General features: G+C 43.1%; 1 protein-coding gene and 1 pseudogene across 2 annotated transcripts in view; both read left to right on the forward strand.

Annotated features, from left to right (window-relative positions):
* The window catches only part of LOC306792309 (thrombospondin-4-B-like), a gene marked incomplete at its 5' end in the record, with an annotated part of 54,842 nt that extends 26,951 nt beyond the window's left edge, over window positions 1–27,891 (forward strand). The window contains 11 exons of the mRNA XM_079289382.1: window positions 18,275–18,284; window positions 21,904–22,063; window positions 23,317–23,435; window positions 23,569–23,621; window positions 23,743–23,936; window positions 25,023–25,201; window positions 25,871–25,919; window positions 26,006–26,202; window positions 26,345–26,517; window positions 26,681–26,820; window positions 27,094–27,891. Coding sequence (XP_079145508.1) covers window positions 18,275–18,284; window positions 21,904–22,063; window positions 23,317–23,435; window positions 23,569–23,621; window positions 23,743–23,936; window positions 25,023–25,201; window positions 25,871–25,919; window positions 26,006–26,202; window positions 26,345–26,517; window positions 26,681–26,820; window positions 27,094–27,152 — 1,333 coding nt within the window. The 3' untranslated portion in view covers window positions 27,153–27,891. The remainder of the gene's footprint in view (window positions 1–18,274; window positions 18,285–21,903; window positions 22,064–23,316; window positions 23,436–23,568; window positions 23,622–23,742; window positions 23,937–25,022; window positions 25,202–25,870; window positions 25,920–26,005; window positions 26,203–26,344; window positions 26,518–26,680; window positions 26,821–27,093) is intronic.
* Window positions 27,892–50,832: 22,941 nt separating this feature from the next.
* On the forward strand, window positions 50,833–92,737 carry LOC306792310 (thrombospondin-4-B-like; annotated as a pseudogene). Its single transcript has 11 exons — window positions 50,833–50,844; window positions 86,759–86,916; window positions 88,179–88,297; window positions 88,431–88,483; window positions 88,597–88,790; window positions 89,877–90,055; window positions 90,717–90,765; window positions 90,852–91,048; window positions 91,191–91,363; window positions 91,527–91,666; window positions 91,940–92,737. The product of its transcript is annotated as a thrombospondin-4-B-like (transcript).
* The last annotated feature ends 51,442 nt before the right edge of the window (window positions 92,738–144,179 follow it).

Consider the following 144,179-nt stretch of genomic DNA (forward strand, 5'->3'; position numbering starts at 1 on the left):
TTAAAGTTAAATGCATCAGTCTGGTGCACTCTGAGACCAACATCAACAACATGAACATAATTCATGCTGAAAGTAACGCAGTTTAAACTGACAAATGCAGGAAGGACAGCTGGCAAGAAATCACTAACTGTCATTCTGTAAATTAACCGATTTATAATATCACTGCTTCATCTATAACGCGATAGATCTGACTATAATAACACGTGTATTCACGTTCATGTTTTACTTTGATGTATTCTTATTCTTTCAGCTGAGACCCCAGCGATGTGAAACGGACTTTTGGGCAAATAAATAAAAAAATATATAAATATAATTCTAAGCAGTACGGAAGTTTCCTTCCATAACTTAAAATCACCCACACCAAACATTAAAGTAGCCGGAGACTGTGAGACACGACTCAAGAAGCCGACACGTGTCAGTGAATGTGTGATGAGAGAATATTTACACATTTCTTTTCTATTTACTCCCAAGTCTGTTTCGCACCACTAAGGCTACAGCTGAAAGAACAAGGCTAAAATATCGTCATACACGCCATGAAAACACATCTGCAACACATTAATTTACCATAATACACACATGTACTTATAGTCAGATCTATCGTGCTCTAAATGAAGCAGTGATGTCATAAATCTGTTAATTTACTAATTCACACAGTCTGAGATTTATTGCCAGCCGTCTTTTTTTGCATTTGTCAGTTTAAACTGTGATTATGTAATATTCATTAACGGTCCACGTACCGAGCTCTGATTGGTCAGTGTGTATTTGAAGAAAATGAATTAAATCACAAGTTGCTGAGGGAGCAGAGGGGCAGAAAACGGTCTGAAGGCAATTCATTGGTGATATTTTGTCTTCAATAAATAAATGTTGGAAAACAATCACTTGAGTCGTCTCGTTCCACGACCCACAACTGTTACATATGTACAGATGGAAGGTAACTGAAGATAGGAGTAATGATATACTTTTTTATTAGTTTAAGGGGCTTTTGTTACCCACCAAGTTGCAGCGGAACCGGATGTTCCTCGTAGAACCTGTCTGAATGGACTTTTATCTGTTCACCTTTTCTTCTGGATGGTTCTCCTCTGACTCATCTCCCGAGTCAAAACCACACCCATAATGCATTGCTGGTGAAATCCAGGGAACTGCCATTACATGTGAGGAGAACTGAGTTTGCACTATCACACTGGATTAGAATTCAGGGTGGATTTAACGGAAACATAGCATCGACTGTCCTGTACAATGGTTGGGAGTACTCGACATTCTCTGGTAAAAGTTTTGGATGGGACATCTTGGCAGGAAATTTGGAATTATGACAATAAGGGTAGAAATTACAACACAATTCAGACATCAGTCAGAGTGAGAAGTGATGGAAGTAAAAGTAGAAAAGAAGATGTTACTTTCAGATTAAGGTTCGGACATACAGGACTCAATGACACGTTATACACATCATGAAAAAGACAGAGTGGGATAAATGTGAGATATGCAACTGTAAAGAAACTGTAGAACATGTGCTGATAGAGTGGAGGAAGTTCAGAGTGGAAAGAGAGACTGAAGAACAGAGTGGTAGATACAGGAAGGGAGTGAAGCATGAAAGGACTGTTAGAGACAGGGGACAAACAAGTTCAGTTTAAAAGGGCTTTATTTAATATTTTGAATGGAACGGGTTAAAAAGCCAGAATATGACTGCAATATGAAGTTTATTTATAATTGTTTCATTATATTTATAAATAACATTATTATTGTGTTTAAATGATAACTGTCATAAAGTCATGATGTTACACACTCCGGTCCAGTAGGTGGCGCCTTACACATTGGTTTGTAGTCCGCCATTAAAGTGAAAGAAGAAGAAGGAGGAGAGGAAGAAGAAGAGTACTAATCTCCTGGTAGCCTATAAAGCTATTGAGGTTAGCTTAGCATGCTACCTGGAAACAGACGGACGGGGACGGAAGTGACCAACACAACGCTAGTCAGAGTTTAATGAGAGTAAACGGTGTTTTTAACGGAGTTCGTCTGGAGGAAAACGGTTGAGCATATTCCTTATATGAGTAGCAAAGCCATGTTGAGTGGCCTGTGCAGTGATGTGCCTGTGTGCTGTTGTGCGCATGCGCAAAATAAACGGTCAGTGAGTTCCCAGACCAAAGAGACAATGGCGGCTTGCTCTTTTTCTCCCGTGAATGCTAGCTACTAGGAGCTACTAGCTAACCACTTTGGTGACTGGAATAACGGGGATAGCTGCAGGAATGTCTAACGCCACAAAAACTTCCTGTGGTTTAGTGAAAATGTCTAAAGTAGAAATGTTGAGATCTTTAGTCAGCCAGCGACTAACTGCGGCTGAAGAAGATATATTAGGTATGTTTGAAAGAACGATAGCAGAGTACAAGGAGGAAATCTCTCGTTCAAAAGAGGCGAATAAGCTACAACGGGAACTTCTGGACGCCGTTCACAACCCGGAAGTCCGGATACAAAGAGCACGTGGGTTCACTTTATTTCTTCTCTCAAACACTGTTCATGCTCCGGCTGATAACTTTTAATGTAGTTTGGAGTGAGACTCTGTTGCAATTCGTCGTTTTCTTCTTCTCCTGATTTAATACCTGCAAACGTGTCGCTTTTCGGTGAAATAAGCCGTTTTGAATCAAAATATATCATCCACGTGAGTGTAGATCCGTAGAGTTTTCAATTTTTTGGGGGGGGGGGTCAACTGGCCAGCCAGCGTTTCTCAGATTGGAGTGAGACAAGGAGAAAATGTGATGTCATGATCTTCTCAATAAAACATATTTGATGCGACGTGTCGAGTCTTGGCCAATCAGCGTTAAGATGTCTACACTGTCTTCATTTCGATGGTTCTCGCTACTGTATAAATATGCTTGCGGTATTTACAGGCATTAAAGGTATAAGTATTGTGAGGAATTTAAGTTTTAAAGCGCTCCTAGCGATGGATATGATGTTACAATCTGTTTACTTGTAGAAGGTTTAAACTAAAGGGAGAGTCACTCAATTTGTTGTGCACTGTGAGAGAAACCAGAGAATTTATGACACCGCCATTAAGTCAGAGAGGGGGGGGGGGGGGGGGGGGATGTTGCTGAAGAGTTTCTGAGCACAGCCTTAAAGAAGGGGGGTGAATTGGTCAAGGAAGTGGCCGAATGAAGTCCGAAGGGTTCAGCCAATCACTGAGCTGATCGATGGGCTAAGGAATGTGTAATATGAGACATTTCAGAGACTTTGGAGGGACAACGAAACTGAATCCCCGGAGATAATCAGACCTCATCTGGACCATGAGGCGGACACACCAGTCTGTCGTGTGGTGCGGATGGGGCCTCTATTTCATGAAGTATTACTACTGATAATGTAATTCAGTTTGTAACTGCATTTTCTTTTGTTAGTATATTAAATTCCTTTTGATTTAAACTTCAACCAGCTGATTCGGCCCTGCTTAATGATGGAAGAAAGGGGGGGGGCTGCCTCTTCTCCTCTGCATGCTTCTTCATCTCTGGAACAAGGAGGGGGGCTTTTTCCTTTACCTTTTGTTTGAGAAATTTTGAACATAACGTGTGTGTGCGCTGATTTGCAATAGTGTTGCGTGTGTCATAGAGCAAAGGTTTGAATCTCCGGGTGAGGCGCTCCCCGTACAAAGAGGGAGCTCTGACACGCAGGTGGTTCAGCTTAAAACTTGTAACTAGTTGTGTTGTGAATCGGGTTAGTCGGTGGGATATTGTGTAGCAACCTGCAGGAACAGCACCTTCCCCATCCCTGAGACTGCAGGACTCCCACACACAATGTGGCCCAACCCTGGCTTGTGTGTGGGTGAAGATAATGCGTCCCTGTGCTGGACAAGTTCAAATAAAGTATAAAGATACAGGGCTCACAAAACACTGAGAGGGGAGATGCGTATGCGGAGCCCTGACTTTGTTTGTTGCTAGGGCTACTTAATCAATTATTGTGTTTTGTGAAACCATAGATCTATGTTTTTGATGCTTGACTTAATAAATTGTTAATACTTGTAGATCGTCTACCGCCCCCCCCCCGGTCCCCGTCCCCCTTCGGGTGCTTGGCACCTCTTTCACCTCTTATGAGTTTGCAGGTATGCTGATTTCTTCTCTCAGCTTCTAGATGACAGGAAATATTTCAACTTAAAGTATAAGTTTGTTCTCTTTGATAACACCACATGGATTTGGCAGCTTAAAATGGTTCATATGTTCATGTCACATAAGTTGATTACATTATTGTATTATCTGGTTCTAGTGATACTCTGGAAGTGTATGTCCAGGAGACTATTTGCTCAATTCTAAAATGTCTTTGTAACCCCTCTGTGTGTGTTTACTGTTTTCCTGCAGACGTCCAGCAGCTGTTGTTGGTTAAAGAAGAGGTTCCCTCTGAGCAGCAGGAGTGGAACTCCAGTCTGGACCAGGAGGACCCAGAGCCCCCACACATGAAAGAAGAACAGGAGGAACTCTGCACCAGTCAGGAAGGAGAGCAGCTTCAAGGTCTGGAGGAGGCCGATGTCAAGTTCTCATTCACTCCTGTGAAGAGTGAAGATGAAGAAGAGGAAGCTCAGTCCTCACAGCTTCATCAAAGACAAACTAAACAGATGGGAACAGAAGCTGATGGAGAGGACTGTGGAGGACCAGAACCAGACAGGAACTTGGATCCAGATAGACATCCAGAACCAGATACTGATGAGAAGACTGGAGACTCTTCTGACACTGATGAGGGTGCTGATGGGAAGAAGACCAGAGAACCTCAGTCAGGTTTAAACTATGTGAAACCTGATGAAGTCCGTGTCACTGATTCAAGATGTAGCGCTGGTGAAAAACATTTCAGATGCTCTGAGTGTGAGAAAACATTTGGCAAGAGTCAAAATCTGAAGAGACACATGAGAACTCACACAGGAGAAAAACCTTTCAGCTGCTCAGTCTGTAAGAAATCTTTTAACAGGCGTTCGCATTTACAGATACACATGAGAACCCACACAGGAGAAAAGCCTTTCAGCTGCTCAGTCTGTAAGAAATCTTTTAACCAGCGTTCAACTTTACAGACACACATGAGAACCCACACAGGAGAAAAGCCTTTCAGCTGCTCAGTCTGTAAGAAATCTTTTAACCAGCGTTCAACTTTACAGAAACACATGAGAGCCCACACAGGAGAAAAACATTTCTGCTGCTCAGTCTGTAAGAAATCTTTTAACGTGCGTTCAACTTTACAGAGCCACATGAGAACCCACACAGGAGAAAAACCTTTCAGCTGCTCAGTCTGTAAGAAATCTTTTAACGAGCGTTCAACTTTACAGAGCCACATGAGAACCCACACAGGAGAAAAACCTTTCAGCTGCTCAGTCTGTAAGAAATCTTTTACCGTGCGTTCAACTTTACAGAGCCACATGAGAACCCACACAGGAGAAAAGCCTTTCAGCTGCTCAGTCTGTAAGAAATCTTTTAACGAGCGTTCAACTTTACAGAAACACATGAGAACCCACACAGGAGAAAAGCCTTTCAGCTGCTCAGTCTGTAAGAAATCTTTTAACCATCGTTCAACTTTACAGAGCCACATGAGAACCCACACAGGAAACAATCCCCTTTAGCTGTTGTGGTTGCAGTAAAGTTTCCGTTTGTGATAAAAGCTTTCAGCACGAGTCACCTCTGAAGTGACACATGATTAACCGCCGTTCAACTCCACTGATTTCAATACAAAAAGTTATTCACTGAATGAGCGCCAACTGTACAGTTTGAAATAGTTTTGATGATTATATTGATGATTGATTTGATGGTAATGTAAGTTTAAGACGATGGTTTTACCTGCATCTGTGCACAGTATATTGTATTCAAATGATTTCATCAATAAAAAGTAAAAGGTTTGTGTATTTCACTGGTTCATACAGTTGTACATAGCACACTTTGTTCATCAGGATTAAATCCATCAGTGACTGGAGTGTGACTCAATAGTTCTTTGTCTTGTTTGCTCTCTTTGCTGCCATTACTGGAATAAAATTGTCATCTTGTCTGACACAAACTTGTAAAAAGGATAAAAAAGGTCCTGAGATAAAGCAATCTACACATTCCTTGGAGTCACAAACCAACAACATCCTTATCTCGATCTATCGTTCCTTCCAGTTGATCAACAGGCCGACACATTCCTGAATGTGTTCACCACTTGTCGATACTTTTTTAGATTGCCGGTGGCTTTTCTTGATCGTACCATCATCTTATCCTAATCGTGCTCCCCGGCCTCTTGTCCTCCCTCCCCTCGTTACAGGAAACATACACCACCCGCCTCACCCGGAAAGCCACTCAAATCGCAAGCGACACCAGTCACCCTGCACATAGTCTGTTCAGCCTCCTACCCTCTGGAAGAAGGTACAGGAGCCTCCGCTGCCACACCACCAGACTAAAGAACAGCTTCACTCACCAAGCTGTCAGGACACTGAACTCTCTCCCCTCACTCCCCCCACACCCAGGAATACTCTCAGGACTACCCCCCCCCCCCCCCCCCCCACTTAAAAAAAAACCTCTCAGGACTTTGAATTGAATGAACTGTCTTATCACCAGCTCACTTTATTGTCTTATATTAATTGCCCCTACAATATTAATTTTTATATTAATTACCCACTTTTCACACACACACACACACATTATTATATTAATTGCCCATTTTTCCCATTATTATATTAATTGCCCATTTGCCCCTACAATATTAATTATTATATTAATTGCCCACTTTCCCGTTTTTATGTGTATTGAACGTTCTTATGTGTATTGAATGTTTAATCATAGTACAGTATATGTTTTAACTAGGATATCTGTCTTTACCTAGCCTAGGAAGTGTTTTATGTGTTGTGCTTGCACTTTTATGTTCCACCGTGGGAGAGTGGGAAACGTAATTTCGATTCCTTATATGTCCTGACATGCAAGAAATTGACAATAAAAGCTACTTTGACTTTGACTTTGTTCATGTGTATGAGCACTTTTACCAGCTCAACTTTAGGTAACCATGAAACAGGCCCCACCTTTGACTTTATCACACAGCTCCAACACAATATATCAGGATTGGTGCGGCAGCAAAGGGGTTGGACCTGATCACACCCGGCCCTCATACATTGTGTTACATAATGCTGTTTGGAAAATACAAAATGCTAAAAATAGTGCGGAGTGAAAGAAATCTATAGAGATTAAAACAATAAATAAAATGTCAGTGAATCAAAAGACATCAAGCTAAGTGATGCAGATCAATCAAAGAACAACAACTCTTTTGTACGAGGGAAAAGACAATAGCTCAATCATAGAGTTGGACATATGTCTTTAATGGTAAATACACACGTTTTATGTCGCTCTCACACGGAGCCATCTAAGAAATACATATTACAGGGAGGAACTGAGACAGAGCTCCAGTATTTATCCCACTATGACTACGTCCTCCTCAGTGAACTCATAGAAGGGAACCTCCAGCTTTAGAGGAGCAGGTCCCTTTCTTATCCTTCCTGAAGCATCGTAGTGGGAGCCATGGCACGGACAGTAGTAGCCTCCGAAGTCTCCGGCGTTGGCGATGGGCACACAACCCAGATGGGTGCACACACCGAGGACGATGATCCAGCGGGGGTTAATCACTCTATCCTTGTCATGCTGTGTGTGTTTGTGTGTGCAATCATAATTCCACATGTTTGAAACCCTTTTCCCCTGTAGGCGGTGCTGTCGGAGGCCTTCTGGGCTGCTGGCTGACCAGTGGACAGTTCAAACCGCTGCCTCAGGTCATAATGGAGCTCAGTCCTCAGCAGCAGCAGAAGCTTGATGGTAGTCTTCTGGCCGTGCTGGGAGACATTCAGTGGACAGATTTGGCTCAGCTAACTGCTCTAGTGATGGGCAACGCCACCCTGAAGCAGCAGCTGACGGCGACCCTTCTCGGGTACATCTCCAAGGAGCTCCAGGCGCAGGTGCACTACGTGGATTAGTGTCTGTGGAAGAACTGGGATACTCTCACTCAGGGGCCCACATGCTCAGAATGTCTTTTGAAAAGAATGTGAACTGTTTGTATGACGCTGGAGAGACTCTTTATCAAATATGAAATCACATATTGTAAATTTGCACAGACGCCATCACAGTCTTGGTTACAGGTTATTGTGAAAACAGCTGTATACCTGGATTCATTTATTATTGGAAGTACACTCATCCGATGAAGGAATTATTTATTCATCAATGGCACTGTTAATCATATAAGAGACATAGTGGTTCTGTTTGTGATCACGGTTTTATACCAAATGTATGAAATACATTTGACACACCACATGAAACATCACACAGGGGAGGAACGATGGAGCTTTCATCCTATCTTTATCCAAGAGCGTGTTCTTTCAATTTGAGAGCATCGCTCATTGAGTCCACGCTCAGATTTGGTACTGTCTTTAGCTTGATCCAGTAGACTAATTGAGTTTTTATTTTCTAGTTCGTGTTGGTTTTCTAGAGGGGGCCGGGGACACGCTCACCTGGAAGAAAATGTTGTACATTTTAAAGTTAAATGCATCAGTCTGGTGCACTCTGAGACCAACATCAACAACATGAACATAATTCATGCTGAAAGTAAAGCAGTTTAAACTGACAAATGCAGGAAGGACAGCTGGCAAGAAATCACTAACTGTCATTCTGTAAATTAACCGATTTATAATATCACTGCTTCATCTATAACGTGATAGATCTGACTATAATAACACGTGTATTCACGTTCATGTTTTACTTTGATGTATTCTTATTCTTTCAGCTGAGACCCCAGCGATGTGAAACGGACTTTTGGGCAAATAAATAAAAATATATATAAATATAATTCTAAGCAGTAAGGAAGTTTCCTTCCATAACTTAAAATCACCCACACCAAACATTAAAGTAGCCGGAGACTGTGAGACACGACTCAAGAAGCCGACACACGTCAGTGAATGTGTGATGAGAGAATATTTACACATTTCTTTTCTATTTACTCCCAAGTCTGTTTCGCACCACTAAGGCTACAGCTGAAAGAACAAGGCTAAAATATCGTCATACACGCCATGAAAACACATCTGCAACACATTAATTTACCATAATACACACATGTACTTATAGTCAGATCTATCTTATACTTGGAAATGCCATTACATGTGAGGAGAACTGAGTTAGCACTATCACACTGGATTAGAATTCAGGGTGGACTTAACGGAAATATAGCATCGACTGTCCTGTACAATGGTTGGGAGTACTCGACATTCTCTGGTAAAAGCTTTGGATGGGACATCTTGGCAGGACATTTGGAATTATGACAATAAGGGTAGAAATTACAACACAATTCAGACATCAGTCAGAGTGAGAAGTGATGGAAGTAAAAGTAGAAAAGAAGATGTTACTTTCAGATTAAGGTTCGGACATACAGGACTCAATGACACATTATACACATCATGAAAAAGACAGAGTGGGATAAATGTGAGATATGCAACTGTAAAGAAACTGTAGAACATGTGCTGATAGAGTGGAGGAAGTTCAGAGTGGAAAGAGAGACTGAAGAACAGAGTGGTAGATACAGGAAGGGAGTGAAGCATGAAAGGACTGTTAGAGACAGGGGACAAACAAGTTCAGTTTAAAAGGGCTTTATTTAATATTTTGAATGGAACGGGTTAAAAAGCCAGAATATGACTGCAATATGAAGTGTATTTATAATTGTTTCATTATATTTATAAATAACATTATTATTGTGTTTAAATGATAACTGTCATAAAGTCATGATGTTACACACTCCGGTCCAGTAGGTGGCGCCTTACACATTGGTTTGTAGTCCGCCATTAAAGTGAAAGAAGAAGAAGGAGGAGAGGAAGAAGAAGAGTACTAATCTCCTGGTAGCCTATAAAGCTATTGAGGTTAGCTTAGCATGCTACCTGGAAACAGACGGACGAGGACGGAAGTGACCAACACAACGCTAGTCAGAGTTTAATGAGAGTAAACGGTGTTTTTAACGGAGTTCGTCTGGAGGAAAACGGTTGAGCATATTCCTTATATGAGTAGCAAAGCCATGTTGAGTGGCCTGTGCGCTGTTGTGCGCATGCGCAAAATAAACGGTCAGTGAGTTCCCAGACCAAAGAGACAATGGCGGCTTGCTCTTTTTCTCCCGTGAATGCTAGCTACTAGGAGCTACTAGCTAACCACTTTGGTGACTGGAATAACGGGGATAGCTGCAGGAATGTCTAACGCCACAAAAACTTCCTGTGGTTTAGTGAAAATGTCTAAAGTAGAAATGTTGAGATCTTTAGTCAGCCAGCGACTAACTGCGGCTGAAGAAGATATATTAGGTATGTTTGAAAGAACGATAGCAGAATACGAGGAGGAAATCTCTCGTTCAAAAGAGGCGAATAAGCGACAACGGGAACTTCTGGACGCCGTTCACAACCCGGAAGTCCGGATACAAAGAGCACGTGGGTTCACTTTATTTCTTCTTTCAAACACTGTTCATGCTCCGGCTGATAACTTTTAATGTAGTTTGGAGTGAGACTCTGTTGCAATTCGTAGTTTTCTTCTTGTCCTGATTTAATACCTGCAAACGTGTCGCTTTTCGGTGAAATAAGCCGTTTTGAATCAAAATATATCATCCACGTGAGTGTAGATCCGTAGAGTTTTCAATTTTGGGGGGGGGGGGGTCAACTGGCCAGCCAGCATTTCTCAGATTGGAGTGAGACAAGGAGAAAATGTGATGTCGTGATCTTCTCAATAAAACATATTTGATGCCACGTGTCGAGTCTTGGCCAATCAGCGTTAAGATGTCTACACTGTCTTAATTTCGATGGTTCTCGCTACTGTAGAAATATGCTTGCGGTATTTACAGGCATTAAACTTATAAGTATTGTGAGGAATTTAAGTGTTAAAGCGCACCTAGCGATGGATATGATGTTACAATCTGTTTACTTGTAGAAGGTTTAAACTAAAGGGAGAGTCACTGAATTTGTTGTGCACTGTGAGAGAAACCAGAGAATTTATGACACCGCCATTAAGTCAGAGAGGGGGGGGGATGTTGCTGAAGAGTTTCTGAGTACAGCCTTAAAGAAGGGGGGTGAATTGGTCAAGGAAGTGGCCGAATGAAGTCCGAAGGGTTCAACCAATCACTGAGCTGATCGATGGGCTAAGGAATGTGTAATATGAGACATTTCAGAGACTTTGGAGGGACAAAGAAACTGAATCCCCGGAGATAATCAGACCTCATCTGGACCATGAGGCGGACACACCAGTCTGTCGTGTGGTGCGGATGGGGCCTCTATTTCATGAAGTATTACTACTGATAATGTAATTCAGTTTGTAACTGCATTTTCTTTTGTTAGTATATTAAATTCCTTTTGATTTGAACTTCACCCAGCTGATTCTGCCCTGCTTAATGATGGAAGAAAGGGGGGGGGCTGCCTCTTCTCCTCTGCATGCTTCTTCATCTCTGGAGCAAGGAGGGGGGCTTTTACCTTTTGTTTGAGAAATTTTGAACATAACGTGTCTGTGCGCTCATTTGCAATAGTGTTGCGTGTGTCGTAGAGCAAAGGTTTGAATCTCCAGGTGAGGCGCTCACGCGCTCCCTGTACAAAGAGGGAGCTCTGACACGCAGGTGGTTCAGCTTAAAACTTGTAACTAGTTGTGTTGTGAATCGGGTTAGTCGGTGGGATATTGTGTAGCAACCTGCAGGAACAGCACCTTCCCCATCCCTGAGACTCCAGGACTCCCACACACAATGTGGCCCAACCCTGGCTTGTGTGTGGGTGAAGATAATGCGTCCCTGTGCTGGACAAGTTCAAATAAAGTATAAAGATACAGGGCTCACAAAACACTGAGAGGAGAGATGCGTATGCGGAGCCCTGACTTTGTTTGTTGCTAGGGCTACTTAATCAATTATTGTGTTTTGTGAAACCATAGATCTATGTTTTTGATGCTTGACTTAATAAATTGTTAATACTTGTAGATCGTCTACCGCCCCCCCCCCCCCCCCCCCCCCCCTGTCCCCCTTCGGGTGCTTGGCACCTCTTTCACCTCTTATGAGTTTGCAGGTATGCTGATTTCTTCTCTCAGCTTCTAGATGACAGGAAATATTTCAACTTAAAGTACAAGTTTGTTCTCTTTGATAACGCCACATGGATTTGGCAGCTTAAAATGGTTCATATGTTCATGTCACATAAGTTGATTACATTATTGTATTATCTGGTTCTAGTGATACTCTGGAAGTGTATGTCCAGGAGACTATTTGCTCAATTCTAAAATGTCTTTGTAACCCCTCTGTGTGTGTTTACTGTTTTCCTGCAGACGTCCAGCAGCTGTTGTTGGTTAAAGAAGAGGTTCCCTCTCAGCAGCGGGAGTCAAGCTCCAGTCTGGACCAGGAGGACCCAGAGCCCCCACACATGAAAGAAGAACAGGAGGAACTCTGCACCAGTCAGGAAGGAGAGCAGCTTCAAGGTCTGGAGGAGGCTGATGTCAAGTTCTCATTCACTCCTGTGAAGAGTGAAGATGAAGAAGAGGAAGCTCAGTCCTCACAGCTTCATCAAAGACAAACTAAACAGATGGGAACAGAAGCTGATGGAGAGGACTGTGGAGGACCAGAACCAGACAGGAACTTGGATCCAGATAGACATCCAGAACCAGATACTGATGAGAAGACTGGAGACTCTTCTGACACTGATGAGGGTGCTGATGGGAAGAAGACCAGAGAACCTCAGTCAGGTTTAAACTATGTGAAACCTGATGACGTCCGTGTCACTGATTCACATTGTAGCGCTGGTGAAAAACATTTTAGATGCTCTGAGTGTGAGAAAACATTTGGCAATAGTCAAAATCTGAAGAGACACATGAGAACCCACACAGGAGAAAAGCCTTTCAGCTGCTCAGTCTGTAAGAAATCTTTTAACGAGCGTTCAACTTTACAGAAACACATGAGAACCCACACAGGAGAAAAACCTTTCAGCTGCTCAGTCTGTAAGAAATCTTTTAACCAGAGTTCAACTTTACAGATACACATGAGAACCCACACAGGAGAAAAGCCTTTCAGCTGCTCAGTCTGTAAGAAATCTTTTCACCAGCGTTCAACTTTACAGGGACACATGAGAGCCCACACAGGAGAAAAACCTTTCAGCTGCTCAGTCTGTAAGAAATCTTTTAACGTGCGTTCAACTTTACAGATACACATGAGAACCCACACAGGAGAAAAACCTTTCAGCTGCTCAGTCTGTAAGAAATCTTTTAACGAGCGTTCAACTTTACAGAGCCACATGAGAACCCACACAGGAGAAAAACCTTTCAGCTGCTCAGTCTGTAAGAAATCTTTTAACCATCGTTCAACTTTACAGAAACACATGAGAACCCACACAGGAGAAAAACCTTTCAGCTGCTCAGTCTGTAAGAAATCTTTTAACGAGCGTTCAGCTTTACAGAGACACATGAGAACCCACACAGGAGAAAAACCTTTCAGCTGCTCAGTCTGTAAGAAATCTTTTAACGTGCGTTCAACTTTACAGACACACATGAGAACCCACACAGGAGAAAAACCTTTCAGCTGCTCAGTCTGTAAGAAATCTTTTAACCAGCGTTCAACTTTACAGACACACATGAGAACCCACACAGGAAACAATCCCCTTTAGCTGGTGTGGTTGCAGTAAAGTTTCCGTTTGTGATAAAAGCTTTCAGCACGAGTCACCTCTGAAGTGACACATGATTAACCGCGGTTCAACTACACTGATTTCAATACAAAAAGTTATTCACTGAATGAGCGCCAACTGTACAGTTTGAAATAGTTTTGATGATTATATTGATGATTGATTTGATGGTAATGTAAGTTTAAGACGATGGTTTTACCTGCATCTGTGCACAGTATATTGTATTCAAATGATTTCATCAATAAAAAGTAAAAGGTTTGTGTATTTCACTGGTTCATACAGTTGTACATAGCACACTTTGTTCGTCAGGATTAAATCCATCAGTGACTGGAGTGTGACTCAATAGTTCTTTGTCTTGTTTGCTCTCTTTGCTGCCATTACTGGAATAAAATTGTCATCTTGTCTGACACAAACTCGTAAAAAGGATAAAAAAGGTCCTGAGATGAAGCAATCTACACATTCTTTGGAGTCACAAACCAACAACATCCTTATCTCGATCTATAGTTTGTTGTGAAAAAATGTGTTGTAGCTGTTTTTCACACTTAGAGCAGGTTTAAGAATGAAACAGAAGCTCTCAGAGGCGTATAGTTATATCAAAGCAATAGATTTATTTATCAACAAAGTTATTCAGCCCAGCCATCAAACAAGCTTGGGAGCTAATGGATGAACCTCGCAGAGATTCACCATGAGACACGCTTAAACACATCAGCGTGAATCTTAATATAGGGATCCACCCCTTGATTCACATTGGCCAAAGTCAAAGATGCAAACGTAGCACGTTTATTACGTGTATTACGCTTGGTTGGAAGCCGTGAATGTCCATTCACCTTGGCCCCTCCCAATAGGCGTTGGTTTCCATCAGTGTGAGTGCGGTGATGCATGCGAGAGGTCCTAAGAAAGAGTGTGTGGAGAAGCCGGGCTCAGCTAGGGCGTTGGCCCTCGCTTGAATCTCACTGTCTTATCTATCTGAAAGATGGCTGCCTGTTCCTTGTGACGCAGTTAAATAAGTAACCTTTCACCTGCTTCTCTCAGGCCCTGTGTATGCTGTGAGCACTGTATAAGTGGTTAATAGAGCTGCATAAGATAATGGTTATTAAAACTACAAATATACTAGTGATTAATTAAACTGTATATATAAGCTAGCTGCTGATTAAGCTGTATATAAGCTAGCTGTTAATTAAACTGTATATAAGCTAGTTGCTACTTAAAGCTGCATATAAACTAATTTTATCAACAAATCCCTCTCTTGACGTCTGAAGGACGTCACTTTCTTTACTTTCCTGCCCTGTTCACACGCTGGTGTCTGCCTCTGCCTCTCCTGACCCTACCAGGCTGTTCTGCTCTTCCCCTACTGGGTAAGCTCCATAAGGAGGGGGTGGTAATGGTTCCTTGGAGAGGGCAGTGGTGATAGGACGGCCAACCAAAGAACGAATACAGGGTATTATACAACATCCACACGAGACCAATATTGCAATGAACACACCCATTGACACTGCTATTGACAAGATCAGGTGCTTCCATTTTCCAAACATGTTTTCCATCCAATCTCCAAATGGATTATTCACACCTGATGCTTCCTGCATTTCTTTTGACAGTGCCTTCAGACTATTCAGTGCTTTTGTGACTGAACCGTCCGGCGCAGTGTTGTTGGGGACGATAGTGCAACACAGGTCTCCAAACATTGAGCAAAAGCTCCAAAGCCATTTTGTTTTGCATAGAAATCAAAGAAGTAGGGGCCAGCTGCTCAGCCAGACCCTCTATTGCATTCCTAGTATGATTAGCCAAACGAAGAACATTGTAATGCACATAATTGATACGATCAACATTTTTATTCACAGTTATCCATGGAATAATACTCACAACACTCTCAAAACCTGCTGCAATTTAGTCTATCAATTTGTATTGATTAGGCACTCCTCTGGTTCACTCTGATTGTATCTATGTAGGTTGGACCTTTGTCCAGACTGAACTATCCTACTGCAGTTGCGTTATCAATTGGTGGAAATATGGATGCCAGAGTCATGCATGCGTATCCTGTTGGGTCAGATTCAGGATATAGTGGTGCTGGTTCGGTGAACCTAGCTGGTCTAGCTGCAGCACAAGCTACACAGCCACCCATTTTGTTTTTTATAGCATTATCAACAATTCAATTTAACCAAACATTGTCGTTTCCATGTCCTGTAGCTAATTGGATCACCTGTTGGTGGTTGCTGAAAAGTCAAATTACAAATTACAAAACAAATTATGCATTTTGCGTCAGATTACCTCGGACCTCTGCTAGAGGTCTGGACGGCTCAGATGCTGGGGCACAGTGTGACAGGTGGTGCCAAGGTGCTCCTGCTTTACCTATGACTTGGACCGAGTGTGAAGTAACCTCCTTCACTTCGTACGGCCCTGTCCACCTGGGGTCAGTCCACTTTTCTTATGAACTTTGACCCTGACCCAGTCACCCTCTCGGATGAGATTTTTACCTTTTCCTGGTCAGCTGCACTGGTTCGCTGGACCTGTTTGGAGAGAGCCTCCGCGAGAATGATTAATGCAGTCACATATGCCTTCATTTCAACTTGCTGCACATCTACGTATATGTACATCTATGTATCTATATACATCTATGTATATGACTACCGTCTCTTGGAGGACCAGGCATTTGCCTCCTTGTCATTAACTCATGTGGTGAAAGATGCGTCTTATTTCCTTGTGCGCTCCTCACTGCCATTAGAGCTAATGGTAAAATTTGAACCCATGTCAGCTTTGATGCTACACATGTCTTTGCTATTTTTGATTTTAGCGTCTGATTTGCCCTCTCTACCAGTCCTTGTGACTGTGGATGATACACTGATCCATAACTACTTCCTGCAAATGCTTATTACTGAAATGTGAACCATTATCGGAGTATCAGCTCTGTCTGCAGCCACTTCACTACTGTCTGTGCGTCTTCTTTTTTAGTTGGGATTGCCTCCACCCACTTTGAGAATCTGTTAACCATTACCAAGACCCATGTCAGTAAAGTCTATGCTGATGTCTTGGAAGCAGGCTGATGGTACAGGATAAGAGCCCATAGGTGTTTTGTACGGTTTCTTCACATTATGATCCCCACAGGTGGTGCATTCGTCGCAGAAGAGGGACACCATACTTTCCATGCGTGGGTGCCACCACAGTGCATCCACCCTTTGTAATGTTCCTTTCTTTCCTTCGTGCGTTGGTCCATGTGCCTCTGGTATCAGTGAGACACACAATTCTGCTGGAGCTACCACTCTGCCATCATGGGATCTCCAAAGTCCACTTTCTCCTTTTGTTGCTCCTTTCCTTTGCCATTCAGACCATTCGTATGGTCCAGCCTTTTTCTGTATCTCAATCAGTGTTTCTTCAGTGATTTCGGGTTCTTGTATGGCTATTTTCAGAATCATCTGTTTTGGTCTGTATCCTCTTCTTCTTTAGCAGCTTCATCTGCCATGTCGTTTCCCGCAGTTATTCTGGTTCTTGCTTTACCATCATGTCCTTTGCATTTCATGATTGCCACTTTTTGGTAGCTTCATAGCTTCCACCAGTGCCATGATTTCCTTCTTGTGTTTGATGGGTGCGTCCATTGATGTTGTGTATCCTCTTCTTCGCCACATGGGCCCATCAACGTGAGCTGCTCCATGTGCGTAAGCAGAATCTGTGAAGATGTTTACTGATTTTCCTTCTGCTATTGTCAAGGCTTGTATGAGCGCTTCGACTTCTGCCAGTTGCGCTGATGCTGGTTGAGGTAGGATACCTGATGCTACTATTGAGTGTTCCATGTCTTCGAATTGTCTCACCACAGCATAGGATGCTGTGTTTCCTTCATCTCCTTTGTAGCAACATTCTTCCTGTTTCATAGACAATATGTGCTCTTGGGCATTCTTTTTGAATTTTCGATTTTCTTGCAGTTCCGAATGTGAATTTCTTTGCTTAGGAGGATTCTTTGATGCAGCTCCTTCTCTTTTCGATGTTCTTGCAGCTCCAAACGTGAATTTCTTAGGAGGATTCTTTGATTTGTCTCTTTCTCCCCCTTTTTTCTGATACAAAACAGCATTAACATCCCTCTTTTTTGTTCAGAAACATCTAGTTGGAAAGGGAGTTAATAGTCAATTCTTGAAGTGCCAATGCACGTGACAGAGCCTGCGTGAGAATGGTGAACACATCTTCTGTTTCTTGTGTTCAAACTAAAGGGGCTGCAGTGTTTCATGATGGAGGATGCTTTGTCTGTGGGCTGTGGGCTGTGGGTTGTTAAGGGAATATGTGGGTCTGGAACTGGATATGACGTAGATATTGTGGCTAATAGTTGCAGCAGTGTCTCTGTTGTTGCCAGGTATGTGAAAGATATTGCTGTTCAGCTTGATTCTGGCTTCTTGGATGCTGATTGCCTGTCTCTCTCTGATAATTTCCTCTTCTTCCACGTGGTGAGCCTTGTTGTTGCTGACCACGCGTGCGGCAGTCACGTGAATAGTGACCAGGTTTTCCACAGTTGTAGCAGTAGAAAGTTCGTCCGTGCTGTTTCTTTTTGTCTTTAGCAGGCTTTGGAGCCACGTCAAGCTTTGCCAGCTGTATTGACACTTTTAGTGCTTCGAGCTCCATATCTGTTCTTTCCACAGCAGCTCTGTATTCATCATAAGTGTGTTCTTCGCTCATTTGTTGCAGCTCCTTTTCAGTGAGAGGACAGTTCAGCAGTTCTCCATCCCAAGTATCTTTAGCCTTCCATGTCTTTATCATTCTTTTGTACGCTTGTTGTTCCACCGGCCAATGTTTGATTCTTCCATTCATCCTGCTCTGATCCTGGACATCATTCTCCAAGTTGCACAGATAAGAGGAGTATTTCTCAGCCATGACGTGTCTCTCTGCAAATATGCAATAAAAGTCTGAAATCAGTATTCCCAAATGTCCACACGATGGAGCCAAAGCTCCTGTCCACTGTTCCAGTTGCAGTTCTTGAAGAGGCCACAGAAAAGCCAACATGCATGACAAATGTTTTTTTTTATTTTTTTTTTATCATGAAGCACCAGCAGAGGGAGCCAACGCTTCTCCCAAGTTTTCTGGTGTCTGGTTGAACTCAGATCAATGTCATTTACACTGGCGCATATCTTAAAACCTGCTTTTCTCTGTAATATGTGTGTGTGTGAAATGATGATCTATTTTATTATTAACACTTATGGTGAAGATGACGAAAACAGTATAGACATAAGTTATTTCGAAGTGTCTGTGTGAATAGACAAAAGCTCGTCCATTATACTAATTTGGCAATTTTCAGCCCTAATCTGATGGTTTTAGCAAGCATTACTGTTCAGGGGTCACTGATATTTATTCTGTTGTACGAAAGAATGACGGAGTGCTTCTTTCGGCGTTTTAAACCTTCATACAGTGACCTCACAACTCCGCAATATAAGCTTTACAAGTATAACGCATATTATTTAACAATGTATGAATATATATTATTTACAAATCTCCCTATATACCCCTGCTAGGTGTGAAATGCTATGTTTTAATTACTCAGCAATGGCTTGTAACTAAATATTTTATAAGGCAGAGAGAGTCAACCTAGCCCCCACCTTTTTAAATATCTGCCGCTAACTGTCCTTGTAAGTAGACACAAAGCAAGGCCGCATCTGTGTTTTTATCAGGAGTAGTCAAACCCTCCCTAATATTCCCAGCGCCTGTCTTGACTGAATGAATAGAAGCTTTGTAGCAGCTTTAAACCTTGTACATTCCTAATTTTTAGCGTCTGTCTGGCAGAATATAGTGGCTGCTGTGTTTCCGCATTAGACTTTGCTAACAGTCCCTGGGGAACCCAATTTTCCAATAAATTTAACTACGCCAGTAAAACTGACACTTATATTAACCCTCAGCTGTCTCTCAGCATATTCTAGTGATTTATGTGTGTGTGTGAATGCAACACTTGTGTATAATGCGTGTTTTTTCCTGCTCAACTGACCATCAACTTTGAAACAACGCACGAACATTCCAACCACAAATCAAGATCTCAACTGCCTGTCCCTCACAGGAACGCACAAACTTTTTACAGCTTTCAGCAGTCCTTCTCTCATATACACGCTTCAGACATTCACTTTCATTCAAACAAAATTGCAACACACTGCCATTTTAAATGCGCACAGATCACAAATACGGTAAAGGAATATCTTTAGAAATACAGTCAAACAAATAAACAAAAGTTAAAACGTACAGCTCAGCAAATAGTCACCCGTATTCATACTAAATAATCAAAACATACGCTTCCGTCTCTTTAAATATAAATCAGTCACAAGCGCAGCCCTCGGATGAGCTGAACAGCTCTTTTTTCTCAAACTAAGCAAACTGACTGTGTACCGCTGACCTCTCGACCACGATACAAATGAAAAACAAATGCTTTTTCAGCAAACAAACAGTCAAATTATAATCAATTCTGTCCCTATCCTACACACAAATCAAAGATTTTAACCACTACTCCATCAGGGTAGCACGTCAACAACACAATTTAACTGCTTTTTTTTTCTTAGGTCATCTCTGGACCTGTACACCAACACAATTTAACTGCTTTTTTTTTTTCTTAGGTCATCTCTGGACCTGTACACCAACACAATTTAACTGCTTTTTTTTCTTAGGTCATCTCTGGACCTGTACACGTTCTGGCCATTTTCATTAATCTCGTCCGTCATTAACAACACACCGATATAATCAACTTCTGTGCTCTCGTCCAGAAACTTCGTCAAGGAAACTCTAAGCAGAGTAACATAATTTTCCACTGGACGCCACTCACGGGTTAATGTCCGAAGACTCGATGCTCTTAATACGGGAATTCCGCAGTCAGTTTTCTCAATACAGTTTATCAATGACATCAATGACATATACATATATCCCCGTCATGTTATGCAATTTCTTCGTAGCCCAAAACATCCCATAAGTACGTTAGAAATTACGCCTTTTGTAACATGAATTTGAGTGTTCAGCGTGAAGCGCGTGTCTGCGAGCAGATGCGTTACACGGCTCACAACACCTCACATCTACGCTATCACAAATGCGCAATTTCTCGCCTTTATTTGACGTTTTCTGATGGGCTCATTCATACATATACACAGACCCCCCAAATGGCTGTATAACAACTCTGTTGCTGTGTGTTTAATCTTTACAATTACTCTATACTAAGCAAATACTTACAGTTCGGACAGTCTGAGCAAAATTTGGAATATGTCTATGAATACAATGTTGCAGAATTCAGTTAAATAGGCTTCTGCTCACCTGTGAGAAGCGCACCGGTACGTCTCAGACTCCCCGAAGCTGCAAGTTCGCTCCGATGGCAATTATCGGGTTCCCAGCCTCAAAGGGAGATGTGCCGTTATCTGGAATCAAAAGGAGAGGCCTGTTAACATTCCAACCTGAAGCTCTGTATCGTATCAGATCACGTCGGGATCACCAAATTGTTGTGAAAAAATGTGTTGTAGCTGTTTTTCACACTTAGAGCAGGTTTAAGAATGAAACAGAAGCTCTCAGAGGCGTATAGTTATATCAAAGCAATAGATTTATTTATCAACAAAGTTATTCAGCCCAGCCATCAAACAAGCTTGGGAGCTAATGGATGAACCTCGCAGAGATTCACCATGAGACACGCTTAAACACATCAGCGTGAATCTTAATATAGGGATCCACCCCTTGATTCACATTGGCCAAAGTCAAAGATGCAAACGTAGCACGTTTATTACGTGTATTACGCTTGGTTGGAAGCCGTGAATGTCCATTCACCTTGGCCCCTCCCAATAGGCGTTGGTTTCCATCAGTGTGAGTGCGGTGATGCATGCGAGAGGTCCTAAGAAAGAGTGTGTGGAGAAGCCGGGCTCAGCTAGGGCGTTGGCCCTCGCTTGAATCTCACTGTCTTATCTATCTGAAAGATGGCTGCCTGTTCCTTGTGACGCAGTTAAATAAGTAACCTTTCACCTGCTTCTCTCTGGCCCTGTGTATGCTGTGAGCACTGTATAAGTGGTTAATAGAGCTGCATAAGATAATGGTTATTAAAACTACAAATATACTAGTGATTAATTAAACTGTATATATAAGCTAGCTGCTGATTAAGCTGTATATAAGCTAGCTGTTAATTAAACTGTATATAAGCTAGTTGCTACTTAAAGCTGCATATAAACTAATTTTATCAACAAGTTCCTTCCAGTTGATATATATATAGTTGTATTAATCCGTACGAAAACATGCATGCACATGCAAGCTTGTCCACTGAAAACAAATACACGTGATGTGAACGGGGCCTTTGTGTTCTCCGTCTGTCTCAGGACAACTGCAGGTTGAAGGCCAACGTGGACCAGAGGAACAGCGATAAGGACAGCCACGGCGACGCCTGTGATAACTGTCGCACGGTGGAGAACCCGGACCAGAAGGACACCGACAGCGACGGCAAAGGGGACGCCTGCGATGATGATATGGATGGAGACGGTATGGAGATAAATAAAATAGCACCGATGCTCGTGCTTATATAACCAGCACTGAAGGCACTCTCCGTTTAATTAAACGTATTATTCTGTTCCTTCCTTCACATTTACACCCTGCTCTTACATTAAATAATGCAGATTTTACAGTACAAATCTCTCTTAATCATGTTGTAAAAAAAATGCAGTTGTATGGATGTTTTCATAAGCCAGCACTGCAAAAAAAAAGAAAAGTTAAGGCCAAAAGCAGTCTGACCCCTGAGCGAACACAAGCTTTGATCATTCACCAGCATGATTACACCTCAGAAAACCCCATGGCAGAGAGGATGGTTTCTCCTCTATTGCTGCTGCTTGACCTTTATGCATTCGTGGGGCTGCTGCTGCCTCCCTGCGATGAATAAGAAATAGCATCTGAACACAAACTGCCGTTCACCTTCATAGCAAATACAACAGTGCAACCTAGTGGTGGAATTACAAGTACCACGCCATATAATTATTCAGTCGATATAGTTCAAACAGTAGTATGGATGTAATGTCTACATTTTTCATATGCATTCAAAAATCTAATATAAATTCACTGATTGACTTCACTAAGTGTGAGAGAGTTACTTTAATGCATTACTTTGATTTTAGAGATCAAACCTCAATTCAAACAGATGAAGATAATATCTCATTATGTATCCATGTAATCATTCTTCCATATTGGCAACATCCATATCTGTTAATATTTCCACTGGGCAGTAGCTTGGTTTCTTTTATGATAGGGCTGCAGCCAACGATTCCAATCTGCCGATAATTCTCTCTATAAAACGAGGGGTTTGTAAAATGACAAAAAATAGTGGAAAATGTCTTAAAGCCCAAGTTGAAATCTTCAAAAAGCTTGTTTTGTCTGACCAATGGTCCAAAAGCTGGAGTAAAATCAATTTACTGACACATATGATTCCCCAATTCCTAAAATGAGTAAACTGGAACTAAATATTTTTGGGCATTTTTGGATTTATTATCAGAATTGTTGCAGGTAAATATTCTGTCAATCGACTTATTGTCACAGAATCATAGAAATTCACTGATATCTTTTGTGAGAGTTCAGAAAAAGGGACAATGAGAAGAGTATTTATTCTACTACAGTACAATATTATCTGTACTTGCCACCTCCGAATATGTCATCCATGACAATACTATATATTTCCCTGCTGAGACGGAGTCAGACTGACTGCTAAATAACACGAACCATCTCCTCCTGTTGACTGGCGAGCATAGGCCTGAAGAACTTTCTGGACAATTGCCAGCTTGTCCAAAACAGAGACCAGCTGGACCGGGACGGAGACGGAGTGGGAGACGCCTGCGACAGCTGCCCCGACATCCCCAACCCAAACCAGGTCAGTCAGAACCAGATGGAGGGATGGAGGGACGGATAGCTGTGGTGGAAAGTAACTGAGTACACTTTGTTACTAGAGTCCCTCAAGTGTAAAAGAAATGGTGTTTTTCGTGAACTCTCTGCTCTTGTTTCAGTCTGATATTGACCACGACCTGGTTGGAGACTCCTGTGACACAAACCAAGACAGGTAACGATATTCTCCCAGTCTTCATGTTGTGTTCTTGCAGATATCTGAACTGCTGTTTCATACTACTGCTAGTACTACAGCCTTTTTTCACATCATGCGATCGTGTCACTTTCCCTTGTAGTGATGGCGACGGTCACCAGGACACCAAGGATAATTGCCCATTCGTAATAAATAGCTCCCAGCTGGACAGTGACAAAGACGGGCTGGGTGACGAGTGTGACGATGACGACGACAACGACGGGATCCCTGACACTCTGCCACCGGGACCAGACAACTGCCGGCTGGCACCAAATCCTGACCAGATCGACGACAACGGTGAGCGATGGTCTAAAAGACATTGCACCTCCTCATATACCACGCAGTCAAATCAGTTTACAGTAATAATCACATATGATTGTTGATATATTTGGCTGAAAACCAGCCTGGTGATCAGATAAATGTTCATAATTTCATCTCCACATTCTCCCCGAACTGCTCCCTGACTTTCCTTTGAAAGCAATTTTGGTCCCCAGTTGCACACCAACGCAGATCAAACAAAAGCAACTGTGAGCACATTGAGTGGCATTTTTGGTGACTCATTGGGACATTTTCTGTGTAAAACATGCCCCCTGGAGTGTCAATTCAAATCAAGTCAAGACAGCTTTTTTTGGCAGTCAGGGAGTCAAGAGATGTAAGTTGGAGCTGACAGTTGGGAAAATAACAAAACACAAAAAGTGTATTTACTGAGTCCAAATGTTTTACAAGATGCACACAAGACATTCAGGCATTTGCCCGATTGAGCATCAATTCAATCGTTGACACAGAATGAAGCTTTTATGCCAAGAACCGCCAAGTCGGACCTTCTTGACGTCGTAGCAGCTGTTGCACTTCCACAGTGATAAAAGTGCATCAACACATTTCCTTCCATTTAATAATCCATATCAGAACTGCACACTACAAGACACGAACACCACCGAGTAGACTACAGCGTGGCACTTTTTTAACCACGGCAGACACAGCAGCTCTAATGCTGAACCCACACAGCAGGGTGCAGACTAGAGAGATACAATCCATCTATATTAAACCAATGCAACATACAGCCTTGCTCTTTTGCTTGAAATGTGAATAGCCCCTTAAGAAAGGACATTTGGGGATGTTTTATATTCAGCTCTGTCGGCCTTTTTGACATTTTTGCTTAAGCCAGTCTGAAATCTCCTCATTGTGACAACGCAGGAAACACGCTGGTTTAAAAAGGATTTAAAAGGAGCTCGTTACTTTGAATAAATGACGCAACACAATCTTTGCCAGTGTGTGTAATCAAAAACTGTTAACAAGTCTCTGCACCTCTGACCTATTGGAACAATGACTCACGGTCTTTCTTACTTTAATTTAAGTCTAAGTCTCCTCTCTGTTGTCCCTCAGATGATGGAGTTGGAGACATGTGCGAGTCTGACTTTGACCAGGACAAAGTGATTGACAGGATCGACAACTGCCCTGAGAATGCTGAGGTCACCTTGACTGACTTCAGGGCCTATCAGACGGTGGTGCTGGACCCTGAGGGCGACGCCCAGATCGACCCCAACTGGGTTGTTCTGAACCAGGTGAGATTACTAAAAGCTGAAAATTCCCTCTCCATGTACAAGTTGAAGCAGCTATGGTCGATATTTTTATCTAAACAACAGAACCAATAACAATAAGAAATGTGAATCGTGATGCGTGAAATCGTACCACGACGACAAAAAATACACAAGACAATATACAACAGTGCCTCGTTTAACCGTGTTGTTGATTCTCGATTTTTTAACTGTGAGGTGCCATACCATATTTAATGATGCTTTCCAGCACAGCGTTGTCCAACGTTGACGTGATCTCAGTTCAGTCTGAGTCTGCAGAGAAAGCCTCTGAGCCAGCCTAGCACACGGATAATCAACGTGGACACTCTCAATTTAATTTATTGTCCATTTGTATTCCCGAGTACTTATAGGAGCACACCTGCTCAATTGCACTGTCACCAATGATTACAGGGCCATGAGCTGCAGCTCTCAAATATGATTTCCTCTGTCTTTTGGTATTACCGTTAAAAATGAGGTGGTGGCTGTCACACCAGTCTTTAAAAGTGGCAATCTCCAGCAGCAGACTTAATATAGCCGTATCATCTGAAAATCTGATGGAATTATTTGGCTGTCTGCTTCTGCATTAATTCGTGTACAGTGTAGCAAATGAAGGCATCAGGGTGCAAAATGTCTTATTCACAACTCTTTCTCACACAGGGAATGGAAATTATCCAGACCATGAATAGTGACCCAGGACTTGCTGTTGGTAAGAAGTATTTCCTCTGCGTTGAATATCAGTGAATAAAATGCACAATGTCTGAACATCAGTAATATACTGATTTCTGTTGCCAGGTTACACTGCTTTCAGTGGAGTGGACTTCGAAGGAACATTTCACGTAAATACAGTGACCGACGACGACTACGCCGGCTTCATCTTTGGCTACCAGGACTCGTCCTCCTTCTACGTGGTGATGTGGAAGCAGACTGAACAGACCTACTGGCAGGCAACACCCTTCAGAGCTGTGGCTGAGCCCGGCATCCAACTTAAGGTGAAAGCACAAGTCATCAACTCCCCCAGGCAGCAGATTCGTGCTCATCCTATTTTTAATCCCTCGACATATTTTCCACATTTCTTCCTCTCTCTCGCTCTCTCCCCCTTACTTCTCTCTGTTATCTGTCGCTGTTCATCAGGCTGTGAAGTCTAAATCGGGTCCCGGGGAGCACTTGAGAAACTCTCTGTGGCACACGGGAGACACCAACGACCAGGTGCGTCTGCTGTGGAAGGACCCCAGGAATGTGGGCTGGAAGGACAAGGTGTCCTACCGTTGGTACCTGCAGCATCGCCCACAGGTTGGATACATCAGGTATACGACCAACCGTGTTCCGGACAATCTTCATATTGATTACACGAAAAAACCCGTAATTGTTGCTCCATCTAACTCTCAGCAAGCAAGTGAATAAGCATATTTCCCCAAAGTGGTGAGAGTGGAACGTCGATTATTTGTTTTAATTGTGTGTTTTGTTTAGGGCGCGGTTCTATGAAGGAACTGAGCTGGTGGCCGACTCTGGCGTGACAATTGACACGACCATGAGAGGAGGACGACTCGGCGTGTTCTGTTTCTCTCAGGAAAACATCATCTGGTCCAATTTGAAATACCGCTGCAATGGTGAGGGAGGAACACTGAATCACAAATCCACATATTCTATTATTTTTATATATTTTGAATTACCCTGATTGCATGCTATGCAGCGATTGTCTTGAGGTTTGTTTCCAATACATATCTTCTTACGGTCTTTCATTGCTTGCGTCTGGAAAGTGATTTTAGATTGAGATCTGATGTTGTTGTTGCAGACTACAGCTGTGAATAGAATTGGTTTGGCCTCGTTTTGGCTTTAGAGTCTGAGCTCATCTCATGATACCCGACTTCTCTCTTCCACAGACACCATCCCAGAGGATTTCCAGGAGTTCAGCACTCAGCACGGCGCCGACTCACTCTGAAGTCGAGAGAGAAACATGACGCCAGATCTCTGAAGACTGCTTGTGTGTGAATGTGTGAATGTGTGAGTGTGTGTCTGTCCGTCTGTGTATTGACGTGTACAGTTTCAGTGCATATATGATCACAATCTCCGTACTGTATGTGCATATTATCATGTCTCTTTCTGTTACCCGAATGTGTTTTTACTGTTTGATTAACTCTTAATGAATCCAGCTGAGCTCATTATGCTGAAGGTTATAAGTTATAATGATTTTTACTGAAAATGATGCTATGTGATATGACATAAATACACCGAAAACATGTAACATCAAATTACAAAATGCAAAATATGGTCAATAATGGACAGTTTCCATATATTTTCAAAATAAAGGGAACATTATTATAATTTTTAAACGGTATTTTCCACACGAGAGATTTTAGCATATGTGTAGCATGATAAAATTGTTCAAACAACTGGAAGGAAAGTTACCGCTTCGGATCAGCCTCATACTGATGTTACATTTTGATCATAAACTGGTTTTATTTGTTTATCAGAGCGGTATTTCTACTACGTTTGTAAAGAGGACACCAAGTCTTGTATGACTCAAATGTCAGACTGTGCCTTGCCTCACTTACTGTAGAAGATTAACTTAAAGCTCAGTTTAGCCATGTTTTCTCTTTCCATCATTTGGTCCTTGACATCTTGATCATTTCATATCTATGTAGTCACAATCCTGGTCAAAGTAAAAGGGCTTTAAAGTACATCGGTGTTGAACAGGCTCATTCTTATTTTTCCTTTAAAATGTTGACATGTTTTGATGATTAGATATGTTAAAGACAACACATACTGCGCATGCATACAACAAATGAACTAATTGAATGCATGAAAATAACCTCTATACTTCCCCAGAGGATTGGCACGTTCTCGGTTGAAACTCTAGAAACAAAGGCCACGGTTTAGCTTGAGCAGGAAATACTTTCCTAATAAGAACATTCTTATCCCCGATTAGCTGCGCTGATGAATTGAGAGACTTTGGTCTTTGCTCCCGGGAGGAGGTCCTCCGGAAAAGATACAATTAACAACGCTCATTGAGTCCACGCTCAGATTTGGTACTGTCTTTAGCTTGATCCAGTAGACTAATTGAGTTTTTATTTTCTAGTTCGTGTTGGTTTTCTAGAGGGGGCCGGGGACACGCTCACCTGGAAGAAAATGTTGTACATTTTAAAGTTAAATGCATCAGTCTGGTGCACTCTGAGACCAACATCAACAACATGAACATAATTCATGCTGAAAGTAACGCAGTTTAAACTGACAAATGCAGGAAGGACAGCTGGCAAGAAATCACTAACTGTCATTCTGTAAATGAACCGATTTATAATATCACTGCTTCATCTATAACGCGATAGATCTGACTATAATAACACGTGTATTCACGTTCATGTTTTACTTTGATGTATTCTTATTCTTTCAGCTGAGACCCCAGCGATGTGAAACTGACTTTTGGGCAAATAAATAAAAATATATATAAATATAATTCTAAGCAGTAAGGAAGTTTCCTTCCATAACTTAAAATCACCCACACCAAACATTAAAGTAGCCGGAGACTGTGAGACACGACTCAAGAAGCCGACACACGTCAGTGAATGTGTGATGAGAGAATATTTACACATTTCTTTTCTATTTACTCCCAAGTCTGTTTCGCACCACTAAGGCTACAGCTGAAAGAACAAGGCTAAAATATCGTCATACACGCCATGAAAACACATCTGCAACACATTAATTTACCATAATACACACATGTACTTATAGTCAGATCTATCTTATACTTGGAAATGCCATTACATGTGAGGAGAACTGAGTTAGCACTATCACACTGGATTAGAATTCAGGGTGGACTTAACGGAAATATAGCATCGACTGTCCTGTACAATGGTTGGGAGTACTCAACATTCTCTGGTAAAAGCTTTGGATGGGACATCTTGGCAGGACATTTGGAATTATGACAATAAGGGTAGAAATTACAACAAAATTCAGACATCAGTCAGAGTGAGAAGTGATGGAAGTAAAAGTAGAAAAGAAGATGTTACTTTCAGATTAAGGTTCGGACATACAGGACTCAATGACACATTATACACATCATGAAAAAGACAGAGTGGGATAAATGTGAGATATGCAACTGTAAAGAAACTGTAGAACATGTGCTGATAGAGTGGAGGAAGAGAAAGACTGAGGAACAGAGTGGTAGATACAGGAAGGGAGTGGAGCATCAAAGGACTGTTAGAGACAGGGGACAAACAAGTTCAGCTTAAAAGGGCTTTATTTAATGTTTTGAATGGAACGGGTTAAAAAGACAGACTATGACTGCAATATGGAGTTTATTTCTAATTGTTTCATTATATTTATAAATAACATTATGATTGTGTTTAAATGATAACTGTCATAAAGTCATGATGTTACACACTCCGGTCCAGTAGGTGGCGCCTTAAACATTGGTTTGGAGTCCTCCATTAAAGTGAAAGAAGAAGAAGGAGAAGAAGAAGAAGAAGAAGAAGAAGAAGAAGACGGAGGAGAGGAAGAAGAAGAGGACTAATCTCCTGGTAGCCGATAAAGCTATTGAAGTTAGCTTAGCATGCTACCTGGAAACAGACGGACGAGGACGGAAGTGACCAACACAACGCAAGTCAGAGTAAACGGTGACAAGGAGTTGACGGAGTTCGTCTGGAGGAAACCTTTCTGTGGTTTAGTGAAAATGTCTAAAGTAGAAATGTTGAGATCTTTATTCAGCCAGCGACTAACTGCGGCTGAAGAAGATATATTAGGTATGTTTGAAAGAACGATAGCAGAGTACGAGGAGGAAATCTATCGTTCAAAAGAGGCGAATAAGCGACAACGGGAGCTTCTGGACGCCGTTCACAACCCGGAAGTCCGGATACAAAGAGCACGTGGGTTCACTTTATTTCTTCTCTCAAACACTGTTCATGCTCCGGCTGATAACTTTCAATGTAGTTTGGAGTGAGACTCTGTTGCAATTCGTCGTTTTCTTCTTGTCCTGATTTAATACCTGCAAACGTGTCGCTTTTTGGCGAAATAAGCCGTTTTGAATCAAAATATATCATCCACGTGAGTGTAGATCCGTAGAGTTTTAAAAAAAATTTTGGGGGGGGGGGTCAACTGGCCAGCCAGCGTTTCTCAGATTGGAGTGAGACAAGGAGAAAATGTGATGTCGTGATCTTCGCAATAAAACATATTTGATGCGACGTGTCGAGTCTTGGCCAATCAGCGTTAAGATGTCTACACTGGCTTCATTTCGATGGTTCTCGCTACTGTAGAAATATGCTTGCGGTATTTACAGGCATTCAACTTATAAGTATCTTATGGTTTCTCCACAAAGTGCTTGCAGCATTTCGACGGAAAAAGACACATTACAGACCCAACAACGTGCTAGCGGATGTTACCATGGAGCTAGTGCCTTCAGAAAACGCTAGTACTTATAGTACAAACTGTATCCTCCTCTTCCATAAGCCGTCAACCAACGTTTGCGTAACTGAGCTATTCTCATTCTCGTTCGTGCGCTCGGTCGCAGCCATTAAGCACAGCAAGTCCGCTACTCACACACCATGTCTTCGACCATATATACATAGTTTTTGCAATTTGCAAAGGCTAAAAATAAAAGGAAAATAATATAAAATCACAATATAAAGGGAGAACCACCTTTAGTGTGTCAGAATATCATGTGGTTACCATGTGTCCATTTGGGTCTCCAAATGTCCTTTTAGAGCTCCGCCTGGATCTCTTCATGAAGAAACACTGTAGAATGGTCATACTTTGTCCAATCTTCTTCAAATTTGAGGCAGTTGTTCACTGATAGTGTAGTTACAGCCCTACACTGTCCTTTACCTGTACAGATACAGCCACCGGCAGTTATTTATACTGAAAGATACTTTTTTATTTTATGCGGACAAAAATCTTAAATTTTTACTGACTCCAAAGGCCCACTGCTCTGTTTCTGTATGACCTACAGGTTGTCTGACACTTTTGATGCATATAGTCAGAGTGGGCCCCGGGACACTTTGTACTTGAAAAGTTGGGCCCCGAGGTCAAAAAGGTTAAGAACCCCTGTCATAGAGCAAAGGTTTGAATCTCCAGGTGAGGCGCTCACGCGCTTCCCGTACAAAGAGGGAGCTCTGACACGCAGGTGGTTTAGCTTAAAACTTGTAAATAGTTGTGTTGTGAATCGGGTTAGTCGGTGGGATATTGCTTAGCAACCTGCAGGAACAGCACCTTCCCCATCCCTGAGACTCCAGGACTCCCACACACAATGTGGCCCAACCCTGGCTTGTGTGTGGGTGAAGATAATGCGTCCCTGTGCTGGAGAAGTTCATATAAAGTATAAAGATACAGGGCTCACAAAACACTGAGAGGAGAGATGCGTATACGGAGCCCTGACTTTGTTTGTTGCTAGGGCTACTTAATCAATTCTTGTGTTTTGTGAAACCATAGATCTATGTTTTTGATGCTTGACTTAATAAATTGTTAATACTTGTAGATCGTCTACCCCCCCCCCCCTTCTTTCACCTCTTATGAGTTTGCAGGTATGCTGATTTCTTCTCTCAGCTTCTAGATGACAGGAAATATTTCAACTTAAAGTACAAGTTTGTTCTCTTTGATAACGCCACATGGATTTGGCAGCTTAAAATGGTTCATATGTTCATGTCACATAAGTTGATTACATTATTGTATTATCTGGTTCTAGTGATACTCTGGAAGTGTATGTCCAGGAGACTATTTGCTCAATTCTAAAATGTCTTTGTAACCCCTCTGTGTGTGTTTACTGTTTTCCTGCAGACGTCCAGCAGCTGTTGTTGGTTAAAGAAGAGGTTCCCTCTGAGCAGCGGGAGTGGACCTCTAGTCTGGACCAGGAGGACCCAGAGCCCCCACACATTAAAGAAGAACAGGAGGAACTCTGCACCAGTCAGGAAGGAGAGCAGCTTCAAGGTCTGGAGGAGGCTGATGTCAAGTTCTCATTCACTCCTGTGAAGAGTGAAGATGAAGAAGAGGAAGCTCAGTCCTCACAGCTTCATCAAAGACAAACTAAACAGATGGGAACAGAAGCTGATGGAGAGGACTGTGGAGGACCAGAACCAGACAGGAACTTGGATCCAGATAGACATCCAGAACCAGATACTGATGAGAAGACTGGAGACTCTTCTGACACTGATGAGGGTGGTGATGGGAAGAAGACCAGAGAACCTCAGTCAGGTTTAAACTATGTGAAACCTGATGAAGTCCGTGTCACTGATTCACGATGTAGCGCTGGTGAAAAACATTTTAGATGCTCTGAGTGTGAGAAAACATTTGGCAATAGTCAAAATCTGAAGAGACACATGAGAATCCACACAGGAGAAAAACCTTTCAGCTGCTCAGTCTGTAAGAAATCTTTTAACATGCGTTCAACTTTACAGAGCCACATGAGAACCCACACAGGAGAAAAACCTTTCAGCTGCTCAGTCTGTAAGAAATCTTTTAACGTGCGTTCAACTTTACAGACACACATGAGAACCCACACAGGAGAAAAGCCTTTCAGCTGCTCAGTCTGTAAGAAATCTTTTAACCATCGTTCAAATTTACAGAAACACATGAGAACCCACACAGGAGAAAAGCCTTTCAGCTGCTCAGTCTGTAAGAAATCTTTTAACGTGCATTCAACTTTACAGACACACATGAGAACCCACACAGGAGAAAAGCCTTTCAGCTGCTCAGTCTGTAAGAAATCTTTTAACCATCGTTCAAATTTACAGACACACATGAGAACCCACACAGGAGAAAAACCTTTCAGCTGCTCAGTCTGTAAGAAATCTTTTAACAGGCGTTCACATTTACAGAGACACATGAGAACCCACACAGGAAACAATCCCCTTTAGCTGTTGTGGTTGCAGTAAAGTTTCCGTTTGTGATAAAAGCTTTCAGCACGAGTCACCTCTGAAGTGACACATGATTAACCGCGGTTCAACTACACTGATTTCAATACAAAAAGTTATTCACTGAATGAGCGCCAACTGTACAGTTTGAAATAGTTTTGATGATTATATTGATTGATTTGATGGTAATGTAAGTTTAAGACGATGGTTTTACCTGCATCTGTGCACAGTATATTGTATTCAAATGATTTCATCAATAAAAAGAGACATAGTGGTTCTGTTTGTGATAACGGTTTTATACAAAATGTATAAAATACATTTGACACACCACATGAAACATCACACAGGGGAGGAACGATGGAGCTTTCATCCTATCTTTATCCAAGAGCGTGTTCTTTCAATTTGAGAGCATCGCTCATTGAGTCCACGCTCAGATTTGGTACTGTCTTTAGCTTGATCCAGTAGACTAATTGAGTTTTTATTTTCTAGTTTGTGTTGGTTTTCTAGAGGGGGCCGGGGACACGCTCACCTGGAAGAAAATGTTGTACATTTTAAAGTTAAATGCATCAGTCTGGTGCACTCTGAGACCAACATCAACAACATGAACATAATTCATGCTGAAAGTAATGCAGTTTAAACTGACAAATGCAGGAAGGACAGCTGGCAAGAAATCACTAACTGTCATTCTGTAAATTAACCGATTTATAATATCACTGCTTCATCTATAACGCGATAGATCTGACTATAATAACATGTGTATTCACGTTCATGTTTTACTTTGATGTATTCTTATTCTTTCAGCTGAGACCCCAGCGATGTGAAACTGACTTTTGGGCAAATAAATAAAAAAATATATAAATATAATTCTAAGCAGTACGGAAGTTTCCTTCCATAACTTAAAATCACCCACACCAAACATTAAAGTAGCCGGAGACTGTGAGACACGACTCAAGAAGCCGACACACGTCAGTGAATGTGTGATGAGAGAATATTTACACATTTCTTTTCTATTTACTCCCAAGTCTGTTTCGCACCACTAAGGCTACAGCTGAAAGAACAAGGCTAAAATATTGTCATACACGCCATGAAAACACATCTGCAACACATTAATTTACCATAATACACACATGTACTTATAGTCAGATCTATCCTGCTCTAAATGAAGCAGTGATGTCATAAATCTGTTAATTTACTAATTCACAGAGTCTGAGATTTATTGCCAGCTGTCTTTTTTTGCATTTGTCAGTTTAAACTGTGATTATGTAATATTCATTAACGGTCCACGTGCCGAGCTCTGATTGGTCAGTGTGTATTTGAAGAAAATGAATTCAATCACACGTTGCTGAGGGAGCAGAGGGGCAGAAAACGGTCTGAAGGCAATTCATTGGTGATATTTTGTCTTCAATAAATAAATGTTGGAAAACAATCACTTGAGTCGTCTCGTTCCACGACCCACAACTGTTACATATGTACAGATGGAAGGTAACTGAAGATAGGAGTAATGATATACTTTTTTATTAGTTTAAGGGGCTTTTGTTACCCACCAAGTTGCAGCGGAACCGGATGTTCCTCGTAGAACCTGTCTGAATGGACTTTTATCTGTTCACCTTTTCTTCTGGATGGTTCTCCTCTGACTCATCTCCAGAGTCGAAACCACACCCATAATGCATTGCTGGTGAAATCCAGGGAACTGCCATTACATGTGAGGAGAACTGAGTTAGCACTATCACACTGGATTAGAATTCAGGGTGGATTTAACGGAAATATAGCATCGACTGTCCTGTACAATGGTTGGGAGTACTCGACATTCTCTGGTAAAAGCTTTGGATGGGACATCTTGGCAGGACATTTGGAATTATGACAATAAGGGTAGAAATTACAACACAATTCAGACATCAGTCAGAGTGAGAAGTGATGGAAGTAAAAGTAGAAAAGAAGATGTTACTTTCAGATTAAGATTCGGACATACAGGACTCAATGACACATTATACACATCATGAAAAAGACAGAGTGGGATAAATGTGAGATATGCAACTGTAAAGAAACTGTAGAACATGTGCTGATAGAGTGGAGGAAGAGAAAGACTGAGGAACAGAGTGGTAGATACAGGAAGGGAGTGGAGCATCAAAGGACTGTTAGAGACAGGGGACAAACAAGTTCAGCTTAAAAGGGCTTTATTTAATATTTTGAATGGAACGGGTTAAAAAGACAGACTATGACTGCAATATGGAGTTTATTTCTAATTGTTTCATTATATTTATAAATAACATTATGATTGTGTTTAAATGATAACTGTCATAAAGTCATGATGTTACACACTCCGGTCCAGTAGGTGGCGCCTTAAACATTGGTTTGGAGTCCGCCATTATAGTGAAAGAAGAAGAAGAAGAAGAAGAAGAAGACGGAGGAGAGGAAGAAGAAGAGGACTAATCTCCTGGTAGCCGATAAAGCTATTGAAGTTAGCTTAGCATGCTACCTGGAAACAGACGGACGAGGACGGAAGTGACCAACACAGCGCTAGTCAGAGTAAACGGTGACAAGGAGTTGACGGAGTTCGTCTGGAGGAAATCTTTCTGTGGTTGAGTGTGTTGTGAAAATAAAGCTATCTTTCACACTTAGAGCAGGTTTAAGAATGAAACAGAAGCTCTCAGAGGCGTATAGTAATATCAATATCCAGATTTATTATATCAAAGCAATAGATTCATTATCAACAAAGTTATTCAGCCAACACAATTAAACATGCATGGGCTCTAATGATTTTCCTCGCAGAGGTCCACCATAAGACACGCTTGAACACATCAGCGTGACCCTTAATATATGGGGTCCGCCCCTTGATACACATTGGCCAAAGTCAAAGATGCAAACGTAGCACGTTTGTACGTGTATTACGCTTGGAGGCCGTGAATGTCCATTCACCTTGGCCCCTCCCAGAAGGCATCTTCTTCCGTCAGTGTGTGTGAAATGTTGTCGACTGCGGGGGGGTGACTGGTTTAATACAGCCCGAGGCTGCTGGGCCTACTCTAAGCTGCCGGCCCTGCTCTTGTGACGCAGTTAAGCCAGTGATCTGCCAGTAATCTTCCACTGCTGCTCTCTCGCCCTACTGTCTCATATGAGTACTGCCTGAGTCACTATTAAAGCTAAGACTATTTAAGCTGCTATAAGCTACTGGTTATTAGAACTGCAAATAAGCTAGTGTTTAATTAAGCTGCATATAAACTAGTTGCTAATTAAAGCTATTTTATCCCTACTAATTGCGAAGCAGTAGCAGGTGTAAACTATTACACCTTAAGAGAAATAATTTTCTCAACAAATCCCTCTCTTGACGTCTGAAGGACGTCACTTTCTTTACCTTTCTGTCCTGTTACACGCATGTGTCTGGCTCTGCCTCATCTGACCCTACCAGGCTGATCTGCTACTCCCATGCGGGGTAGGCCCTATAGGGAGGGGGTGGTGGTGGTTCCTTGGAGAGGGCAGTGGTGATGAGACGGCTAACCAAAGAACGAATACAGGGTATTATACAACATCCACATGAGACCAGTATTGCAATGAACACACCCATTGACACTGCTATTGACAAGATCAGGTGCTTCCATTTTCCAAACATGTTTTCCATCCAATCTCCAAATGGATTGTTCACACCTGATGCTTCCTGCATTTCTTTTGACAGTGCCTTCAGACTATTCAGTGCTTTTGTGACTGAACCGTCCGGCGCAGTGTTGTTGGGGATGTTAGTGCAACACAGATCTCCAACCATTGAGCAAAAGCTCCAAAGCCATTTTGTTTTGCATAGAAATCAAAGAAGTTGGGGCCAGCTGCTCAGCCAGACCCTCTATTGCATCCCTAGTATGATTAGCCAAACGAAGAACATTGTAATGCACATAATTGATACGATCAACATTTTTATTCACAGTTATCCATGGAATAATACTTGCGATACTCTCAAAACCTGCTGCAATTTGATATACCAATTTGTATTGATTAGGCACTCCTCTGGTTCACTCCGATTGTATCTATGTAGGTTGGACCTTTGTCCAGACTGAACTATCCTACTGCAGTTGCGTTATCAATTGGTGGAAATATGGATGCCAGAGTCATGCAATTTGATGGAGTAGCCATTTTAGTCATATTTGTCATGCATGCGTATCCTGTTGGGTCAGATTCAGGATATAGTGGTGCTGGTTCGGTGAACCTAGCTGGTCTAGCTGCAGCACAAGCTACACAGCCACTCATTTTGTTTTTTATAGCATTATCAACAATTCAATTTAACCAAACATTGTTGTTTCCATGTCCTGTAGCTAATTGGATCACCTGTTGGTGGTTGCTGAAAAGTCAAATTACAAATTACAAAACAAATTATGCATTTTGCGTCAGATTACCTCGGACCTCTGCTAGAGGTCTGGACGGCTCAGATGCTGGGGCACAGTGTGACAGGTGGTGCCAAGGTGCTCCTGCTTTACCTATGACTTGGACCGAGTGTGAAGTAACCTCCTTCACTTCGTACGGCCCTGTCCACCTGGGGTCAGTCCACTTTTCTTATGAACTTTGACCCTGACCCAGTCACCCTCTCGGATGAGATTTTTACCTTTTCCTGGTCAGCTGCACTGGTTCGCTGGACCTGTTTGGAGAGAGCCTCCGTGAGAATGATTAATGCAGTCATATATGCCTTCATTTCAACTTGCTGCACATCTAGGTATATGTACATCTATGTATATGACTACCGTCTCTTGGAGGACCAGGCATTTGCCTCCCTGTCATTAACTCATGTGGTGAAAGATGCGTCTTATTTCCTTGTGCGCTCCTCACTGCTAATGGTAAAATTTCAACCCATGTCAGCTTTGATGCTACACATGTCGTCGCTATTTTTGATTTTAGCGTCTGATTTGCCCTCTCTACCAGTCCTTGTGACTGTGAATGATACACTGATCCATAACTATGTCTGATTCCTAGTCTGGCTTCCACTTCCTGCAAATGCTTATTACTGAAATGTGAACCATTATCGGACCTTATGCATCTAGGAACCCCATAGCGAGGTATCAGTTCTGTTTGCAGCCACTTTATGACTGTCTGTGCGTCTTCTCTTTTAGTTGGGATTGCCTCCACCCACTTTGAGAATCTGTCCACCATTACCACGATGTACCTTTTTCCTTGTACTCTGTTTTCAGGTCCCATGTCCGTGAAGTCTATGCTGATGTCCTGGAAGCAGGCTGATGGTACAGGATAAGAGCCCATAGGTGCTTTGTAGACCTGAGGCTGGAATATGTTGCCCCTGTATCCACCAACAATGTGTGTTCCTGTCCATTTATTGTGCAAGTGAGAGTTGGCTCACTTGCTAGTCCAAATTTCATAGTGTCGGTGCCAGGTGGTTGTGGGGTGTCCTAGTAGGGGCCCTGATTGTAATACCCCCACTGTGCTTGTGGTGCTTGGTTGACATGTTCTCCAGAGCGAGGGTCAGTTGGCGCCCATAGCTCAGTGCCTCCTAGTGGTGGCTGGTATGGCTGTCCAGCTTGATCTTGATTTCTCGGATCCTGATTGCCTCTCCCTCTCTGGTAACCTCCTCTTCTTCCTCGTAGCGGGCCACGCGAGCGACAGTCACGTGAGTAGTGACCTGGCTTTCCACAGTTGTAGCAGTAGAAAGTTCCTCCTTGGCCATCCCATTGGGCGCCTCCTCTTTGTTGGTTCTGCTGCCATGGTTGTTGCATCATCATCACCGGGAGCACCTGTTCTGCTTGTGCTTCCTGCTGGGTCATCTGTTTCTTTTTATCTTTAGCAATCTTTTGAGCCCTTTCAAGCTCTGCCAGCTGTCTCTTCATTAGTGCCACTTGCAGTGATTTGAGCTCCACCTCTGATCCTTCCACCGCTGCCCTGTGTTTATCATAGTGATGCAGTACATGTTCTCTCCATGCAGGTTGAGTGAAGGAGGCAATACCCACTGTGTTTCCAATTGCGTCTCTTACTTTTTCGGGCAAGCCTTTGGTCACCATGCTCCTCCAGAGTGCTAATGATGTTGGCGATGTATCTGGGGACTCTCTGAAGATTGTTCTCCACACTTGCTCCGCACGAGCTAGAAGATCGGCAGCAGCCTCCCCAGGCTTGGCCGTGAAGGTGGACATTTGGCTGTGGTCTGTTGGAGTAGGGTACTCTCTCCTTAGGGACCGATGTAGTTCCTCCCTGATACTGCCTATTGGTGTGGAGTCTGGCAGCTGGTCCGTTCCAGCTGCAATTTCAATTTTGTCCAGCGTGTGCTGGTCAGTAGCTCGGGCTAACAGGCCTCTGTAGTCACCCAGTGCTAGGCTGTGTGTTGACGTGAATGTTCCCAACTCACTGATCCATGGCTCTGCTCCTGAAGTTAGCGACGGCAGTGCGGCCAGCAGTGTCGTCATATCCATGAAGGAGAAGGGGGTGAATGCCATTCGACGAGGCGCGTCGGCTGTTGGAGCCGGCCTGAGGGGCATCATGTGGTGACTGCCGCGGAATAGTTTCCCACTTCGTGTTTGTCCCGCCTCCTCGGCCGTGCCTGTGAAGTCTCCGTTGATTTTCAGTCTCTTTATTGTCTTCACTGGTGTCCGTAGCTGGTACGCTCCTTCCTCCTCCTCTTCTTCTCTCTTATCTCTCGCTTCATCTTCACTTGGGTCGTGAAAAACCGAGTCACCTGCAGCTGGCGGAGGCGACGTTAACAGCAGCCCTCCACCCTCCCCCTCTAGGGTGAGATCTACCAACTTTGATTGTAGATCTGGGCGCAGCGCCATTCGATCGACAAAGTCACTCAACAGACGTGACTCTCTTCTTTCTTGTATTCCCTCCATGCGCTTGAGGTCATTGACGAGGCGCTCTATATCTGCTGGTTCTGTCAATTCCTCACCAGTAGCGTCATAACATGCTCCGCTCCTTCGTCTAGGTGTGCCTGGTGTTTGAAGCTCACGGAGGCGTTCTTCCAGCACCTTCACTGTTCTTTCAACTTCCTTTGCTTTTCTTCTTCTATCCTTCTCTTGGGGGGAAGTCAGTATTTCCAGACTTCCTCCCTCCACTGTGAAGAATCCTTTCAGTTCTCCTTTTTTCACCTCCCTCTGTGGGGCCTGTATGAAGGGGTTGGAGGACACCCTCTCGGGAGGTGGAGGTGGCAGGTCAGGATACAGATTGCTTTGTTCATGCTCCTGCTTATTTTGGCTGTTAGGAGCATCGTTGTCGTGTGGGGGAGGGGCTGAGGGGTTTAAGGACGGAAATATGCCGCTGACATCTCTGGCGGCCCCTAGTGGTAAGCCTACTGCTCCAGCTGCCAGATTCATCTCGTCCTTCTGTTCTCCCATGGGCATCGGCTTCCCGTCCATCCTCTTTGTGTCATAGTTAAAGCACCTCTTGATGTAGGGCCAAACTCCTCTCTCTTCATCTACTTGAGTCGACGCCCTCCTTTTCCCCATGTTAAAACTTTTAGGATTTCTGTTCTCCCATGCCTTCTTCTTCTCTTCGTAGTGTTTCAGTACTTCTTTGTTTATCTGTTGCAGCTCTTCTCCCGTTGGGGGACTCCCACGTTCTCCATTCCAAATGTCTTTATCTTTCCATCTCTTTATCATCCTCTTAAATGCCTCTTTCTCCAATGGCCAATGCGTCTTTCTCCCATTCATTCTGCTCTGATTCTGGACCTCATTCTCCAAACTCCACAGATAATTGCTCACTTTCCCTGCCATGTCAAACTTCTCTGCACTGTTCACTGTGCACTGTGATTTGAAATATAAAATTTTGGAAGTAGTATTCTCAAATGTCCACTAGATGGAGCCAAGCCTCCTGTCAAAATGTTCCTGTTGCCCCTAGCAACTCTCTGTGTCCAGCTGGTTGCTTATCTCCAACTTTGAGCCTCTTGTGGCCTTGTTCTGTTTTCGCTCCTAACTTTGTTTAGTCTCCCAGTAAACTAAAGTATTAACCCTCAGCTGTCCCTCACACATACCAAATTAAAACTGTCGCCCCTAAAATACGCACAAATCACGTATCGATCTATTCTAATGTTTTATGTTTGTGTTTGATAGCTTTTTGTTTGGTCTCATATGTGTTCTCTGCTGCCCAACTGGCCCTCAAACTTTGAAAGTCACACACCAACAATTGCAGCAGTTGCAGCCCTCAGCTTTTTCTCTCATATGCACGCTCCAAATAATCACACTCCTTTAAACCAAAATTGAAACCAAGCACCCTGCCGTCTTTGGAATGCGCACAAATCACAAATACGGTAAAGGAATATCTTTACAAATACAGTCAAACAAATAAACAAAAGTTAAAACGCAAATAGTCACACGCATTCATACCAAATAATCAAAATCACACACTCCCGTCTCTGAACACTCGACAGTTAATCCACTTTCTCCAAACCGACTGCTGTGCTGACTGACCTCTTGGCCACCGCACAAATGACAAACTGCTTCTCAGCAAACAAACACAGTCAAATGATAAACACAAATTAAAATCATCCACTCGATCTGTTCTTTTAACCACTCAACAGTCAATCCACTTCCTCACCCTCAGCAAACAGACTGGCGCATCGATGACCTCTTGATCACGATACAAATGACAAACTGCTTTTTCAGCAAACAAATACAGTCAAATCATAAAAATTCTTTCCCTAACCAACACACAAAACAAACAACGTTACTTTAATGCATCACAGCGGCGCTGCGTATCATAAACACAAGTATAATATCTGCTTTGGCTGGGGTTCGAACACGGCCCTACCTCGTGGAAGGCCGCAATGCTAACCCCTATGCTACTGGACCTGTATATCCACAACACAATTTAGCACACTTAAATAGCGACAGCCTCTGCTCCGGCCTGTCTCCTGTCGACTTTTCTTTTACACTTCGTCCGTTATCAACAATACATCGGTTATCTTGAATTTTGTGCTCTCACCCAGAAACTCCGTCGAGGATACTCTAAGATATCATGGTTTTCCACTAAGCGCCACACACAAATTCAGTGTCCTGAGACTCGATGCCTCGATAAGGTAATTTTCTCTTCGCTCGCTATCAACGACTCATCGGTTATCTTAAAACCTGTGCTCCCGTGCAGAAACTATTTAAAGGTTACTCTACGCAGAGTTAACTTGGTTTTACACCACACGCAACACACGTCCGGAGACGGACACTAAATGTCTTGATACGGTAATACTTCACGGTCAATTCACTGTCAGCTTACAGTTTATCAATGACCTTTAACACACATATATCCCCGTCATGTTATGCCGTTTCTTCGTAGTCCAAAACGTCTTATAATTACGTTAAAGATTACGCTTTATTTGTGGCAGGAATTTGAGGTTTCATGCGAGGCTCGTGACAGCGACAGAAAAGGCGCGTGGCACGGCTCACATTACTCTACACTGTCACAAGAGCGCAATCTTTCGTCTTTTATCTAACGTCTTCTGCTGGACTCATTCATTCCTGTGCACAGACCCCCCAAATGGCTGTATAACAACTCTGTTGCTGTGTGTTTATTCTTTACAATACTTTATAACTATTCCTTACCCACAGTTCGGTCAGTCTGATATCAAATTTAGAATTAAAGCTATGAATACAATATGCAGGATTCAGTTAAATAGGGACCTGCTCACCTGTTTGTTATGCCGGCAATATCAGACCTCCCGAAACTGCTGGCACGGACCCAGTGGCAGATACTGGGGCTCCCAGCCTCGGGGAGGATTCGCCAATTATTTCTGAAATCACAGATAGAGAGGTCTGTTAACATTCCAACCCGATATGCTCTGTATCAAGTCTTGCCCACATTCTCCACCAATTTGTTGTGAAAATAAAGCTATCTTTCACACTTAGAGCAGGTTTAAGAATGAAACAGAAGCTCTCAGAGGCGTATAGTAATATCAATATCCAGATTTATTATATCAAAGCAATAGATTCATTATCAACAAAGTTATTCAGCCAACACAATTAAACATGCATGGGCTCTAATGATTTTCCTCGCAGAGGTCCACCATAAGACACGCTTGAACACATCAGCGTGACCCTTAATATATGGGGTCCGCCCCTTGATACACATTGGCCAAAGTCAAAGATGCAAACGTAGCACGTTTGTACGTGTATTACGCTTGGAGGCCGTGAATGTCCATTCACCTTGGCCCCTCCCAGAAGGCATCTTCTTCCGTCAGTGTGTGTGAAATGTTGTCGACTGCGGGGGGGTGACTGGTTTAATACAGCCCGAGGCTGCTGGGCCTACTCTAAGCTGCCGGCCCTGCTCTTGTGACGCAGTTAAGCCAGTGATCTGCCAGTAATCTTCCACTGCTGCTCTCTCGCCCTACTGTCTCATATGAGTACTGCCTGAGTCACTATTAAAGCTAAGACTATTTAAGCTGCTATAAGCTACTGGTTATTAGAACTGCAAATAAGCTAGTGTTTAATTAAGCTGCATATAAACTAGTTGCTAATTAAAGCTATTTTATCCCTACTAATTGCGAAGCAGTAGCAGGTGTAAACTATTACACCTTAAGAGAAATAATTTTCTCAACAAGTGAAAATGTCTAAAGTAGAAATGTTGAGATCTTTAGTCAGCCAGCGACTAACTGCGGCTGAAGAAGATATATTAGGTATGTTTGAAAGAACGATAGCAGAGTACGAGGAGGAAATCTCTCGTTCAAAATAGGCGAATAAGCGACAACGGGAACTTCTGGACGCCGTTCACAACCCGGAAGTCCGGATACAAAGAGCACGTGGGTTCACTTTATTTCTTCTCTCAAACACTGTTCATGCTCCGGCTGATAACTTTTAATGTAGTTTGGAGTGAGACTCTGTTGCAATTCGTCGTTTTCTTCTTCTCCTGATTTGATACCTGCAAACGTGTCGCTTTTTGGCGAAATAAGCCGTTTTGAATCAAAATAGATCATCCACGTGAGTGTAGATCCGTAGAGTTTTAAAAAGAATGTTGGGGGGGGGGGGTTCAACTGGCCAGCCAGCGTTTCTCAGATTGGAGTGAGACAAGGAGAAAATGTGATGTCGTGATCTTCGCAATAAAACATATTTGATGCGACGTGTCGAGTCTTGGCCAATCAGCGTTAAGATGTCTACACTGTCTTCATTTCGATGGTTCTCGCTACTGTAGAAATATGCTTGCGGTATTTACAGGCATTAAACTTATAAGTATTGTGAGGAATTTAAGTTTTAAAGCGCTCCTAGCAATGGATATTATGCGTTACAATATGTTTACTTGTAGAAGGTTTAAACTAAAGGGAGAGTTACTGAATTTTGTTGTGCACTGTGAGAGAAACCAGAGAATTTATGACACCGCCATTAAGTCAGAGAGGGGGGATGTTGCTGAAGAGTTTCTGAGCACAGCCTTAAAGAAGGGGGGTGAATTGGTCAAGGAAGTGGCCGAATGAAGTCCGAAGGGTTCAGCCAATCACTGAGCTGATCGATGGGCTAAGGAATGTGTAATATGAGACATTTCAGAGACTTTGGAGGGACAAAGAAACTGAATCCCCGGAGATAATCAGACCTCATCTGGACCATGAGGCGGACACACCAGTCTGTCGTGTGGTGCGGATGGGGCCTCTATTTCATGAAGTATTACTACTGATAATGTAATTCAGTTTGTAACTGCATTTTCTTTTGTTAGTATATTAAATTCCTTTTGATTTAAACTTCAACCAGCTGATTCGGCCCTGCTTAATGATGGAAGAAAGGGAGGGGGGGCTGCCTCTTCTCCTCTGCATGCTTCTTCATCTCTGGAACAAGGAGGGGGGCTTTTTCCTTTACCTTTTGTTTGAGAAATTTTGAACATAACGTGTGTGTGTGTGTGTGTGCGCTGATTTGCAATAGTGTTGCGTGTGTCATAGAGCAAAGGTTTGAATCTCCGGGTGAGGCACTCGCGCGCTCCCTGTACAAAGAGGGAGCTCTGACACGCAGGTGGTTCAGCTTAAAACTTGTAACTAGTTGTGTTGTGAATCGGGTTAGTCGGTGGGATATTGTGTATCAACCTGCAGGAACAGCACCTTCCCCATCCCTGAGACTCCAGGACTCCCACACACAATGTGGCCCAACCCTGGCTTGTGTGTGGGTGAAGATAATGCGTCCCTGTGCTGGACAAGTTCAAATAAAGTATAAAGATACAGGGCTCACAAAACACTGAGGAGAGATGCGTATACGGAGCCCTGACTTTGTCTGTTGCTAGGGCTACTTAATCAATTATTGTGTTTTGTGAAACCATAGATCTATGTTTTTGATGCTTGACTGAATAAATAATAAATTGTTAATACTTGTAGATCGTCTACGGTCCCCCCCCCCCCCCCCGTCCCCCCCCTTCGGGTGCTTGGCACCTCTTTCACCTCTTATGAGTTTGCAGGTATGCTGATTTCTTCTCTCAGCTTCTAGATGACAGGAAATATTTCAACTTAAATTACAAGTTTGTTCTTTGATAACACCACATGGATTTGGCAGCTTAAAATGGTTCATATGTTCATGTCACATAAGTTAATTACATTATTGTATTATCTGGTTCTAGTGATACTCTGGAAGTGTATGTCCAGGAGACTATTTGCTCAATTCTAAAATGTCTTTGTAACCCCTCTGTGTGTGTTTACTGTTTTCCTGCAGACGTCCAGCAGCTGTTGTTGGTTAAAGAAGAGGTTCCCTCTGAGCAGCAGGAGTGGAGCTCCAGTCTGGACCAGGAGGACCCAGAGCCCCCACACATTAAAGAAGAACAGGAGGAACTCTGCACCAGTCAGGAAGGAGAGCAGCTTCAAGGTCTGGAGGAGGCCGATGTCAAGTTCTCATTCACTCCTGTGAAGAGTGAAGATGAAGAAGAGGAAGCTCAGTCCTCACAGCTTCATCAAAGACAAACTAAACAGATGGGAACAGAAGCTGATGGAGAGGACTGTGGAGGACCAGAACCAGACAGGAACTTGGATCCAGATAGACATCCAGAACCAGATACTGATGAGAAGACTGGAGACTCTTCTGACACTGATGAGGGTGGTGATGGGAAGAAGACCAGAGAACCTCAGTCAGGTTTAAACTATGTGAAACCTGATGAAGTCCGTGTCACTGATTCACGATGTAGCGCTGGTGAAAAACATTTTAGATGCTCTGAGTGTGAGAAAACATTTGGCAAGAGTCAAAATCTGAAGAGACACATGAGAACCCACACAGGAGAAAAACCTTTCAACTGCTCAGTCTGTAAGAAATCTTTTAACCAGCATTCACATTTACAGTTACACATGACAACCCACACAGAAGAAAAACCTTTCAGCTGCTCAGTCTGTAAGAAATCTTTTAACCAGCGTTCACATTTACAGAGCCACATGAGAACCCACACAGGAGAAAAGCCTTTCAGCTGCTCAGTCTGTAAGAAATCTTTTAACCAGCGTTCACATTTACAGAGCCACATGAGAACCCACACAGGAGAAAAACCTTTCTGCTGCTCAGTCTGTAAGAAATCTTTTAACGAGCGTTCAGCTTTACAGATACACATGAGAACCCACACAGGAGAAAAACCTTTCTGCTGCTCAGTCTGTAAGAAATCTTTTAACCAGCGTTCACATTTACAGATACACATGAGAACCCACACAGGAGAAAAACCTTTCAGCTGCTCAGTCTGTAAGAAATCTTTTAACCATCGTTCAACTTTACAGCGACACATGAGAACCCACACAGGAGAAAAACCTTTCAGCTGCTCAGTCTGTAAGAAATCTTTTAACCAGAGTTCAACTTTACAGAAACACATGAGAACCCACACAGGAAACAATCCCCTTTAGCTGTTGTGGTTGCAGTAAAGTTTCCGTTTGTGATAAAAGCTTTCAGCACGAGTCACCTCTGAAGTTACACATGATTAACCGCGGTTCAACTACACTGATTTCAATACAAAAAGTTATTCACTGAATGAGTGCCAACTGTACAGTTTGAAATAGTTTTGATGATTATATTGATGATTGATTTGATGGTAATGTAAGTTTAAGACGATGGTTTTACCTGCATCTGTGCACAGTATATTGTATTCAAATGATTTCATCAATAAAAAGTAAAAGGTTTGTGTATTTCACTGGTTCATACAGTTGTACATAGCACACTTTGTTCATCAGGATTAAATCCATCAGTGACTGGAGTGTGACTCAATAGTTCTTTGTCTTGTTTGCTCTCTTTGCTGCCATTACTGGAATAAAATTGTCATCTTGTCTGACACAAACTCGTAAAAAGGATGAAAAAGGTCCTGAGATGAAGCAATCTACACATTCCTTGGAGTCACAAACCAACAACAGCCTTATCTAGATCTATAATTCCTTCCAGTTGATCAACAGGCCGACACATTCCTGAATGTGTTCACCACTTTTCGATACTTTTTTAGATTGCCGGTGGCTTTTCTTGATCGTACCATCATCTTATCCTAATCGTTGTGCTCCCCAGGCCTCTTGTTCATGTGTATGAGTACTTTTACCAGCTCAACTTTAGGTAACCATGAAACAGGCCCCACCTTTGACTTTATCACACAGCTCCAACACAATATATCAGGATTGGTGCGGCAGCAAAGGGGTTGGACCTGATCACACCCGGCCCTCATACATTGTGTTACATAATGCTGTTTGGAAAATACTAAATGCTAAAAATAGTGCGGAATGAAAGAAATCTATGGAGATTAAAACAATAAATAAAATGTCAGTGAATCAAAAGACATCAAGCTAACTGATGCAGATCAATCAAAGAAAAACAACTCGCTTTTGTACGAGGGAAAAGACAATAGCTCAATCATAGAGTTGGACATATGTCTTTAATGGTAAATACACACGTTTTATGTCGCTCTCACACGGAGCCATCTAAAAAATACATATTACAGGGAGGAACTGAGACAGAGCTCCAGTATTTATCCCACTATGACTACGTCCTCCTCAGTGAACTCATAGAAGGGAACCTCCAGCTTTAGAGGAGCAGGTCCCTTTCTTATCCTTCCTGAAGCATCGTAGTGGGAGCCATGGCACGGACAGTAGTAGCCTCCGAAGTCTCCGGCGTTGGCGATGGGCACACAACCCAGATGGGTGCACACACCGAGGACGATGATCCAGCGGGGGTTAATCACTCTATCCTTGTCATGCTGTGTGTGTTTGTGTGTGCAATCATAATTCCACATGTTTGAAACCGTTTTCCCCTATAGGCGGTGCTGTCGGAGGCCTTCTGGGCTGCTGGCTGACCAGTGGACAGTTCAAACCGCTGCCTCAGATCATAATGGAGCTCAGTCCTCAGCAGCAGCAGAAGCTTTATGGTAGTCTTCTGGCCGTGCTGGGAGACATTCAGTGGACAGATTTGGCTCAGCTAACTGCTCTAGTGATGGGCAACGCCACCCTGAAGCAGCAGCTGACGGCGACCCTTCTCGGGTACATCTCCAAGGAGCTCCAGGCGCAGGTGCACTACGTGGATTAGTGTCTGTGGAAGAACTGGGATACTCTCACTCAGGGGCCCACATGCTCAGAAGGTCTTTTGAAAAGAATGTGAACTGTTTGTATGATGCTGGAGAGACTCTTTATCAAATATGAAATCACATATTGTAAATTTGCACAGACGCCATCACAGTCTTGGTTACAGGTTACTGTGAAAACAGCTGTATACCTGGATTCATTTATTATTGGAAGTGTAAATTTAGAAATTGGCGAAAGCTTCGGTTCGCTGACCAATGACGGTCTGAAAAGACTGAATCCCGGGCCACACTGTTGATTTATGCGAAGTAGCAAGCTAAAGTTTGGATCACGTATATAGCAACTGTTGAAGTACGAAGTAACGTGAAGAAGTACAGTAAAATACTGCACAAGATATCGCCATTTCGTCCTGGGACCTGGTTCGTACAAGGCGTACACTGTAAACAATAAGATCAATAGATCTTTCCAGACGTGGTCTGTGTGCGATTATTTGTGGAATCACGGCAGTGTGTGGTCGATTGAGTGCTGGGTAATGTCTCAGGGAGACAGAGGTCCAAATTCAGAGAGTGCACAATATATCGCTATTTCCCCAAGGGACCAAGTTCGTACGAAGGCATACACTGGAAAACGCAGATCGGCAGAGATCTCATCCAGATGTGGTTTGTGTTTGAGTAATTCGTAGAACTCGGCAGTGTATGGTTGATTGCGTGCAACATAATGTCTCAGGGAGACATAGACTCAAATTGTAATTGTAAAACTGTGGCAACATAATGTCTCAGGGAGACATAGACTCAAAATTGTAATTGTAAAACTGTGGCAGTGTAGGGTTGATTGTGTGCAGTGTAATGTCTCAGAGAGACATAGATTTAGACTTAGGAAGTGTAGTTGATATTGAGAGCAAAGGACAATTGGAGTTGGATGTTTCCACCAGATTCGTGTGCTTGTCAGTTTTTGACGGTCAGTGGAGCAGCACAAGGATGAGACACAAGCTTTGCACTCACCACAGAAACACAAAACACTAGGATAGACTGAGGGAAGCTGAGGGTTAATATACGTGTCAGTTTTACTGGTAGAGTTAGAAAGATTACAGATTTATTGGGAATTGTATTGCTTAGGGACCGTAAACAATTTAGAAGCGAAAACAGAGCAGGCAGACAGTCAGGCAGAGACACTGAAAAAATGGGAGTAGAACTTAGATAAGAACCAGGTGCAGCTCTAGGGAGTGTGAAAGATTGTAGCTAGGGACAGTTCGAGTCTCGTTCAAGGTCGCAAGGCAGAAGAAAATTTGGCAGGAGCTTTGGCTCCCTCTGATGGCACTTCGGGAACTGCAGAAGAAAATTTGGGAGAAGCTTTGGCTCCCTCTGGTGGCACTTCGGGAACTGCAGAAGAAAATTTGGGAGAAGCTTTGGCTCCCTCTGGTGGTACTTCAGGAACTGCAAGAAGAACATTTGACAGAAGCTTTGGCTCCCTCTGGTGGTACTTCAGGAACTGCGGGAAGAACATTTGACAGGAGCTTTGGCTCCATCTGGTGGACATTCGGGAGTACTGCATACAAACAATTTTGAATTGAAAAAAATTGAAATTTGAAATTAGAAAAAAAAGGAATTTTGAAAAAAAAAAAAAAAGATTGGAATTGAATTAAAAACCAAAAATAAAAAAACACAAGAAGACATGGCTGGAGCTGTGGCTCCATCTGGTGGCTATTCAGGAGAACTGCGTGCAAAACTGAAAAAAGCAGTCACAGAGACTGGAGGCAAGACAGCATGGAAAAGAGACAAGATTCATTGGGATAACTGCATGAAACAATGGAAAGAGGAGGGATGGTGGAAGGCGGCCAGTCCACTACCTCCGTCGGTCAACAACCTCCTGCTCATTACCAACGATTTGACAAAACGAGTGGCTCAAGCACAGACTGCAGAGAGAAATCAAACGACAAATCAAACCAAGCGATGGGGGTTCGCTAACCCACTGAAGCAAGCCCGCAAAGACAGAGAAGAGGAACAGCGAGTGGCAATGATGGCACTAGGAACGGCCATGACGGATCGGATGCAGGTGGACATGCCGGCCGGAAAAGGAAAAACCAGGTCCCATCTGTCACTCGACATCACCCCCCTTGACATTACCCCCCTCGACATCACCCCTACCACTCAAGCCCCGGTAGGTCTGGAAAAGACTGCACAGGAACCGGGCCAGGCATCTCTGGCCTCGGCCCCTCCCCCGCCCTCAACTGGCCTGTCTCCAGCACTTCCTCCGGTTCCTCCCCCCCCCAGTATCACCTTTGGTCCCATGGCCCGCCCCCCAAAGGAGAAACAGAAGAGATTGATGCCGGTGAATATCCCCTGAGAGCAGCCCCCACTCTCGCGCACCCACTGCGTGTTCAATTTGTGCCTTTTGGGTTTGCAGACATGACCAGCATGGTACAACAGCTCCCATCCCTCCACGCGGGAGCCAATCCATGGATTGAGCTCATGGAATCTTTGACTGCTGGCCACCAGCTGGCAGTTGGCGACCTGAGAGCACTTCTCTCCCGCTGTCTGGACCCAACCCAGTGTACTGCCCTACTATACATGGCAGACGCTGGTGTGGCACCAGATGCCGACCCCTTTGATCGATATCGTACAGCGTTGTGGCAGGAGCTCAGAACTAAGTTCCCCACTCCAGTGAACCAAGGCGCAGTGGCAGCATTCATCTGGGCCCCGGCAGAGCCCCCCACACATGATGCCACATGATGCAAGCATTACCACAGTGGCACTATGGCACACAATGGTAAAACGAGGCCTCCCTGATGGACCTCGCCGGTGCATGGACGTAGTGGTTGGCCTAGAAGAAATAACACAAGACATGTGGAACGCCCAGCTCCGACATTACCTCTCTAAGCACATTCAAACTGAGGCGGGTAGCGACTCAGAAATTAAGGCCCTGCAGAAGGCCCTACTCAAGAAACAACTCAAAGAACAAGACGCGGCTGAGGCAACCATGAAATCTAAGGCTAAACAGCAACAACAGCTGGTAGTCCAACCTGCACCGACTCCACCTCCAACGGCACCTACTCCTTCCGTCCCACTGGAGGTCATGATGGCTATGATGTCAGCAGCCGGTGAACAGTCACGCCCATGGGTCCCACAGGGCCAATGGGGTGGAAGAGGAGGAGCCAGAAGAAGAGGAGCGCCTGGAGGCAGAGGAGCATCCTATTTCTGCTACAACTGTGGGAAACCGGGACACTTCGCAAGAGACTGCATGTCAGCACCGCAGCAAACACAGAGAGGAAGAGGACAATACTCCAGAGGAGGAGGCGGACGGGGCTATGAGAGACAAAGACCACAGCAAGGGGCCCATCAGGCTCCTTGGGACGAGGGACATGGTCCCCAAGGCGGGGCCCATGCCACACAGGCAAGTAGCCAACAACAATGGCCCAGAGGTTACAACAGTCCTCCCTATTGACACGCCCCTCAATCACTGGCGTCACACACTCTACATTTCGGCCTCACCAGCGAGCCCTTAATAAGGTGCTCAGTAAATGGACAGGATCACATCTTCCTCGTCGACACTGGAGCCACCTATTCGAGTGTGATGACTACGCAGCCGTTGTCGGACCGGTTTGTGTCAGTGGTGGGAGTCTCTGGCACTCCAGTTCGACAATTTTACACCACCCCTCTCCCCATCACATTTCAAGATGCAACCCTCATGCACAGCTTTCTCTCTGCTCCAAACTGCCCAGTCAACCTGCTAGGACACGATCTGATGACTCGCCTCAATCTGATCATCTGGATGAACCAAGACGGTGTCCATGTCTCGTCCAACCCACCAACTAGTACGTTGTCCATGCCAGTACGCATTCTCTCCCTTGCTCCCGTTACAGAGACGGTGTCCCCCACAGACGAAGAGGTTTTCTGGCTACGCTGTCTTCAAACTGGCCCCCAGACCCCTGCCATCCAATATTGGTTCAACATTCTCAAACCAAAAATCACTCCCACTGCACAAAGACTCTCAGCCCATCTTCGCCTTCACCTTCAATGATCAGCAGTATACCTATGCCTCCCTACCCCAGGGCTACAGGTGCGCCCCAGGCCTATTCAACCACCACTTACGCCTTCATCTTGCTGACCTCTCCCTCCCAGAAGGCGTAGTTCTGATTCAATATGTTGATGATCTGCTTCTGGCAGCAACGTCAGCAGCTCTGCCTCGATTCCTCTGTCCGACTCCTCACTCTATTGGCCGAAAAGGGCTACAAGGTCAAACGTTCAAAGGTGCAGTTCACCAGACGCCAAGTGTTGTTTTTGGGTCGCAATGTTTCATCAGACGGGCAAGGCCTGTCACACATGCACAGGGTCACCATCTTGCAACATCCCCAACCGCTCACTGTTGCCGCTCGCCTCTCATTTCTGGGCTTAACAGGCTACTCACGAGCCCATATCCCAGACTACACCAACCACACCACCATTCTCAGAGAGATGTTGAAGGAAGTGGGCACCAGAAATCTTACTGCCAACTGAGGGCACACAGCACCTTTGTGCCAGCCACAAGAAATATGACGGCTAACTTTACGGATGGACAACCACGTGTGCGAGGAAGTTGCAGTACAAGAAGAAAAATTGAGACCGGATCTCCAGAACACTCCCCACCTCACAGCTGAGGCCTGGCTGTACACAGATGGTTGCTGCTACAAAGGAGAAGAAGGGAACATTGCATCCTATGCAGTGGTGGAACAGAAGAGTGATGGCTATCACCAAACAGTGGAGTCAGGGATACTGCCACAACCCGCTTCAGCACAACTAGGGGAAGTGGAAGCACTGATTCAGGCTCTGAAGTGGAGCACGGACAAAATTGTAAATATCTTCACAGATTCGGTTTACGCCCATGGAGCGGCCCACATCGATGGCCCTGTATGGCGAAGACGCAACTTCACCACTTCAAATGACCACCCCATAAAACACGAAGCAGCTATGAGAAGGCTGGTGGAAGCAATCCAACTACCAAAGGGGGTGGCCATCATGAAATGCAAAGGACATGACACAATCAGATCACGAATCAGCGCCGGTAATGAAGCGGCAGACAGAGCAGCAAAGAAAACGGGAGGCTACACACCTCGCCAAATGGTTATGAAGCCAACATCCGGCCCACCTGAGCTCACAATCGAGCACATCAAAGATCATCAAAAGAAAGCAGGACCTTATGAATGGTCTGAATGGACACGAAAAGGAGCCTCAAAAGACAAAGAAGGTCTGTGGAGAGCCCACGACGGCAGAGTGGTTGCCTCAGCAGAACTGTGTGCAGCACTCCTACCAGGGGCCCACGGACCTACGCACGAGGGAAAGAAATGGACATTGGAAAATTTAAAACAACTATGGTGGCATCCGCATATGGAAGCGATATCTTTCCTCTTCTGCGATGAATGTCAAATTTGTGGCAATCACAACCCAAGAAAACCATTCAAGACACCGATGGGATCTTATCCCGTGCCCTCAGCCTGTTTCCAAGACATCAGCATAGATTATACAGATATGACCAGAGAACAGAGTGCAGGGAAAGAGGTACATCTTGGTAATGGTAGACAGATTTTCAAGTTGGGTGGAAGCAATTCCCACCAAGAGAGAAGACGCGCAGACAGTTGTAAAGTGGCTGCAGACAGAACTGATTCCCCGTTACGGAGTACCGAGATGCATCCGCTCCGATAACGGATCACACTTTAGCAACACCATGCTCGCACAGGTAGAGCAATTTCTGGGAATTACACACCGATTCGGGTCAGTCTATCACCCGCAATCTCAGGGCCTGGTGGAACGAGCGAATCAGACCCTTAAGGGCAAAATTGCCAAAGTTTGCGCGGGCTCCAAATGAACATGGGTTGAGGCCCTGCCCCTGGCCCTTATGGCCATGAGGTCCGGAAAAGGGGGAGAAACACATCTCTCCCCACACGAGATCATGACTGGCCGGCCGATGCCAGGTCCACCCAGAGATGGAGGTCACATGCCACCTCTGGATGTACAGCAGATTGAAATGTCTGACTATATGAGTGCCCTAACTTCTCTTGCTGAAGCTCTCTCCAAGCAGATTGAGAGGACTCGAGCAGTACCTGAAGCAGCGGCAGCTGGAAAGCAGATACAAGTAGGTGATTGGGTCAGGGTCAAGGTTCACAAGCGCAAGTGGACTGACCCCAGGTGGACTGGGCCGTACGAGGTGAAGGAGGTTACTTCACCCTCGGTCCAGGTCAAGGGCAAATCAGGCGCCCCTTGGCACCACCTGACACACTGTGTCCCAGCACCGGTACCAACCAGAACACTGGGAGAAATTCGTACTGATTTGGAAAATGCATCGGGAACTTAGACGCTGTCTAGGGGACCCTTCTGCAAACCCCGCCGACCGAGGTCGGCAGCGCTTCACCTGGAAAGGGGTGGGATGTGGGAAGAAAACTATAATGGGGGTGGGTATGGGCATACTAGTTGCCCTCCTGATCTGGGGACTAGAAACCAAGTATCAGACACACCAGCACCCATCTCATTCAACTGCCCCTCTTCCCTCTCCATCCCCGAATCAGACACACACCCGAACTAGACATAGCACCCCACCAGCTTCCGATCCAGACAATTCAGATGATAGGGACCTAAACATCGAGTTACAGCCATTGAATGAGTAGTTCCAAGTCTAATAAGTTCACACCTAGCAGGTGTGAAAAGGGGGATTTGTAAATCAAAATATATTCATTCAATGTTAAATAATATGAGCTATACTTGTAAGCTTATATTGCGGAGTTGTGAGGTCACTGTAAGTAGGTCAAAAACTCCAAGCAGTGCATTCCGTCGCCTGTTCGCACGATAGAAACAGATACAGTGGCCCTGAAAGAAACACTTGCTTAAACCACCAGATTAGGGCAGAAACTGCCATCTTAGAGTAGGAGAAGAGTTCTCTTTATCTATTCACACAGAGACTTCGAAATAGCTTAGAACTGCACCCTTTTCCGGCACCTTAAGTGTTAACAATATGCCGACACACTGACGTTCCAGAGAAGGCGGTCCCGGAACTGAGCCAGTGTGGGTGAAGTTGCACAGAGCTCCATCAGGTCATCTGAACGCTAAAAAACAGATCCACCTCCTACTTTGTATTCAACCAATAGGCTTCCATCAGAAGAACCTTTAACACACATGCGCACTCGGTCTAAGCGCCTTTTAGCTTTTCATTCGCTCCTACAGAGTGAACTTTTCTAGGTCCGTGCACGTTTAACTGCTGGACATAATACTTCTGTTACAAATAAACCTTATTGCTTGAATTGAGCTAAACGCCTCGACCTAAGTTTGTTCACCTGAGTTTTCTCCTCAACATGAGTTATATTCTTAACAGAAGTACACTCATCCGATGAAGGAATTATTTATTCATCAATGGCACTGTTAATCATATAAGAGACAAAGTGGTTCTGTTTGTGATAACGGTTTTATACAAAATGTATGAAATACATTTGACACACCACATGAAACATCACACAGGGGAGGAACGATGGAGCTTTCATCCTATCTTTATCCAAGAGCGTGTTCTTTCAATTTGAGAGCATCACTCATTAAGTCCACGCTCAGATTTGGTACTGTCTTTAGCTTGATCCAGTAGACTAATTGAGTTTTTATTTTCTAGTTAGTGTTGGTTTTCTAGAGGGGGCCGGGGACACGCTCACCTGGAAGAAAATGTTGTACATTTTAAAGTTAAATGCATCAGTCTGGTGCACTCTGAGACCAACATCAAGAACATGAACATAATTCATGCTGAAAGTAAAGCAGTTTAAACTGACAAATGCAGGAAGGACAGCTGGCAAGAAATCACTAACTGTCATTCTGTAAATTAACCGATTTATAATATCACTGCTTCATCTATAACGCGATAGATCTGACTATAATAACACGTGTATTCACGTTCATGTTTTACTTTGATGTATTCTTATTCTTTCAGCTGAGACCCCAGCGATGTGAAACGGACTTTTGGGCAAATAAATAAAAATATATATAAATATAATTCTAAGCAGTACGGAAGTTTCCTTCCATAACTTAAAATCACCCACACCAAATATTAAAGTAGCCGGAGACTGTGAGACACGACTCAAGAAGCCGACACACGTCAGTGAATGTGTGATGAGAGAATATTTACACATTTCTTTTCTATTTACTCCCAAGTCTGTTTCGCACCACTAAGGCTACAGCTGAAAGAACAAGACTAAAATATTGTCATACACGCCATGAAAACACATCTGCAACACATTAATTTACCATAATACACACATGTACTTATAGTCAGATCTATCCTGCTCTAAATGAAGCAGTGATGTCATAAATCTGTTAATTTACTAATTCACACAGTCTGAGATTTATTGCCAGCTGTCTTTTTTTGCATTTGTCAGTTTAAACTGTGATTATGTAACAATCATTAACGGTCCACGTGCCGAGCTCTGATTGGTCAGTGTGTATTTGAAGAAAATGAATTCAATCACACGTTGCTGAGGGAGCAGAGGGGCAGAAAACGGTCTGAAGGCAATTCATTGGTGATATTTTGTCTTCAATAAATAAATGTTGGAAAACAATCACTTGAGTCGTCTCCTTCCACGACCCACAACTGTTACATATGTACCAGATGGAAGGTAACTGAAGATAGGAGTAATGATATACTTTTTTATTAGTTTAAGGGGCTTTTGTTACCCACCAAGTTGCAGCGGAACCGGATGTTCCTCGTAGAACCTGTCTGAATGGACTTTTATCTGTTCACCTTTTCTTCTGGATGGTTCTCCTCTGACTCATCTCCCGAGTCAAAACCACACCCATAATGCATTGCTGGTGAAATCCAGGGAACTGCCATTACATGTGAGGAGAACTGAGTTAGCACTATCACACTGGATTAGAATTCAGGGTGGACTTAACGGAAATATAGCATCGACTGTCCTGTACAATGGTTGGGAGTACTCGACATTCTCTGGTAAAAGCTTTGGATGGGACATCTTGGCAGGACATTTGGAATTATGACAATAAGGGTAGAAATTACAACAAAATTCAGACATCAGTCAGAGTGAGAAGTGATGGAAGTAAAAGTAGATAAGAAGATGTTACTTTCAGATTAAGGTTCGGACATACAGGACTCAATGACACATTATACACATCATGAAAAAGACAGAGTGGGATAAATGTGAGATATGCAACTGTAAAGAAACTGTAGAACATGTGTTGATAGAGTGGAGGAAGAGAAAGACTGAAGAACAGAGTGGTAGATACAGGAAGGGAGTGGAGCATCAAAGGACTGTTAGACAGGGGACAAACAAGTTCAGCTTAAAAGGGCTTTATTTAATATTTTGAATGGAACGGGTTAAAAAGCCAGACTATGACTGCAATATGGAGTTTATTTCTAATTGTTTCATTATATTTATAAATAACATTATTATTGTGTTTAAATGATAACTGTCATAAAGTCATGATGTTACACACTCCGGTCCAGTAGGTGGCGCCTTAAACATTGGTTTGGAGTCCGCCATTATAGTGAAAGAAGAAGAAGGAGAAGAAGAAGAAGAAGAAGAAGAAGACGGAGGAGAGGAAGAAGAAGAGGACTAATCTCCTGGTAGCAGATAAGCTATTGAAGTTAGCTTAGCATGCTACCTGGAAACAGACGGACGAGGACGGAAGTGACCAACACAGCGCAAGTCAGAGTAAACGGTGACAAGGAGTTGACGGAGTTCGTCTGGAGGAAACCTTTCTGTGGTTGAGTGAAAATGTCTAAAGTAGAAATGTTGAGATCTTTAGTCAGCCAGCGACTAACTGCGGCTGAAGAAGATATATTAGGTATGTTTGAAAGAACGATAGCAGAGTACGAGGAGGAAATCTCTCGTTCAAAAGAGGCGAATAAGCGACAACGGGAACTTCTGGACGCCGTTCACAACCCGGAAGTCCGGATACAAAGAGCACGTGGGTTCACTTTATTTCTTCTCTCAAACACTGTTCATGCTCCGGTTGATAACTTTCAATGTAGTTTGGAGTGAGACTCTGTTGCAATTCGTCGTTTTCTTCTTGTCCTGATTTAATACCTGCAAACGTGTCGCTTTTCGGCGAAATTAGCCGTTTTGAATCAAAATATATCATCCACGTGAGTGTAGTAGATCCGTAGAGTTTTCAATTTTTTTAGTCAACTGGCCAGCCAGCGTTTCTCAGATTGGAGTGAGACAAGGAGAAAATGTGATGTCGTGATCTTCGCAATAAAACATATTTGATGCGACGTGTCGAGTCTTGGCCAATCAGCGTTAAGATGTCTACACTGTCTTCATTTCGATGGTCATTTCGATGGTTCTCGCTACTGTATAAATATGCTTGCGGTATTTACAGGCATTAAAGGTATAAGTATTGTGAGGAATTTAAGTGTTAAAGCGCACCTAGCGATGGATATGATGTGTTACAATATGTTTACTTGTAGAAGGTTTAAACTAAAGGGAGAGTTACTGAATTTGTTGTGCACTGTGAGAGAAACCAGAGAATTTATGACACCGCAATAAAGTCAGAGAGGGGGGATGTTGCTGAAGAGTTTCTGAGCACAGCCTTCAAGAAGGGGGGGTGAATTGGTCAAGGAAGTGGCCGAATGAAGTCCGAAGGGTTCAGCCAATCACTGAGCTGATCGATGGGCTAAGGAATGTGTAATATGAGACATTTCAGAGACTTTGGAGGGACAAAGAAACTGAATCCCTGGAGATAATCAGACCTCATCTGGACCATGAGGCGGACACACCAGTCTGTCGTGTGGTGCGGATGGGGCCTCTATTTCATGAAGTATTACTACTGATAATGTAATTCAGTTTGTAACTGCATTTTCTGTTGTTAGTATATTAAATTCCTTTTGATTTAAACTTCAACCAGCTGATTCTGCCCTGCTTAATGATGGAAGAAAGGGGGGGGGGCTGCCTCTTCTCCTCTGCATGCTTCTTCATCTCTGGAGCAAGGAGGGGGGCTTTTACCTTTTGTTTGAGAAATTTTGAACATAACGTGTGTGTGCGCTCATTTGCAATAGTGTTGCGTGTGTCATAGAGCAAAGGTTTGAATCGCCAGGTGAGGCGCTCCCCGTACAAAGAGGGAGCTCTGACACGCAGGTGGTTCAGCTTAAAACTTGTAACTAGTTGTGTTGTGAATCGGGTTCGTCGGTGGGATATTGTGTAGCAACCTGCAGGAACAGCACCTTCCCCATCCCTGAGACTCCAGGACTCCCACACACAATGTGGCCCAACCCTGGCTTGTGTGTGGGTGAAGATAATGCGTCCCTGTGCTGGACAAGTTCAAATAAAGTATAAAGATACAGGGCTCACAAAACACTGAGAGGAGAGATGCGTATGCGGAGCCCTGACTTTGTTTGTTGCTAGGGCTACTTAATCAATTATTGTGTTTTGTGAAACCATAGATCTATGTTTTTGATGCTTGACTTAATAAATTGTTAATACTTGTAGATCGTCTACCGCCCCCCCCCCCCCCCCCCCCCCCGTCCCCCTTCGGGTGCTTGGCACCTCTTTCACCTCTTATGAGTTTGCAGGTATGCTGATTTCTTCTCTCAGCTTCTAGATGACAGGAAATATTTCAACTTAAAGTACAAGTTTGTTCTCTTTGATAACGCCACATGGATTTGGCAGCTTAAAATGGTTCATATGTTCATGTCACATAAGTTGATTACATTATTGTATTATCTGGTTCTAGTGATACTCTGGAAGTGTATGTCCAGGAGACTATTTGCTCAATTCTAAAATGTCTTTGTAACCCCTCTGTGTGTGTTTACTGTTTTCCTGCAGACGTCCAGCAGCTGTTGTTGGTTAAAGAAGAGGTTCCCTCTCAGCAGCGGGAGTCAAGCTCCAGTCTGGACCAGGAGGACCCAGAGCCCCCACACATGAAAGAAGAACAGGAGGAATGCTGCACCAGTCAGGAAGGAGAGCAGCTTCAAGGTCTGGAGGAGGCTGATGTCAAGTTCTCATTCACTCCTGTGAAGAGTGAAGATGAAGAAGAGGAAGCTCAGTCCTCACAGCTTCATCAAAGACAAACTAAACAGATGGGAACAGAAGCTGATGGAGAGGACTGTGGAGGACCAGAACCAGACAGGAACTTGGATCCAGATAGACATCCAGAACCAGATACTGATGAGAAGACTGGAGACTCTTCTGACACTGATGAGGGTGCTGATGGGAAGAAGACCAGAGAACCTCAGTCAGGTTTAAACTATGTGAAACCTGATGACGTCCGTGTCACTGATTCACATTGTAGCGCTGGTGAAAAACATTTTAGATGCTCTGAGTGTGAGAAAACATTTGGCAATAGTCAAAATCTGAAGAGACACATGAGAACCCACACAGGAGAAAAGCCTTTCAGCTGCTCAGTCTGTAAGAAATCTTTTAACCAGCGTTCATATTTACAGATACACATGAGAACCCACACAGGAGAAAAGCCTTTCAGCTGCTCAGTCTGTAAGAAATCTTTTAACGAGCGTTCAACTTTACAGAAACACATGAGAACCCACACAGGAGAAAAGCCTTTCAGCTGCTCAGTCTGTAAGAAATCTTTTAACCAGAGTTCAACTTTACAGATACACATGAGAACCCACACAGGAGAAAAGCCTTTCAGCTGCTCAGTCTGTAAGAAATCTTTTAACCAGAGTTCAACTTTACAGATACACATGAGAACCCACACAGGAGAAAAGCCTTTCAGCTGCTCAGTCTGTAAGAAATCTTTTCACCAGCGTTCAACTTTACAGGGACACATGAGAGCCCACACAGGAGAAAAACCTTTCTGCTGCTCAGTCTGTAAGAAATCTTTTAACGTGCGTTCAACTTTACAGACACACATGAGAACCCACACAGGAGAAAAACCTTTCTGCTGCTCAGTCTGTAAGAAATCTTTTAACGTGCGTTCAACTTTACAGAGCCACATGAGAACCCACACAGGAGAAAAACCTTTCAGCTGCTCAGTCTGTAAGAAATCTTTTAACCAGAGTTCAACTTTACAGATACACATGAGAACCCACACAGGAGAAAAGCCTTTCAGCTGCTCAGTCTGTAAGAAATCTTTTCACCAGCGTTCAACTTTACAGGGACACATGAGAACCCACACAGGAGAAAAACCTTTCTGCTGCTCAGTCTGTAAGAAATCTTTTAACGTGCGTTCAACTTTACAGAGCCACATGAGAACCCACACAGGAGAAAAACCTTTCAGCTGCTCAGTCTGTAAGAAATCTTTTACCGTGCGTTCAACTTTACAAACACACATGAGAACACACACAGGAGAAAAGCCTTTCAGCTGCTCAGTCTGTAAGAAATCTTTTAACAGGCGTTCACATTTACATAGCCACATGAGAACCCACACAGGAAACAATCCCCTTTAGCTGTTGTGGTTGCAGTAAAGTTTCCGTTTGTGATAAAAGCTTTCAGCACGAGTCCCCTCTGAAGTGACACATGATTAACCGCGGTTCAACTACACTGATTTCAATACAAAAAGTTATTCACTGAATGAGTGCCAACTGTACAGTTTGAAATAGTTTTGATGATTATATTGATGATTGATTTGATGGTAATGTAAGTTTAAGACGATGGTTTTACCTGCATCTGTGCACAGTATATTGTATTCAAATGATTTCATCAATAAAAAGTAAAAGGTTTGTGTATTTCACTGGTTCATACAGTTGTACATAGCACACTTTGTTCATCAGGATTAAATCCATCAGTGACTGGAGTGTGACTCAATAGTTCTTTGTCTTGTTTGCACTCTTTGCTGCTGCCATTACTGGAATAAAATTGTCATCTTGTCTGACACAAACTCGTAAAAAGGATGAAAAAGGTCCTGAGATGAAGCAATCTACACATTCTTTGGAGTCACAAACCAACAACATCCTTATCTCGATCTATCGGTCCTTCCAGTTGATCAACAGGCCGACACATTCCTGAATGTGTTCACAACTTGTCGATACTTTTTTAGATTGCCGGTGGCTTTTCTTGATGGTACCATCATCTTATCCTAATCGTTGTGCTCCCCAGGCCTCTTGTTCATGTGTATGAGCACTTTTACCAGCTCAACTTTAGGTAACCATGAAACAGGCCCCACCTTTGACTTCATCACACAGCTCCAACACAATATATCAGGATTGGTGCGGCAGCAAAGGGGTTGGACCTGATCACACCCGGCCCTCATACATTGTGTTACATAATGCTGTTTGGAAAATACGAAATGCTAAAAATAGTGCGGAATGAAAGAAATCTATAGAGATTAAAACAATAAATAAAATGTCAGTGAATCAAAAGACATCAAGCTAACTGATGCAGATCAATCAAAGAAAAACAACTCGCTTTTGTACGAGGGAAAAGACAATAGCTCAATCATAGAGTTGGACATATGTCTTTAATGGTAAATACACACGTTTTATGTCGCTCTCACACGGAGCCATCTAAAAAATACATATTACAGGGAGGAACTGAGACAGAGCTCCAGTATTTATCCCACTATGACTACGTCCTCCTCAGTGAACTCATAGAAGGGAACCTCCAGCTTTAGAGGAGCAGGTCCCTTTCTTATCCTTCCTGAAGCATCGTAGTGGGAGCCATGGCACGGACAGTAGTAGCCTCCGAAGTCTCCGGCGTTGGCGATGGGCACACAACCCAGATGGGTGCACACACCGAGGACGATGATCCAGCGGGGGTTAATCACTCTATCCTTGTCATGCTGTGTGTGTTTGTGTGTGCAATCATAATTCCACATGTTTGAAACCCTTTTCCCCTGTAGGCGGTGCTGTCGGAGGCCTTCTGGGCTGCTGGCTGACCAGTGGACAGTTCAAACCGCTGCCTCAGGTCATAATGGAGCTCAGTCCTCAGCAGCAGCAGAAGCTTGATGGTAGTCTTCTGGCCGTGCTGGGAGACATTCAGTGGACAGATTTGGCTCAGCTAACTGCTCTAGTGATGGACAACGCCACCCTGAAGCAGCAGCTGACGGCGACCCTTCTCGGGTACATCTCCAAGGAGCTCCAGGCGCACGTGCACTACGTGGATTAGTGTCTGTGGAAGAACTGGGATACTCTCACTCAGGGGCCCACATGCTCAGAATGTCTTTTGAAAAGAATGTGAACTGTTTGTATGACGCTTTATTATTGGAAGTACACTCATCCGATGAAGGAATTATTTATTCATCAATGGCACTGTTAATCATATAAGAGACATAGTGGTTCTGTTTGTGATAACGGTTTTATACAAAATGTATGAAATACATTTGACACACCACATGAAACATCACACAGGGGAGGAACGATGGAGCTTTCATCCTATCTTTATCCAAGAGCGTGTTCTTTCAATTTGAGAGCATCGCTCATTGAGTCCACGCTCAGATTTGGTACTGTCTTTAGCTTGATCCAGTAGACTAATTGAGTTTTTATTTTCTAGTTCGTGTTGGTTTTCTAGAGGGGGCCGGGGACACGCTCACCTGGAAGAAAATGTTGTACATTTTAAAGTTAAATGCATCAGTCTGGTGCACTCTGAGACCAACATCAACAACATGAACATAATTCATGCTGAAAGTAACGCAGTTTAAACTGACAAATGCAGGAAGGACAGCTGGCAAGAAATCACTAACTGTCATTCTGTAAATGAACCGATTTATAATATCACTGCTTCATCTATAACGCGATAGATCTGACTATAATAACACGTGTATTCACGTTCATGTTTTACTTTGATGTATTCTTATTCATTCAGCTGAGACCCCAGCGATGTGAAACTGACTTTTGGGCAAATAAATAAAAATATATATAAATATAATTCTAAGCAGTAAGGAAGTTTCCTTCCATAACTTAAAATCACCCACACCAAACATTAAAGTAGCCGGAGACTGTGAGACACGACTCAAGAAGCCGACACACGTCAGTGAATGTGTGATGAGAGAATATTTACACATTTCTTTTCTATTTACTCCCAAGTCTGTTTCGCACCACTAAGGCTACAGCTGAAAGAACAAGGCTAAAATATCGTCATACACGCCATGAAAACACATCTGCAACACATTAATTTACCATAATACACACATGTACTTATAGTCAGATCTATCCTGCTCTAAATGAAGCAGTGATGTCATAAATCTGTTAATTTACTAATTCACACAGTCTGAGATTTATTGCCAGCTGTCTTTTTTTGCATTTGTCAGTTTAAACTGTGATTATGTAATATTCATTAACGGTCCACGTGCCGAGCTCTGATTGGTCAGTGTGTATTTGAAGAAAATGAATTAAATCACACGTTGCTGAGGGAGCAGAGGGGCAGAAAACGGTCTGAAGGCAATTCATTGGTGATATTTTGTCTTCAATAAATAAATGTTGGAAAACAATCACTTGAGTCGTCTCGTTCCACGACCCACAACTGTTACATATGTACAGATGGAAGGTAACTGAAGATAGGAGTAATGATATACTTTTTTATTAGTTTAAGGGGCTTTTGTTACCCACCAAGTTGCAGCGGAACCGGATGTTCCTCCTAGAACCTGTCTGAATGGACTTTTATCTGTTCACCTTTTCTTCTGGATGGTTCTCCTCTGACTCATCTCCCGAGTCAAAACCACACCCATAATGCATTGCTGGTGAAATCCAGGGAACTGCCATTACATGTGAGGAGAACTGAGTTAGCACTATCACACTGGATTAGAATTCAGGGTGGACTTAAAGGAAATATAGCATCGACTGTCCTGTACAATGGTTGGGAGTACTCGACATTCTCTGGTAAAAGCTTTGGATGGGACATCTTGGCAGGACATTTGGAATTATGACAATAAGGGTAGAAATTACAACACAATTCAGACATCAGTCAGAGTGAGAAGTGATGGAAGTAAAAGTAGAAAAGAAGATGTTACTTTCAGATTAAGATTCGGACATACAGGACTCAATGACACATTATACACATCATGAAAAAGACAGAGTGGGATAAATGTGAGATATGCAACTGTAAAGAAACTGTAGAACATGTGCTGATAGAGTGGAGGAAGTTCAGAGTGGAAAGAGAGACTGAAGAACAGAGTGGTAGATACAGGAAGGGAGTGGAGCATCAAAGGACTGTTAGAGACAGTGGACAAACAAGTTCAGCTTAAAAGGGCTTTATTTAATATTTTGAATGGAACGGGTTAAAAAGCCAGACTATGACTGCAATATGGAGTTTATTTCTAATCGTTTCATTATATTTATAAATAACATTATTATTGTGTTTAAATGATAACTGTCATAAAGTCATGATGTTACACACTCCGGTCCAGTAGGTGGCGCCTTAAACATTGGTTTGGAGTCCGCCATTAAAGTGAAAGAAGAAGAAGGAGAAGAAGAAGAAGAAGAAGACGGAGGAGAGGAAGAAGAAGAGGACTACTCTCCTGGTAGCCGATAAAGCTATTGAAGTTAGCTTAGCATGCTACCTGGAAACAGACGGACGAGGACGGAAGTGACCAACACAGCGCAAGTTAGAGTAAACGGTGACAAGGAGTTGACGGAGTTCGTCTGGCGGAAACCTTTCTGTGGTTGAGTGAAAATGTCTAAAGTAGAAATGTTGAGATCTTTAGTCAGCCAGCGACTAACTGCGGCTGAAGAAGATATATTTGGTCTGTTTGAAAGAACGATAGCAGAGTACGAGGAGGAACTCTCTCGTTCAAAAGAGGCGAATAAGCGACAACGGGAACTTCTGGACGCCGTTCACAACCCGGAAGTCCGGATACAAAGAGCACGTGGGTTCACTTTATTTCTTCTCTCAAACACTGTTCATGCTCCGGCTGATAACTTTTAATGTAGTTTTGAGTGAGACTCTGTTGCAATTCGTCGTTTTCTTCTTGTCCTGATTTAATACCTGCAAACGTGTCGCTTTTCGGCGAAATTAGCCGTTTTGAATCAAAATATATCATCCACGTGAGTGTAGTAGATCCGTAGAGTTTTCAATTTTTTTTAGTCAACCGGCCAGCCAGCGTTTCTCAGATTGGAGTGAGACAAGGAGAAAATGTGATGTCGTGATCTTCGCAATAAAACATATTTGATGCGACGTGTCGAGTCTTGGCCAATCAGCGTTAAGATGTCTACACTGTCTTAATTTCGATGGTCATTTCGATGGTTCTCGCTACTGTATAAATATGCTTCCGTATTTACAGGCATTAAACGTATAAGTATTGTGAGGAATTTAAGTGTTAAAGCGCACCTAGCGATGGATATGATGTGTTACAATATGTTTACTTGTAGAAGGTTTAAACTAAAGGGAGAGTCACTGAATTTGTTGTGCACTGTGAGGAAAACCAGAGAATTTATGACACCGCCATTAAGTCAGAGAGGGGGGGGGATGTTGCTGAAGAGTTTCTGAGCACAGCCTTCAAGAAAGGGGGTGAATTGGTCAAGGAAGTGGCCGAATGAAGTCCGAAGGGTTCAGCCAATCACTGAGCTGATCGATGGGCTAAGGAATGTGTAATATGAGACATTTCAGAGACTTTGGAGGGACAAAGAAACTGAATCCCCGGAGATCATCAGACCTCATCTGGACCATGAGGCGGACACACCAGTCTGTCGTGTGGTGCGGATGGGGCCTCTATTTCATGAAGTATCACAACTGATAATGTAATTCAGTTTGTAACTGCATTTTCTTTTGTTAGTATATTAAATTCCTTTTGATTTAAGCTTCAACCAGCTGATTCTGCCCTGCTTAATGATGGAAGAAAGGGGGGGGGGGCTGCCTCTTCTCCTCTGCATGCTTCTTCATCTCTGGAGCAAGGAGGGGGGCTTTTACCTTTTGTTTGAGAAATTTTGAACATAACGTGTGTGTGCGCTCATTTGCAATAGTGTTGCGTGTGTCATAGACCAAAGGTTTGAATCTCCAGGTGAGGCGCTCACGCGCTCGCCGTACAAAGAGGGAGCTCTGACACGCAGGTGGTTCAGCTTAAAACTTGTAACTAGTTGTGTTGTGAATCGGGTTCGTCGGTGGGATATTGTGTAGCAACCTGCAGGAACAGCACCTTCCCCATCCCTGAGACTCCAGGACTCCCACACACAATGTGGCCCAACCCTGGCTTGTGTGTGGGTGAAGATAATGCGTCCCTGTGCTGGACAAATTCAAATAAAGTATAAAGATACAGGGCTCACAAAACACTGAGGAGAGATGCGTATACAGAGCCCTGACTTTGTCTGTTGCTAGGGCTACTTAATCAATTATTGTGTTTTGTGAAACCATAGATCTATGTTTTTGATGCTTGACTGAATAAATTGTTAATACTTGTAGATCGTCTACCGCCCCCCCCCCCCCCCCCCCCCCCCTTCGGGTGCTTGGCACCTCTTTCACCTCTTATGAGTTTGCAGGTATGCTGATTTCTTCTCTCAGCTTCTAGATGACAGGAAATATTTCAACTTAAATTACAAGTTTGTTCTTTGATAACACCACATGGATTTGGCAGCTTAAAATGGTTCATATGTTCATGTCACATAAGTTAATTACATTATTGTATTATCTGGTTCTAGTGATACTCTGGAAGTGTATGTCCAGGAGACTATTTGCTCAATTCTAAAATGTCTTTGTAACCCCTCTGTGTGTGTTTACTGTTTTCCTGCAGACATCCAGCAGCTGTTGTTGGTTAAAGAAGAGGTTCCCTCTGAGCAGCAGGAGTGGAGCTCCAGTCTGGACCAGGAGGACCCAGAGCCCCCACACATGAAAGAAGAACAGGAGGAACTCTGCACCAGTCAGGAAGGAGAGCAGCTTCAAGGTCTGGAGGAGGCCGATGTCAAGTTCTCATTCACTCCTGTGAAGAGTGAAGATGAAGAAGAGGAAGCTCAGTCCTCACAGCTTCATCAAAGACAAACTAAACAGATGGGAACAGAAGCTGATGGAGAGGACTGTGGAGGACCAGAACCAGACAGGAACTTGGATCCAGATAGACATCCAGAACCAGATACTGATGAGAAGCCTGGAGACTCTTCTGACACTGATGAGGGTGCTGATGGGAAGAAGACCAGAGAACCTCAGTCAGGTTTAAACTATGTGAAACCTGATGAAGTCCGTGTCACTGATTCAAGATGTAGCGCTGGTGAAAAACATTTTAGATGCTCTGAGTGTGAGAAAACATTTGGCCAGAGTCAAAATCTGAAGACACACATGAGAACCCACACAGGAGAAAAACCTTTCAGCTGCTCAGTCTGTAAGAAATCTTTTAACCAGCGTTCAACTTTACAGACACACATGAGAACCCACACAGGAGAAAAACCTTTCTGCTGCTCAGTCTGTAAGAAATCTTTTAACCAGCGTTCAACTTTACAGACACACATGAGAACCCACACAGGAGAAAAGCCTTTCAGCTGCTCAGTCTGTAAGAAATCTTTTAACGAGCGTTCAACTTTACAGACACACATGAGAACCCACACAGGAGAAAAACCTTTCAGCTGCTCAGTCTGTAAGAAATCTTTTAACCATCGTTCACATTTACAGGGACACATGAGAACCCACACTGGAGAAAAACCTTTCAGCTGCTCAGTCTGTAAGAAATCTTTTAACAGGCGTTCAACTTTACAGACACACATGAGAACCCACACAGGAGAAAAGCCTTTCAGCTGCTCAGTCTGTAAGAAATCTTTTAACCAGAGTTCACATTTACAGAGACACATGAGAACCCACACAGGAGAAAAACCTTTCAGCTGCTCAGTCTGTAAGAGATCTTTTAACCATCGTTCAACTTTACAGAAACACATGAGAACCCACACAGGAAACAATCCCCTTTAGCTGTTGTGGTTGCAGTAAAGTTTCCGTTTGTGATAAAAGCTTTCAGCACGAGTCTCCTCTGAAGTGACACATGATTAACCGCGGTTCAACTACACTGATTTCAATACAAAAAGTTATTCACTGAATGAGTGCCAACTGTACAGTTTGAAATAGTTTTGATGATTATATTGATGATTGATTTGATGGTAATGTAAGTTTAAGACGATGGTTTTACCTGCATCTGTGCACAGTATATTGTATTCAAATGATTTCATCAATAAAAAGTAAAAGGTTTGTGTATTTCACTGGGTCATACAGTTGTACATAGCACACTTTGTTCGTCAGGATTAAATCCATCAGTGACTGGAGTGTGACTCAATAGTTCTTTGTCTTGTTTGCACTCTTTGCTGCCATTACTGGAATAAAATTGTCATCTTGTCTGACACAAACTCGTAAAAAGGATAAAAAAGGTCCTGAGATAAAGCAATCTACACATTCTTTGGAGTCACAAACCAACAACATCCTTATCTCGATCTATCGTTCCTTCCAGTTGATCAACAGGCCGACACATTCCTGAATGTGTTCACAACTTGTCGATACTTTTTTAGATTGCCGGTGGCTTTTCTTGATCGTACCATCATCTTATCCTAATCGTTGTGCTCCCCAGGCCTCTTGTTCATGTGTATGAGCACTTTTACCAGCTCAACTTTAGGTAACCATGAAACAGGCCCCACCTTTGACTTTATCACACAGCTCCAACACAATATATCAGGATTGGTGCGGCAGCAAAGGGGTTGGACCTGATCACACCCGGCCCTCATACATTGTGTTACATAATGCTGTTTGGAAAATACTAAATGCTAAAAATAGTGCGGAATGAAAGAAATCTATAGAGATTAAAACAATAAATAAAATGTCAGTGAATCAAAAGACATCAAGCTAACTGATGCAGATCAATCAAAGAAAAACAACTCACTTTTGTACGAGGGAAAAGACAATAGCTCAATCATAGAGTTGGACATATGTCTTTAATGGTAAATACACACGTTTTATGTCGCTCTCACACGGAGCCATCTAAAAAATACATATTACAGGGAGGAACTGAGACAGAGCTCCAGTATTTATCCCACTATGACTACGTCCTACTCAGTGAACTCATAGAAGGGAACCTCCAGCTTTAGAGGAGCAGGTCCCTTTCTTATCCTTCCTGAAGCATCGTAGTGGGAGCCATGGCACGGACAGTAGTAGCCTCCGAAGTCTCCGGCGTTGGCGATGGGCACACAACCCAGATGGGTGCACACACCGAGGACGATGATCCAGCGGGGGTTAATCACTCTATCCTTGTCATGCTGTGTGTGTTTGTGTGTGCAATCATAATTCCACATGTTTGAAACCCTTTTCCCCTGTAGGCGGTGCTGTCGGAGGCCTTCTGGGCTGCTGGCTGACCAGTGGACAGTTCAAACCGCTGCCTCAGGTCATAATGGAGCTCAGTCCTCAGCAGCAGCAGAAGCTTGATGGTAGTCTTCTGGCCGTGCTGGGAGACATTCAGTGCACAGATTTGGCTCAGCTAACTGCTCTAGTGATGGACAACGCCACCCTGAAGCAGCAGCTGACGGCGACCCTTCTCGGGTACATCTCCAAGGAGCTCCAGGCGCAGGTGCACTACGTGGATTAGTGTCTGTGGAAGAACTGGGATACTCTCACTCAGGGGCCCACATGCTCAGAAGGTCTTTTGAAAAGAATGTGAACTGTTTGTATGACGCTGGAGAGACTCTTTATCAAATATGAAATCACAGATTGTAAATTTGCACAGACGCCATCACAGTCTTGGTTACAGGTTGTTGTGAAAACAGCTGTATACTGTTGATAAAATTAGCTTATATTAGCTTATATACAGTTTAATTAACAGCTAGCTTATATACAGCTTTAAGTAGCAATTGACTTATATACAGTTTAATTAATCACTAGCATATTTGTAAGTTTTAATAACCATTAGCTTATGCAGCTCTATTAACCACTTATACAGTGCTCACAGCATACACTAAGGCCAGAGAGAAGCAGGTGAAAGGTTACTTATTTAACTGCGTCACAAGGAGCAGGCAGCCATCTTCAGATTGATTTTAACTGCGTCACAAGGAACAGGCAGCCATCTTTCAGATAGATAAGACAGTGAGATTCAAGCGAGGGCCAACGCCCCAGCTGAGCCCGGCTTCTTCACACACTCTTTCTTAGGACCTCTCGCTTGCATCACCTCACACACACTGATGGAAACCAACGCCTACTGGGAGGGGCCAAGGTGAATGGACATTCACGGCTTCCAACCAGGTGTCATAACGTAAAAACGTGCCACGCCTGCATCTTTGACTTTGGCCAATGTGTATCAAGGGGCGGAGCCCCTATATTAAGATTCACGCTGATGTGTTCAAGCGTGTCTCATGGTGAATCTCTGCGAAGTTCATCCATTAGCACCCAAGCTTGTTTTTTTTTTTATAGCTGGGCTGAATGACTCTGTTGATAAATAAATCTATTGCTTTGATTTAACTATACGCCTCTGAGAGCTTCTGTTTCATTCTTAAACCTGCTCTAAGTGTGAAAGACAGCTACAACATTTTTTCACAACAATTTGGTGACCCCGACGTGATAGATACGACACAGAGCAATCGGGTTGGAATGTTAACAGACCTCTCTATTTGTGATTTCAGAAAAATGCTAGTCTCCCTGGGGCTGGGAGCCCTGGTATTTGCCACCAGGTCGTGCCTGCGGTTCGGGAACAGTCTGATAGTGTCGACACAACTAAAAAGGTAAGCAGAAGCCTATTTAATTGAATTCTGCATATTGTATTATAGACATAAACTAAATTTTATCCGACTGTCCGAACTGTAAGTATGACATAGTCATTAAAAGTATTGTAAAGAATAATCAACCGAGCAGCAGGGTTGTTCAGCCCAGCATTTGGGGTTTTTTGTACATATGCGTGAATGAGTCCAGCAGAAGACGTTAGATAAAAGGCGAAAAATGATGTTTTTTGTGGCAGCGTAGAGTGAAGTAGTGTGAGACGCGGTCGCGCGCCTCTTCTGTCGCGGTCACGCGCCTCGCATGAAGCGCTCAAATTCCTGCCACAAATAAAGCGGAATCTTTAACGTAATTATAAGACGTCTTGGACTACGAAGAAATTGCATAACATGACGGGGATATATGTATATGTTATTGATGTCATTGATAAACTGTATTGAAAAAGTGACTGCGGAATTCCCGTATTAAGAGCATCGAGCCTTCGGGTATCAATTCGTGAGTGGCGTCCAGTGAAAAATTATGTTACTCTGTTTAGAGTTTCCTTGACGAAGTTTCTGGACGAGAGCACAGAAGTTGATTATATCGGTGTGTTGTTAATGACGGACGAGATTAATGAAAATGGCCAGAACGTGTACAGGTCCAGAGATGACCTAGGATAAAAAGCAGTTAAAGTGTGTTGTTGATGTACTACCCTGATGGTGTAGAGGTTAATATAAAGGTTTCCCACGCGGTAGGTCCGGGATCGGATCCCGGCTGTAACATTGTTTTTGACAATAAGCAGCGGCCGTTGTGAAGTATTGAAGACCAGAGCTCTTTGATTTGTGTGAAATTGGTTATAATCTGACTGTTTGTTTGCGGAAAAAGCAGCTGTCATTAGTATCGTGATCGAGAGATCATCGATACGTCTGTTTGCTGAGTTTCAATATAGAAATTGTTGTTGAATATACGCTGAATGTGAACGTAGTGTGTCTGGAGACTGCAAAAAACGCCATTTCCCATAAGGGACCACGAACGTGCATATTGCAGAAGTGGCTGTGTATGGGTTTGCATGCAGCATAAATGTCCTCTGTGAAGACATCGACTGAATTGTAGCACAAGATATCGCCATTTCCTTAGGGACCGTGTTTGCACAACGCATATTATATGTAGAATCACGGCTGTGTATGGTCGATTGAGTGTTTGAGTATGATATCCATTTCCTTAGAGACCGTGTTCGCACAAGGATTACTTGTGGAACCACGGCTGTGTATGGATTCAATTTTGTTTGAATGAGAGTGTATGTTTGGAGCGTACATGTAAAAAGGGAGAGACATGAGAAGAGCTGACAGCTGCTGCTGAAATATACGTTTTAACTTGTGTTTATTTGTTTGACTGTATACTGTATTTGTAATTTGTGCGCACTTCAAAGACAGCAGTGTATGTTCTAATTTGTGGTCATTGTTTCACTGCATTTGTAAAGATATTAATTTCCTTCTAGACCGTATTTGTGAATTGTGCGCATTTCAGATTTGGTTTTAATTTGTGTTTATCATTTGACTGTGTTTGTTTGCTGAGAAGCAGTTTGCTTAGTTTGAAAAAAGAACTGTCCATCTCCTTTGAAGACAGCGCGCTTGTGACTTATTTAACTTCAGAAAATGGCAGTGCCTGTTTTAATTTGTGTTTATGATTTTACTTCAGAGAATGGCAGTGTACGTTTTGAGCTTGTGTTTATGCTTTGCCTTCAGAGACACAAGAGCATGTTTTAACTGTGTTTATTAGTTGCCTACAGAGAGCTAATGCTGAGGCGTACGTTTTAACTTTTGTTTATTTGTTTGACTGTATTTGTAAAGATATTCCTTTACCGTATTTGTGATCTGTGCGCATTTCAAAAATGGCAGTGTGTTGCAATTTTGTTTGAATGAAAGTGAATGTTTGAAGCGTACATAACCACGGCTGTGTATGGATTCAATTTCGTTTAAATGAGTGTGATTATTTGGAGCATATATGTGAGCGCTGAGACCTGGTTCAGAGTTTATGCTGTTTCTGAGTTTCTTTCAAATGTTCGTGCGTTAGAGACAGCCAGCTGAGGCCTTGATTTGTGTTTGAAAATGTTCGTGCGCTGATTCAAAGATTGATGCTCAGTGCAGCAGATAACACGCATGATACAAGCGTTGCATTCACACACACACATAAATCACTAGAATATGCTGAGAGACAGCTGAGGGTTAATATAAGTGTCAGTTTTACTGGCGTAGTTAAAAAACTACTGATTTATTGGAAAATTGGGTTCCCCAGGGACTGTTAGCAAAGTCTAATGCGGAAACACAGCAGCCACTATATTCAGCCAGACAGACGCTAAAAATTAGGAATGTCCAAGGTTTAAAGCTGAAACAAAGCTTCTATTCATTCAGTCAAACAGACGCTGAGAAAATAAGGGAGGAAAAAGCTTTCCTGATAAGAAAGAACAGTGCGGCCTTAGATTGTGTCCACTGCAAGGACAGAGCTGAAGAAAATTACAATGGGGGGGGTTATGGGCATATTTGTTGCCTTACTAATCTGAGAAATTCGAAACCACGTAACACACACACCAGCACCTATCTAATTCAACTGCCCCTCTTCCCTCTCCGAATCAGACACACACACCCGTACTAGACAAAGCACCCCCACCAACTTCTGATTCAGATGATAGATGATCTAATACATAGAGTTACAGCCATTGCATGTGCAATTAAAACATAGACGTTCACACCTAGCAGGGGTAAAAAGGGGGAGTTATAAATAAAATATATTCATACACTGTTAAATAATACACGTTATACTTGTAAAGCTTATATTGCGGAGTTGTGAGGTCACTGTATGTAGGTCAAAAAACGCCGGAAGGAGCATTCCGTCATCCTTTCGTACAACAGGAAAAGATAACAGTGACCCTGAAAGTATCTGCTCGCTAAAAAACCCATCAGATTAGGTCAGAAAACTGCCACCTTAACGCAGGAACAGAGTGTTCTGTTTAACTATTCACACAGAGACTTCGAAATATGTTTACAACATTACTGATTTCGTCCCTTCACCATAAGTGTTACTAATAAAATATATCAGCATTTCACACACACACACGTTCCAGAGAAAAGCAAGGTTGTGGACGTAAGCCAGTGTGAATGACGTGGTTCAGAGCTCACACATGTCATTTGAAGGCATACAAGGAGTATTGGCTCCCTCTGCTGGCACTTCACGAACTGAAAAAAAAAGGAAAAACATTTGACATGAGTTTTGGCTTTTCTGTGGCCACTTCAGGAACTGCAACAGGAACAGTGGACAGGAGCTTTGGCTCCATCGTGTGGACATTTGGGAATACTGATTTCAGACTTTTATTGCCAGTGCAGAAGGCCGGAAACAACACAGGCTGGCGGATGGTACAAGATTTTCGACCAATCAATGATGCCACACAACCTGCGTCATATCCAGTTCCAGATCCACATATTCCCTTAACAACCCACAGCCCACAGCCCACAGAGAAAGCATCCTCCATCATGAAACACCTCAACCCCTAGTTTGAACACAAGAAACAGAAGATGTGTTCACCATTCTCACGTAGACTCTGTCACCTGCATCGGCACTTCAAGAATTGACTATTCATTCCCTTTTCCACCTAGATGTTTCTGAACAAAAAGAGGGATGTTAATGCAGTTTTGTATCAGAAAAAAGGGGGAGAAAGAGACTCATCAAAGAATCCTCCTAAGAAAAATTCACGTTTGGAGCTGCAAGAAAATCGAAAATTCAAAAGAATGCACAAAAGCACATATTGTCTATGAAACAGGAAGAATGTTGCTACAAAGGAGATGAAGGAAACACAGCATCCTATGCTGTGGTGAGACAATTCGAAGATATGGAACACTCAATAGTAGCATCAGGTATCCTACCTCAACCAGCATCAGCACAACTGGCAGAAGTCGAAGCGCTCATACAAGCCTTGATAATAGCAGAAGGAAAATCAGTAAACATCTTCACAGATTCTGCTTACGCACATGGAGCAGCTCACGTTGATGGGCCCATGTGGCGAAGAGGAGGATACAGACCAAAACAGATGGTTCTGAAAACAGCCATACAAGAACCAGAAATCACTGAAGAAACACTGATTGAGATACAGAAGAAGGCTGGACCATACGAATGGTCCGAATGGCTAAAGAAGAGGAGCAACAAAAGGAGAAAGTGGACTTTGGAGATCCCATGATGGCAGAGTGGTAGCACCAGCAGAATTGTGTGTCTCACTGATATCAGAGGCACGCACGAAGGAAAGAAAGGAACATTGCAAAGAATGCAAGCACTGTGCCTCTTCTGCGACGAATGCACCACCTGTGGGGATCACAATGTGAAGAAACCGTACAAAACACCTATGGGCTCTTATCCTGTACCATCAGCCTGCTTCCAAGACATCAGCATGGACTTTACTCATCTTGGTAATGGTGGACAGATTCTCAAAGTGGGTGGAGGCAATCCCAACTAAAAAAGAAGACGCACAGACAGTGATGAAGTGGCTGCAGACAGAGCTGATACTCCGATAATGGTTCACATTTCAGTAATAAGCATTTGCAGGAAGTAGATCTGGATCAGTGTATCATCCACAGTCACAAGGACTGGTAGAGAGGGCAAATCAGACGCTAAAATCAAAAATAGCGAAGACATGTGTAGCAACAAAGCTGACATGGGTTAAAATTTTACCATTAGCTCTAATGGCAGTGAGGAGCGCACAAGGAAATAAGACGCATCTTTCACCACATGAGTTAATGACAGGGAGGCAAATGCCTGGTCCTCCAAGAGACGGTAGTCATATACATAGATATACATAGATACATAGATGTACATATACCTAGATGTGCAGCAAGTTGAAATGAAGGCATATGTGACTGCATTAATCATTCTCACGGAGGCTCTCTCCAAACAGGTCCAGCGAACCAGTGCAGCTGACCAGGAAAAGGTAAAAATCTCATCCGAGAGGGTGACTGGGTCAGGGTCAAAGTTCATAAGAAAAGTGGACTGACCCCAGGTGGACAGGGCCGTACGAAGTGAAGGAGGTTACTTCACACTCGGTCCAAGTCATAGGTAAAGCAGGAGCACCTTGGCACCACCTGTCACACTGTGCCCCAGCATCTGAGCCGTCCAGACCTCTAGCAGAGGTCCGAGGTAATCTGACGCAAAATGCATAATTTGTTTTGTAATTTGTAATTTGACTTTTCAGCAACCACCAACAGGTGATCCAATTAGCTACAGGACATGGAAACGACAATGTTTGGTTAAATTGAATTGTTGATAATGCTAATAAAAAACAAAATGGGTGGCTGTATAGCTTGTGCTGCAGCTAGACCAGCTAGGTTCACCGAACCAGCACCACTATATCCTGAATCTGACCCAACAGGATACGCATGCATGACAAATATGACTAAAATGGCTACTCCATCAAATTGCATGACTCTGGCATCCATATTTCCACCAATTGATAACGCAACTGCAGTAGGATAGTTCAGTCTGGACAAAGGTCCAACCTACATAGATACAATCGGAGTGAACCAGAGGAGTGCCTAATCAATACAAATTGGTATATCAAATTGCAGCAGGTTTTGAGAGTATCGCAAGTATTATTCCATGGATAACTGTGAATAAAAATGTTGATCGTATCAATTATGTGCATTACAATGTTCTTCGTTTGGCTAATCATACTAGGGATGCAATAGAGGGTCTGGCTGAGCAGCTGGCCCCAACTTCTTTGATTTCTATGCAAAACAAAATGGCTTTGGAGCTTTTGCTCAATGTTTGGAGATCTGTGTTGCACTAACATCCCCAACAATACTGCGCCGGACGGTTCAGTCACAAAAGCACTGAATAGTCTGAAGGCACTGTCAAAAGAAATGCAGGAAGCATCAGGTGTAAACAATCCATTTGGAGATTGGATGGAAAACATGTTTGGAAAATGGAAGCACCTGATCTTGTCAATAGCAGTGTCAGCGGGAGTGTTCATTGCAATACTGGTCTCATGTGGATGTTGTATAATACCCTGTATTCGTTCTTTGGTTGGCCGTCCTATCACCACTGCCCTCTCCAAGGAACCATTACCACCCCCTCCTTATGGAGCTTACCCAGTATGGGAAGAGCAGAACAGCCTGGTAGGGTCAGGAGAGGCAGAGGCAGACACCAGCGTGTGAACAGGGCAGAAAGGTAAAGAAAGTGACGTCCTTCAGACGTCAAGAGAGGGATTTGTTGATAAAATTAGCTTATATTAGCTTATATACAGTTTAATTAACAGCTAGCTTATATACAGCTTTAAGTAGCAATTGACTTATATACAGTTTAATTAATCACTAGCATATTTGTAAGTTTTAATAACCATTAGCTTATGCAGCTCTATTAACCACTTATACAGTGCTCACAGCATACACTAAGGCCAGAGAGAAGCAGGTGAAAGGTTACTTATTTAACTGCGTCACAAGGAGCAGGCAGCCATCTTCAGATTGATTTTAACTGCGTCACAAGGAACAGGCAGCCATCTTTCAGATAGATAAGACAGTGAGATTCAAGCGAGGGCCAACGCCCCAGCTGAGCCCGGCTTCTTCACACACTCTTTCTTAGGACCTCTCGCTTGCATCACCTCACACACACTGATGGAAACCAACGCCTACTGGGAGGGGCCAAGGTGAATGGACATTCACGGCTTCCAACCAGGTGTCATAACGTAAAAACGTGCCACGCCTACATCTTTGACTTTGGCCAATGTGTATCAAGGGGCGGAGCCCCTATATTAAGATTCACGCTGATGTGTTCAAGCGTGTCTCATGGTGAATCTCTGCGAAGTTCATCCATTAGCACCCAAGCTTGTTTTTTTTTTGATAGCTGGGCTGAATGACTCTGTTGATAAATAAATCTATTGCTTTGATTTAACTATACGCCTCTGAGAGCTTCTGTTTCATTCTTAAACCTGCTCTAATGCTGCGTTCACACCGGTCGCGTTGATTTTTTGACGCGCGTCGAGATTACATACAAAGTCTATGCACAGACGCGATGAGACTGGCCCGCCTCGATTTTGCGATCCCGCGGCGCGTTGGACGCGTTATTGCAGTGCGGTGGACGCGGTGGACGCGTTGGACGCCGCAAAATCGCCAACGCGCGAGTTGAAATTTTTCAACTTCAGCGACATAATCGCGTGACGCTGTGGCGCGATAGCCTATCAGCGTTGAGTTGCTCCCCCTGTCATCACTGGCTTCCTGCCGTTGTTGAATCAGGAAATAAATCCTGTCGCCGTCTGTGTTCACCCAGAGCGCTACGATACCTCATATCAACAGAGACCGGACCAAACTATGTGTATGCATGTGTGTGTGTAAACCATACGGTACAAACAATAAATAGACGCTGCCGTATTTACGTCTACGTGACGTTATTGAGTGCTGGTGGAGCTGCTACGATGTTAGCATAGCCTAGCACCGATCCATCAGAGCTCCATTGAGAAGACCAGTAACCTACAAATCGGTATCATTACGTAGTTATTTCGGAGTCCCTTTTTGTCGGAGAAGACAAGTACAAATCGGCATCATTACGTAGTTATTTCGGAGTCCCTTTTTGTCGGAGAAGACAAGTACAAATCGGCATCATTACGTAGTTATTTCGGAGTCCCTTTTTGTCGGTTTATTGCCGTTGAATCACAGCCAAATCAGTTTATTTTGTGTTCCTACAGCTGTAGTAAACAGCGACCGGTGGCTTGCTAGACACAGTGAATACAGCTCGATACAATCCACGGAGCTCCTCTGAACAATATTATGAACCAGACATGACGGCGTTTGGCATTCCGATGTTTGAGGGACTTCCACAACACGTACAGAGCAGCAATTGTCCTTATTCCTGTCATGGTTGACGGCGGAAAACAATGGCGGCCAGATGGAGGCTTCCAGGACGATAAACCACGCCCCCTCTCCGGCGCTACGAGATTTTGCAGCGACCGGTGTGAACACAACCGGCGGCGCGTTGGACGCTTTTTTGCAGTGCGTTGGACGCTTTTTTTGCAGTGCGTCAAAAAATCAACGCGACCGGTGTGAACGCAGCATAAGTGTGAAAGACAGCTACAACATTTTTTCACAACAATTCCTGGATTCATTTATTATTGGAAGTACACTCATCCGATGAAGGAATTATTTATTCATCAATGGCACTGTTAATCATATAAGAGACATAGTGGTTCTGTTTGTGATAACGGTTTTATACCAAATGTATGAAATACATTTGACACACCACATGAAACATCACACAGGGGAGGAACGATGGCGCTTTCATCCTATCTTCATCCAAGAGCGTGTTCTTTCAATTTGAGAGCATCGCTCATTGAGTCCACGCTCAGATTTGGTACTGTCTTTAGCTTGATCCAGTAGACTAATTGAGTTTTTATTTTCTAGTTCGTGTTGGTTTTCTAGAGGGGGCCGGGGACACGCTCACCTGGAAGAAAATGTTGTACATTTTAAAGTTAAATGCATCAGTCTGGTGCACTCTGAGACCAACATCAACAACATGAACATAATTCATGTTGAAAGTAACGCAGTTTAAACTGACAAATGCAGGAAGGACAGCTGGCAAGAAATCACTAACTGTCATTCTGTAAATTAACCGATTTATAATATCACTGCTTCATCTATAACGCGATAGATCTCACTATAATAACACGTGTATTCACGTTCATGTTTTACTTTGATGTATTCTTATTCTTTCAGCTGAGACCCCAGCGATGTGAAACTGACTTTTGGGCAAATAAATAAAAATATATATAAATATGATTCTAAGCAGTAAGGAAGTTTCCTTCCATAACTTAAAATCACCCACACCAAACATTAAAGTAGCCGGAGACTGTGAGACACGACTCAAGAAGCCGACACGTCAGTGAATGTGTGATGAGAGAATATTTACACATTTCTTTTCTATTTACTCCCAAGTCTGTTTCGCACCACTAAGGCTACAGCTGAAAGAACAAGGCTAAAATATTGTCATACACGCCATGAAAACACATCTGCAACACATTAATTTACCATAATACACACATGTACTTATAGTCAGATCTATCCTGCTCTAAATGAAGCAGTGATGTCATAAATCTGTTAATTTACTAATTCACACAGTCTGAGATTTATTGCCAGCTGTCTTTTTTTGCATTTGTCAGTTTAAACTGTGATTATGTAATATTCATTAACGGTCCACGTGCCGAGCTCTGATTGGTCAGTGTGTATTTGAAGAAAATGAATTCAATCACACGTTGCTGAGGGAGCAGAGGGGCAGAAAACGGTCTGAAGGCAATTCATTGGTGATATTTTGTCTTCAATAAATAAATGTTGGAAAACAATCACTTGAGTCGTCTCGTTCCACGACCCACAACTGTTACATATGTACAGATGGAAGGTAACTGAAGATAGGAGTAATGATATACTTTTTTATTAGTTTAAGGGGCTTTTGTTACCCACCAAGTTGCAGCGGAACCGGATGTTCCTCGTAGAACCTGTCTGAATGGACTTTTATCTATTCACCTTTTCTTCTGGATGGTTCTCCTTTGACTCATCTCCCGAGTCAAAACCACACCCATAATGCATTGCTGGTGAAATCCAGGGAACTGCCATTACATGTGAGGAGAACTGAGTTTGCACTATCACACTGGATTAGAATTCAGGGTGGACTTAAAGGAAATATAGCATTGACTGTCCTGTACAATGGTTGGGAGTACTCGACATTCTCTGGTAAAAGCTTTGGATGGGACATCTTGGCAGGACATTTGGAATTATGACAATAAGGGTAGAAATTACAACACAATTCAGACATCAGTCAGAGTGAGAAGTGATGGAAGTAAAAGTAGAAAAGAAGATGTTACTTTCAGATTAAGGTTCGGACATACAGGACTCAATGACACATTATACACATCATGAAAAAGACAGAGTGGGATAAATGTGAGATATGCAACTGTAAAGAAACTGTAGAACATGTGCTGATAGAGTGGAGGAAGTTCAGAGTGGAAAGAGAGACTGAAGAACAGAGTGGTAGATACAGGAAGGGAGTGAAGCATGAAAGGACTGTTAGAGACAGGGGACAAACAAGTTCAGTTTAAAAGGGCTTTATTTAATATTTTGAATGGAACGGGTTAAAAAGCCAGAATATGACTGCAATATGAAGTGTATTTATAATTGTTTCATTATATTTATAAATAACATTATTATTGTGTTTAAATGATAACTGTCATAAAGTCATGATGTTACACACTCCGGTCCAGTCGGTGGCGCCTTACACATTGGTTTGTAGTCCGCCATTAAAGTGAAAGAAGAAGAAGGAGGAGAGGAAGAAGAAGAGTACTAATCTCCTGGTAGCCTATAAAGCTATTGAGGTTAGCTTAGCATGCTACCTGGAAACAGACGGACGAGGACGGAAGTGACCAACACAACGCTAGTCAGAGTTTAATGAGAGTAAACGGTGTTTTTAACGGAGTTCGTCTGGAGGAAAACGGTTGAGCATATTCCTTATATGAGTAGCAAAGCCATGTTGAGTGGCCTGTGCAGTGATGTGCCTGTGTGCTGTTGTGCGCATGCGCAAAATAAACGGTCAGTGAGTTCCCAGACCAAAGAGACAATGGCGGCTTGCTCTTTTTCTCCCGTGAATGCTAGCTACTAGGAGCTACTAGCTAACCACTTTGGTGACTGGAATAACGGGGATAGCTGCAGGAATGTCTAACGCCACAAAAACTTCCTGTGGTTTAGTGAAAATGTCTAAAGTAGAAATGTTGAGATCTTTAGTCAGCCAGCGACTAACTGCGGCTGAAGAAGATATATTAGGTATGTTTGAAAGAACGATAGCAGAATACGAGGAGGAAATCTCTCGTTCAAAAGAGGCGAATAAGCGACAACGGGAACTTCTGGACGCCGTTCACAACCCGGAAGTCCGGATACAAAGAGCACGTGGGTTCACTTTATTTCTTCTTTCAAACACTGTTCATGCTCCGGCTGATAACTTTTAATGTAGTTTGGAGTGAGACTCTGTTGCAATTCGTAGTTTTCTTCTTGTCCTGATTTAATACCTGCAAACGTGTCGCTTTTCGGTGAAATAAGCAGTTTTGAATCAAAATATATCATCCACGTGAGTGTAGATCCGTAGAGTTTTCAATTTTGGGGGGGAGGGGGGTCAACTGGCCAGCCAGCATTTCTCAGATTGGAGTGAGACAAGGAGAAAATGTGATGTCGTGATCTTCTCAATAAAACATATTTGATGCCACGTGTCGAGTCTTGGCCAATCAGCGTTAAGATGTCTACACTGTCTTAATTTCGATGGTTCTCGCTACTGTAGAAATATGCTTGCGGTATTTACAGGCATTAAACTTATAAGTATTGTGATGAATTTAAGTGTTAAAGCGCACCTAGCGATGGATATGATGTTACAATCTGTTTACTTGTAGAAGGTTTAAACTAAAGGGAGAGTCACTGAATTTGTTGTGCACTGTGAGAGAAACCAGAGAATTTATGACACCGCAATAAAGTGAGAGAGGGGGGATGTTGCTGAAGAGTTTCTGAGCACAGCCTTAAAGAAGGGGGGTGAATTGGTCAAGGAAGTGGCCGAATGAAGTCCGAAGGGTTCACCCAATCACTGAGCTGATCGATGGGCTAAGGAATGTGTAATATGAGACATTTCAGAGACTTTGGAGGGACAAAGAAACTGAATCCCCGGAGATAATCAGACCTCATCTGGACCATGAGGCGGACACACCAGTCTGTCGTGTGGTGCGGATGGGGCCTCTATTTCATGAAGTATTACTACTGATAATGTAATTCAGTTTGTAACTGCATTTTCTTTTGTTAGTATATTAAATTCCTTTTGATTTGAACTTCACCCAGCTGATTCTGCCCTGCTTAATGATGGAAGAAAGGGGGGGGGGGCTGCCTCTTCTCCTCTGCATGCTTCTTCATCTCTGGAGCAAGGAGGGGGGCTTTTACCTTTTGTTTGAGAAATTTTGAACATAACGTGTGTGTGCGCTCATTTGCAATAGTGTTGCGTGTGTCGTAGAGCAAAGGTTTGAATCTCCAGGTGAGGCGCTCACGCGCTCCCTGTACAAAGAGGGAGCTCTGACACGCAGGTGGTTCAGCTTAAAACTTGTAACTAGTTGTGTTGTGAATCGGGTTAGTCGGTGGGATATTGTGTAGCAACCTGCAGGAACAGCACCTTCCCCATCCCTGAGACTCCAGGACTCCCACACACAATGTGGCCCAACCCTGGCTTGTGTGTGGGTGAAGATAATGCGTCCCTGTGCTGGACAAGTTCAAATAAAGTATAAAGATACAGGGCTCACAAAACACTGAGAGGAGAGATGCGTATGCGGAGCCCTGACTTTGTTTGTTGCTAGGGCTACTTAATCAATTATTGTGTTTTGTGAAACCATAGATCTATGTTTTTGATGCTTGACTTAATAAATTGTTAATACTTGTAGATCGTCTACCGCCCCCCTGTCCCCCCCCTGTCCCCCTTCGGGTGCTTGGCACCTCTTTCACCTCTTATGAGTTTGCAGGTATGCTGATTTCTTCTCTCAGCTTCTAGATGACAGGAAATATTTCAACTTAAAGTACAAGTTTGTTCTCTTTGATAACGCCACATGGATTTGGCAGCTTAAAATGGTTCATATGTTCATGTCACATAAGTTGATTACATTATTGTATTATCTGGTTCTAGTGATACTCTGGAAGTGTATGTCCAGGAGACTATTTGCTCAATTCTAAAATGTCTTTGTAACCCCTCTGTGTGTGTTTACTGTTTTCCTGCAGACGTCCAGCAGCTGTTGTTGGTTAAAGAAGAGGTTCCCTCTCAGCAGCGGGAGTCAAGCTCCAGTCTGGACCAGGAGGACCCAGAGCCCCCACACATGAAAGAAGAACAGGAGGAACGCTGCACCAGTCAGGAAGGAGAGCAGCTTCAAGGTCTGGAGGAGGCTGATGTCAAGTTCTCATTCACTCCTGTGAAGATGAAGAAGAGGAAGCTCAGTCCTCACAGCTTCATCAAAGACAAACTAAACAGATGGGAACAGAAGCTGATGGAGAGGACTGTGGAGGACCAGAACCAGACAGGAACTTGGATCCAGATAGACATCCAGAACCAGATACTGATGAGAAGACTGGAGACTCTTCTGACACTGATGAGGGTGCTGATGGGAAGAAGACCAGAGAACCTCAGTCAGGTTTAAACTATGTGAAACCTGATGACGTCCGTGTCACTGATTCACATTGTAGCGCTGGTGAAAAACATTTTAGATGCTCTGAGTGTGAGAAAACATTTGGCAATAGTCAAAATCTGAAGAGACACATGAGAACCCACACAGGAGAAAAGCCTTTCAGCTGCTCAGTCTGTAAGAAATCTTTTAACCAGCGTTCATATTTACAGATACACATGAGAACCCACACAGGAGAAAAGCCTTTCAGCTGCTCAGTCTGTAAGAAATCTTTTAACCAGAGTTCAACTTTACAGATACACATGAGAACCCACACAGGAGAAAAGCCTTTCAGCTGCTCAGTCTGTAAGAAATCTTTTAACCAGAGTTCAACTTTACAGATACACATGAGAACCCACACAGGAGAAAAGCCTTTCAGCTGCTCAGTCTGTAAGAAATCTTTTCACCAGCGTTCAACTTTACAGGGACACATGAGAGCCCACACAGGAGAAAAACCTTTCTGCTGCTCAGTCTGTAAGAAATCTTTTAACGTGCGTTCAACTTTACAGACACACATGAGAACCCACACAGGAGAAAAACCTTTCAGCTGCTCAGTCTGTAAGAAATCTTTTAACGAGCGTTCAACTTTACAGAGCCACATGAGAACCCACACAGGAGAAAAACCTTTCAGCTGCTCAGTCTGTAAGAAATCTTTTAACGAGCGTTCAACTTTACAGAGCCACATGAGAACCCACACAGGAGAAAAACCGTTCAGCTGCTCAGTCTGTAAGAAATCTTTTAACCATCGTTCAACTTTACAGAAACACATGAGAACCCACACAGGAGAAAAACCTTTCAGCTGCAAGAAATCTTTTAACGAGCGTTCAGCTTTACAGATACACATGAGAACCCACACAGGAGAAAAACCTTTCAGCTGCTCAGTCTGTAAGAAATCTTTTAACCAGCGTTCACATTTACAGACACACATGAGAACCCACACAGGAAACAATCCCCTTTAGCTGTTGTGGTTGCAGTAAAGTTTCCGTTTGTGATAAAAGCTTTCAGCACGAGTCACCTCTGAAGTGACACATGATTAACCGCGGTTCAACTACACTGATTTCAATACAAAAAGTTATTCACTGAATGAGCGCCAACTGTACAGTTTGAAATAGTTTTGATGATTATATTGATAATTGATTTGATGGTAATGTAAGTTTAAGACGATGGTTTTACCTGCATCTGTGCAGAGTATATTGTATTCAAATGATTTCATCAATAAAAAGTAAAAGGTTTGTGTATTTCACTGGTTCATACAGTTGTACATAGCACACTTTGTTCGTCAGGATTAAATCCATCAGTGACTGGAGTGTGACTCAATAGTTCTTTGTCTTGTTTGCTCTCTTTGCTGCCATTACTGGAATAAAATTGTCATCTTGTCTAACACAAACTCGTAAAAAGGATGAAAAAGGTCCTGAGATGAAGCAATCTACACATTCTTTGGAGTCACAAACCAACAACATCCTTATCTCGATCTATAGTTCCTTCCAGTTGATATATATATAGTTGTATTAATCCGTACGAAAACATGCATGCACATGCAAGCTTGTCCACTGAAAACAAATACACGTGATGTGAACGGGGCCTTTGTGTTCTCCGTCTGTCTCAGGACAACTGCAGGTTGAAGGCCAACGTGGACCAGAGGAACAGCGATAAGGACAGCCACGGCGACGCCTGTGATAACTCGCACGGTGGAGAACCCGGACCAGAAGGACACCGACAGCGACGGCAAAGGGGACGCCTGCGATGATGATATGGATGGAGACGGTATGGAGATAAATAAAATAGCACCGATGCTCGTGCTTATATAACCAGCACTGAAGGCACTCTCCGTTTAATTAAACGTATTATTCTGTTCCTTCCTTCACATTTACACCCTGCTCTTACATTAAATAATGCAGATTTTACAGTACAAATCTCTCTTAATCATGTTGTAAAAAAAATGCAGTTGTATGGATGTTTTCATAAGCCAGCTGAGGCATAACAAACAGCACTGCAAAAAAAAAGAAAAGTTAAGGCCAAAAGCAGTCTGACCCCTGAGCGAACACAAGCTTTGATCATTCACCAGCATGATTACACCTCAGAAAACCCCATGGCAGAGAAGATGGTTTCTCCTCTATTGCTGCTGCTTGACCTTTATGCATTCGTGGGGCTGCTGCTGCCTCCCTGCGATGAATAAGAAATAGCATCTGAACACAAACTGCCGTTCACCTTCACAGCAAATACAACAGTGCAACCTAGTGGTGGAATTACAAGTACCATGCCATTCAGTCGATATAGTTCAAACAGTAGTATGGATGTAATGTCTACATTTTTCATATGCATTCAAAAATCTAATATAAATTCACTGATTGACTTCACTAAGTGTGAGAGAGTTACTTTAATGCATTACTTTGATTTTAGAGATCAAACCTCAATTCAAACAGATGAAGATAATATCTCATTATGTATCCATGTAATCATTCTTCCATATTGGCAACATCCATATCTGTTAATATTTCCACTGGGCAGTAACTTGGTTTCTTTTATGATAGGGCTGCAGCCAACGATTCCAATCTGCAGATTATTCTCTCTATAAAACGAGGGGTTTGTAAAATGACAAAAAATAGTGGAAAATGTCTTAAAGCCCAAGTTGAAATCTTCAAAAAGATTGTTTTGTCTGACCAATGGTCCAAAAGCCAGAGTAAAATCAATTTACTGACACATATGATTCCCCAATTCATAAATGAGTAAACTGGAACTAAATATTTTTGGGCATTTTTGGATTTATTATCAGAATTGTTGCAGGTAAATATTCTGTCAATCGACTTATTGTCACAGAATCATATAAATTCACTGATATCTTTTGTGGGAGTTCAGAAAAAGGGACAATGAGAAGAGTATTTATTCTACTACAGTACAATATTATCTGTACTTGCCACCTCCGAATATGTCATCCATGACAATACTATATATTTCCCTGCTGAGACGGAGTCAGACTGACTGCTAAATAACACGAACCATCTCCTCCTGTTGACTGGCGAGCATAGGCCTGAAGAACTTTCTGGACAATTGCCAGCTTGTCCAAAACAGAGACCAGCTGGACCGGGACGGAGACGGAGTGGGAGACGCCTGCGACAGCTGCCCCGACATCCCCAACCCAAACCAGGTCAGTCAGAACCAGATGGAGGGATGGACGGACGGATAGCTGTGGTGGAAAGTAACTGAGTACACTTTGTTACTAGAGTCCCTCAAGTGTAAAATAAATGGTGTTTTTCGTGAACTCTCTGCTCTTGTTTCAGTCTGATATTGACCACGACCTGGTTGGAGACTCCTGTGACACAAACCAAGACAGGTAACGATATTCTCCCAGTCTTCATGTTGTGTTCTTGCAGATATCTGAACTGCTGTTTCATACTACTGCTAGTACTACAGCCTTTTTTCACATCGTGTCACTTTCCCTTGTAGTGATGGCGACGGTCACCAGGACACCAAGGATAATTGCCCATTCGTAATAAATAGCTCCCAGCTGGACAGTGACAAAGACGGGCTGGGTGACGAGTGTGACGATGACGACGACAACGACGGGATCCCTGACACTCTGCCACCGGGACCAGACAACTGCCGGCTGGCACCAAATCCTGACCAGATCGACGACAACGGTGAGCGATGGTCTAAAAGACATCGCACCTCCTCATATACCACGCAGTCAAATCAGTTTACAGTAATAATCACATATGATTGTTGATATATTTGGCTGAAAACCAGCCTGGTGATCAGATAAATGTTCATAATTTCATCTCCACATTCTCCCCGAACTGCTCCCTGACTTTCCTTTGAAAGCAATTTTGGTCCCCAGTTGCACACCAACGCAGATCAAACAAAAGCAACTGTGAGCACATTGAGTGGCATTTTTGGTGACTCATTGGGACATTTTCTGTGTAAAACATGCCCCCTGGAGTGTCAATTCAAATCAAGTCAAGACAGCTTTTTTTGGCAGTCAGGGAGTCAAGAGATGTAAGTTGGAGCTGACAGTTGGGAAAATAACAAAACACAAAAAGTGTATTTACTGAGTCCAAATGTTTTACAAGATGCACACAAGACATTCAGGCATTTGCCCGATTGAGCATCAATTCAATCGTTGACACAGAATGAAGCTTTTATGCCAAGAACCGCCAAGTCGGACCTTCTTGACGTCGTAGCAGCTGTTGCACTTCCACAGTGATAAAAGTGCATCAACACATTTCCTTCCATTTAATAATCCATATCAGAACTGCACACTACAAGACACGAACACCACCGAGTAGACTACAGCGTGGCACTTTTTTAACCACGGCAGACACAGCAGCTCTAATGCTGAACCCACACAGCAGGGTGCAGACTAGAGAGATACAATCCATCTATATTAAACCAATGCAACATACAGCCTTGCTCTTTTGCTTGAAATGTGAATAGCCCCTTAAGAAAGGACATTTGGGGATGTTTTATATTCAACTCTGTCGGCCTTTTTGACATTTTTGCTTAAGCCAGTCTGAAATCTCCTCATTGTGACAACGCAGGAAACACGCTGGTTTAAAAAGGATTTAAAAGGAGCTCGTTACTTTGAATAAATGACGCAACACAATCTTTGCCAGTGTGTGTAATCAAAAACTGTTAACAAGTCTCTGCACCTCTGACCTATTGGAACAATGACTCACGGTCTTTCTTACTTTAATTTAAGTCTAAATCTCCTCTCTGTTGTCCCTCAGATGATGGAGTTGGAGACATGTGCGAGTCTGACTTTGACCAGGACAAAGTGATTGACAGGATCGACAACTGCCCTGAGAATGCTGAGGTCACCTTGACTGACTTCAGGGCCTATCAGACGGTGGTGCTGGACCCTGAGGGCGACGCCCAGATCGACCCCAACTGGGTTGTTCTGAACCAGGTGAGATTACTAAAAGCTGAAAATTCCCTCTCCATGTACAAGTTGAAGCAGCTATGGTCGATATTTTTATCTAAACAACAGAACCAATAACAATAAGAAATGTGAATCGTGATGCGTGAAATCGTACCACGACGACAGAAAATACACAAGACAATATACAACAGTGCCTCGTTTAACCGTGTTGTTGATTCTCGATTTTTTAACTGTGAGGTGCCATACCATATTTAATGATGCTTTCCAGCACAGCGTTGTCCAACGTTGACGTGATCTCAGTTCAGTCTGAGTCTGCAGAGAAAGCCTCTGAGCCAGCCTAGCACACGGATAATCAACGTGGACACTCTCAATTTAATTTATTGTCCATTTGTATTCCCGAGTACTTATAGGAGCACACCTGCTCAATTGCACTGTCACCAATGATTACAGGGCCATGAGCTGCAGCTCTCAAATATGATTTCCTCTGTCTTTTGGTATTACCGTTAAAAATGAGGTGGTGGCTGTCACACCAGTCTTTAAAAGTGGCAATCTCCAGCAGCAGACTTAATATAGCCGTATCATCTGACAATCTGATGGAATTATTTGGCTGTCTGCTTCTTCGTGTACAGTGTAGCAGATGAAGGCATCAGGGTGCAAAATGTCTTATTCACAACTCTTTCTCACACAGGGAATGGAAATTATCCAGACCATGAATAGTGACCCAGGACTTGCTGTTGGTAAGAAGTATTTCCTCTGCGTTGAATATCAGTGAATAAAATGCACAATGTCTGAACATCAGTAATATACTGATTTCTGTTGCCAGGTTACACTGCTTTCAGTGGAGTGGACTTCGAAGGAACATTTCACGTAAATACAGTGACCGACGACGACTACGCCGGCTTCATCTTTGGCTACCAGGACTCGTCCTCCTTCTACGTGGTGATGTGGAAGCAGACTGAACAGACCTACTGGCAGGCAACACCCTTCAGAGCTGTGGCTGAGCCCGGCATCCAACTTAAGGTGAAAGCACAAGTCATCAACTCCCCCAGGCAGCAGATTCGTGCTCATCCTATTTTTAATCCCTCAACATATTTTCCACATTTCTTCCTCTCTCTCGCTCTCTCCCCCTTACTTCTCTCTGTTATCTGTCGCTGTTCATCAGGCTGTGAAGTCTAAATCGGGTCCCGGGGAGCACTTGAGGAACTCTCTGTGGCACACGGGAGACACCAACGACCAGGTGCGTCTGCTGTGGAAGGACCCCAGGAATGTGGGCTGGAAGGACAAGGTGTCCTACCGTTGGTACCTGCAGCATCGCCCACAGGTTGGATACATCAGGTATACGACCAACCGTGTTCCGGACAATCTTCATATTGATTACACGAAAAAACCCGTAATTGTTGCTCCATCTAACTCTCAGCAAGCAAGTGAATAAGCATATTTCCCCAAAGTGGTGAGAGTGGAACGTCGATTATTTGTTTTAATTGTGTGTTTTGTTTAGGGCGCGGTTCTATGAAGGAACTGAGCTGGTGGCCGACTCTGGCGTGACAATTGACACGACCATGAGAGGAGGACGACTCGGCGTGTTCTGTTTCTCTCAGGAAAACATCATCTGGTCCAATTTGAAATACCGCTGCAATGGTGAGGGAGGAACACTGAATCACAAATCCACATATTCTATTATTTTTATATATTTTGAATTACCCTGATTGCATGCTATGCAGCGATTGTCTTGAGGTTTGTTTCCAATACATATCTTCTTACGGTCTTTCATTGCTTGCGTCTGGAAAGTGATTTTAGATTGAGATCTGATGTTGTTGTTGCAGACTACAGCTGTGAATAGAATTGGATTGGCCTCGTTTTGGCTTTAGAGTCTGAGCTCATCTCATGATACCCGACTTCTCTCTTCCACAGACACCATCCCAGAGGATTTCCAGGAGTTCAGCACTCAGCACGGCGCCGACTCACTCTGAAGTCGAGAGAGAAACATGACGCCAGATCTCTGAAGACTGCTTGTGTGTGAATGTGTGAATGTGTGAGTGTGTGTCTGTCCGTCTGTGTATTGACGTGTACAGTTTCAGTGCATATATGATCACAATCTCCGTACTGTATGTGCATATTATCATGTCTCTTTCTGTTACCCGAATGTGTTTTTACTGTTTGATTAACTCTTAATGAATCCAGCTGAGCTCATTATGCTGAAGGTTATAAGTTATAATGATTTTTACTGAAAATGATGCTATGTGATATGACATAAATACACCGAAAACATGTAACATCAAATTACAAAATGCAAAATATGGTCAATAATGGACAGTTTCCATATATTTTCAAAATAAAGGGAACATTATTATAATTTTTAAACGGTATTTTCCACACGAGAGATTTTAGCATATGTGTAGCATGATAAAATTGTTCAAACAACTGGAAGGAAAGTTACCGCTTCGGATCAGCCTCATACTGATGTTACATTTTGATCATAAACTGGTTTTATTTGTTTATCAGAGCGGTATTTCTACTACGTTTGTAAAGAGGACACCAAGTCTTGTATGACTCAAATGTCAGACTGTGCCTTGCCTCACTTACTGTAGAAGATTAACTTAAAGCTCAGTTTAGCCATGTTTTCTCTTTCCATCATTTGGTCCTTGACATCTTGATCATTTCATATCTATGTAGTCACAATCCTGGTCAAAGTAAAAGGGCTTTAAAGTACATCGGTGTTGAACAGGCTCATTCTTATTTTTCCTTTAAAATGTTGACATGTTTTGATGATTAGATATGTTAAAGACAACACATACTGCGCATGCATACAACAAATGAACTAATTGAATGCATGAAAATAACCTCTATACTTCCCCAGAGGATTGGCACGTTCTCGGTTGAAACTCTAGAAACAAAGGCCACGATTTAGCTTGAGCAGGAAATACTTTCCTAATAAGAACATTCTTATCCCCGATTAGCTGCGCTGATGAATTGAGAGACTTTGGTCTTTGCTCCCGGGAGGAGGTCCTCCGGAAAAGATACAATTAACAACGCTCATTGAGTCCACGCTAAGATTTGGTACTGTCTTTAGCTTGATCCAGTAGACTAATTGAGTTTTTATTTTCTAGTTAGTGTTGGTTTTCTAGAGGGGGCCGGGGACACGTTCACCTGGAAGAAAATGTTGTACATTTTAAAGTTAAATGCATCAGTCTGGTGCACTCTGAGACCAACATCAACAACATGAACATAATTCATGCTGAAAGTAACGCAGTTTAAACTGACAAATGCAGGAAGGACAGCTGGCAAGAAATCACTAACTGTCATTCTGTAAATGAACCGATTTATAATATCACTGCTTCATCTATAACGCGATAGATCTGACTATAATAACACGTGTATTCACGTTCATGTTTTACTTTGATGTATTCTTATTCATTCAGCTGAGACCCCAGCGATGTGAAACTGACTTTTGGGCAAATAAATAAAAATATATATAAATATGATTCTAAGCAGTAAGGAAGTTTCCTTCCATAACTTAAAATCACCCACACCAAACATTAAAGTAGCCGGAGACTGTGAGACACGACTCAAGAAGCCGACACGTCAGTGAATGTGTGATGAGAGAATATTTACACATTTCTTTTCTATTTACTCCCAAGTCTGTTTCGCACCACTAAGGCTACAGCTGAAAGAACAAGGCTAAAATATCGTCATACACGCCATGAAAACACATCTGCAACACATTAATTTACCATAATACACACATGTACTTATAGTCAGATCTATCTTATACTTGGAAATGCCATTACATGTGAGGAGAACTGAGTTAGCACTATCACACTGGATTAGAATTCAGGGTGGATTTAACGGAAATATAGCATCGACTGTCCTGTGCAATGGTTGGGAGTACTCGACATTCTCTGGTAAAAGCTTTGGATGGGACATCTTGGCAGGACATTTGGAATTATGACAATAAGGGTAGAAATTACAACAAAATTCAGACATCAGTCTGAGTGAGAAGTGATGGAAGTAAAAGTAGAAAAGAAGATGTTACTTTCAGATTAAGGTTCGGACATACAGGACTCAATGACACATTATACACATCATGAAAAAGACAGAGTGGGATAAATGTGAGATATGCAACTGTAAAGAAACTGTAGAACATGTGCTGATAGAGTGGAGGAAGAGAAAGACTGAGGAACAGAGTGGTAGATACAGGAAGGGAGTGGAGCATCAAAGGACTGTTAGAGACAGGGGACAAACAAGTTCAGCTTAAAAGGGCTTTATTTAATGTTTTGAATGGAACGGGTTAAAAAGCCAGAATATGACTGCAATATGGAGTTTATTTCTAATTGTTTCATTATATTTATAAATAACATTATGATTGTGTTTAAATGATAACTGTCATAAAGTCATGATGTTACACACTCCGGTCCAGTAGGTGGCGCCTTAAACATTGGTTTGGAGTCCGCCATTATAGTGAAAGAAGAAGAAGAAGAAGAAGAAGAAGAAGAAGAAGACGGAGGAGAGGAAGAAGAAGAGGACTAATCTCCTGGTAGCCGATAAAGCTATTGAAGTTAGCTTAGCATGCTACCTGGAAACAGACGGACGAGGACGGAAGTGACCAACACAGCGCTAGTCAGAGTAAACGGTGACAAGGAGTTGACGGAGTTCGTCTGGAGGAAATCTTTCTGTGGTTGAGTGAAAATGTCTAAAGTAGAAATGTTGAGATCTTTAGTCAGCCAGCGACTAACTGCGGCTGAAGAAGATATATTAGGTATGTTTGAAAGAACGATAGCAGAGTACGAGGAGGAAATCTCTCGTTCAAAAGAGGCGAATAAGCGACAACGGGAACTTCTGGACGCCGTTCACAACCCGGAAGTCCGGATACAAAGAGCACGTGGGTTCACTTTATTTCTTCTCTCAAACACTGTTCATGCTCCGGCTGATAACTTTTAATGTAGTTTGGAGTGAGACTCTGTTGCAATTCGTCGTTTTCTTCTTCTCCTGATTTTATACCTGCAAACGTGTCGCTTTTTGGCGAAATAAGCCGTTTTGAATCAAAATAGATCATCCACGTGAGTGTAGATCCGTAGAGTTTTAAAAAGAATGTTGGGGGGGGGGGGGGGGGGGTCAACTGGCCAGCCAGCGTTTCTCAGATTGGAGTGAGACAAAGAGAAAATGTGATGTCGTGATCTTCGCAATAAAACATATTTGATGCGACGTGTCGAGTCTTGGCCAATCAGCGTTAAGATGTCTACACTGTCTTCATTTCGATGGTTCTCGCTACTGTATAAATATGCTTGCGGTATTTACAGGCATTAAACTTATAAGTATTGTGAGGAATTTAAGTTTTAAAGCGCTCCTAGCAATGGATATTATGCGTTACAATATGTTTACTTGTAGAAGGTTTAAACTAAAGGGAGAGTTACTGAATTTTGTTGTGCACTGTGAGAGAAACCAGAGCATTTATGACACCGCAATAAAGTGAGAGAGGGGGGATGTTGCTGAAGAGTTTCTGAGCACAGCCTTAAAGAAGGGGGGTGAATTGGTCAAGGAAGTGGCCGAATGAAGTCCGAAGGGTTCAACCAATCACTGAGCTGATCGATGGGCTAAGGAATGTGTAATATGAGACATTTCAGAGACTTTGGAGGGACAAAGAAACTGAATCCCCGGAGATAATCAGACCTCATCTGGACCATGAGGCGGACACACCAGTCTGTCGTGTGGTGCGGATGGGGCCTCTATTTCATGAAGTATTACTACTGATAATGTAATTCAGTTTGTAACTGCATTTTCTTTTGTTAGTATATTAAATTCCTTTTGATTTAAACTTCAACCAGCTGATTCTGCCCTGCTTAATGATGGAAGAAAGGGAGGGGGGGCTGCCTCTTCTCCTCTGCATGCTTCTTCATCTCTGGAGCAAGGAGGGGGGCTTTTACCTTTTGTTTGAGAAATTTTGAACATAACGTGTGTGTGCGCTGATTTGCAATAGTGTTGCGTGTGTCATAGAGCAAAGGTTTGAATCTCCGGGTGAGGCGCTCACGCGCTCCCCGTACAAAGAGGGAGCTCTGACACGCAGGTGGTTCAGCTTAAAACTTGTAACTAGTTGTGTTGTGAATCGGGTTAGTCGGTGGGATATTGTGTAGCAACCTGCAGGAACAGCACCTTCCCCATCCCTGAGACTCCAGGACTCCCACACACAATGTGGCCCAACCCTGGCTTGTGTGTGGGTGAAGATAATGCGTCCCTGTGCTGGACAAGTTCAAATAAAGTATAAAGATACAGGGCTCACAAAACACTGAGAGGAGAGATGCGTATGCGGAGCCCTGACTTTGTTTGTTGCTAGGGCTACTTAATCAATTATTGTGTTTTGTGAAACCATAGATCTATGTTTTTGATGCTTGACTTAATAAATTGTTAATACTTGTAGATCGTCTACCGCCCCCCTGTCCCCCCCTTCGGGTGCTTGGCACCTCTTTCACCTCTTATGAGTTTGCAGGTATGCTGATTTCTTCTCTCAGCTTCTAGATGACAGGAAATATTTCAACTTAAATTACAAGTTTGTTCTTTGATAACACCACATGGATTTGGCAGCTTAAAATGGTTCATATGTTCATGTCACATAAGTTAATTACATTATTGTATTATCTGGTTCTAGTGATACTCTGGAAGTGTATGTCCAGGAGACTATTTGCTCAATTCTAAAATGTCTTTGTAACCCCTCTGTGTGTGTTTACTGTTTTCCTGCAGACGTCCAGCAGCTGTTGTTGGTTAAAGAAGAGGTTCCCTCTGAGCAGCAGGAGTCGAGCTCCAGTCTGGACCAGGAGGACCCAGAGCCCCCACACATTAAAGAAGAACAGGAGGAACTCTGCACCAGTCAGGAAGGAGAGCAGCTTCAAGGTCTGGAGGAGGCCGATGTCAAGTTCTCATTCACTCCTGTGAAGAGTGAAGATGAAGAAGAGGAAGCTCAGTCCTCACAGCTTCATCAAAGACAAACTAAACAGATGGGAACAGAAGCTGATGGAGAGGACTGTGGAGGACCAGAACCAGACAGGAACTTGGATCCAGATAGACATCCAGAACCAGATACTGATGAGAAGACTGGAGACTCTTCTGACACTGATGAGGGTGCTGATGGGAAGAAGACCAGAGAACCTCAGTCAGGTTTAAACTATGTGAAACCTGATGAAGTCCGTGTCACTGATTCACATTGTAGCGCTGGTGAAAAACATTTTAGATGCTCTGAGTGTGAGAAAACATTTGGCAATAGTCAAAATCTGAAGAGACACATGAGAACCCACACAGGAGAAAAGCCTTTCAGCTGCTCAGTCTGTAAGAAATCTTTTAACAGGCGTTCACATTTACAGACACACATGAGAACCCACACAGGAGAAAAGCCTTTCAGCTGCTCAGTCTGTAAGAAATCTTTTAACGAGCGTTCAGTTTTACAGACACACATGAGAACCCACACAGGAGAAAAGCCTTTCAACTGCTCAGTCTGTAAGAAATCTTTTAACCAGCGTTCAACTTTACAGATACACATGAGAACCCACACAGGAGAAAAACCTTTCAGCTGCTCAGTCTGTAAGAAATCTTTTAACAGGCGTTCAGCTTTACAGAGACACATGAGAACCCACACAGGAGAAAAACCTTTCAGCTGCTCAGTCTGTAAGAAATCTTTTAACGTGCGTTCAACTTTACAGACACACATGAGAACCCACACAGGAGAAAAGCCTTTCAGCTGCTCAGTCTGTAAGAAATCTTTTAACAGGCGTTCAACTTTACAGGGACACATGAGAACCCACACAGGAGAAAAGCCTTTCAGCTGCTCAGTCTGTAAGAAATCTTTTAACCATCGTTCACATTTACAGAGCCACATGAGAACCCACACAGGAGAAAAGCCTTTCAGCTGCTCAATCTGTAAGAAATCTTTTAACCAGCGTTCAACTTTACAGAGCCACATGAGAACCCACACAGGAGAAAAACCTTTCAGCTGCTCAGTCTGTAAGAAATCTTTTAACAGGCGTTCACATTTACAGACACACATGAGAACCCACACAGGAGAAAAACCTTTCAGCTGCTCAGTCTGTAAGAAATCTTTTAACCAGCGTTCAACTTTACAGACACACATGAGAACCCACACAGGAAACAATCCCCTTTAGCTGTTGTGGTTGCAGTAAAGTTTCCGTTTGTGATAAAAGCTTTCAGCACGAGTCACCTCTGAAGTGACACATGATTAACCGCGGTTCAACTACACTGATTTCAATACAAAAAGTTATTCACTGAATGAGCGCCAACTGTACAGTTTGAAATAGTTTTGATGATTGTATTGATGATTGATTTGATGGTAATGTAAGTTTAAGACGATGGTTTTACCTGCATCTGTGCACAGTATATTGTATTCAAATGATTTCATCAATAAAAAGTAAAAGGTTTGTGTATTTCACTGGTTCATACAGTTGTACATAGCACACTTTGTTCATCAGGATTAAATCCATCAGTGACTGGAGTGTGACTCAATAGTTCTTTGTCTTGTTTGCACTCTTTGCTGCCATTACTGGAATAATGCGTTTCTCAGATTGGAGTGAGACAAAGAGAAAATGTGATGTCGTGATCTTCGCAATAAAACATATTTGATGCGACGTGTCGAGTCTTGGCCAATCAGCGTTAAGATGTCTACACTGTCTTCATTTCGATGGTTCTCGCTACTGTATAAATATGCTTGCGGTATTTACAGGCATTAAACTTATAAGTATTGTGAGGAATTTAAGTTTTAAAGCGCTCCTAGCAATGGATATTATGCGTTACAATATGTTTACTTGTAGAAGGTTTAAACTAAAGGGAGAGTTACTGAATTTTGTTGTGCACTGTGAGAGAAACCAGAGCATTTATGACACCGCAATAAAGTGAGAGAGGGGGGATGTTGCTGAAGAGTTTCTGAGCACAGCCTTAAAGAAGGGGGGTGAATTGGTCAAGGAAGTGGCCGAATGAAGTCCGAAGGGTTCAACCAATCACTGAGCTGATCGATGGGCTAAGGAATGTGTAATATGAGACATTTCAGAGACTTTGGAGGGACAAAGAAACTGAATCCCCGGAGATAATCAGACCTCATCTGGACCATGAGGCGGACACACCAGTCTGTCGTGTGGTGCGGATGGGGCCTCTATTTCATGAAGTATTACTACTGATAATGTAATTCAGTTTGTAACTGCATTTTCTTTTGTTAGTATATTAAATTCCTTTTGATTTAAACTTCAACCAGCTGATTCTGCCCTGCTTAATGATGGAAGAAAGGGAGGGGGGGCTGCCTCTTCTCCTCTGCATGCTTCTTCATCTCTGGAGCAAGGAGGGGGGCTTTTACCTTTTGTTTGAGAAATTTTGAACATAACGTGTGTGTGCGCTGATTTGCAATAGTGTTGCGTGTGTCATAGAGCAAAGGTTTGAATCTCCGGGTGAGGCGCTCACGCGCTCCCCGTACAAAGAGGGAGCTCTGACACGCAGGTGGTTCAGCTTAAAACTTGTAACTAGTTGTGTTGTGAATCGGGTTAGTCGGTGGGATATTGTGTAGCAACCTGCAGGAACAGCACCTTCCCCATCCCTGAGACTCCAGGACTCCCACACACAATGTGGCCCAACCCTGGCTTGTGTGTGGGTGAAGATAATGCGTCCCTGTGCTGGACAAGTTCAAATAAAGTATAAAGATACAGGGCTCACAAAACACTGAGAGGAGAGATGCGTATGCGGAGCCCTGACTTTGTTTGTTGCTAGGGCTACTTAATCAATTATTGTGTTTTGTGAAACCATAGATCTATGTTTTTGATGCTTGACTTAATAAATTGTTAATACTTGTAGATCGTCTACCGCCCCCCTGTCCCCCCCTTCGGGTGCTTGGCACCTCTTTCACCTCTTATGAGTTTGCAGGTATGCTGATTTCTTCTCTCAGCTTCTAGATGACAGGAAATATTTCAACTTAAATTACAAGTTTGTTCTTTGATAACACCACATGGATTTGGCAGCTTAAAATGGTTCATATGTTCATGTCACATAAGTTAATTACATTATTGTATTATCTGGTTCTAGTGATACTCTGGAAGTGTATGTCCAGGAGACTATTTGCTCAATTCTAAAATGTCTTTGTAACCCCTCTGTGTGTGTTTACTGTTTTCCTGCAGACGTCCAGCAGCTGTTGTTGGTTAAAGAAGAGGTTCCCTCTGAGCAGCAGGAGTCGAGCTCCAGTCTGGACCAGGAGGACCCAGAGCCCCCACACATTAAAGAAGAACAGGAGGAACTCTGCACCAGTCAGGAAGGAGAGCAGCTTCAAGGTCTGGAGGAGGCCGATGTCAAGTTCTCATTCACTCCTGTGAAGAGTGAAGATGAAGAAGAGGAAGCTCAGTCCTCACAGCTTCATCAAAGACAAACTAAACAGATGGGAACAGAAGCTGATGGAGAGGACTGTGGAGGACCAGAACCAGACAGGAACTTGGATCCAGATAGACATCCAGAACCAGATACTGATGAGAAGACTGGAGACTCTTCTGACACTGATGAGGGTGCTGATGGGAAGAAGACCAGAGAACCTCAGTCAGGTTTAAACTATGTGAAACCTGATGAAGTCCGTGTCACTGATTCACATTGTAGCGCTGGTGAAAAACATTTTAGATGCTCTGAGTGTGAGAAAACATTTGGCAATAGTCAAAATCTGAAGAGACACATGAGAACCCACACAGGAGAAAAGCCTTTCAGCTGCTCAGTCTGTAAGAAATCTTTTAACAGGCGTTCACATTTACAGACACACATGAGAACCCACACAGGAGAAAAGCCTTTCAGCTGCTCAGTCTGTAAGAAATCTTTTAACGAGCGTTCAGCTTTACAGACACACATGAGAACCCACACAGGAGAAAAGCCTTTCAACTGCTCAGTCTGTAAGAAATCTTTTAACCAGCGTTCAACTTTACAGATACACATGAGAACCCACACAGGAGAAAAACCTTTCAGCTGCTCAGTCTGTAAGAAATCTTTTAACAGGCGTTCAGCTTTACAGAGACACATGAGAACCCACACAGGAGAAAAACCTTTCAGCTGCTCAGTCTGTAAGAAATCTTTTAACGTGCGTTCAACTTTACAGACACACATGAGAACCCACACAGGAGAAAAGCCTTTCAGCTGCTCAGTCTGTAAGAAATCTTTTAACAGGCGTTCAACTTTACAGGGACACATGAGAACCCACACAGGAGAAAAGCCTTTCAGCTGCTCAGTCTGTAAGAAATCTTTTAACCATCGTTCACATTTACAGAGCCACATGAGAACCCACACAGGAGAAAAGCCTTTCAGCTGCTCAATCTGTAAGAAATCTTTTAACCAGCGTTCAACTTTACAGAGCCACATGAGAACCCACACAGGAGAAAAACCTTTCAGCTGCTCAGTCTGTAAGAAATCTTTTAACAGGCGTTCACATTTACAGACACACATGAGAACCCACACAGGAGAAAAACCTTTCAGCTGCTCAGTCTGTAAGAAATCTTTTAACCAGCGTTCAACTTTACAGACACACATGAGAACCCACACAGGAAACAATCCCCTTTAGCTGTTGTGGTTGCAGTAAAGTTTCCGTTTGTGATAAAAGCTTTCAGCACGAGTCACCTCTGAAGTGACACATGATTAACCGCGGTTCAACTACACTGATTTCAATACAAAAAGTTATTCACTGAATGAGCGCCAACTGTACAGTTTGAAATAGTTTTGATGATTGTATTGATGATTGATTTGATGGTAATGTAAGTTTAAGACGATGGTTTTACCTGCATCTGTGCACAGTATATTGTATTCAAATGATTTCATCAATAAAAAGTAAAAGGTTTGTGTATTTCACTGGTTCATACAGTTGTACATAGCACACTTTGTTCATCAGGATTAAATCCATCAGTGACTGGAGTGTGACTCAATAGTTCTTTGTCTTGTTTGCACTCTTTGCTGCCATTACTGGAATAAAATTGTCATCTTGTCTAACACAAACTTGTAAAAAGGATAAAAAAGGTCCTGAGATAAAGCAATCTATACATTCTTTGGAATTACAAACCAACAACAGCCTTATCTCGATCTATAGTTCCTTCCAGTTGATCAACAGGCCGACACATTCCTGAATGTGTTCACAACTTGTCGATACTTTTTTAGATTGCCGGTGGCTTTTCTTGATCGTACCATCATCTTATCCTAATCGTTGTGCTCCCCAGGCCTCTTGTTCATGTGTATGAGCACTTTTACCAGCTCAACTTTAGGTAACCATGAAACAGGCCCCACCTTTGACTTCATCACACAGCTCCAACACAATATATCAGGATTGGTGCGGCAGCAAAGGGGTTGGACCTGATCACACCCGGCCCTCATACATTGTGTTACATAATGCTGTTTGGAAAACACTAAATGCTAAAAATAGTGCGGAATGAAAGAAATCTATAGAGATTAAAACAATAAATAAAATGTCAGTGAATCAAAAGACTAGCTAACTGATGCAGATCAATCAAAGAAAAACAACTCTTTTGTACGAGGGAAAAGACAATAGCTCAATCATAGAGTTGGAAATATGTCTTTAATGGTAAATACACACGTTTTATGTCGCTCTCACACGGAGCCATCTAAAAAATACATATTACAGGGAGGAACTGAGACAGAGCTCCAGTATTTATCCCACTATGACTACGTCCTCCTCAGTGAACTCATAGAAGGGAACCTCCAGCTTTAGAGGAGCAGGTCCCTTTCTTATCCTTCCTGAAGCATCGTAGTGGGAGCCATGGCACGGACAGTAGTAGCCTCCGAAGTCTCCGGCGTTGGCGATGGGCACACAACCCAGATGGGTGCACACACCGAGGACGATGATCCAGCGGGGGTTAATCACTCTATCCTTGTCATGCTGTGTGTGTTTGTGTGTGCAATCATAATTCCACATGTTTGAAACCCTTTTCCCCTGTAGGCGGTGCTGTCGGAGGCCTTCTGGGCTGCTGGCTGACCAGTGGACAGTTCAAACCGCTGCCTCAGGTCATAATGGAGCTCAGTCCTCAGCAGCAGCAGAAGCTTGATGGTAGTCTTCTGGCCGTGCTGGGAGACATTCAGTGGACAGATTTGGCTCAGCTAACTGCTCTAGTGATGGACAACGCCACCCTGAAGCAGCAGCTGACGGCGACCCTTCTCGGGTACATCTCCAAGGAGCTCCAGGCGCAGGTGCACTACGTGGATTAGTGTCTGTGGAAGAACTGGGATACTCTCACTCAGGGGCCCACATGCTCAGAATGTCTTTTGAAAAGAATGTGAACTGTTTGTATGACGCTGGAGAGACTCTTTATCAAATATGAAATCACATATTGTAAATTTGCACAGACGCGATCACAGTCTTGGTTACAGGTTATTGTGAAAACAGCTGTATACCTGGATTCATTTATTATTGGAAGTACACTCATCCGATGAAGGAATTATTTATTCATCAATGGCACTGTTAATCATATAAGAGACATAGTGGTTCTGTTTGTGATAACGGTTTTATACAAAATGTATGAAATACATTTGACACACCACATGAAACATCACACAGGGGAGGAACGATGGAGCTTTCATCCTATCTTTATCCAAGAGCGTGTTCTTTCAATTTGAGAGCATCGCTCATTGAGTCCACGCTCAGATTTGGTACTGTCTTTAGCTTGATCCAGTAGACTAATTGAGTTTTTATTTTCTAGTTCGTGTTGGTTTTCTAGAGGGGGCCGGGGACACGCTCACCTGGAAGAAAATGTTGTACATTTTAAAGTTAAATGCATCAGTCTGGTGCACTCTGAGACCAACATCAACAACATGAACATAATTCATGCTGAAAGTAACGCAGTTTAAACTGACAAATGCAGGAAGGACAGCTGGCAAGAAATCACTAACTGTCATTCTGTAAATTAACCGATTTATAATATCACTGCTTCATCTATAACGCGATAGATCTGACTATAATAACACGTGTATTCACGTTCATGTTTTACTTTGATGTATTCTTATTCTTTCAGCTGAGACCCCAGCGATGTGAAACTGACTTTTGGGCAAATAAATAAAAATATATATAAATATAATTCTAAGCAGTAAGGAAGTTTCCTTCCATAACTTAAAATCACCCACACCAAACATTAAAGTAGCCGGAGACTGTGAGACACGACTCAAGAAGCCGACACACGTCAGTGAATGTGTGATGAGAGAATATTTACACATTTCTTTTCTATTTAATCCCAAGTCTGTTTCGCACCACTAAGGCTACAGCTGAAAGAACAAGGCTAAAATATCGTCATACACGCCATGAAAACACATCTGCAACACATTAATTTACCATAATACACACATGTACTTATAGTCAGATCTATCCTGCTCTAAATGAAGCAGTGATGTCATAAATCTGTTAATTTACTAATTCACACAGTCTGAGATTTATTGCCAGCTGTCTTTTTTTGCATTTGTCAGTTTAAACTGTGATTATGTAATATTCATTAACGGTCCACGTGCCGAGCTCTGATTGGTCAGTGTGTATTTGAAGAAAATGAATTAAATCACACGTTGCTGAGGGAGCAGAGGGGCAGAAAACGGTCTGAAGGCAATTCATTGGTGATATTTTGTCTTCAATAAATAAATGTTGGAAAACAATCACTTGAGTCGTCTCGTTCCACGACCCACAACTGTTACATATGTACAGATGGAAGGTAACTGAAGATAGGAGTAATGATATACTTTTTTATTAGTTTAAGGGGCTTTTGTTACCCACCAAGTTGCAGCGGAACCGGATGTTCCTCCTAGAACCTGTCTGAATGGACTTTTATCTGTTCACCTTTTCTTCTGGATGGTTCTCCTCTGACTCATCTCCCGAGTCAAAACCACACCCATAATGCATTGCTGGTGAAATCCAGGGAACTGCCATTACATGTGAGGAGAACTGAGTTAGCACTATCACACTGGATTAGAATTCAGGGTGGACTTAACGGAAATATAGCATCGACTGTCCTGTACAATGGTTGGGAGTACTCGACATTCTCTGGTAAAAGCTTTGGATGGGACATCTTGGCAGGACATTTGGAATTATGACAATAAGGGTAGAAATTACAACAACATTCAGACATCAGTCAGTGAGAAGTGATGGAAGTAAAAGTAGAAAAGAAGATGTTACTTTCAGATTAAGATTCGGACATACAGGACTCAATGACACATTATACACATCATGAAAAAGACAGAGTGGGATAAATGTGAGATATGCAACTGTAAAGAAACTGTAGAACATGTGCTGATAGAGTGGAGGAAGTTCAGAGTGGAAAGAGAGACTGAAGAACAGAGTGGTAGATACAGGAAGGGAGTGGAGCATCAAAGGACTGTTAGAGACAGGGGACAAACAAGTTCAGCTTAAAAGGGCTTTATTTAATATTTTGAATGGAACGGGTTAAAAAGCCAGACTATGACTGCAATATGGAGTTTATTTCTAATTGTTTCATTATATTTATAAATAACATTATTATTGTGTTTAAATGATAACTGTCATAAAGTCATGATGTTACACACTCGGTCCAGTAGGTGGCGCCTTAAACATTGGTTTGGAGTCCGCCATTATAGTGAAAGAAGAAGAAGGAGAAGAAGAAGAAGAAGAAGAAGAAGAAGACGGAGGAGAGGAAGAAGAAGAGGACTACTCTCCTGGTAGCCGATAAGCTATTGAAGTTAGCTTAGCATGCTACCTGGAAACAGACGGACGAGGACGGAAGTGACCAACACAACGCAAGTCAGAGTAAACGGTGACAAGGAGTTGACGGAGTTCGTCTGGAGGAAACCTTTCTGTGGTTGAGTGAAAATGTCTAAAGTAGAAATGTTGAGATCTTTAGTCAGCCAGCGACTAACTGCGGCTGAAGAAGATATATTTGGTCTGTTTGAAAGAACGATAGCAGAATACGAGGAGGAACTCTCTCGTTCAAAAGAGGCGAATAAGCGACAACGGGAACTTCTGGACGCCGTTCACAACCCGGAAGTCCGGATACAAAGAGCACGTGGGTTCACTTTATTTCTTCTCTCAAACACTGTTCATGCTCCGGCTGATAACTTTTAATGTAGTTTGGAGTGAGACTCTGTTGCAATTCGTCGTTTTCTTCTTCTCCTGATTTGATACCTGCAAACGTGTCGCTTTTTGGCGAAATAAGCCGTTTTGAATCAAAATAGATCATCCACGTGAGTGTAGATCCGTAGAGTTTTAAAAAGAATGTTGGGGGGGGTTCAACTGGCCAGCCAGCGTTTCTCAGATTGGAGTGAGACAAAGAGAAAATGTGATGTCGTGATCTTCGCAATAAAACATATTTGATGCGACGTGTCGAGTCTTGGCCAATCAGCGTTAAGATGTCTACACTGTCTTCATTTCGATGGTCATTTCGATGGTTCTCGCTACTGTATAAATATGCTGCGGTATTTACAGGCATTAAACTTATAAGTATTGTGAGGAATTTAAGTTTTAAAGCGCTCCTAGCAATGGATATTATGCGTTACAATATGTTTACTTGTAGAAGGTTTAAACTAAAGGGAGAGTTACTGAATTTTGTTGTGCACTGTGAGAGAAACCAGAGAATTTATGACACCGCCATTAAGTGAGAGAGGGGGGATGTTGCTGAAGAGTTTCTGAGCACAGCCTTAAAGAAGGGGGGTGAATTGGTCAAGGAAGTGGCCGAATGAAGTCCGAAGGGTTCACCCAATCACTGAGCTGATCGATGGGCTAAGGAATGTGTAATATGAGACATTTCAGAGACTTTGGAGGGACAAAGAAACTGAATCCCCGGAGATAATCAGACCTCATCTGGACCATGAGGCGGACACACCAGTCTGTCGTGTGGTGCGGATGGGGCCTCTATTTCATGAAGTATTACTACTGATAATGTAATTCAGTTTGTAACTGCATTTTCTTTTGTTAGTATATTAAATTCCTTTTGATTTAAACTTCAACCAGCTGATTCTGCCCTGCTTAATGATGGAAGAAAGGGGGGGGGGCTGCCTCTTCTCCTCTGCATGCTTCTTCATCTCTGGAGCAAGGAGGGGGGCTTTTACCTTTTGTTTGAGAAATTTTGAACATAACATGTGTGTGCGCTGATTTGCAATAGTGTTGCGTGTGTCATAGAGCAAAGGTTTGAATCTCCAGGTGAGGCGCTCCCCGTACAAAGAGGGAGCTCTGACACGCAGGTGGTTCAGCTTAAAACTTGTAACTAGTTGTGTTGTGAATCGGGTTAGTCGGTGGGATATTGTGTAGCAACCTGCAGGAACAGCACCTTCCCCATCCCTGAGACTCCAGGACTCCCACACACAATGTGGCCCAACCCTGGCTTGTGTGTGGGTGAAGATAATGCGTCCCTGTGCTGGACAAGTTCATATAAAGTATAAAGATACAGGGCTCACAAAACACTGATAGGAGAGATGCGTATACGGAGCCCTGACTTTGTCTGTTGCTAGGGCTACTTAATCAATTATTGTGTTTTGTGAAACCATAGATCTATGTTTTTGATGCTTGACTGAATAAATAATAAATTGTTAATACTTGTAGATCGTCTACCGTCCCCCCCCCCGTCCCCCCCCTTCGGGTGCTTGGCACCTCTTTCACCTCTTATGAGTTTGCAGGTGTGCTGATTTCTTCTCTCAGCTTCTAGATGACAGGAAATATTTCAACTTAAAGTACAAGTTTGTTCTCTTTGATAACGCCACATGGATTTGGCAGCTTAAAATGGTTCATATGTTCATGTCACATAAGTTGATTACATTATTGTATTATCTGGTTCTAGTGATACTCTGGAAGTGTATGTCCAGGAGACTATTTGCTCAATTCTAAAATGTCTTTGTAACCCCTCTGTGTGTGTTTACTGTTTTCCTGCAGACGTCCAGCAGCTGTTGTTGGTTAAAGAAGAGGTTCCCTCTGAGCAGCAGGAGTGGAGCTCCAGTCTGGACCAGGAGGACCCAGAGCCCCCACACATGAAAGAAGAACAGGAGGAACTCTGCACCAGTCAGGAAGGAGAGCAGCTTCAAGGTCTGGAGGAGGCCGATGTCAAGTTCTCATTCACTCCTGTGAAGAGTGAAGATGAAGAAGAGGAAGCTCAGTCCTCACAGCTTCATCAAAGACAAACTAAACAGATGGGAACAGAAGCTGATGGAGAGGACTGTGGAGGACCAGAACCAGACAGGAACTTGGATCCAGATAGACATCCAGAACCAGATACTGATGAGAAGACTGGAGACTCTTCTGACACTGATGAGGGTGCTGATGGGAAGAAGACCAGAGAACCTCAGTCAGGTTTAAACTATGTGAAACCTGATGAAGTCCGTGTCACTGATTCAAGATGTAGCGCTGGTGAAAAACATTTTAGATGCTCTGAGTGTGAGAAAACATTTGGCAATAGTCAAAATCTGAAGAGACACATGAGAACCCACACAGGAGAAAAACCTTTCAGCTGCTCAGTCTGTAAGAAATCTTTTAACCAGCATTCACATTTACAGAGCCACATGAGAACCCACACAGGAGAAAAGCCTTTCAGCTGCTCAGTCTGTAAGAAATCTTTTAACAGGCGTTCAACTTTACAGACACACATGAGAACCCACACAGGAGAAAAACCTTTCAGCTGCTCAGTCTGTAAGAAATCTTTTAACCATCGTTCACATTTACAGAGCCACATGAGAACCCACACAGGAGAAAAACCTTTCAGCTGCTCAGTCTGTAAGAAATCTTTTAACCAGAGTTCAACTTTACAGACACACATGAGAACCCACACAGGAGAAAAGCCTTTCAGCTGCTCAGTCTGTAAGAAATCTTTTAACCATCGTTCACATTTACAGAAACACATGAGAACCCACACAGGAGAAAAACCTTTCAGCTGCTCAGTCTGTAAGAGATCTTTTAACCAGAGTTCAACTTTACAGAAACACATGAGAACCCACACAGGAAACAATCCCCTTTAGCTGTTGTGGTTGCAGTAAAGTTTCCGTTTGTGATAAAAGCTTTCAGCACGAGTCACCTCTGAAGTGACACATGATTAACCGCGGTTCAACTACACTGATTTCAATACAAAAAGTTATTCACTGAATGAGCGCCAACTGTACAGTTTGAAATAGTTTTGATGATTATATTGATGATTGATTTGATGGTAATGTAAGTTTAAGACGATGGTTTTACCTGCATCTGTTCACAGTATATTGTATTCAAATGATTTCATCAATAAAAAGTAAAAGGTTTGTGTATTTCACTGGTTCATACAGTTGTACATAGCACACTTTGTTCGTCAGGATTAAATCCATCAGTGACTGGAGTGTGACTCAATAGTCCTTTATCTTACTTGTTTGCACTCTTTGCTGCCATTACTGGAATAAAATTGTCATCTTGTCTGACACAAACTCGTAAAAAGGATGAAAAAGGTCCTGAGATAAAGCAATCTACACATTCTTTGGAATTACAAACCAACAACAGCCTTATCTCGATCTATAGTTCCTTCCAGTTGATCAACAGGCCGACACATTCCTGAATGTGTTCACAACTTGTCGATACTTTTTTAGATTGCCGGTGGCTTTTCTTGATCGTACCGTCATCTTATCCTAATCGTCGTGCTCGCCAGGCCTCTTGTTCATGTGTATGAGCACTTTTACCAGCTCAACTTTAGGTAACCATGAAACAGGCCCCACCTTTGACTTCATCACACAGCTCCAACACAATATATCAGGATTGGTGCGGCAGCAAAGGGGTTGGACCTGATCACACCCGGCCCTCATACATTGTGTTACATAATGCTGTTTGGAAAATACGAAATGCTAAAAATAGTGCGGAATGAAAGAAATCTATAGAGATTAAAACAATAAATAAAATGTCAGTGAATCAAAAGACATCAAGCTAAGTGATGCAGATCAATCAAAGAAAAACAACTCACTTTTGTACGAGGGAAAAGACAATAGCTCAATCATAGAGTTGGAAATATGTCTTTAATAGTAAATACACACGTTTTATGTCGCTCTCACACGGAGCCATCTAAGAAATACATATTACAGGGAGGAACTGAGACAGAGCTCCAGTATTTATCCCACTATGACTACGTCCTCCTCAGTGAACTCATAGAAGGGAACCTCCAGCTTTAGAGGAGCAGGTCCCTTTCTTATCCTTCCTGAAGCATCGTAGTGGGAGCCATGGCACGGACAGTAGTAGCCTCCGAAGTCTCCGGCGTTGGCGATGGGCACACAACCCAGATGGGTGCACACACCGAGGACGATGATCCAGCGGGGGTTAATCACTCTATCCTTGTCATGCTGTGTGTGTTTGTGTGTGCAATCATAATTCCACATGTTTGAAACCCTTTTCCCCTGTAGGCGGTGCTGTCGGAGGCCTTCTGGGCTGCTGGCTGACCAGTGGACAGTTCAAACCGCTGCCTCAGGTCATAATGGAGCTCAGTCCTCAGCAGCAGCAGAAGCTTGATGGTAGTCTTCTGGCCGTGCTGGGAGACATTCAGTGGACAGATTTGGCTCAGCTAACTGCTCTAGTGATGGACAACGCCACCCTGAAGCAGCAGCTGACGGCGACCCTTCTCGGGTACATCTCCAAGGAGCTCCAGGCGCAGGTGCACTACGTGGATTAGTGTCTGTGGAAGAACTGGGATACTCTCACTCAGGGGCCCACATGCTCAGAATGTCTTTTGAAAAGAATGTGAACTGTTTGTATGACGCTGGAGAGACTCTTTATCAAATATGAAATCACATATTGTAAATTTGCACAGACGCCATCACAGTCTTGGTTACAGGTTATTGTGAAAACAGCTGTATACCTGGATTCATTTATTATTGGAAGTACACTCATCCGATGAATGAATTATTTATTCATCAATGGCACTGTTAATCATATAAGAGACATAGTGGTTCTGTTTGTGATAACGGTTTTATACCAAATGTATGAAATACATTTGACACACCACATGAAACATCACACAGGGGAGGAACGATGGAGCTTTCATCCTATCTTTATCCAAGAGCGTGTTCTTTCAATTTCAGAGCATCGCTCATTGAGTCCACGCTCAGATTTGGTACTGTCTTTAGCTTGATCCAGTAGACTAATTGAGTTTTTATTTTCTAGTTAGTGTTGGTTTTCTAGAGGGGGCCGGGGACACGCTCACCTGGAAGAAAATGTTGTACATTTTAAAGTTAAATGCATCAGTCTGGTGCACTCTGAGACCAACATCAACAACATGAACATAATTCATGCTGAAAGTAACGCAGTTTAAACTGACAAATGCAGGAAGGACAGCTGGCAAGAAATCACTAACTGTCATTCTGTAAATTAACCGATTTATAATATCACTGCTTCATCTATAACGCGATATATCTGACTATAATAACACGTGTATTCACGTTAATGTTTTACTTTGATGTATTCTTATTCTTTCAGCTGAGACCCCAGCGATGTGAAACTGACTTTTGGGCAAATAAATAAAAATATATATAAATATAATTCTAAGCAGTAAGGAAGTTTCCTTCCATAACTTAAAATCACCCACACCAAACATTAAAGTAGCCGGAGACTGTGAGACACGACTCAAGAAGCCGACACACGTCAGTGAATGTGTGATGAGAGAATATTTACACATTTCTTTTCTATTTACTCCCAAGTCTGTTTCGCACCACTAAGGTGTAAGAAATTTGAGCAAAACAGGGGTGATTAGTAGATATAATAGTGCTTAATAATTCATAATTAAGGTTCATAATTAGTCATAATCATAAGGGTTTTGGGAATGCATAATTAAGATAAACAAAGTGTTGTAGGATTATAGAAGGGAGTAAGTCATAACTGACAGGATTTGAATGTGTTTGTTGCAGGTAGAGCGAGATGCAGAGACAGGCGTTTACTGAGGAGTGAGCGTAGGCAGCCAATAAAAATTGAGATAGATGAAAGGGGAGGAGTCGCGAATGAATATAAGGGAGGGATAGTCAAGAGTTTTTCTCTCCTGTTATTTAGATGTCCGAGGGAAGACGTGTTCTCCTGGGACTGGGAGAGTTTTTTCCAAGGGGGGGGTTAATTGTTTAATATTTCAAAGATTAATGTACACCATTGCATAACTGTAATTGTAACAGCAGGATTAAAATCCTTTCTGACGGTGAACCAGTTTCGGTAACGTTTTTAGCGCCGTGTGACTGAAAAGCTATCAGGATCACGTGTGCTGGCTGCTCCACGCTCCTTGGGAGAGGAGTTTTTCCTCCACAAATTTGGCGAGCCAGCCAGGAGGAGTAACTGCTAGTTAATGATAATAATAATATTAAACCTAGTGTTTTGCATCTGTCATTACATTAGTACTAAAAGAGGCTGACATCTGGTGGCTTAGAGAGACAACCACAGCATAGTTTTATGCCACCCAGTGGCTTCCTAGATAAATTACACAAAACAGTCTTAGAAATTCATTGTCTATGACCTTTGTGCTTACATCCTGACTTTAGTTCTAATTAAGCATTATAACTTTAGTTGTTGACTTTGGTTTTAATTCAGCATTTTAACAAAGATTAATGGTTTCAGTTGTGCTCCTTCAATTCTTGAACTTAATAGTGATTCAGTAGTAAATGTGATTATTATTGTGCTGTGTGGTGTTGCTGAGGTGTCAATGATTGCAGTGTGGATTGTAATTGTAGTTTGACTTACATTGGCTTTGCTGTTTGAATGTTTTGAATACAGTTATTGAATTTAGATTTTGATATTGATAATTTTAATTGCTTTTTTAATTGATTAATTATTCATTTTTTATTTAATTCTAATTCTGATTTTGAACTATTTGGATTTTGATATTGATAATTTTTTAATTGCTTTTTGTAATTGATTAGTTTTTAGTTAATTTTAATTTCGATTTTAAACCATTTAACTTTGATTTGGAATCGTAATCTTAATTTATTTTTTATTGCTATTAGTAATTGATTAATTATTAACTTTTAATTTCATTTTAATTTCGATTTTACATTTGATTTGGAATCTTAATCTTAATTGATTTTTTATTGATTAATTATTGATTTTTTGATTAATTATTGATTTTTTAATTTAAGCGTAATTTTGATTTTAAACCTTTTGAATTCGAATTAGGATCTGATTTTGATTCTGATTTCGGTGTTGCATTTGTTTAAGAGTTCTAGGTTCAATTTTGGTTCAAAATTTCTTCACGTATCCCGTCTTGACTAATTTTGGTACATTTACTAATTTACACAGTTCCGAAGAATCGACTTTGACGGGGACGGTGCTACGACGGGTGTGTGAACGTTGAGCTCACCTAGGAGATAGAATGGCCGTCTTAACTGCTCAGGAAATGTTGGGAAGAGCCAGAGAAAGGATGGAGGACCAAACGGTGCCCAAAGAGAGGGGAAAGGAATGGGAGAGGATGAGAAAATATCTGAAGAAGTGGCAGAGGAACGGGTGGTTTCCAACGGTGACGGCACCCACGGCTGAACACAGATGCAAAGTGTGGAGAGAAGCTGCGAAGGCTAGGAACAACGCTGTTGCAGATCATGTGGGAGCCAGTCGCCTGAACAAATTAGGTAGGAGCAGGGCCCGCAATATGGAAGAAAAGAGGTGTGCAGATACCAAGCGTCTGCTCACGTACTGGAAAGCGGTCGACCCGAACACCCTTCCAGATGCAGTAGGACTACCTGAGGTCCTGAAGGAGACTGGCTTCAAATCCACCACCACTACCAGACCTGACACCCCTGGCAACACAGCAGTATACCCGTCAGTGCTGACAGAAGCACATGGACAGACTGAGCTTTCCTCACCTCCCCCGCCATATGTGAAAGTGAAGAGAACAATCTATCCCTCAATCCAGGCACCTGTCTACAGAGTCAAAGGGGGAACATTGGATATGGAAGAGGAGAGTGAAGAGGGAAGCAGGTCTGGGAACGAGCTTGAAGACATCAGCTCACAGACTGACAGTACAGGAGTGACGGTAAGTACTCCAGAGAGTTGCCATGACCAGCAAGGGGAAAAGGGGGGCAGAGCTGAAGGAGAGACCTCAGGGCCCTTCGGTGATATCCAAGCTCCAGAGATGTTGCCCCGGGAACAACGTCATGACAAACAACTTATCTGGGAACAAGAGTGGTTTAGAAACCATCAAGAATTGACATCAGACAAGAAAGGAAGACAGGAAAAAAGTGAAGAGGAAAAGGAAGGGAATCTGAGGATGGGTGAGTATAAAGCAAAAGGTTACTTGTTCCTCACCCCTGAGAACAGACGGACAGCAATCACCAGTGGCGATGAAGACACTGATGAGGACAGAAGAAAGAGAGTAGAAGGAGAAGATGGAGGTCGCTCACCTGCCAGACGATCCAGTAGGAACAGGCGACAACCAGAGCGCTATGGAGATCATATCTATCCTGTAAGAGGTGAGATGACACCATTAGCCCATACCCAACAGTACCCCCTGCTGGTAAAATCCAACGGACAAGCTGAGTTTGTGCCATGGGGACATCGAGACATGGACGCACTGGAAAAGGCGTTGCCACCGCTGGCCGGTGGAGCCAATCCGTGGATCCGTGTCTTTGAAAAACTCACAGCAGCTGATAAATTGGCATTGGGAGACATCCGTGCCATGATAATCCGAACAGAAGGAACAGCCCAACTGAATATTTTGGAAGTAAGTACAGGAACGACCAATAGGGGGGATGAAACCTCATTTGACAACTTCCGAGGAGTTTTCTGGTCAGCAATGAGGGGCATCTGGGCCACAAAACCCAATATGAACTCTCTTTCTGGACTGAAGATAAAATCAGAGGAAGAGACACATCAGTATCTGAAAAGAGCTGAAGTAGAGTGGTTTATGGCCACAGGAGGGAGACATGACAGCGATGAGGCCACCACTGTTGTATGGCGGCACACTGTACAGCAGGGCCTGCCCCCAACAGTACGAACAGCACTGCGTGGAGTAGTGGGATTGAGTAACATGACTGATGCCATGTGGAGAGAACACCTTACTCACTACACCCAAAGGCATCTAGCGGAGGAGACAAGTGGAGAAGATGACATAAAGAAAATGACGCAGCGACTGTTGAAACTTCAATTAGCAGAGGCTGACAGAGAACTCAATAGAAAACTTCAGGCTAAGAAACAGATGATAGCAGCAGAAGCCCAGCAGCCACCAACTCCAGCAGAGCCAGCCCCCATGGTGGAGTACTACCAGCCTCCGCCCTATAGAGGCAGAGGACGTGCACGTGCATCCGACAGAGGCAGAGAATATGGAAGAGGCAGAGCTTACCAAGCAGGCGGATATAGCCAACCAGGAAACAGAGAAAACCCTGACAGGTTTGGTGAATGCTACACCTGTGGGAGATGGGGCCATTGGGCCCGAGACTGCCCAAGGCAAATGGGAGGAGGAATGCAGATCAGTGCGTCACCACGACAGGCTCCATTCTCACCCCAGCGGCAGCAGTACCCAAGACCAGGTCCGCCAGGACCACCTGCACCTCCCATCATGGGACCTCACCGCCAACAGATGCCCATGAGGTCACAAGGACAATGGGAGGAGGCTCACCAACAGAGTGAGTACTGAGGAGGCCCAGAAGATCCAGAAGCATGGGTGGTTTACAGGGCTCAGACAGAACCAATGGTGACCTGTAGCGTTGCCGGAGTTGACACAGAGATGATGGTTGACTCTGGTGCCGCAGCCTCATGCTTACGAAACCTAAATGGGAAAACACCCCCACTCTCGGATAAAACGATGAGAACGGTTGGATATTCGGGAAAAACAGAGGTGCAGAGATTCACAACACCATTGGAAACTACACTAGGAAGACAATGTTTGCTTCATCAATTCCTGTACTCTCCCAAATGCCCTGTCAACTTAATGGGAAGAGATTTGATGACAAAGGTTGGAGCTGAAATACAATGTTCAGCAGACGGACTTAGAATTACGTTCAAAGGTCAACCACTGACTCCATGGCAGACACATGGGGGAAGAATTCTCTTCATGACAAATTCTGAACAAGCAGAAGAAAAGACTGAAGTGTTTTGGACCAGGCTGGTGGCAGGAGAGAGAGAACAGCCGTGTGTCAACAAAACATACCAAGACTGGAAGCCATGGATCAACAGCCAGGGAGCATATGGTTCCCCTATTGACCCATTCCATTGCACCTATAATTACTTGAGGACACCTGACGAAGAATATGCTGACGCATGGGAGGAAGAACGAGAAGGAGTGCAAGAGATGATCAGGATCACAGACATCTTTTTGGGTGCAGAAGGAGTTGCAGCACACTGTGAACTCACTGAAACTCAAGCACAATGGTATGAACTGCACCATGAGAGTGAACCCCATGTCACGTTAGCCATAGCAGCAGGGCAGGAGGCCCGCTCACTAGGACCGATGATGAAGAGAGCCCAGGAAATAACAGACTGGTGTTCCACTGCCTCACCGCTACTTCATCACAGTCCAGACAAGACAATCTGGAAAATAGCACATTGCAGCAGGGAGAATGGAGTATCGGAGAGGCAGGAATTGGAAAGACATCACGGCCGTGAGTTGACTGACCACCCCGCAGCAGAAGACTTGTTGAATGAAATGCCAGAACATCTGTGGGCAAAAGGCGACTATGATGTCGGCTGCACTCCACACCATTTGGTAACCATAGAAAAGAAATCTGGACAGCCATCGGTGTGGAAACCACAATATCGTCTTCGCAAAGATGCTGTGGAAGGGATAACAGCCACCATTCATGGCCTGCTTGAAGCAGGAGTGTTGAGATCAGCAGAATCTCATTGGAACACGCCCATATTGCCAGTTCCCAAAGCTGGAGGAAAAGGTTGGAGGATGGTACATGATTTAAGAGAAGTAAATCAAGCCACAAAGACGAAAGGAATTGCAGTGCCCAACCCATATGTGGCACTACAGAACATAAGCCCACAACACCAGTATTTCACAGTACTGGATCTGGCAAACGCATTCTTTTGTCTGCCACTTGATCCTGCCAGTCAAGAGATGTTTGCATTCACATTTCAGGGACACAGATATACTTACAACCGAATGCCTCAAGGGTTCAAAGACAGCCCCGGCATATTCAATGCAGCATTGAAAGACGATTTGAAGAATTTGAAACTGCCAGAAGGAGTGACCCTAATACAGTATGTTGACGATCTACTGTTGGCAGCGCCATCAGCAGAAAGTTGCCTGGCAGCAACTGGAGCTGTGCTAAGGAGAGTAGCAGAGCGCGGCTACAAGATCAAAAAACAGAAGACTCAAATTGGGAGAAGACAGGTGACATTCCTGGGAAGAGTACTCTCAGGAAACAAGAAAAAGATTTCACCTGAACAGAAATCACCGGCATTGACCTACCCCAAACCCAAAATTGTCCAAGAAATGCTTGGATTTCTGGGATTGACTGGTTACAGCCGAAGCTATGTGCCAGACTATGTCAACCTCACTCAGCCTCTGCGTGACATGCTGACTAAAGTGGGTAACCGAAACCTGAAGGCAGAATTGATCTGGACAATTGAAGGAGAGGAAGCATTCATCAAGACCAAGCAGTGTCTGACTCAGGCAGCCGCATTAGCAGTCCCAGATTATGGATCTGACTTCCATTTAGATATAGGGGAAAAGCAGGGGGTAGTAAACGCAGTCTTATATCAGATGAGGAGAGAGGGAAGAGCAGTTTTGACTTACCATAGTTCTAAACTAGACCCCATAGAGCTAGGACAGGTAGGTTGCACCAGACATTTGGCAGCAATAGTCAGGGCTGTCCAAAAGACAGCATATATAGTTATGTGCCACCCATTGAAAATACACACACAGCATGGTGTAGTCGCATATCTAGAGACTCAAGCCTTTACTCTAACAGCTACAAGAGGAGCTAGGGTATCAGACACATTGACACAGCCCCACTTATCCTTCACCTCACAGGGAGTAAATATGGCAACTGGATTGCCAAATGATGAAGGCACCCACGACTGTGCAGAAATGGCTGGAAAGGAGACCAAGTTAAGATCAGACTTGGAAGGAGAAAAAGATCCAGATGCAGAGATGACACTCTTTTGTGACGGCTGTTGTTACCGAGGACCAACAGGTAATGTGGCTTCATACGCGGTAGTGGAGCAACTACCTGAAGGGACATTGGTGGAGGCAGAAGCAGCAATTATTCCTCAACCTGCTTCAGCTCAACTGGCAGAAGTGATAGGGCTAACTCGAGCCCTTACTTTGGCCAAGGACAGAAGAGTAAACATCTACACGGATTCTGCATACGCTCATGGTGCAGTACACTTGGATGGACCACAATGGCTGAGAAGAGGGTTTTTGACGAGTTCAGGAGCCCCAGTCAAACACCATGAGGCGCTGAAGAATCTGTTGGATGCTGTAATGCTGCCAGCACAAATTTCTGTGATAAAATGCAGGGGTCACTCGAGGGAGGACGATCAAGAAGCAAGGGGTAACAACGCAGCTGACCTTGCAGCTAAGAGAGCTGGAGGGTACATTGGTAATGACACACAAATGTTGGTAATAAGTGTAAACGAGCCACAGCAAGCCCCCGATGAAAGTGACCTTGTTTTGTTGCAGAAAAAAGCTGGTGCATATGAGCATTCACAGTGGTTAGCTCATGGAGCATCCTGCAGGGAAGGATTGTGGAGGTCCCATGATGGACGAATGGTTGCTCCTGCCGAGCTGGTACACTTACTAATGATTGAAGCACATGGTCCATCTCACGAGTCGAAAAAGCGAACATGTGCAGCGTTGGAGAAACATTGGTGGCATCCATATTCTAAAGAGATGGTAGAAAACTTTGTAACAAACTGTGCAACTTGTAATGGGTATAATAACAAACCAGTGTATAAGTGCCCAATGGGGAGCTATCCTGTACCACGAGCTCCTTTCCAGGAAATTTGTATTGATTATACAGACATGGGAGCAGACAACAGAGTGAGAGGGTTGCGATACATGTTGGTAATGATAGATCGGTTTTCCCGATGGGTTGAAGCAATACCCTGCCGAAATGAAGATGGTGCAACAGTGGTAAAGTGGCTCAGGAATGAACTTGTTCCGAGATATGGTCTCCCGAGAGTTATACATTCAGACAATGGCTCTCATTTTGCTAATGTACACTTAGCAGCAGTAGAAAAGTGTCTAGGAATCCAACATAGGTTTGGATCAGTTTATCATCCAGTATCTCAGGGAATAGTGGAGAGAGCTAATCAAACTTTAAAAAGGAAAATTGCTAAAATCTGTCACACCACATCTATCAAATGGCCAGACGCCTTGCCTTTGGCACTAATGTCCATGAGAAATACAGAACACAATAGTACACACTTAACACCACATGAGCTACTCACAGGGAGGCCTATGTCTGGCCCACCACGGACCAGTAGTCATGGACCTAGCCTAGACTTGCTAACTTTAGAAATTGAGGAATACACAAGAGCGCTAACTAACATGAGCCGAGTTTTGTTTTCTCAGGTGACAAACGCAGAAGCAGCAGCTGACGAAAGGAAGCCGCCTCCTGTCGTGTCACCAGGCAGTCTGGTGTGGATAAAAGTCCACAAACGCAAGTGGAGTGAACCAAGGTGGACCGGTCCATGGGAGGTAGTATTGGCAACCTCACATGCAGTAAAGGTGAAAGGTAAAACTGGAGCTACTTGGCACCACCTCACACACTGTGCAGCAGCAAAGGTAACGAGTGAGACACTCGCAGAGACAGGATTGAACATCAGACAGGCAAAATTTGAAGTTAAAGACACCTCAAAAGAGGGTTTAGACAGTACTGACAATGACGTTTCCCCCACAGTTTAAGCGAGGCCTTCCATTGGGAGACTCTAGCTTCAGTAGGTTATGGAAGTCTGTAATTACTTTCGTCCTGATTTCAGTAGTTTCCCTCTTAGTGTGGGGAATTAACCACAGACAGGAGCCAGAACACATGCATGACTACATCAGGATTCGAAATTTAGCTTCAGTAACTAATCAAACCGATCTCAGACCACGTAGAGAGGCTTCTCCGACGACACTCACCTATGAAAATGTAACTCTCACTCTTACGTTCAAAGAAGGTACAACATCAACGGTCCAGTTCGACTTCTGTGAAGTCGTTTCCTGTCCCAGGTATGAACACATCTACGGGTGGATGTCCAAAACCTTGTGCATCATAACTGACGAGTGTGGGCCCGCCACAAATAAGTATGGTAAGCTGTTATCGTATCATAACTGTGATTGTGAAGATTGGGGATGGGCAACGATGAACACAGGTGGCGAGGGTTTAGGAAAAGACCCCAACCCAGGTCTTAAAGACTGACTAAAGATGTTAAATGCCCCAGCTTCTTATCACATGTGTAGAAAAGGGGTGGGTAGATGTAATCCTTTAAGACTTACCTTAACAGACCCAAAATTGACCGACGGAGGACTTTACGTAGTACAGGGAAAGGCAACTACTGATAGTCCTGCTCCACAAGGGCTTATTAGGGTCATTGTTAAGCCTGCCAAAAAGATCATGGATGACCAGGTTCGACATACGACTGATGCAGAGAATGAGGTACCGGGGGTGGAAACTGCGATGGCAGATGGGAATTTATGGCTCCGGTGGGTACAATATACGGCTTCAAGTCAGAGAAGTACAGATTGCATTGTGTGTTCAGGGCCTAGACCCCTAGCAACACCAGTTCCTTCAAGATTTAGACCCCTAAGCCCTGAATTTAGTTGTATTTTAACTCTGTTTACTGATGACACTTTGCCCCTCCATCACACTTGTCAGGGGCTGCACTGGGATTACCCACCTGTAGAATATAATACCCCACCTCTGTTCAAGGTTTCAGAGGGTCCATTTGATTGTATAGTCTCAGATACAGCTATGGGGCCCAATGTAGGCAGTATTATTGAAGCAAATTGTAGCAACAGTCACAATGCTAGCGACTATCTATATAACAGTGTGTTAAGACAGACAGCACCCAGAGCTGATTTATGGTGGTGGTGTGGAGGAGGAACCATATATCCAATCCTGCCTAAAGATTGGACAGGCAGATGTGCATTGGTGCAACTTATATTACCATTCTATATCTTGCCTGTCAATGATGTAACATATAAAGAACTCATCTCTCCACACCCACATGCTAACAGAAGATCCAAAAGAGATGCTGGTAGGCCGAAGGGAGCCTTCGATGACCAAGTATACATAGATGGCATAGGAGTGCCAAGGGGGGTGCCGGATGAATTCAAAGCCAGAAATCAGATAGCTGCCGGTTTTGAATCTGCATTTTTCTGGTGGGTAACGATTAATAAAAATGTCGATTGGATCAACTACATTTACTATAACCAACAGCGTTTTGTAAACTTCACCAGAGATGCCATATCAGGACTGCATGCACAGCTGGCGAAGACTAGTTTAATGACCTTGCAGAACAGAATGGCATTAGATATGATATTAGCAGAGAAAGGTGGCGTTTGTCAGATGTTTGGGACTGCTTGCTGTACTTTCATTCCAAATAACACAGCTCCTGATGGATCGGTGACCAGGGCTCTGGAGGGACTGACAGCACTCAGCCAAGAGCTAGCGGAGAACTCTGGTGCCGCTGATCCATTCACCGACTGGTTGGAGAGTATGTTTGGCAAGTGGAAACATACATTTTTGTCAATCGTAATTACTCTGTGTGTTGTCATCGTAGGCCTCCTAGTCGTCTGTGGATGTGGGTTCCCTTGCATCCGTGGACTTCTACAGGGGTTTATTGCTTCAACGATGAGCCAGACACCAGTCCAGGGCAACCAGTTATGTGTCGAGGATGAGGGAGAATTGGAGCTTCTGATGGCCACAGTCTAGATGAGGCCACCAGCGGTGCCATAGCGGAACTTCACAAGCGGTTCCTGACCATCCTCTCGGAGATCCTGAAGGACCTGATAAAGGCCCAGATGGACTTCTAACACATCCGGTGAGATATTGGAAATTAGGGAAATAGACTGATTGTTCTGGATGAGTAATTTGAGATTTTATTTTTGTTTAATGGGTTATAATGGGATTTTAGGGTGTAAAGATTAAGAAATGTAATTTTGACAGGTGTAAAAGAACAGTCAAGGCTTCTCAGTATGTGTTCTCTAGCCTACAGGCTGTATCCTGATCCTGCCAGCCCCAAGACATGGAAGGCAGTGATTTTCAACGCAGTCGATCTTTTCCTTTGTTACGGATTCTATCTTTCCCTTTTTTAAATTTTCCTTTTTTGTCTTCCTTTTACGGACTCAATTTTTCCCTTTTTTACGGATTAAATTTTCTTTTTTGTCTTCTTTTTACGGACTCAATTTTGAAACGGACTGAACAGAAATACTTGAAATGTTATCTGTATGCATGAATTGTTTGCCTCTGTTTAGATAGATAGGGAGCCTCTCCCTGGATTGAGTAGGGGGGAGGTCTCCAGGGACATTTGAGTAACTGACTACATTTGAGTAACTAACGATATTTGTGTAACTAACAACATTTGAGTACATTTGAGTAACTAACGATATTTGTGTAACTAACAACATTTGAGTAACTTACTACATTCGAGTAACTAACTCACAGTGAACTGTGGGTTAGGGGGGAATTGTAAGAAATTTGAGCAAAACAGGGGTGATTAGTAGATATAATAGTGCTTAATAATTCATAATTAAGGTTCATAATTAGTCATAATCATAAGGGTTTTGGGAATGCATAATTAAGATAAACAAAGTGTTGTAGGATTATAGAAGGGAGTAAGTCATAACTGACAGGATTTGAATGTGTTTGTTGCAGGTAGAGCGAGATGCAGAGACAGGCGTTTACTGAGGAGTGAGCGTAGGCAGCCAATAAAAATTGAGATAGATGAAAGGGGAGGAGTCGCGAATGAATATAAGGGAGGGATAGTCAAGAGTTTTTCTCTCCTGTTATTTAGATGTCCGAGGGAAGACGTGTTCTCCTGGGACTGGGAGAGTTTTTTCCAAGGGGGGGGTTAATTGTTTAATATTTCAAAGATTAATGTACACCATTGCATAACTGTAATTGTAACAGCAGGATTAAAATCCTTTCTGACGGTGAACCAGTTTCGGTAACGTTTTTAGCGCCGTGTGACTGAAAAGCTATCAGGATCACGTGTGCTGGCTGCTCCACGCTCCTTGGGAGAGGAGTTTTTCCTCCACAAAGGCTACAGCTGAAAGAACAAGGCTAAAATATCGTCATACACGCCATGAAAACACATCTGCAACACATTAATTTACCATAATACACACATGTACTTATAGTCAGATCTATCTTATACTTGGAAATGCCATTACATGTGAGGAGAACTGAGTTAGCACTATCACACTGGATTAGAATTCAGGGTGGACTTAACGGAAATATAGCATCGACTGTCCTGTACAATGGTTGGGAGTACTCGACATTCTCTGGTAAAAGCTTTGGATGGGACATCTTGGCAGGACATTTGGAATTATGACAATAAGGGTAGAAATTACAACAAAATTCAGACATCAGTCAGAGTGAGAAGTGATGGAAGTAAAAGTAGAAAAGAAGATGTTACTTTCAGATTAAGGTTCGGACATACAGGACTCAATGACACATTATACACATCATGAAAAAGACAGAGTGGGATAAATGTGAGATATGCAACTGTAAAGAAACTGTAGAACATGTGCTGATAGAGTGGAGGAAGAGAAAGACTGAGGAACAGAGTGGTAGATACAGGAAGGGAGTGGAGCATCAAAGGACTGTTAGAGACAGGGGACAAACAAGTTCAGCTTAAAAGGGCTTTATTTAATGTTTTGAATGGAACGGGTTAAAAAGCCAGAATATGACTGCAATATGGAGTTTATTTCTAATTGTTTCATTATATTTATAAATAACATTATGATTGTGTTTAAATGATAACTGTCATAAAGTCATGATGTTACACACTCCGGTCCAGTAGGTGGCGCCTTACACATTGGTTTGGAGTCCTCCATTAAAGTGAAAGAAGAAGAAGGAGAAGAAGAAGAAGAAGAAGAAGACAGAGGAGAGGAAGAAGAAGAGGACTAATCTCCTGGTAGCCGATAAAGATATTGAAGTTAGCTTAGCATGCTACCTGGAAACAGACGGACGAGGACGGAAGTGACCAACACAGCGCAAGTCAGAGTAAACGGTGACAAGGAGTTGACGGAGTTCGTCTGGAGGAAACCTTTCTGTGGTTGAGTGAAAATGTCTAAAGTAGAAATGTTGAGATCTTTAGTCAGCCAGCGACTAACTGCGGCTGAAGAAGATATATTAGGTATGTTTGAAAGAACGATAGCAGAGTACGAGGAGGAAATCTCTCGTTCAAAAGAGGCGAATAAGCGACAACGGGAACTTCTGGACGCGGTTCACAACCCGGAAGTCCGGATACAAAGAGCACGTGGGTTCACTTTATTTCTTCTCTCAAACACTGTTCATGCTCCGGCTGATAACTTTTAATGTAGTTTGGAGTGAGACTCTGTTGCAATTCGTCGTGTTCTTCTTGTCCTGATTTAATACCTGCAAACGTGTCGCTTTTCGGCGAAATTAGCCGTTTTGAATCAAAATATATCATCCACGTGAGTGTAGTAGATCCGTAGAGTTTTCAATTTTTTTTAGTCAACCGGCCAGCCAGCGTTTCTCAGATTGGAGTGAGACAAGGAGAAAATGTGATGTTGTGATCTTCGCAATAAAACATATTTGATGCGACGTGTCGAGTCTTGGCCAATCAGCGTTAAGATGTCTACACTGTCTTCATTTCGATGGTCATTTCGATGGTTCTCGCTACTGTATAAATATGCTTCCGTATTTACAGGCATTAAAGGTATAAGTATTGTGAGGAATTTAAGTGTTAAAGCGCACCTAGCGATGGATATGATGTGTTACAATATGTTTACTTGTAGAAGGTTTAAACTAAAGGGAGAGTCACTGAATTTGTTGTGCACTGTGAGGAAAACCAGAGAATTTATGACACCGCAATAAAGTCAGAGAGGGGGGATGTTGCTGAAGAGTTTCTGAGTACAGCCTTAAAGAAGGGGGGTGAATTGGTCAAGGAAGTGGCCGAATGAAGTCCGAAGGGTTCAGCCAATCACTGAGCTGATCGATGGGCTAAGGAATGTGTAATATGAGACATTTCAGAGACTTTGGAGGGACAAAGAAACTGAATCCCCGGAGATCATCAGACCTCATCTGGACCATGAGGCGGACACACCAGTCTGTCGTGTGGTGCGGATGGGGCCTCTATTTCATGAAGTATCACAACTGATAATGTAATTCAGTTTGTAACTGCATTTTCTTTTGTTAGTATATTAAATTCCTTTTGATTTAAGCTTCAACCAGCTGATTCTGCCCTGCTTAATGATGGAAGAAAGGGGGGGGGGGCTGCCTCTTCTCCTCTGCATGCTTCTTCATCTCTGGAGCAAGGAGGGGGGCTTTTACCTTTTGTTTGAGAAATTTTGAACATAACGTGTGTGTGCGCTCATTTGCAATAGTGTTGCGTGTGTCATAGACCAAAGGTTTGAATCTCCGGGTGAGGCGCTCCCCGTACAAAGAGGGAGCTCTGACACGCAGGTGGTTCAGCTTAAAACTTGTAACTAGTTGTGTTGTGAATCGGGTTAGTCGGTGGGATATTGTGTATCAACCTGCAGGAACAGCACCTTCCCCATCCCTGAGACTCCAGGACTCCCACACACAATGTGGCCCAACCCTGGCTTGTGTGTGGGTGAAGATAATGCGTCCCTGTGCTGGACAAGTTCAAATAAAGTATAAAGATACAGGGCTCACAAAACACTGAGGAGAGATGCGTATACGGAGCCCTGACTTTGTCTGTTGCTAGGGCTACTTAATCAATTATTGTGTTTTGTGAAACCATAGATCTATGTTTTTGATGCTTGACTGAATAAATAATAAATTGTTAATACTTGTAGATCGTCTACCGTCCCGCCCCCCCCCCCCCCCCCCCCCCCTTCGGGTGCTTGGCACCTCTTTCACCTCTTATGAGTTTGCAGGTATGCTGATTTCTTCTCTCAGCTTCTAGATGACAGGAAATATTTCAACTTAAATTACAAGTTTGTTCTTTGATAACACCACATGGATTTGGCAGCTTAAAATGGTTCATATGTTCATGTCACATAAGTTGATTACATTATTGTATTATCTGGTTCTAGTGATACTCTGGAAGTGTATGTCCAGGAGACTATTTGCTCAATTCTAAAATGTCTTTGTAACCCCTCTGTGTGTGTTTACTGTTTTCCTGCAGACGTCCAGCAGCTGTTGGTTAAAGAAGAGGTTCCCTCTGAGCAGCAGGAGTGGAGCTCCAGTCTGGACCAGGAGGACCCAGAGCCCCCACACATTAAAGAAGAACAGGAGGAACTCTGCACCAGTCAGGAAGGAGAGCAGCTTCAAGGTCTGGAGGAGGCCGATGTCAAGTTCTCATTCACTCCTGTGAAGAGTGAAGATGAAGAAGAGGAAGCTCAGTCCTCACAGCTTCATCAAAGACAAACTAAACAGATGGGAACAGAAGCTGATGGAGAGGACTGTGGAGGACCAGAACCAGACAGGAACTTGGATCCAGATAGACATCCAGAACCAGATACTGATGAGAAGACTGGAGACTCTTCTGACACTGATGAGGGTGCTGATGGGAAGAAGACCAGAGAACCTCAGTCAGGTTTAAACTATGTGAAACCTGATGAAGTCCGTGTCACTGATTCAAGATGTAGCGCTGGTGAAAAACATTTTAGATGCTCTGAGTGTGAGAAAACATTTGGCCAGAGTCAAAATCTGAAGACACACATGAGAACCCACACAGGAGAAAAACCTTTCAGCTGCTCAGTCTGTAAGAAATCTTTTAACCAGCGTTCAACTTTACAGATACACATGAGAACCCACACAGGAGAAAAACCTTTCTGCTGCTCAGTCTGTAAGAAATCTTTTAACCAGCGTTCAACTTTACAGACACACATGAGAACCCACACAGGAGAAAAACCTTTCAGCTGCTCAGTCTGTAAGAAATCTTTTAACCAGCGTTCAACTTTACAGACACACATGAGAACCCACACAGGAGAAAAGCCTTTCAACTGCTCAGTCTGTAAGAAATCTTTTAACAGGCATTCAACTTTACAGACACACATGAGAACCCACACAGGAGAAAAGCCTTTCAGCTGCTCAGTCTGTAAGAAATTTTTTAACGAGCGTTCAACTTTACAGACACACATGAGAACCCACACAGGAGAAAAACCTTTCAGCTGCTCAGTCTGTAAGAAATCTTTTAACCATCGTTCACATTTACAGGGACACATGAGAACCCACACAGGAGAAAAACCTTTCAGCTGCTCAGTCTGTAAGAAATCTTTTAACCATCGTTCACATTTACAGAGCCACATGAGAACCCACACAGGAGAAAAGCCTTTCAGCTGCTCAGTCTGTAAGAAATCTTTTAACCAGAGTTCAACTTTACAGAGCCACATGAGAACCCACACAGGAGAAAAGCCTTTCAGCTGCTCAGTCTGTAAGAAATCTTTTAACCAGAGTTCACATTTACAGAGACACATGAGAACCCACACAGGAGAAAAACCTTTCAGCTGCTCAGTCTGTAAGAAATCTTTTAACCATCGTTCACATTTACAGGGACACATGAGAACCCACACAGGAAACAATCCCATTTAGCTGTTGTGGTTGCAGTAAAGTTTCCGTTTGTGATAAAAGCTTTCAGCACGAGTCACCTCTGAAGTGACACATGATTAACCGCGGTTCAACTACACTGATTTCAATACAAAAAGTTATTCACTGAATGAGCGCCAACTGTACAGTTTGAAATAGTTTTGATGATTATATTGATGATTGATTTGATGGTAATGTAAGTTTAAGACGATGGTTTTACCTGCATCTGTGCACAGTATATTGTATTCAAATGATTTCATCAATAAAAAGTAAAAGGTTTGTGTATTTCACTGGTTCATACAGTTGTACATAGCACACTTTGTTTGTCAGGATTAAATCCATCAGTGACTGGAGTGAGACTCAATAGTCCTTTATCTTACTTGTTTGCACTCTTTGCTGCCATTACTGGAATAAAATTGTCATCTTGTCTAACACAAACTTGTAAAAAGGATAAAAAGGGTCCTGAGATAAAGCAATCTATACATTCTTTGGAATTACAAACCAACAACAGCCTTATCTAGATCTATAGTTCCTTCCAGTTGATCAACAGGCCGACACATTCCTGAATGTGTTCACAACTTGTCGATACTTTTTTAGATTGCCGGTGGCTTTTCTTGATCGTACCATCATCTTATCCTAATCGTCGTGCTCGCCAGGCCTCTTGTTCATGTGTATGAGCACTTTTACCAGCTCAACTTTAGGTAACCATGAAACAGGCCCCACCTTTGACTTCATCACACAGCTCCAACACAATATATCAGGATTGGTGCGGCAGCAAAGGGGTTGGACCTGATCACACCCGGCCCTCATACATTGTGTTACATAATGCTGTTTGGAAAATACGAAATGCTAAAAATAGTGCGGAATGAAAGAAATCTATAGAGATTAAAACAATAAATAAAATGTCAGTGAATCAAAAGACATCAAGCTAAGTGATGCAGATCAATCAAAGAAAAACAACTCACTTTTGTACGAGGGAAAAGACAATAGCTCAATCATAGAGTTGGAAATATGTCTTTAATAGTAAATACACACGTTTTATGTCGCTCTCACACGGAGCCATCTAAGAAATACATATTACAGGGAGGAACTGAGACAGAGCTCCAGTATTTATCCCACTATGACTACGTCCTCCTCAGTGAACTCATAGAAGGGAACCTCCAGCTTTAGAGGAGCAGGTCCCTTTCTTATCCTTCCTGAAGCATCGTAGTGGGAGCCATGGCACGGACAGTAGTAGCCTCCGAAGTCTCCGGCGTTGGCGATGGGCACACAACCCAGATGGGTGCACACACCGAGGACGATGATCCAGCGGTGGTTAATCACTCTATCCTTGTCATGCTGTGTGTGTTTGTGTGTGCAATCATAATTCCACATGTTTGAAACCTTTTTCCCCTGTAGGCGGTGCTGTCGGAGGCCTTCTGGGCTGCTGGCTGACCAGTGGACAGTTCAAACCGCTGCCTCAGGTCATAATGGAGCTCAGTCCTCAGCAGCAGCAGAAGCTTGATGGTAGTCTTCTGGCCGTGCTGGGAGACATTCAGTGGACAGATTTGGCTCAGCTAACTGCTCTAGTGATGGGCAACGCCACCCTGAAGCAGCAGCTGACGGCGACCCTTCTCGGGTACATCTCCAAGGAGCTCCAGGCGCAGGTGCACTACGTGGATTAGTGTCTGTGGAAGAACTGGGATACTCTCACTCAGGGGCCCACATGCTCAGAATGTCTTTTGAAAAGAATGTGAACTGTTTGTATGACGCTGGAGAGACTCTTTATCAAATATGAAATCACAGATTGTAAATTTGCACAGACGCCATCACAGTCTTGGTTACAGGTTATTGTGAAAACAGCTGTATACCTGGATTCATTTAGTATTGGAAGTACACTCATCCGATGAAGGAATTATTTATTCATCAATGGCACTGTTAATCATATAAGAGACATAGTGGTTCTGTTTGTGATAACGGTTTTATACCAAATGTATGAAATACATTTGACATACCACATGAAACATCACACAGGGGAGGAACGATGGAGCTTTCATCCTATCTTTATCCAAGAGCGTGTTCTTTCAATTTGAGAGCATCGCTCATTGAGTCCACGCTCAGATTTGGTACTGTCTTTAGCTTGATCCAGTAGACTAATTGAGTTTTTATTTTCTAGTTCGTGTTGGTTTTCTAGAGGGGGCCGGGGACACGTTCAACTGGAAGAAAATGTTGTACATTTTAAAGTTAAATGCATCAGTCTGGTGCACTCTGAGACCAACATCAACAACATGAACATAATTCATGCTGAAAGTAACGCAGTTTAAACTGACAAATGCAGGAAGGACAGCTGGCAAGAAATCACTAACTGTCATTCTGTAAATTAACCGATTTATAATATCACTGCTTCATCTATAACATGATAGATCTGACTATAATAACACGTGTATTCACGTTAATGTTTTACTTTGATGTATTCTTATTCTTTCAGCTGAGACCCCAGCGATGTGAAACTGACTTTTGGGCAAATAAATAAAAATATATATAAATATAATTCTAAGCAGTAAGGAAGTTTCCTTCCATAACTTAAAATCACCCACACCAAACATTAAAGTAGCCGGAGACTGTGAGACACGACTCAAGAAGCCGACACACGTCAGTGAATGTGTGATGAGAGAATATTTACACATTTCTTTTCTATTTACTCCCAAGTCTGTTTCGCACCACTAAGGCTACAGCTGAAAGAACAAGGCTAAAATATCGTCATACACGCCATGAAAACACATCTGCAACACATTAATTTACCATAATACACACATGTACTTATAGTCAGATCTATCCTGCTCTAAATGAAGCAGTGATGTCATAAATCTGTTAATTTACTAATTCACACAGTCTGAGATTTATTGCCAGCTGTCTTTTTTTGCATTTGTCAGTTTAAACTGTGATTATGTAATATTCATTAACGGTCCACGTGCCGAGCTCTGATTGGTCAGTGTGTATTTGAAGAAAATGAATTCAATCACACGTTGCTGAGGGAGCAGAGGGGCAGAAAACGGTCTGAAGGCAATTCATTGGTGATATTTTGTCTTCAATAAATAAATGTTGGAAAACAATCACTTGAGTCGTCTCGTTCCACGACCCACAACTGTTACATATGTACAGATGGAAGGTAACTGAAGATAGGAGTAATGATATACTTTTGTATTAGTTTAAGGGGCTTTTGTTACCCACCAAGTTGCAGCGGAACCGGATGTTCCTCGTAGAACCTGTCTGAATGGACTTTTATATGTTCACCTTTTCTTCTGGATGGTTCTCCTCTGACTCATCTCCCGAGTCAAAACTACACCCATAATGCATTGCTGGTGAAATCCAGGGAACTGCCATTACATGTGAGGAGAACTGAGTTAGCACTATCACACTGGATTAGAATTCAGGGTGGACTTAACGGAAATATAGCATCGACTGTCCTGTACAATGGTTGGGAGTACTCGACATTCTCTGGTAAAAGCTTTGGATGGGACATCTTGACAGGACATTTGGAATTATGACAATAAGGTGTTGGGGTCTGACCAAATGGCTTCAAAATGTGCTGTGGACAAAGAGAATCAGGCCTGCACTTTTTCAAGCAAAGGTTTCATCCTGAGTTGTAGTTTGATGAGAGCAAAGGAATTTCACACTAGGGTGTCAATTTCCCCCCCCCCCCAAAAAACCATGGTCACCTGAATGCACCGCTGCCATCTCATTGGCCGAAGGCCAAGAGACCCCAGGACCCCTGTGTTTCAACCACTGTTCAACAAAACTGCCTGCAGATCACACCCCAATGCTTTTTCCAACAATCCCTCCGGGGTAACAGGAGGCACGCAAACACTCTCTTCGCCCCGGACCTGCACGCTTTTTCCCTTCGACCTCGGCTGAGACAGGGAGCACACAACGCTCTCTTCGCCCTGGGACCCGTCCTTGGACATATGAAGACACACCAGCCTCCTACCTCCAGCACGACGCTGGCAACCGAAGGCCACGAGGGAGCCGCGGCCCTCAAACCCTCATCAAACCCTGTCAGGTCACAAGCCATTTCGCTGGACGAAACAACAGTGTTCCACGCTGAGTAAAGGCCCACTCCGCCCGCGATAACGAATCCGCTTCAGCGATCCGTTCTCCGCTTTTTGCTTCTTTTTCTTTTTGTGCACACATTCCGGCGAAGGAAAGACGACCAAGCCTCCCTCCTTCACCGACGATTCCCGGTAAGACGCACGGACCACGCCGTCAGCCAAAGTTAGATCATCCTCCCTGCAGCGAGGATAGATCACGTCTGCGTTTCGCTCCAGAGCGAGCTCACGCCAACGGACCGAAGCCGCACCAGCAAACACCGTGCGACACACAGCGCCCGCTGCAAAGCCGCGCTGACCAGAAAGCTCCCCCTGCTCCCCCTTCCCGACGAGGAAAACGGACCACTTTGCCACGAACATACTTCAACGACGCATCGACAAGTAAGATTCTTGGCATCTGGGCATAGTTTATCTTAAATTAACGTAAGTTTAATTCAGGCCATTCATTTATATGTTGATATTCCCGTGTTTCTGTGTGTTTAAGTTACTGTCGCGTGATATTGAGATATCGCGCAATCATTACGGAGCAGAGAAGCTCCGCTGTATTAGTGTATTAACTGCTATGACTGTTTATTTGGGATTATTTTCATTCATTGTCTTCCACTCCGTGTGGGAGTTCTCTTTTCATTAACTCGACTCTGTGAGTGAGCTGAGGTGCGTGGCTTATCACGGCATATGTTACCGGCAGTTCAAAGACGACAGCGGTATACTTATGCGTGATAGAACCATCAAACTCAGGCTCCCTACAACATCGCACGCCGAAGTGTGATGCACGTCGAGTTCTCGCTCCTTTTTTCCTTTCTTCCTCCTCTCACGTAACACGCACACACAGGTCCTATCTCTGCCCCTGGGGAAACCCCGTTCAAACGATCGCCTCACAACACATGTGTGCATCGGCACACGTGATTACGTACAGCAGTCTCACCGCCATTTTGTCCGAGTCACTCGACTCTGCCATCTGGTGGTAGCTTAGCTGTAGTATCTTAAGGCCCCTCCCCTTTTGGCCAGCGTCACTCGACGCCGCCATCTTTGTAGTCTTTAGCGGTAGCTGTAAGACTCCCCTTCCTTTTCACCCACAGACCCACACACACATACACACACACACATACACACACAGACATACACCCTCATCCATTTTATTCATTCTTTAGTTTAGGCATATAAAATTGTATGATAACATTTGTTGGTTGCAATATTAATTGATTTGATCATTTATTATTTTGATTTAATAAACTCTGTTATACTTTAAGGAGCAGTCGTCTGTGATTACTTGTGCATATGTATTTGATAAGACTGTATGTAGTAGCCTGTGCTCGAACTTAAAACCTTCACTGTCACTGAATGTATAGTCATACGCAGACTATTGACATTACGAGTGACTACTAATTATGAGACTTAGTTTTATCGTTTGGTTATTGGTCCCTGTTCGCAGGGTGGTGCCCCGTTGTTATTAATAATCATTAATAATTGTTACATACATTAATAATTCTATTGATGTCAAGAATTCAGTTTCTTAAATACTGATAACCCAAACACGCTCCTTTAGTTCCCAACAAAGGGTAGAAATTACAACAAAATTCAGACATCAGTCAGAGTGAGAAGTGATGGACGTAAAAGTAGAAAAGAAGATGTTACTTTCAGATTAAGGTTCGGACATACAGGACTCAATGACACATTATACACATCATGAAAAAGACAGAGTGGGATAAATGTGAGATATGCAACTGTAAAGAAACTGTAGAACATGTGCTGATAGAGTGGAGGAAGAGAAAGACTGAAGAACAGAGTGGTAGATACAGGAAGGGAGTGGAGCATGAAAGGACTGTTAGAGACAGGGGACAAACAAGTTCAGCTTAAAAGGGCTTTATTTAATATTTTGAATGGAACGGGTTAAAAAGACAGACTATGACTGCAATATGGAGTTTATTTCTAATTGTTTCATTATATTTATAAATAACATTATTATTGTGTTTAAATGATAACTGTCATAAAGTCATGATGTTACACACTCCGGTCCAGTAGGTGGCGCCTTAAACATTGGTTTGGAGTCCTCGATTAAAGTGAAAGAAGAAGAAGGAGAAGAAGAAGAAGAAGAAGAAGAAGACGGAGGAGAGGAAGAAGAAGAGGACTAATCTCCTGGTAGCCGATAAAGATATTGAAGTTAGCTTAGCATGCTACCTGGAAACACACGGACGAGGACGGAAGTGACCAACACAGCGCAAGTCAGAGTAAACGGTGACAAGGAGTTGACGGAGTTCGTCTGGAGGAAACCTTTCTGTGGTTGAGTGAAAATGTCTAAAGTAGAAATGTTGAGATCTTTAGTCAGCCAGCGACTAACTGCGGCTGAAGAAGATATATTAGGTATGTTTGAAAGAACGATAGCAGAGTACGAGGAGGAAATCTCTCGTTCAAAAGAGGCGAATAAGCGACAACGGGAACTTCTGGACTCCGTTCACAACCCGGAAGTCCGGATACAAAGAGCACGTGGGTTCACTTTATTTCTTCTCTCAAACACTGTTCATGCTCCGGCTGATAACTTTTAATGTAGTTTGGAGTGAGACTCTGTTGCAATTCGTCGTTTTCTTCTTGTCCTGATTTAATACCTGCAAACGTGTCGCTTTTCGGTGAAATAAGCCGTTTTGAATCAAAATATATCATCCACGTGAGTGTAGATCCGTAGAGTTTTCAATATTTTGGGGGGGGGGGGTCAACTGGCCAGCCAGCGTTTCTCAGATTGGAGTGAGACAAGGAGAAAATGTGATGTCGTGATCTTCGCAATAAAACATATTTGATGCGACGTGTCGAGTCTTGGCCAATCAGCGTTAAGATGTCTACACTGTCTTCATTTCGATGGTCATTTCGATGGTTCTCGCTACTGTATAAATATGCTTGCGGTATTTACAGGCATTAAAGGTATAAGTATTGTGAGGAATTTAAGTGTTAAAGCGCACCTAGCGATGGATATGATGTGTTACAATATGTTTACTTGTAGAAGGTTTAAACTAAAGGGAGAGTTACTGAATTTTGTTGTGCACTGTGAGAGAAACCAGAGAATTTATGACACCGCAATAAAGTGAGAGAGGGGGGATGTTGCTGAAGAGTTTCTGAGCACAGCCTTAAAGAAGGGGGGTGAATTGGTCAAGGAAGTGGCCGAATGAAGTCCGAAGGGTTCAGCCAATCACTGAGCTGATCGATGGGCTAAGGAATGTGTAATATGAGACATTTCAGAGACTTTGGAGGGACAAAGAAACTGAATCCCCGGAGATAATCAGACCTCATCTGGACCATGAGGCGGACACACCAGTCTGTCGTGTGGTGCGGATGGGGCCTCTATTTCATGAAGTATTACTACTGATAATGTAATTCAGTTTGTAACTGCATTTTATTTTGTTAGTATATTAAATTCCTTTTGATTTAAACTTCAACCAGCTGATTCGGCCCTGCTTAATGATGGAAGAAAGGGGGGGGGGGGCTGCCTCCTCTGCATGCTTCTTCATCTCTGGAGCAAGGAGGGGGGCTTTTACCTTTTGTTTGAGAAATTTTGAACATAACATGTGTGTGCGCTGATTTGCAATAGTGTTGCGTGTGTCATAGAGCAAAGGTTTGAATCTCCGGATGAGGCGCTCCCCGTACAAAGAGGGAGCTCTGACACGCAGGTGGTTCAGCTTAAAACTTGTAACTAGTTGTGTTGTGAATCGGGTTAGTCGGTGGGATATTGTGTAGCAACCTGCAGGAACAGCACCTTCCCCATCCCTGAGACTCCAGGACTCCCACACACAATGTGGCCCAACCCTGGCTTGTGTGTGGGTGAAGATAATGCGTCCCTGTGCTGGACAAGTTCAAATAAAGTATAAAGATACAGGGCTCACAAAACACTGAGGAGAGATGCGTATACGGAGCCCTGACTTTGTTTGTTGCTAGGGCTACTTAATCAATTATTGTGTTTTGTGAAACCATAGATCTATGTTTTTGATGCTTGACTTAATAAATTGTTAATACTTGTAGATCGTCTACCCCCCCCCCCCCCCCCCGTCCCCCCGTCCCCCTTCGGGTGCTTGGCACCTCTTTCACCTCTTATGAGTTTGCAGGTATGCTGATTTCTTCTCTCAGCTTCTAGATGACAGGAAATATTTCAACTTAAAGTACAAGTTTGTTCTTTGATAACACCACATGGATTTGGCAGCTTAAAATGGTTCATATGTTCATGTCACATAAGTTGATTACATTATTGTATTATCTGGTTCAAGTGATACTCTGGAAGTGTATGTCCAGGAGACTATTTGCTCAATTCTAAAATGTCTTTGTAACCCCTCTGTGTGTGTTTACTGTTTTCCTGCAGACGTCCAGCAGCTGTTGTTGGTTAAAGAAGAGGTTCCCTCTGAGCAGCAGGAGTGGAGCTCCAGTCTGGACCAGGAGGACCCAGAGCCCCCACACATGAAAGAAGAACAGGAGGAACTCTGCACCAGTCAGGAAGGAGAGCAGCTTCAAGGTCTGGAGGAGGCCGATGTCAAGTTCTCATTCACTCCTGTGAAGAGTGAAGATGAAGAAGAGGAAGCTCAGTCCTCACAGCTTCATCAAAGACAAACTAAACAGATGGGAACAGAAGCTGATGGAGAGGACTGTGGAGGACCAGAACCAGACAGGAACTTGGATCCAGATAGACATCCAGAACCAGATACTGATGAGAAGCCTGGAGACTCTTCTGACACTGATGAGGGTGGTGATGGGAAGAAGACCAGAGAACCTCAGTCAGGTTTAAACTATGTGAAACCTGATGAAGTCCGTGTCACTGATTCAAGATGTAGCGCTGGTGAAAAACATTTTAGATGCTCTGAGTGTGAGAAAACATTTGGCAATAGTCACAATCTGAAGACACACATGAGAACCCACACAGGAGAAAAACCTTTCAGCTGCTCAGTCTGTAAGAAATCTTTTAACCAGCGTTCACATTTACAGAGCCACATGAGAACCCACACAGGAGAAAAACCTTTCTGCTGCTCAGTCTGTAAGAAATCTTTTAACCAGCGTTCACATTTACAGATACACATGAGAACCCACACAGGAGAAAACCCTTTCAGCTGCTCAGTCTGTAAGAAATCTTTTAACCATCGTTCAACTTTACAGCGACACATGAGAACCCACACAGGAGAAAAACCTTTCAGCTGCTCAGTCTGTAAGAAATCTTTTAACCAGCGTTCAACTTTACAGAAACACATGAGAACCCACACAGGAAACAATCCCCTTTAGCTGTTGTGGTTGCAGTAAAGTTTCTGTTTGTGATAAAAGCTTTCAGCACGAGTCACCTCTGAAGTTACACATGATTAACCGCGGTTCAACTACACTGATTTCAATACAAAAAGTTATTCACTGAATGAGTGCCAACTGTACAGTTTGAAATAGTTTTGATGATTATATTGATGATTGATTTGATGGTAATGTAAGTTTAAGACGATGGTTTTACCTGCATCTGTGCACAGTATATTGTATTCAAATGATTTCATCAATAAAAAGTAAAAGGTTTGTGTATTTCACTGGTTCATACAGTTGTACATAGCACACTTTGTTCATCAGGATTAAATCCATCAGTGACTGGAGTGTGACTCAATAGTTCTTTGTCTTGTTTGCACTCTTTGCTGCCATTACTGGAATAAAATTGTCATCTTGTCTGACACAAACTCGTAAAAAGGATGAAAACGGTCCTGAGATAAAGCAATCTACACATTCCTTGGAGTCACAAACCAACAACAGCCTTATCTAGATCTATAATTCCTTCCAGTTGATCAACAGGCCGACACATTCCTGAATGTGTTCACCACTTTTCGATACTTTTTTAGATTGCCGGTGGCTTTTCTTGATCGTACCATCATCTTATCCTAATCGTTGTGCTCCCCAGGCCTCTTGTTCATGTGTATGAGTACTTTTACCAGCTCAACTTTAGGTAACCATGAAACAGGCCCCACCTTTGACTTCATCACACAGCTCCAACACAATATATCAGGATTGGTGCGGCAGCAAAGGGGTTGGACCTGATCACACCCGGCCCTCATACATTGTGTTACATCAGCGGTTCCCAAACTTTTTAGGCCGCGCACCCCCTTCTACATCCCGACCGGGTTCGCGCACCCCCCCCCCCCCCCCCCTTAATAAAAAAAAAAAAAAGAAGCAACAGAGCCTTTTAAGCCTTCATAGCCACATAAGAATCGGACCAATGAGAGAACAGTTTGCTCGCGCGTGGCATTTGTTTACAAGATTTAGTCCGCTGTTAAATGTTGCAGTGTGAACACAAACCGAACAAAGGAGCAACTGCAACAAAGCAAACGAACTGAAGGTGTGAAAACGCCCTGAAACACTGCAACAAAGTTTCAATAACTTTCAGTGACACAAGGCGTCACTTTTAAAGAGCAATACGGATGCGAGGACACACGCACAGGCTCAGAGGCAGATTATCACATTTAATTTACAATTAATGACCGACTAATGTAGCCAGGATGTCTTCGGACAAAGCATCGATGCGGCGCGACACAGTGTTGTTGGACACCGGGATCACGTCCAACTTTTTTGCTTCTTTCTCCCCAATCATACATTCCACCATCTGTGGCAGCTGGCGAGCTCACGTCTTCGGCGATTGTGTGCGGTAGCCCCTTTCTCGCTATTCTGTAACCAGATATGAAGCCCGTAGTGCGTCATTTATAGACCCAACACATGAATGAGACTCCAGTTGTTTTTGGCTGTTTTGTAACTCCTCCAATTTCGATATAAACAATGTAAGGGGCTTTTGACTTGCACTGGCGTGCTTGGTGTTCAGGTGGCGACGTAAATAAGAGGGTTTCAGACTGTTAGCCAGAACCTCACTGCACACCACGCACTGTGGCTTTGGGGAATCTGCATTGCCAATCCAAGTGAAGCCCAGACACAGATACTTTTCATCATATTTCCTCTTTTTTTTTTCCCAGTCTGATGCTCTCTCGTTTCCTCTTTTTTCACCTTGACTCCGCGATGGGCCGATGTGCTCCCGATGTGTCTGTGCTATCCCTTCCTCCTTTTCGGTCTCCTCCGTCTCATCTTCCTCTGACTCTGGCTCGATTTCTTCTCCCGGTCTCTCCCCAACGCACCTCTCCGTTCCCCTCGCCTCCGATTCCTCTCTCTCTCTCTGTCCCTCTCCTCTTTTACGACTGATAGCTTCAGATGTCCCACCTGACAGTTTTTAAATTAAAATTACATTTTTTTTTTATATTTAATATTATTACACCATCAGACCGCCATTACACTTTTCCTCTCGCGCACCCCCTAGAGGCAGCTCGCGCACCCCCAGGGGTGCGCGCACCCCACTTTGGGAATCCCTGTGTTACATAATGCTGTTTGGAAAATACGAAATGCTAAAAATAGTGCGGAATGAAAGAAATCTATAGAGATTAAAACAATAAATAAAATGTCAGTGAATCAAAAGACATCAAGCTAAGTGATGCAGATCAATCAAAGAAAAACAACTCTTTTGTACGAGGGAAAAGACAATAGCTCAATCATAGAGTTGGAAATATGTCTTTAATGGTAAATACACACGTTTTATGTCGCTCTCACACGGAGCCATCTAAAAAATACATATTACAGGGAGGAACTGAGACAGGGCTCCAGTATTTATCCCACTATGACTACGTCCTCCTCAGTGAACTCATAGAAGGGAACCTCCAGCTTTAGAGGAGCAGGTCCCTTTCTTATCCTTCCTGAAGCATCGTAGTGGGAGCCATGGCACGGACAGTAGTAGCCTCCGAAGTCTCCGGCGTTGGCGATGGGCACACAACCCAGATGGGTGCACACACCGAGGACGATGATCCAGCGGGGGTTAATCACTCTATCCTTGTCATGCTGTGTGTGTTTGTGTGTGCAATCATAATTCCACATGTTTGAAACCCTTTTCCCCTGTAGGCGGTGCTGTCGGAGGCCTTCTGGGCTGCTGGCTGACCAGTGGACAGTTCAAACCGCTGCCTCAGGTCATAATGGAGCTCAGTCCTCAGCAGCAGCAGAAGCTTGATGGTAGTCTTCTGGCCGTGCTGGGAGACATTCAGTGGACAGATTTGGCTCAGCTAACTGCTCTAGTGATGGGCAACGCCACCCTGAAGCAGCAGCTGACGGCGACCCTTCTCGGGTACATCTCCAAGGAGCTCCAGGCGCAGGTGCACTACGTGGATTAGTGTCTGTGGAAGAACTGGGATACTCTCACTCAGGGGCCCACATGCTCAGAATGTCTTTTGAAAAGAATGTGAACTGTTTGTATGACGCTGGAGAGACTCTTTATCAAATATGAAATCACAGATTGTAAATTTGCACAGACGCCATCACAGTCTTGGTTACAGGTTATTGTGAAAACAGCTGTATACCTGGATTCATTTATTATTGGAAGTACACTCATCCGATGAAGGAATTATGTATTCATCAATGGCACTGTTAATCATATAAGAGACATAGTGGTTCTGTTTGTGATAACTGTTTTATACAAAATGTATAAAATACATTTGACACACCACATGAAACATCACACAGGGGAGGAACGATGGAGCTTTCATCCTATCTTTATCCAAGAGCGTTTTCTTTCAATTTGAGAGCATCGCTCATTGAGTCCACACTCAGATTTGGTACTGTCTTTAGCTTGATCCAGTAGACTAATTGAGTTTTTATTTTCTAGTTAGTGTTGGTTTTCTAGAGGGGGCCGGGGACACGCTCACCTGGAAGAAAATGTTGTACATTTTAAAGTTAAATGCATCAGTCTGGTGCAGTCTGAGACCAACATCAACAACATGAACATAATTCATGCTGAAAGTAACGCAGTTTAAACTGACAAATGCAGGAAGGACAGCTGGCAAGAAATCACTAACTGTCATTCTGTAAATTAACCGATTTATAATATCACTGCTTCATCTATAACGCGATAGATCTGACTATAATAACACGTGTATTCACGTTCATGTTTTACTTTGATGTAGGGCTGGGCGATAAATCGATTTAATCGATTAATTCGAATGTGTGCTTTAAGGCGATGTGTTTTATTGAAAATCGAGAAAATCGCCCCCACCCCTTTTTCCCGTAGTAGAGTGCGCGCGCATTGTTTACAAACTAAAACAATGGCGGCCAGCAGCTTCACTGCTGCCGCCGCCACCTCACAAAAACAACCCAGCATTTTGGAGACATTCACCAACTGTACTCCGCATGAGAAGAAGAGTGCCCGGTGGAAAGCCATCACGGATGCAGTCGCGATGTATATCGCAAAAGATATGGTGCCCATATACACCGTGGAAAAGCCGGGGTTTATTCACCGTCTCAAAGCTTTGGACCCCAGGTACGTGCTACCAAGCCGTAAACATTTTTCTGACGTTGCCTTGCCTCGGCTGTACAATAGTACACGCCAAAGGATCTCTGCGGAGCTGGAGGGGATGTCATTCTACTCCGCAACAACTGACCTGTGGTCCAGCAGGTTGACCCAGACACCGATCCACTTGACTGGTGGAAGCGTCACCAACTTAACTTTCCAAGGCTAAGTACTTTAGCAAAGAAATACCTCTCTGTGCCAGCTACAAGTGCCCCCTCTGAGAGGCTTTTCAGTGTGTGGGGGGGGCATTGTTACATGCCACCGTGCATGCCTGAAGCCAGAGGTAGTAGACAGGCTTGTCTTCCTGGCAAAAAATATTTAGAAAAAACATGCACTACTGTTTAATACTGTTGGTTATGTTGTGAATGCACTTGATTTTGTTTACATGCACTTATTTACTGTGCAAAATATGTTATGTTGATGTTAGATCAGATGTTGCACTTTTGAAAATGTGAATGTTAAAGGGTCATATACATTTTATTTCATGCTGTGTTTGTATCAGTGTATTCAGTTAGAAAAGCTTACTGTAAAAAGTTACATTTGCACAGTTGTTTACAATGGAAGGCTACTATTTAATGCCATTTAATGTTATGTTTAATTTAATTTTATATTTAAATGATTCAGGCAAACAAAAGAGTGACCAAATACTTTTTGTATACTACAGGCACCTTTCTACAATGTTCAGGTTTTGTTTGCACTTTATTTTTATCAACCTACTTGGGAAAATCATCACAAAATAAAAGAAAAAATTGTTTTCAACAGCTTCTGTCATCTGCAAAAAATTTTGGGGGAAAAAAATCGATTTAAATCGTGAATCGGATTTTTTGTAAAAAAATCGGAGATTTTTTTTTTAGGCCATATCGCCCAGCCCTACTTTGATGTATTCTTATTCTTTCAGCTGAGACCCCAGCGATGTGAAACTGACTTTTGGGCAAATAAATAAAAATATATATAAATATAATTCTAAGCAGTAAGGAAGTTTCCTTCCATAACTTAAAATCACCCACACCAAACATTAAAGTAGCCGGAGACTGTGAGACACGACTCAAGAAGCCGACACACGTCAGTGAATGTGTGATGAGAGAATATTTACACATTTCTTTTCTATTTACTCCCAAGTCTGTTTCGCACAACTAAGGCTACAGCTGAAAGAACAAGGCTAAAATATCGTCATACACGCCATGAAAACACATCTGCAACACATTAATTTACCATAATACACACATGTACTTATAGTCAGATCTATCCTGCTCTAAATGAAGCAGTGATGTCATAAATCTGTTAATTTACTAATTTACACAGTCTGAGATTTATTGCCAGCTGTCTTTTTTTGCATTTGTCAGTTTAAACTGTGATTATGTAATATTCATTGACGGTCCACGTACCGAGCTCTGATTGGTCAGTGTGTATTTGAAGAAAATGAATTAAATCACAAGTTGCTGAGGGAGCAGAGGGGCAGAAAACGGTCTGAAGGCAATTCATTGGTGATATTTTGTCTTCAATAAATAAATGTTGGAAAACAATCACTTGAGTCGTCTCGTTCCACGACCCACAACTGTTACATATGTACCAGATGGAAGGTAACTGAAGATAGGAGTAATGATATACTTTTTTATTAGTTTAAGGGGCTTTTGTTACCCACCAAGTTGCAGCGGAACCGGATGTTCCTCGTAGAACCTGTCTGAATGGACTTTTATCTGTTCACCTTGTCTTCTGGATGGTTCTCCTCTGACTCATCTCCCGGGTCAAAACCACACCCATAATGCATTGCTGGTGAAATCCAGGGAACTGCCATTACATGTGAGGAGAACTGAGTTTGCACTATCACACTGGATTAGAATTCAGGGTGGACTTAACGGAAATATAGCATTGACTGTCCTGTACAATGGTTGGGAGTACTCGACATTCTCTGGTAAAAGCTTTGGATGGGACATCTTGGCAGGACATTTGGAATTGTGACAATAAGGGTAGAAATTACAACAAAATTCAGACATCAGTCAGAGTGAGAAGTGATGGAAGTAAAAGTAGAAAAGAAGATGTTACTTTCAGATTAAGGTTCGGACATACAGGACTCAATGACACATTATACACATCATGAAAAAGACAGAGTGGGATAAATGTGAGATATGCAACTGTAAAGAAACTGTAGAACATGTGCTGATAGAGTGGAGGAAGTTCAGGGTGGAAAGAGTGACTGAAGAACAGAGTGGTAGATACAGGAAGGGAGTGAAGCATGAAAGGACTGTTAGAGGCAGGGGACAAACAAGTTCAGCTTAAAAGGGCTTTATTTAATATTTTGAATGGAACGGGTTAAAAAGCCAGAATATGACTGCAATATGAAGTTTATTTATAATTGTTTCATTATATTTATAAATAATATTATTATTGTGTTTAAATGATAACTGTCATAAAGTCATGATGTTACACACTCCGGTCCAGTAGGTGGCGCCTTAATCATTGGTTTGGAGTCCGCCATTAAAGTGAAAGAAGAAGAAGAAGAAGAAGACGAAGACGGAGGAGAGGAAGAAGAAGAGGACTAATCTCCTGGTAGCCGATAAAGATATTGAAGTTAGCTTAGCATGCTACCTGGAAACACACGGACGAGGACGGAAGTGACCAACACAGCGCTAGTCAGAGTAAACGGTGAAAAGGAGTTGACGGAGTTCGTCTGGCGGAAACCTTTCTGTGGTTTGTTGAGAATAAATCTCATGTTGAGGAGAAAACTCAGGTGAACAGACTTAGGTCGAGGCGTTTAGCTCAATTCAAGCAATAAGGTTTATTTGTGACAGAAGTATTATGTCCAGCAGTTAAACGTGCACGGACCTAAAAAGTTCACTCTGTAGGAGTGAATGAAAAGCTAAAAGGCGCTTAGACAGAGTGCGCATGCGTTCATATATTAGGTCCTCCTTTTGGAGCCTATTGGTCAAAGCAATAGTAGGAGGCGGATTTGTTTCTAGCATTCAAATGGCCTGATGGAGCACTGAGCATCTCCGCCCACACTGGCTCACGTCCGGGATCCGCCTTCTCTGGAACGTCAGTGTGTGAGATGTTGATTCAGCCGCATATTGTTATGTTCGGCCAACTAGATAAGCTAGGCGCTAGATATGCAAGGGCGCCT

Source organism: Melanostigma gelatinosum (genome assembly GCF_949748355.1).
Source record: "Melanostigma gelatinosum genome assembly, chromosome: 18".
Lineage (NCBI taxonomy): Eukaryota > Metazoa > Chordata > Actinopteri > Perciformes > Zoarcidae > Melanostigma > Melanostigma gelatinosum.